This window comes from Oncorhynchus mykiss, chromosome 6 (assembly GCF_013265735.2).
Source record: "Oncorhynchus mykiss isolate Arlee chromosome 6, USDA_OmykA_1.1, whole genome shotgun sequence".
Lineage (NCBI taxonomy): Eukaryota > Metazoa > Chordata > Actinopteri > Salmoniformes > Salmonidae > Oncorhynchus > Oncorhynchus mykiss.
Genome location: NC_048570.1, coordinates 53094891 through 53239069, shown reverse-complemented (window position 1 = coordinate 53239069; position 144179 = coordinate 53094891). Strand labels below are relative to the sequence as shown.

The 144179-nt window shown below is 42.6% G+C and overlaps 1 protein-coding gene and 2 non-coding genes across 5 annotated transcripts; all 3 read right to left on the bottom strand.

Annotated features, from left to right (window-relative positions):
• Window positions 1-36670: 36670 nt before the first annotated feature.
• Window positions 36671-127930, bottom strand: LOC110526152 (cytoskeleton-associated protein 5). Of its 3 annotated transcripts, XM_036980427.1 has the most exons (44): window positions 127821-127930; window positions 127659-127682; window positions 125290-125390; window positions 124900-125090; window positions 124266-124472; window positions 123851-124022; window positions 122752-122985; window positions 117103-117216; window positions 116911-117015; window positions 116677-116766; window positions 115878-116042; window positions 112855-112983; window positions 111942-112082; window positions 111177-111275; window positions 110899-111009; window positions 100010-100102; window positions 99512-99697; window positions 97725-97819; window positions 97565-97622; window positions 97192-97317; window positions 96788-96921; window positions 96302-96476; window positions 95786-95899; window positions 95564-95692; window positions 95144-95338; window positions 83208-83340; window positions 82778-82866; window positions 81800-81919; window positions 80253-80402; window positions 76235-76438; window positions 75456-75591; window positions 61289-61482; window positions 58240-58415; window positions 57803-57994; window positions 57180-57300; window positions 56804-56983; window positions 52854-53041; window positions 51591-51666; window positions 42168-42356; window positions 40391-40498; window positions 40175-40249; window positions 39764-39944; window positions 39568-39674; window positions 36671-37179 (listed from the first exon to the last, which is right to left on the bottom strand). In XM_036980427.1, exons 3-44 carry the CDS (start codon window positions 125344-125346, stop codon window positions 36952-36954), a joined length of 5967 nt encoding a protein of 1988 aa, XP_036836322.1. In that variant the 5' UTR covers window positions 125347-125390; window positions 127659-127682; window positions 127821-127930; the 3' UTR covers window positions 36671-36951. The 3 variants fall into 3 exon arrangements, with proteins under 3 accessions (XP_036836322.1, XP_036836324.1, XP_036836323.1); XM_036980429.1 differs by lacking the exon at window positions 127821-127930 and having other exon boundaries at window positions 39782-39944; window positions 127659-127814; XM_036980428.1 differs by lacking the exon at window positions 127821-127930 and having other exon boundaries at window positions 125290-125380; window positions 127659-127786.
• LOC118965121 lies at window positions 75867-75975 on the bottom strand. Its single transcript, XR_005052452.1, has one exon. It is a non-coding gene; the product is annotated as a small nucleolar RNA SNORD67 (small nucleolar RNA).
• Window positions 80055-80159, bottom strand: LOC118965122. Its single transcript, XR_005052453.1, has one exon. It is a non-coding gene; the product is annotated as a small nucleolar RNA SNORD67 (small nucleolar RNA).
• Window positions 127931-144179: the final 16249 nt, after the last annotated feature.

Here is a 144179-nt window from a genome sequence, read left to right as displayed (position 1 = left end):
AGAGTTCACTGACCTGGTGACACAGGCTTGAATTATTTACTGATTAGAGGGAAAAGATGGAAACCGGTGCTACGTGCGGGTCTCAAGGCTTAGATGAGAGTACTCCTGAGCAAGGCTATGAGAGTAAAATAATGAAGAAAGAGGAAATCATGTAACCTTAGAGAAATTCAAAACAGACATTCTCCTTTCTCTTTCTTTATTCTCAGTTTACCATAAACAGTCATGACCAAGCACAGTATCTACCGTTTATGGTTGTGGATGGGTTTGCTGGTAAACAGGGGGAAAACACCTGGCAATGCATGCTTTATCTTCACACAATTAGTACAGCACGACAACTACTTGTATACAATAGATCTCACCTGTTCTATTCACTTCATTTTAAACCCCTGCTCCCACCCCCCACATACACACTCAGAAGCCAGTACTAGAAGATCACCTCCTCAGTATCTTAAGCCCAGACAACAGGAACAACAAATGTGTCCCTGTGCCAGGTGTAACACGTTAGAGAGAAAAGCTGAAAATAGTGTAACATCCTCTCTGGGGGATTTAAGCCCGTGTGAGGTGACTGCATATTAAATAGTACAGTCTAATTTCCACATGCCCTGGCAGCTGCACTCCACACTTTATTTTATATCATGTAAAAGCCCATGTCATTTTAATGTTGCTAGAAACCACTTATGTGTTGCTAATACAGTATTATTAGTGGCAGCTGAAATGTATGCAGGCATTTGTCCAGTAGTTACTCCAGTCACACTGTGGATTTGAAAGGTGTTGAAACAAGTTGAATGAACGATAGACAAACTTTAAATCTACAATCTGGATGTTGTTCAATTGTCACTTAAATTGTTGATATTTACCCATTGATTCATAAATATATTAAACAGTATGATTGCCTTATGAAACCAAAACTATTGGCAACTGAGACATCAAATTTGATTTGTCCCTTGCTTTTTTAAACAACAGGTGTAGACTAACAGTGCAATGCTTACTTACTTCCCATCAATGCAGAGATAAATAAAAAGTAAAACATGTTGTAATAAAAGTAATAATAAATACACAATGAGTAAAGATAACTTGGAACTTCCTTGGAGATGTCAAATCGATGAGCAGCTGCTCTTGCGATCATTGACACAAAGCCAAACCCACCCCACTCATGTTAGAAGTTCAGAATGAGAAAGTGTAGGCTATATAGAAATAAATATGCTTAAATTGAAAAATAATTCAACTAAAATAATGAGGATTTCTATCATCCTAACCGAGGTGTACATCTCACATTCTAGTGTTCGAACTTGTAAACAAGGCTGCATGGGATTTCTCTTAGTGGAACTCTGTTCAGCCAAAGGTAATGTCCGCTTTAGGTATAATGCAAGGAGCCACTTGTGGATTTAACAGCTCTAAAGCGGTTCCACCTCTGACACCGCTAAAACAACCTCGATGCAGATGTCGGCTGAAACAGATCTGATTGAATAGAGCTCTTAATCAAGTATTTTGCATCACCTTACCAGGGACGGGGAGCACTACCTAGCTAAGCTGCTAATGAAGTTAGTTGAAGATGAGTTTTACGATGGAGCTCACTGTAGCTACTACGCTTCGTTTCGGGACAAACTGGATCACTCACAGTTCCAATGCAGAAAATGTTTGCTTGCCGAGGAATATAGGCTTGAGGTGGCTTTCGTGATGACGCATGTCGCCAGCCTACGTGAGAAACTGGGGGAAATGCAGAATGGAATGTTTACCTTTTCTACGCTGGTGCCTGGACGGCGTTCGCGCTTTTTGGATGCATCTCCACATTGTTGTTTGACGTTATCTGACTGGACGGTGCTGTCCGAAGTTCTTTCGCCAGGGGAGCCATCTCCTGCCTCTTCTCCCCTATCTGATAGTGGATTCGAAGGAGCACAGCAAGAGGACCATGGCAACCAACAATGGTTGCATGTCTCAAGCATTGGAAGCCGAAGACAGAGGCCTTCCGTAGTCTACACTCCCAACAAAAGGCCCGGAGCGGACACAAAGAACTAATAGTTTCGCGGCACTGGAACCTGATCTTCCTGCACCTTCGCCACTGGGGGTTCCTGTGTCTTCGGAAGTTGTGCCTCCTACAATTTCGAAGTCGACGTCTGCAACCTTCCATCCCTGATCTGGATCGAGGGGGTGCTTCTCCCTCTGTCAGAGACCTGCTAGACACTAATAAAAGATACATCATATCCTTTGCAAATCGGGGCATTGAATGCTTTAACAGGATTCTTTCTCTTCACAACTGGCAACATGATTGTTGCAGCTAAATTTGTTGAAAATATTGATACCTTCTAGAAAAAAAACACATTCTATAAGGAGGAAGGAATCCACCCAAATCATTTGGGTTCATGGATTCTTTGACAGCATTATCATGCTGCATTGAGACAATGACTTATCAATGACCCAAGCCCACCTCAGTTAATCCCTACCATTGTGTCGCTGAGTCGTCATAATGCTTTAGCAAATGTACATTATACCAGGGGCTTGGGAGACACAATGTAAGTAACCTAATTTATGTCCCTCTAACTGCCCTGAATAACTCTGCTGATCCTACAGCTATTGTATGCAGCAATCATGTGCCTATGAACCAGATTTATGCTGTTAGCACTGAGGTGGTGTGCCCTAGTAGGAAGTCCACCGTGTGCAGCTCACCCTGCACCAACATTAGAATATCTACTTCTAATAAGCTTCCCCGTAAAGCAATGAAAACAAGCAATGACCCATGTTAATAACTTGCTAGTAACAGATGACATTCATATTCTGACTGTCTCTGAAACTCACTTAGATAACATATTTGATGATAAAGTGGTAGACATACAAGGTTATAACATTTAAAGAAAATACCGAAATGGCAGTGGTGGAGGTGTCACTGTTTATATTCAGAACCACATTCCTGTAAAGATTAGAGAGGACCTCATGTTAAATACTGTTGAAGTTATCACATTTAGGTAAGACCCAGATGCAGACTGTGTTGAAGTAACACAATTGTATTACAGGGGCAGGCAAACGACAGGTCAAGGCAGGTAGGGGTCAATAATCCAGAGAAGGGCTAAAGGGTCCAGAACAGCAGGCAGTCTCAGGGTCAGGGCAGGCAGAACGGTCAAAACAGGAAGGACTAGAAAGCAGGAGCAAGAAACAGGCAGAAGCAGGGAAACAAACGCTGGTAGGTTTTACGAACAAAACGAACTGGCAACAGACAAACAGTGAACACAGGTATAAATAGACAGGGGATAATGGGGAAGATGGGCGACACCTGGAAGGGGGTGGAGACAATCACAAAGACAGGTGAAACAGATCATGGTGTGAAAGAAGTAATATGGCTACAGGTTCATCCGCCTCACCTAATGCCCATTCTTGTGGGAAGCTGCTATAGACCATCAAGTGCTAACAGTCAGTATCTGGATAATGTGTGAAATGCTTGATAATGTATGTGATATCAACAGAGGGGTATATTTTCTGGGTGATTTAAATATTGACAAGAAGCCCAATCAAAGAAAAGCCCCAGATCTTAGGTTAGGTGCACTACTTTTCACGCACAGCAAATTTTTAGGTGTTAAATTAACACTCATTGTGTAAAAGAACCTCAGAGTGGGTTTTAACTTCTTATGGCTGGGGGCAGTACTGAGTAGCTTGGATGAGTAAGGTGCCCAGAGGTGCCCAGAGTAAACTGCCTGCTACTCAGTCCCAGTTGCTAATGTATGCATATCATTCGTATGTTTGGATAGAAAACACTCTGAAGTTCCTAAAACTGTTTGAATGATGTCTGTGAGTATAACAAAACTAATACGGCAGGCAAAAACCTGAGAAAAAATCCAACCAGGAAGTGGGAAATCTGAGGTTGGTCGTTTTTCAACTCATTCCCTATTGAAGATACAGTGGGATATTGGTCATGTTGCACTTTCTAAGGCTTCCACTAGATGTCAACAGTCTTTAGAACTTTGTTTGAGGCTTCTACTGTAAAGGAGGGGCTGGTCAGTGGTCTGGCAGACGTGACGCTCATTCATGTGAGAGTTAGCTCGCGTTCCATTGCATTTCTGAAGACAAAGGAATTCTCCGGTTGGAACATTATTGAAGATTTATGTTAAAAAACATCCTAAAGATTGATTCTATACATCGTTTGACATGTTTCTACGGACTGTAACGGAACTCTGCTCCTAGTGAACGCACTTCGTGAGTTTGGATTTGTTTACAAAACGCGCTAACAAAAGTAGCTATTTGGACATAAATAATGGACATTATCGAACAAAACAAACATTTATTGTGGAACAGGGATTCCTGGGAGTGCATTCTTATGAAGATCATCAAAGGTAAGTTAATATTTATAATGTTATTTCTGACTTCTGTTGACTGCACAATATGGCTGATATCTTTTTGGCTGGTTTGCATGGTTTGCTTTTTCCGTAAAGCTTTTTGAAATCTGACACAGGGGTTGCATTAAGGAGAAGTGTATCTAAAGTTCCATGCATAACGCTTGTATTTTCATCAACATTTATTATGAGTATTTCTGTAAATTGATGTGGCTCTCTGCAAAATCACCGGATGTTTTTGGAACTACTGAACATAACGCGGCAATGTATACTGAGATTTTTTAATATAAATATGAACTTTCTCGAACAAAACATACATGTATTGTGTAACATGAAGTCCTATGAGTGTCATCTGATGAAGATCATCAAAGGTTAGTGATTCATTTATCTCTATTTCTGCTTTTTGTGACTACTCTCCTTGGCTGGAAAAATGGCCGGGTTTTTCTGTGACTTAACTCTGACCTAACATAATCGTTTGTGGTGCTTTCGCTGTAAAGCCTATTTGAAATCGGACACTGTGGTGGTATTAACAAGAAGTGTATCTTTAAAATGGTGTGAAATACTTCTATATTTGAGGAATTTTAATTATGGGATTTCTGTTGTTTTGAATTTGGCGCCCTGCACTTTCAATGGCTGTTGTCATATCGATCCTGTTAGCGGGATCTCAGCCATAAGAAGTTTTAACAACCAGTGTTGAGAGTGTGATTGTGTCAATTTTACTCGGTGGAGATTCAAATGTTCCCACCCATCATTATTATATTTTTTTAGGGTTGTTTTTAATATCTGTAATTGATTGATTAATGTTATGCTACTCAAGGATAAATTGCATAAATTTTTCTATAATAATACAATTAGTAAAAAAAAAAAATCCGCACCCGTTGCTGAAATGGTTGTCCTCACAATGTTCTGGTAGTCGTTCTGAATGCAGATTGCAAGTTAATACAAATTCCAACTCTTAGATATCCTATATCTGTCTGGATTCCAATAGAATCTAAGCATCACTTTGCAAGCCAGCATAATATGATTTGCAGGCAGGGTTGCAAAATAACGATGGTGAAATGAAGCTTGGAAGCTTTCCAGCCAATTGTGTGGGAAATAGGTTCATTACTCAAGGCTTTGATCAAGACATGGTACACTAGCGGCACCTGTTGGTCAAAATAATGTATTATTATAGATGTCACACGCTGTAGTGTGGAGTCTGCACTGAGATGTGTTAATAGTTGGTTTGTTGGTGTTTAATAATTTTTCCCTAAAATATATTATATTACTCAAAATGTTTGAAATTGGGTAAAAAATTTAAATGATCAAATAATGGTCATGTGCCAAATACAACAGGTCCCAAAAATGCAGAGTTAAAAAAGTAAGCCAAATATTTGCTATATAAAAAGGTAATATTAACACAATAAAAAAGTACCAATACCAAGTCAATGTGCAGGGTACGGGGTAATTGAGGTAATAGAGTATGTACAGTGCCTTGCAAAAGTATTCATCCCCTTTGGGGTTTGTACTATTTAGTTACATTACAACCTGTAATTCAAACTTCTTAGGGCTAGGCCCCTTTTTCTCCACTTCCTGTCTGAATGATGTGCCCAAAGTAAACTGCCAGTAGCTCAGGCCCTGAAGCCAGGATATTCATATAATTGGTACACTTATAAAGAAAACCCTTTGAAGTTTGTAGAAATGTTGAAATAATGTAGGAGAATATAACACAATAGATATGGTAGGAGAAAATCCAAATAATATTTTTTTTTGAGAGAGAGACCATCCTCTTAGAAATGCAAGTAAAAGGTCATATTGAAAATTCCTATGGCTTCCACATGGTGTCAGCAATCTATGTTCAATGTTTCAGGCTTGGAACATGAACAATTAATAATAAATCTGAGTTTTAGAAGGACACAGTCTTGGAAATGTGGAATGCGTGCGCCCTGAAGATTTTACACACCTGCTAAAATCGGTTTCCTATTGAACATGCTTCTTTTTGTAAGAAATATTATAGTTTGATTACATTTTAGGGTGTCTGAGGAGTAAATAGAAATGTATTTTGACTTCTTGAAACAAATTTTAGGGGTAGATTTTCGGATTCCTTTCTCTGCATGTTGAACAAGTGGATCACTCAACGATGGCGCATGGGATGTTTTCGCTGTAATAGCTTCTGTAAATCGGACAGTGCAGTTAGATTAACAAGAATTTCAGCTTTCAGCAAATATAAGACACTTATATGTACATAAATGTTTCAAATCCATATTGGAATGGCCTAGTCAAAGCCCAGACCTCAATCCAATTGAGAATCTGTGGAATGACTTTAAGATTGCTGTACACCAGTGGAACCCATCCAACTTGAAGGAGCTGGAGCAGTTTGCCTTGAAGAATGGGCAAAAATCCCAGTGGCTAGATGTGTCAAGCTTATAGAGACATACCCCAAGAGACTTGCAGCTGTAATTGCTGCAAAAGGTGGCTCTACAAAGTATTGACTTTGGGGGGGGGGGGTGAATAGTTATGCACGCTCAAGTTCTGTTTTTTTGTCTTATTTCTTGTTTGTTTCACAATAAAAAATATTTAGCATTTTCAAAGTGGTAGGCATGTTGTGTAAATCAAATGATACAAACCCCCAAAATATATTTTTTAATTCCAGGTTGTAAGGAAACAAAATAGGAAAAATGCCAAGGGGGTGAACACTTTCGCGAGCCACTGTACATGTGGGTAGGGGTAAAAGTGAGGCAATCAGAATATATAATAAACAGAGTAGCAGCATACTGTATGTGTGTGGAAATATTGATGGTATAATGGCGCCGGAAGTGATGGCTGCCGTTTTGCAGGCTTCTAACCAGCTGTGCTATTTTGTTAGTTTTTTCGCTTCGTCTGTAACTTATTTTTTTACTTATTTTGTGCATAATGTTGCCGCTACATCTGTAACTTATTTTTTGACTTATTTTGTACATAATGTTGCCGCTACAGTCTCTTATGACCGAAAAGAGCTTCTGGACATCTGATCAGCAATTACTCACCTTGAACTGGACAATGATTTTTCTTCAACGAGTCTGACATGAAGGATATACTGCCTTCTCGAGAACAAGCCCAAATCCTCGTCATTTGCATGAAGAAAAGACGGAGAAAAAGGGGGTGGAGGTCGGGCTTCCTTCTAAGAATTCATAGGTGAGTGAGAAAACCTCCACTACCATACATTCTATTGCCCAACATGCAGTCATTGGAAAATAAAATGGATGATCTACGATTAAGACTATCCTACCAACGGGATATTAAAAACTTCAGTTGTAGCTGAATGATGACACGGATAATATAGAGCTGGCTGGGTTTATTGCGCATCGGCAGGACAGAGAAGCTACGTCTGGTAACACGGGGGGCGGGGGGGGGGTCGTTTTGTCAATGATAGTTGGTGCGTGATGTCTAATATTAAAGAAGTCTTGAGGTATTGCTCGCCTGAGGTAGAGTACCTCATGATAAGCTGTAGACCACACTACCAAGAGAGTTCAAATCTATATTATTCGTAGCCGTCTATTTACCACCACAAACTGATGAGGGCACTAAAACCGCACTCAACGAGCTGTATAAGACCATAAGCAAACAAGAAAAAGTTCATCCAGAAGCGGTGCTCCTAGTAGCCAGGGACTTTAATGCAGGCAAACTTAAATCCTTTTAACCTCATTTCTACCAGCATGTCACATGAGCAACAAGAGGGAAAAAAACAAAAGACCACCTTTACCCCACACACAGAGATGCATACAAAGCTCTCCCCCGCCCTCCATTTGGCAAATCTGATCATAATTATATCCTCCTGATTCCTGCTTACAAGCAAAAACTAAAACAGGAAGTACCAGTGACTCACTCAAAACAGAAGTGGTCAGATGACGTGGATGCTACACTACAGGACTGTTTTGCAAGCACATGCTGGAATATGTTCCGGGATTCCATGGCATTGAGGAGTATACCACCTCAGTCACCGGCTTCATCAATAAGTGCATCGACGAAGTCGACCCTACAGTGACCGTACGTACATATCACAACCAGAAGATATGGATTACAGGCAACATCCGCATCAAGCTAAAGGCTAGAGCTGTCGCTTTCAAGGAGTGAGACACTAATCCGGACGCTTGTAAGAAATCCTGCTATGTTCTCAGAAAAACCATCAAAGCGTCAATACAGGATTAAGATTGAATCCTACTACACCGGCTCTGATGTTCATCGGATGTGGCAGGGCTTGAAAACTATTGGACTACAAAGGGAAACCAAGCCGCGAGCTGCCCAGTGTTCGCGAGCCTACCAGACAAGCTAAATGCTCACTTTGAGGCAAGCAACACAGAAGCATGCATGAGAGCACCAGCTGTTTCGGACGACTGTGTGATCACGCTCTCCGTAGCCGATGTGGGCAAGACCTTTAAACAGGTCAACATTCACAAAGCCATGGTGCCAGACGGATTACCAGGATGTGTACTTAAAGCATGCGCGGACCAACTGGCAAGTGTCTTCACTGACATTTTCAACTTCTGTCTTGTCTGTAATACTTACATGTTTCAAGCAGACCACCATAGTCCCTGTGCCCAAGGAAGCGAAGGTAACCTGCCTAAATGATTAGCGCACTGTACCACTCACGTTGGTAGCCTTGAAGTGCTTTGAAAGGCTGGTCATGGCTCACATCAACACCATCATCTCGGATACCTTAGACCCACTCCAATTCTCATACCGGTCCAACAGATCCACAAATGACGCAATCGCACTCCACACTGCCCTTTCCCATCTGGACAAAAGGATTTCCCAAAAAAAGTTTACCAAACTGTTACAACTTCCGACGAAGTCGGTCCCTCTCCTTGTTCAGGTGGCGTTCGGCGGTCGACGTCACCGGTCTTCTAGCCATCGCCGCTCCACCTTTAATTTTCCACTTGTTTTGTCTTGTTTTCCCGCACACCTGGTTCACATTCCCTCATCAGACTAAATGTATATTACCCCCTGTTTCCCCCATGTCTGTATGGAATTGTTCTTTGTGTAGAGTGTTACGCTTCAGGCTGGCCTGCGCTAGGTGTGTTTCAAACCTAGGATTGTTTGTTTTGTTTAATCCGGTACATTTTACCGTGGTTGTGCTTTGTGCTGCCTCGCCTGTGCCTTTGGGCCAGGGTATATATTAAAGTTCTCCTGTTATCACCCATCTCTGCTCTCCTGCGCCTGACTTCCCGGCAACCAGTCACTCACCCCGTTACACAAAGGGGGTCTTGCCCCCCCCCCCACTCAATCAGAACATAAGCAAAAAATAAGAATTGAAAAGCCCTCTTCATTACTGTATGTAGACTAGATTACATTTTCAGTTCAGATTAATGTGTAAATCCATGCATCTGCTATTTGTGTTTTCACAGCTAAGACCCATCATGTTCCCTGATTAAGAGGTGATGATGTTGGGAAAATTATGATTAAATGACTGAACAAATAATTTTAAATGGAACTGTAACTAAGTAAAACTTATACTCTGTTTTATTATATCTGATGAACAATATGAGTTCATAAGAAGGGATTGTGTGACACGGACAAGGAGTAATTAAAGTTAATGAACACCATTCCAACTAGGAAGAAACAAATGGGTTGGGGACTGTGTAAACACATAAGGTCGTTAGCCTATGGTTGACCCTATAGAAACTTAGCTCTGGGGTTTTTAGATAAGACAGTGAGTGCATTCCTAAGTTTTCTGTTAATTAGAACTGTCACCTCAGTGGTGATTGATAGTGTTGAGGGGTTAAAAGTTACCTGGGAGTGTGTTAGTAAGTTAGAATGAACTTTTCACCTCACTTTGTCCCGGTCGAGAGGAGGGGATTCTGTTAAAGCAATGAAATGATGTCATGATCTGTATATAAACTGTTGCTCGTGGTTAAATGTGAGCGCGCTCCGAGAATAAATGATGTTACCTATTATTGAAAGACTGGTCTGCGTCTATTTTATGCAAACAAGAATATTATAAATTCTCATAAAATAGATTAAGGGTTTTCAATTGATGAAAGCACATTGGCATAATTAAATTACAGTAACAGATGACCACTCTACTACCAGTGTCAACTCTCTCCTAACATGACCTGAAGCCATGTCCCATATGCCCTCATGCACTGGAGAATTGAATGTTTCCTCTCCAAGAGCTGTGCATAGCCCTGTCAATTTTCTTTCATTACTGTATGAACAGTCAGTGAAATTCACTGACACAATCACATTACTACACATAAAGGAGATTTACTCCTTGCTTGGACTGAAGTCATTAATTCATAGCTCTTTTGTCTAACTGTGTTGTGTACTTTTTTGTGTGTTCCCAGTCAAATCCTGTCCTGCCCTCAGCAGAAGAGTTGAGCTCTTCTCCAACACCCTCCATCCATGATGAGCCTGTCATGTCCTGAAGTCAAGCCTCTGAGGATATCAAGTCTAGCACTGTGTGAGTAGATAGATATCAAGTCCCTACACTGTGTGAGTAGCCCTCTCATTTTTTGAAAAATACCATAGTAAACCATCAACTAAATCAATATATCACATTACGAGTCTATTGACGCACATAATACAAAAATCCCCATCAAAATCGTCAGTTTAATCTAGAGATATAATGTGGCCGAGCTAAAACAGTGTTTGTCAGACCACGAGATATCTCGAAAAGTGGTCTTCTCACGAAAACGTCTGTAGGGTCCGAACGTTTTGGCCACTCTGCAACCAAACTATTACAACAAAGCTATCAGTCTATGGAAAGGAGAGACTCTCACGAACACAATGGTGTTCTCCGTTTTGCTCTACAACCCCCACAAGTGTCACAGGACTCCTCTGAAGTTGGCTATGCTGATGTGCCAACTTCTGTCTGTAGCGTCTGAACCGTTTGAGCTACAAACTAACATGACCCCACAACGGAAAAGGGAGGCTATAGTAGTAAAGGCCAAATTCCATATTATATCAAATCATTTTTTATATACAATACTTTTCAAAAGTTTGGGGTCACTTAAAAATGTCCTTGTTTTTGAAAGAAAAGCTATTTTTTTCGTCCATTAAAATAACATCAAATTGATCAGAAATACAGTGTAGACATTGTTAATGTTTTACTATTGTAGCAGGAATATCTACATTATGGAAAATCTACAAAGGCGTACAGAGGCCCATTATCAGCAACAATCACTCCTGTGTTCCAATGGCACGTTGTGTTAGCTAAACCCTTTTGCAATTATGTTAGCATAGCACCAGCATTTGTGGGTTCGATTACAGTCTCAAAATGGCCAGAAACAAATAACTTTACTCCGAAACTGGTCAGTATATTCTTGTTCTGATAAATTAAGGTTATTCCATTCGAGAAATTGCCAAGAAACTGAAGATCTCGCACAACGCTGTGTACTACTCCCTTCACAGAACAGAACAAACTGTCTCTAACCAGAATAGAAAGAGGAGTGGGAGGCCCCGGTGCACAACTGAGCAAGAGGACAAGTACATTAGAGTGTCTAGTTTGAGAAACAGACTCCTCACAAATCCTCAACTGGCAGTTTCATTAAATAGTACCCGCAAAACACCAGTCTCAACGTCAACAGTGAAGAGGTGACTCCAGGATACTGGCCTTTTAGGCAGAGTTGCAAAGAAAAAGCCATATCTTAGACTGGCCAATAAAAAGAAAAGATTAAGATGGGCAAAAGAACACAGACACTGGACAGAGGAACAAACATAAGATAAACTAAAGAATGACACAAACTGAACCACTAAAAAGCACTCTAAGGAAAAGCAAAGCTAAAAAGATGTGTTTTAAGATCACATTAGTGCCAGGTGACCTGTCACCTGTCACGTAATTTGCAAATAAATTCATAAAAAATCCTACAATGTGATTTTCTGGATTTTTTTTCTCATTTTGTCTGTCATAGTTGAAGTGTACCTATGATGAAAATTACAGGTCTCTCATCTTTTTAAGTGGGGGAACTTGCAAAATTGGTGGCTGACTAAATACTTTTTTGCCCCACTGTACATGTGATATGGGTACTAAGATATGTAAACATTATTAAAGTGGCATTGTTTAAAGTGCCATTGTTAAAAGTGACTAGTGATCCATTTACTAAAGTGTCCAGTGATCGGCTCTTAATGTGGGCAGCAGTCCCTCTGAGTTAGTGATTGCTATTTAGCATTCTGATGGCCTTGAGATAGAAGCTGTTTCTCAATCTCTCAGTCTCAGCTTTGATGCACCTGTACTGACCTCGCCTTTTGGATGATAGAGGTGTGAACAAGCAGTGGCTCAGGTGGTTGTTGTCCTTTATGATCTTTTTGACCTTCCTGTGACATCGGGTGTTGTAGGTGTCATGGAGGGGAGGTAGTTTGCCCCCGGTGATGCGTTGGGCAGAACGCACCACTCTCTGGAGAGCCATGCGATTGATGGTGGTGCAGTTGCCGTACCAGGCGGTGATAAAACCCGACAGGATACTCTCGATTTTGCATCTGGAAAAGTTTGTCAGGTTTTGGGTGACAAGCCACATTTCTTCATCCTCCTGAGGTTGAAGAGGTGCTGTTACGCCATCTTCACCACACTGTCTGTGTGGGTGAACCATTACTTTAAGCACACTATGTTTGTCTATTGTTGTGACTTTGATGACCAATTTATGCAGAAATACAGAAATCCACACTGTCTGTGTGGGTGGACCATTTCAGTTTGTCTGTAATGTGTACGCCCAAGAACTTAAAACTTTCCACCTTCTCCACTGCTGACCCTTCAATATATATATATAGGGGGGTGTTTCCTGAAGTCCTCGATCATCTCCTTTGTTTTGTTGACACCCTGGTGACTCTCCTGGGGAGTCACCAGGCACTTAGTGGGACTGTAATTTGTCCTGTAATTTCAACAGGACAATGACCCAAAACACACCTCCAGGCTGTGTAAGGGCTATTTGACCAATGTCATGACTGGCCTGTGAGGATCAGGTTACAATGGATCGCGGTTCTATAGAGATATCCCTCCCTCCCGCAGTGGCGAAGAGGTATAGAGGGATTGATGGGGTGGAGGGGTTTATGACCTCACACCCATTGTAAATCATAAGGCAGCAGCCCAAATCCTTCCTAGTCTCTAATGTGAGAGACTGGAATGTGTGTGCCTTATGGAGAATCTACCTCAGAACTGTAACATGCAATAAATGGACATTGGGACATTATATATCATCAGCGAAAACGGTAGTAACAATGATACATGGAATATGAAAATTAATGTACTTTTTGTTATGTTATTAAAAGTTAAATGATGACATTATAACTAAAACATTGTAACTTGAAGAGTTTTCATAATATGTACATGATGTTAATATACTATGCGTTGTATAGAAAATATCCAGATTAAAGATAATGTTTTTGTAACGATGAACTGTGATTATAGTTGTCTAAACGAGATCATAGTAAGTTCTAATACCTTGTCTTGTAACGAGCTACACCCCAGGGAACCCAGATAACATGTCATAAAGACGGAAACACCCCTTTGTGACCCGAAGGTATAAAACATGTGATTTAAGAATTTACATGCAGACTTAGTTTACCATGCGCTGCAGCCGAGGTTTACGACTAGTCGTGAACTCAAAAACGCAACACGAGGTTGAAGACAAAGAAAATGTATGTTTCTAAGAAGGTGAATTCAAGGAGGTCCAACCGGTTATTCTCTTCAAATCATTGGTTGTCTACACGGCCTTCCTACCCAAGCTGGGAGAGTCAACGCGGCTGATTAGCCTCATAAGAAGACTACTCTCACAGAACGAGTGCAAGGAAACAGACAACCAAGATGAAGGACATTGTGACATTGTGTGGACAATCAGAGACTTACACCCGGTAACAAAGGAGACACGGCCATCGAAAGAAAAGGGTGTCAGCCAAACCTATCCAACTAAGCGGAACTTGGTCTACGAAGAGATACCCAACGGAGACCTTCAATTCTTAAATACATTCATTATAATTCTGACCCATAAGAGCGGCAGTTCGGGGCAAGGTGTTAGAGCTAAACAAAGAATTGTTTACAAATGTATCCAAGTGTGCTTTTCTCTCGTGCACTTTATCTCTCTCTTTCTTTAAATCACCATCTTGTGTAGCACGTGTCATATTGTGTTGGTCCGCTAGGGGCCTGTTGCCATTGTATTAAGTCCTAATTATTAGCCTAGACTGTGTGTGTGTTTGTTTATGTGTCTTAATTATTTATTTACTAACAAGCTAAATGATAACATAACTCAATTTGTGTGGTACGGAATGATTTAGTGAGACCTGGGTTTGTGCAGATTTACCAATTATGCGACGCTCGGAATGAGACTGATGAAAATAATTAATTAGTGACTGCTATGAAATCGATATTCTGATATTCTTTGAGTTAAGTCAGGAAATGGTAAATCATTAAACAAACTTTTCCCGTGGTGCCCCTTACTGAGTTAATGGTTACATGATTAATTTAATCACGTAATTATAAACAGCTAATTATTTGATGAATAGTATGTCCTCACATTAACGATAACAACGTCCTGACACCAAGGAGCGTGATGGAGTGCAGCATCAGACGACCTGGCCTCCACAAACACCCAACCTAATTGAGATGTTTTGGGAAGAGTTGGACCGTAGAGTGAAGAAAAAGCAGACAAATGCTCAGCATATGTAGGAACTCATTCAAGACTGTTGGAAAAGCATTCCAGGTTAAGCTGGTTGAGAGAATGCCAAGAGTGTGCAAAGCTGTCAAAGGCAAAGGGTGGCTACTTTGAAGAATCTCCCATGTAAAACATATTCTGATTTGTTTAACACTTTTTTGGTTACTATATGATTCCATATGTGTTGTATTGTATATGTATTCCATAGCTTTGATGTATTCTGGAATGAGTAGACACATCCAAACTTTTGACTGGTACTGTACATCTATTTCACTCCCTGCTTGGACTAAAGTCATTCATTCATAGCTTTTTTGTCTGTGTTGTGTACCTGTTTCACTCTGTGGTTAAAGAAGGCAGAGCTAGAGTGATGTTTGTCAGACCATGAGTCATCACGAAAATCCGTCTTCTTATGTAAATGTCTGTAGCGCCGGAATGGTTTGACCTACAATCTGTCATGACCACTCTCACGAAGGGGAGACTCTCATGAACACGATGTTCTCTGTTTTTCTCTACGACCCACACAAGTGTCACGGGACATGTTTGAATAAACTAGTACAGTTTTTTTTAACAAAAGGAGATATGAAGGTAGTTTTGAGCCTACCCCAAAAAAAGGGGTTAAATATATATATTTCCTGCGTTTTTTTTATATCTCATATATTTAGGACAGACAATTCAGAACCTTGTGTCTATAGATTTTTTTTTTACTGTCCTTTTAGCCATTTATGCATGTGTTATTCAATGCGTTTCTATGGGCTTTAGTAGTAATGGCCAAAATCAATATTTCATCAAATAATTTCTTTATGCATTTTTTTTATTCCTAAAGCGGTCCTAAAACTTAAAATCAAATAGCTAAATGATACGTACAGTGGCAAGAAAAAGTATGTGAACCCTTTGGAATTACCTGGATTTCTGCATAAATTGGTCATCAAAGTCACAACAATAGACAAACATAGTGTGTTTAAAGTAATGGTTCACCCACACAGACAGTGTGGTGAAGAAGGCGGAACAGCACCTCTTCAACCTCAGGAGGCTGAAGAAATGTGGCTTGTCACCTAAAGTTCTGACACACTTCTACAGATGCACAATACTGATGTTTACATGTCTTGCACTACTCATCCCAGATGTATATACTGTATTTTATACCATCTATTGCATCCTGTCTATGCCGGTCGGTCATGGCCCATCCATATATTTAACATCTGCTAACCATGTGTATGTGACCAATACAATTTGATTTGAAGCTCAGTTGTTCAATACTTATTCCATTCCCGAGCCCAGCTCAAGAGTAGATTTGCTATGTGAATGCGTAAATATTTGTAGCTGTTTGAGAGGTGCACCAAAATAGAGCAGGGATGGGAAGATCTGATAACTCAATGTCTATACCTGGCTAATGGAGCTTGGATACCCCCTCCCCCTCAACACACACACTGCTTCCCCATGGAGAACCTTCTTCCATGGCACCTCTGTGCAGTCAGCCCACAGTATTCTGCCCCCTCTCTGATTGTCAGAGTGCGACCCAGTGTGTCTTAGATGCGTGTGTGTTGGCTGCCAGCCAAAAGTCAAGTGATTCCTCTATGATGTCCGATGCATGCTCTTCCCACAAAGAACGATCCCACTTTGATTTGCGCCCGTCTCCCTTCTGAATCCCATCTTCCTCCAGTTTCCCATATCACCCTCCCTGTCTGCCATCTCACTACGGTCTTTCTCAAATGTATCCTTCTCTTCCCATCTCCCTCTCCTCTGTTCTCCCTCCTCCCTTGCTTCTCCTATCTCTCCCATCCCACTACCATCTCTTTCATGTCTCCTTCTCTTCCAATCTCCCTCTCTCTCCCTATCTTTTTCCTCTCATTTTCCCCCCTTCCCTATCCTTTTGTCTCACAATTGTCTCCATTCCTTGACCTCCCTTCTCATCTTCTCTCTCACTTCCCTTACTCCTGTCTCCCTCCCGACTCCCATTCTCCCTTCTGTATTTTACTTTTCTCTCTCTCTCTCTCCTTCCTCTCTCCCTCCTCCAGTCTGTTGATTCCTTCCCACTCTCAGACAGAGGGGCTGTGACAGGCAGGTGGCTGAGTCTGATTAGATAACCTGTGATGAAAAGTCAGATAAAGCACCATATGCTCAGCTACACTTCATCTGGATTTGGGTGACAACAGAAGAGGAGGAGAATGAAAGGGAGGATGAAGAAAGAAATTGGGTCACACTTCAAGCAATAATGACGTTATAATGCTCTTGCGCAATCTCTACTGCAGCACGGAATAAATCACAGATGCAACACCCTTCAAAGATAATAACTAATGTCCCCCCACCCCGACCTACCCCGCCTCAACACCCCACACAATAAGGATTTGCTTAAAAAAAAAATTTGACAAATGAATCTGATACCTAACACTACCGCCCTCCACCCCACCCCTCAATGACATTCAGAATTACTTTACCTCATAGGCGTTCAAACTAAGTTTGATCCGTAGAAAATATGTTGTGCTAGGGGATAAGGTTGGGCAAGTTTCCATTACTGGATTCGACTGGTCCTAGTCTCTCATTGCCATACCTCCAAAATCACATTGTTGTCCTCCAGACCTCCAAGGGATGTGTAATTTTGTATTGCAAAATTGGTTTGAATGGTCCGCTGGCTCCCAGCAGAAATATTTTGATTGGATGTTACATCTCAAGAACCCCCCCCCCCCCCACATTCCCGTTGGTGCTATGTATTATGTTTGTCACTGTTTTCAGACCGGGAAAGACACATTTTGCGGAGTTGTTCCGTATGCTAGTTTTCAACATTGCAGAAAACCTGGAGGAAAAACGTAATTATGTTTTGCCAGAAGTGTGCTCCACACTCCAAAGGAGTTCTGAGGTTGTCCCCATAGGAGAACCCTTATTTAACCAGGAAAAGACCCTTGGGGTTATAAACCTCTTTTTTCGAGGGGGATCTGGCAAGAGGTCAGCAGGAAGCAGTCAGCGAGTACATTGAACACAAGAACGCAATACTATACATTAAAAATGGTCAACATTTCTGTGGAGAGGGATCTACCTGGAACCAAAAATGGTTCTCCTATGAAGACAGATGAAGAAACCTTTTTGGTTGTAGTACCTTTTTTTCTTAGACATACAACAACATATTTTGATGTGGTTTTAATCAGCGATTTCCCGGCCATTCTCACCAAAGACTATAAAAATATTAATACTGGGTCTCCACCCCTATTTTGCTATATTTCTGCCATGAATTTCCCTAGGCTTTCTCATATTAGGGAAGCCTGGTTCTCGACTAGGTCCATTTATAAGGATAAGTTATTAATGGGCAACCAACGTGGTGGTGGTGGTGGTGGTGTGTGTGTGTGTGTGTGTGTGTGTGTGTAGATGCATGGGAATAGAAGGTAATCCATCATGACTGTACTCTAGAGCATGGTAGAGGAGAACAGGGAAGATTAATACAGCTCTGAGTACTACCACGGCTCTCCACTATTCAATACAACATCACTAAAGGCATTTCCACACATCCAATATTGTGGTGGTGTTGTGTGTGTGTGTGTGTGTGTGCATGTAAGTGTTTGTGCATGAATGGGAGTGTTGGTGGTGGTGTGTGTGTTTTTTTTTATTTAACCAGGAAAATACCTTTGGTGTTATAAACCTCTTTTTCGAGGGTGATCTGGCAAGAGGTCAGCAGGAAGCAGTCAGTGTGTGCATTAAACACAACACAATACAATAAAAACAATCACAATGGTCAACATTTCCCTCTATCAGAGCTTTAAACTCAAGTGATACCCTCTCCTCCAGTTTTAAAGTATTTTGCAGCTTGTTTCAAGACCAAGGATATACTGTATAAGTGAGGAGCACAGAAAAGTAGGCAATAGTCCAAGCACTGCATTGTACGCCAAGATGTATCAATGTTTTAGCCTTCTTGTAGGAAGGGAGGGACACTTCACCATGTCGTATAGATCACAATGTTGAGTGAGTGGTCTTGCATTTGTTAAAAATCTATGCGCCCCGTGATATACAGTGTTAAGTATCTTAAGGGCCCTGGCTGTAAGGGCGCTGGCATGTAAACAAAGTCACCATAATCAAGCACAGATTTTTTTTTTATCCCTTGCACAAGGTCTTTCCTAACTGACAGAGAAACACTATTTATTCCTGAATTAAAAACCCAACTTAAATGTCAGCTTTTTGGATATCGACAGCTTTAAATATCAACTGGTTTGGGGATAAAACACAATTATTTTAGAGAAAGTCTTTCAGCTGGGAATTCACCAGGTTCTCCAGAACTTTAACATGCACATGAAGTTTAAATATAGGATGATAATTATTCAACTAGGGACGGATCTCCAGCTTTAGGCAGAGGTGTGACGTATGCGGCTTTCCAGATTTTTGGATGCTATTTGATTTAGAATTTTAAAACCACTTGAAGAGTCAAAAATAATGTGTAAAACATGTATTTGATGAAAAATGTGTTTTGGCCGTACCGCTATTAGCCCATACAAATGCATAACTGAATAACCGATTCCCTACATGGAACAACAAATAGTCCCAAAAGAGCATCAAAAGGAAGTTTGTTCTGAAGTGTCTGTCCTATATCTGAGAGTTATATGAATGATGAAGGAAGCATTCTTTTTTATTTTTTTACATGTATTCAACCCCTTATTTTTGTCAATAAACAGTCTCCATATACATATATTTCGATTTCGGAGGCCTGTGGCAAAGCAACTGACATGTACGTGTTGGTGAGAGCCTCTTCCCATAGAGGGGTAATAAATATCACCAATATCACTCAGACCCAGGCAGTATAGGAGCATCGTGTCAAAAACGTATATCATTTCTACCCTCAGACCACGAGGCTGCTGAATCGCCACCACTAGTCAGCTACCTGACCCCCCCCCCACCCCACCCACCCTCAACTCTCACTTACCTTACCTGTTACTCCCCCTATGGACTTTATTCTGCCCCACATTCATCACTGTTGCAGTTGTTAATATGTATATTATTACTTTTAGGTTATTTCACCTAATGATCATGCTGCTGCTCCCCCTATGGACATTCCACCACACCCCCTCAACAGTCTTCTCTGCATCCACCCCTATTGAAATGTATTTATTCATCACTGCCACAGTTACTATTACGTATATAGTGCTATTTCTATTGTTTTATTACCATTTTCATTATTTTATTTCACGAGTCCTGCTTGTTGGAGCTCAAAGCCTAACATTTTCACTATAACATGCAATCAAACCTGCAACCCTGTATTTGCGATTATTAAAATCTGAATCTCTGAATATGAAAAAACCTTTAGGAAGCCAGTGCGATATCAGTTATGAAAATAATACCTTACAGGAGCGGTATTATTTAATGAAAAGGCTCATTGTGTCACGACTTCTACCGAAGTCGATGCCTCTCCTTGTTTGGGTGATGCTCGGCGGTCAACGCCATCGGTCTTCCAGCCATCATTGATCCATTTCTCATTGGTTTTGTCTTGTCTTCCTACACACCTGGTTTCAATCCCATTCATTACCTGTTGTGTATTTAACCCTCTGTTTCCCATGTCTTTGTCAGACTGTTTCTTGTTTCAGTTTCGTGTTGTTGGTATTTGGTGGTATTTATGGTTTTGGAGTTGTTTTATTAAATTACTCAATTTACCAAGTTTATTTCCTGCGCCTGACTTCCCTGTCACCTATACACACACACACACGTTTGTGACAGAATCTCTGACCACCAATGAAGTCAGCAGGAGAAGGTACCCCTACCATGGAGGTGGTGGAGCGCGTCATGGAACATACGGCGATGATTTCCAAACTGAGCGTCGCCATGGATTGCGTTGTCCAGAATATGGACCGCTGGGAGACACAGGGAGTTTTCCCAGCACCTCCACCAGCACAACCGGGGTCTCCCCTGAACGCCCCTTTCCCACCTGAACCTAACAGGATCCAGCTATCCATGCCACAGGGATACGACGGAGATGCTTTCAGCTGCCAGGGTTTCCTTCTCCAACTAAGCCTGTACCTGGCCACAGTCCACCCAGCTACATCGGACCGTGAGACGAGTTTCGCCCTCGTCTCATGCCTTGCCGGGAAAATCCTGGAGTGGGCCAGCGCTGTGTGTGGAGGGGGAGATGCAGCGTTGGACGATTTTGAGGAGTTCACCCGCTGTTTCCGGACAGTATTCGACCACCCACCTGAGGGCAGAGCGGTGGGTGAGCGCCTCTACCATCTGAGGCAGGAGAAGAGAAGCGCCCAGGAGTTTGCACTGGAGTTTAGGACCCTGGCTGCCGGAGCTGGATGGAGCAACCGGGCCTTAATCGACCATTACTACTGTAGTCTACGTGAGGATGTCTGTCGGGAGCTGGCTTGCAGAGACACCACCCTCACCTTCGACCAGCTGGTGGCCCTGTCCATCCGGCTGGACAACCTACTGGCTACTCGCGGACGTCCAGATCGGGGTCTTGTTGTTCCATCCTCCCGCACACCCTCTCCGATACCTATGGAGCTGGGAGCTGCAGTGCACAGGGAAAACGGAGGGGGTTCCCGCTCGTGCACCATATGTGGTCACAGAGGTCACACTGCTGGTCGGTGCCGGGTTGGTTCCTCTGGGTATCGAGGCGACAGGCAGGGCACTCTGGTGTCACCCCAGGTGAGTAGGCACCATTCTCATCCAGAGCCCTCTGTTGCACATATGTTTGTCTCTGTTACCGCATTCCCAGCATAAGGCGCTAGTAGATTCAGGCGCGGCTGGGAATTTCATTAATAAAGGATTAGCTCATAGTTTAGTGATTCCCATTTTTCCTGTAAATATGCCTTAGATAGTCGACCATTAGGGTCAGGGTTTATCAGGGAGGCCACAGCTCCTTTGAGTATGGTAACGCAGGGGGGTCACAGGGAAAATATTAGTATTTTTCTTATTGATTTTCCTGCGTATTCTGTGGTGCTGGGCATACTCTGGTTAGCTTGTCATAACCCTACTGTTTCGTGGCCACAGAGGGCTCTCAGGGGGTGGTCGCGAGAGTGTTCAGGTAGGTGTTTAGGGGTTTCCGTTGGTGCTACTACGGTGGAAAGTCCAGACCAGGTCTCCACTGTGCGCATCCCCCTAGAATATGCCGATTTGGCTCTCGCCTTCTGTAAAAAGAAGGCAACTCAATTACCACCCCATCGACGGGGGATTGTGTGATAGATCTCCTGGTAGACGCTGCACTTTCCAGGAGTCACGTGTATCCCCTGTCACAAGCGGAGACGGTGGCTATGGAAACATATGTCTCCGAATCCCTGCGTCAGGGGTACATTTAGCCCTCCATTTCTCCCGTCTCCGAGTTTATTTTTTGTGAAGAAGGATGAAGGTTTGCGCCCGTGCATTGATTATCGAGGTCTCAATAAAATCACGGTGAGGTATAGTTACCCCGCTACCTCTTATCATTACGGTGATTGAGTCAATGCACGGGGCACGCTTCTTCACTAAACTGGATCTCAGGAGTGCGTATAATCTGGTGCGTATCCGGAAGGGAGATTAGTGGAAGACGGCATTTAGTACCACCTCAGGGCATGAGTACCTAGTCATGCCGTATGGGTTGATGAATGCTCCATTAGTCTTCCAATCATTTGTGGACGAGATTTTCAGAGACCTGCACGGGCAGGGTGTAGTGGTGTATATCGCCGACATTCTGATATACTCCGCTACATGCGCCAAGCACGTGTACCTGGTGCGCAAAGTGCTTGGTCGCCTGTTGGAGCATGACCTGTACGTCAAGGCTGAGAAATGCTTGTTCTTCCAACAGTCCGTCTCCTTCCTGGGGCATCAGATTTCCACGTCAGGGGTGGAGATGAAGAGTGATCGCATTACAGCCGTGCGTAATTGGCCGACTCCCACCACGGTAACGGAGGTGCAGCGATTCTTAGGGTTTGCCAACTACTACCGGAGATTTATCTGGGGTTTTGTTCCGGTTGCTGCTCCCATTACCTCACTGCTAAAGGGAGGCCCGGTGCGCTTGCAGTGGTCAGCTGAGGCGAACAGGGCTTTTAGGAACCTGAAGGCTCGGTTTACCTCGGTTCCTGTGTTGGCTCATCCGGATCCCTCTTTGCCGTTCATAGTGGAGGTGGACACATCCGAAGCTGGGATAGGAGTAGTGCTTTCTCAGCGCTCGGGTACGCCACTGAAGCTTCGCCCCTGTGCCTTCTTTTCGAAGAAGCTCAGCCCGGCGGAACGAAACTATGATGTTTGGGACCGGGAGCTGTTGGCTGTCGTCAGGGCCTTGAAGGCGTGGAGACATTGGCGTGAGGGGGCTAAACACCCTTTTCTCATCTGGACTGACCATCGCAATCTGGAGTATATCCTGGAGACGAGGAGACTGAATCCTCGTCAGGCAAGGTGGGCCATGTTTTTCACCCGTTTTGTGTTTACCCTCTCTTGCAGACCAGGCTCCCAGAACGTGAAGGCAGACGCACTGTCCCGGCTGTATAACACAGAGGAGCGGTCCATGGATCCCACTCCCATACTCCTCGCCTCTTGTTTGGTGGCGCCGGTAGTGTGGGAGCTGGACGCGGACATTGAGCGGGCGTCACGTGCTGAGCCCTCGCCCCGTGTCCAGCTGGACGTCTGTACGTTCCGTCTGCTGTCCGCGACCGACTGATCTAATGGGCCCACACGTCACCCTCCTCTGGTCATCCTGGGATAGGTCGGACTATGAGCTGTCTTGATGGGAGGTACTGGTGGCCCACTTTAGCTAAGGACGTGAGGATTTATGTTTCCTCCTGGTCAGTGTGCACCCAGTGCAAGGCTCCTAAACACCTGCCCAGAGGTAAGTTACAACCCTTACCCGTTCCACAACGGCCATGGTCACACCTGTCGGTGGATTTCTTAACTGATCTTCCACCTTCACAGGATAACACCACGATCCTGGTCTTTGTGGATCATTTTTCTAAGTACTGTCGCTCCTCCCTTTGCCTGGTATCCCTACGGCCTTACAAACTGCGGAGGCTCGGTTTACACACGTCTTCCGGCACTATGGGGTGCCTGAGGATATAGTGTCTGATCGGGGTCCCCAGTTCACGTCAAGGGTCTGAAAGGCGTTCATGGAACGTCTGGGGGGTCTCGGTCAGCCTTACCTCAGGTTTGCACCCCGAGAGTAATGGGCAGGTGGAGAGAGTTAACCAGAATGTGGGTAGGTTTCTGCGGTCTTATTGCCAGGACCGGCCGGAGGAGTGGGCGAAATTCGTGGACTGGGCAGAGATGGCCCCGAACTCACTACGCCACTCCTCCACTAACTTTTCTCCCTTTCAATGTGTATTAGGGTATCAGCCGGTTCTGGCTCCATGGCATCAGATTCAGACCGAGGCTCCTGCGGTGGACAACTGGTTCTGGCGTGAGGAGGAAACCTGTGAGGCCGCCCAGGGCCACCTTCAACGCGCCATATTGTGCCAGAAAGTTGGCGCAGACCGTCACCGCAGTGAGGCCCCGGTGTTCGCACCAGGGGAACAGGGTCTGGCTCTCGACCCGAAACCTGCCCCTCCGCATACCTTGCCGGAAGCTGGGTCCGCGGTTTGTGGGTCCATTTAAAGTCCTGAGGAGAGTGAACGAGGTATGTTATAGGTTACAGCTACCCACTAATTACCATATTAATCCCTCGTTCCATGTGTCTCTCCTCAGGCCGGTGATGGCTGGTCCGCTCCAGAAGGCTGAATTGCGAGATGTTCCTCCACCCCCTCTGGACATCGAGGGGGTCCCAGCGTACTCCGTTGGATCCATTTTGAATTTGAGACGTCGGGCGAGGGGCTTTCAGTACCTCGTGGACTGGGGGGAGTACGGTCCGGAGGAGAGATGCTGGTTTCCGGTGGAGGACGTGTTAGATCCTTCCATGCTGCGAGAATTCCACCGTCTCCATCCGGATCGCCCTGCGCCTCGCCCTCCGGGTCGTCCCCAAGGGGGGTTTACTGTCACGACTTCTGGTCTTCCTACACACCTGGTTTCAATCCCATTCATTACATGTTGTTTATTTCACCCCATCTTTGTCAGAGATTGTTTCGTGTTTGTATATATTTACAGAGTGACTCAAGTAAAATCCTACTTGTGTTGAAGTCTAAAAGTATTTGGTTTTAAATATACTTAAGTATGAAAGGTAAATGTAATAGCTAAAATATACATCATTTCAAATTCTTTATATTAAGCAAAACAAATGGGACTTTATTTTTTATTTACTGATAGCCAGGGGCACGCTCCAACACTCAGACATAATTTACAAACAAAGCATGTGTTTAGTGAGTCCGCCAGATCAGAGGCAGTAGGGATGACCAGGGATGTTCTCCTGATAAGTGTGTGAATTAGACCATTTCCTGTCCGTTTTAGCATTTATAATGTAACGAGTACTTTTAGATGTGAAAAATATAAATAATAAAAGCACAGATACCCCAAAAATGACTTAAGTAGTATTTTTACTTGAAAGTACTTTACACCACTGCTCCTGGGTAGGGGTGTGACGTGGAAGGACAGCCAACTTAAAACATTTTCCCCTGGCCATGCATCTACAATAGGCTTGGGCAGCGTTTATACCTTATAACGGGGTATACATTTTAGTATCTGTAGATACTTTGTAAGTACATTAGGAGATAAAATAGATTGCGCACTTCATTTCACCTGTCACATTATTTTACATATGAAGCTTTTTGTTTTTGTTTCAGCCAACGAGAGCATACAGGTCGCAGTGGTGGGTAGTATATGGGGCTTTGTTGACAAAACGGATGGCACTGAGACTACATCCAGTTTGCTGAGTAGAGTGATGGAGGCTATTTTGTAAATGACATCACCGAAGTCAAGGATCGGTAGGATAGTCAGTTTTACAAGGGTATGTTTAGCAGCATGAGTAAAGTAGGCTTTGTAGCGAAATAGGAAGCCGATTCTGGATTTAATTTTGGATTGGCTTAATGTGAGTCTGGAAGGAGAGTTTACAGTCTAACCAGACACCTAGGTATTTGTAGTTGTCCACATATTCTAGGTCAGAACCGTCCAGAGTAGTGATGCAAGTCGTGCAGGTGCGGGCAGTAAATCGGTTGAAGAGCATGCATTTAGTTTTACTTGCATTTAAAAGCCGTTGGAGGCCACGGAAGGAGAGTTATAATGGCATCGAAGCTCGTTTGGAGATTTGTTAACCCTTTCAAACATAATATCACACGGGTGTGAGTGTTCTACAGTGGTCCCTGAAGCATAGGATCACACTCATGTGATTAGAACACTTATTTAGAACGCTAATTTAGAACGGCCAGTTTCGAATGATGCAACAATCAGCATTTGAGCTGGCCACACTTTTTTCAGAAACTATTTACACAAAACACAGTTCTTACAAAGTTAGGTCCAGAATGTGACCAGTTTATTTTTGGATGCAATGTTCAGATATTTACAGAAGTATCGAACACAATCATCCTAACCGGAAAAATGTTGCGTTAACTAGGGAAAGATTGACACAACACAAGCGCTCATATTTTCTAACTATCGGCTGATAAACTACAATATTAATTAGCTAATAGCAATTACTATGTATAATTAATCACATCACGGGTGAGCTCACCGTTGATCAAAATAATTGAGTAAAACACTTTCTAGAAATCGAAAGTAATCCGATGATGATTAGTTTCATGCCATGCCTTTTTCCCTTACAAAAACCAAAGATAACAAGAGAAGACAAGATGTTTGGTCTTTTTATAGTATGCATGTTGAAGGGATGTGTCATCTACCATCGTTCACATCCCACCACTCACTTCCTGAAGTTCTCAAAACAATGAGTGAACCCTTACTCACCTCATTTTGTTATAGCATCTTTGGTCCGACGTGAAACCCAGAATGCATTGTATGTCAACAAACATGGCTCCACACACAGCTGGAATTAGCTTAGCTCATCATAATCAGTACAACCTTCAAAAAAAGTATTTTACACACAATGTCCCCATTACAATCTATGCAATAATCGGAATGATAATTACCACAAATTATTTTCTGATAATGATTTATTGATACAAATGGCGCGTGCAGGCAGTCAATCACGTAACCTCTCACTCCCACTCTGAGCCATTCAGTGTTGTTTATGTATGGAGCTAGTGAACTAAGCTGTAGCATTAGCAATGTCTTTCAAAAGGAGACAACTCACAAGTGCGCACATTCTGGAGATTTAAAAAAAATTATGACAATGAGTCTGAAAGTCAGAAATCAGATCCTGACAGTGAGGAGCTGCCCCCCAGCTAGAACCCTGAATCTGATGACCCCTTGACCACTGACAAAGTCCCAGATGCTGGTGAAGGAGGCAGACTGACAATGGAAGGAATACAGGAGTTCTGTGGTTGCTGGGAGGCTGCCAGCCATTTCACCCCTCCTGGACCTGCTGTTTGCCTTGATGAGTCCCAGTCTGGAGTGCAACGCCCCTTGCCATTTCCATCTGAGGCAGAGTGCTTCAAGTTCTTTCTGACAGGAGGTGGTGGGAGACATAGCAGAGACCAATCACAATGCCTTGGAGCTACAGGAGAAGAGAGAGCCAGGAGTCGGGGGACAACCATGTATACCTTCCTGGTGACAGTCCTTCTCATGGGGATAGTAAAGAAGAACTCCCTAGGAGAATACTGGAGCACAGATCCTGTGTTTGCAACTCCCTTCTTTGTCACCCTCTTTTCCCAAGAGTGCATTTCATCAACAATGCTAGTGCCATCCTAAATGACCCATTATACAAAATAAGAAATGTTAACAGCTGGCAGTAAAGTGGCATGACAAACGAGACATCCATGTCCTCTTCACTGTCCACACAGCAACTATGTCGGCCACAGGGAAGGTGGACCACCTGACGGGAGAGAGAAAAATAAAACCAGACTGCATGCTTGACTATAACCTCAAAATGGGGGCAGTGGATAAGGCGGACATGATAAACAGCTTTGTGGAATGCACTCAGAAAACAACCAAGTGGTATAAGAAGATCTTTTAAAAAAAATCCAGGGTAGCTTCAAAATGCAACAAGCCAATACTTCTTTAACGCAACTAGCATTGTTTTACAGAGCTAATAGAAGAATGTAACTAGCTACATAAGCACATTTGAATATAACACCATAAAGGTTAGGAAATTAGGAACGTTACCTCGCGTGCCCGTGGTTATAAGGAACATACACAAATATATTATGCTCCATACACAGTGAGCTACAGTAGAAACGGTATAACACGACATACAGAAACTATAACGTAATAAGGCACTTACTTTGATAGAAACGCAGTCTGGATTTGAACATGGGTGTCTGTAGTGACGTCTTTAGCACTGAGACGCTGTGCCACTTGGGAGTCATAAGGCCAGGGTAGCTTCAAAATACGACACATGCTAATACTTCTCTGACGCAACTAGCATCGTTTTCCAGAGCTAATAGAAGAATGTAACTAGCTACCTAAGCATTGGGTATAACACCATAAAGGTTATGAAATGAGTAGCATTACCTCTCGTGTCTGCAGTTATAATGAATATACACAACAATGTTATGCTACAGTAGAAACGATATAACATGACATGCAGAAAGTATTTTAACGTAATAAGGCACTTACTTTGATAGAATCGCACACATCTCCAAAGTTATTATTGGTAACGAAAACAACTATGACTGATGCAGGCAACAGACGGAAAATGTGAACACGTGTGTGCAGGACAGGAGATGAGCAAATGTCTGCAGACTTGAACTGCACTAACAATTGGGAAGTGTTTGGGGAATTTTGTCCAGGTCAGAAAGGTCCAAAAAATTAATTGGTCCGCAAAAGTAAAAATGACTAGTTTTATGTAAATGAATAAGGCGGATCACACCTCATTTCAATGTTATTAGAGAATAAAAAACTTGCTAGAAAATCATTTGAAATTGACAAATTGAAAACAGCCTATAAATAAAAACAGGCTGCGTGCCTTGGTTTGAAGGCAGCGCAAATTAAATGTACGGTTGCGTAACCATCACATTCTGGAATGAAGAGAATGTTCCTACGTCATGTGCATAAAAAAATTCAAGCAGGGGCGACTGATAGAGAAATTTGGAACTCAAGCATGAAAGGGTTAACACTGTCCAAAGAAGGGCCAGATGTATACAGAATGGTGTCGTCTGCCTAGAGGTGGATCAGAAAATCACCAGCCACAAGAGCGACGACATCGAAATATGCAGAGAAAAGAGTCGGCCTGAGAATTGAACCCTGTGGCACCCCCATAGAGACTGCCAGAGGACCGGACAACAGGCCCTCCGATTGTTCATACTGAACTCTGAGAAGTAAGTTGCTGCAGAGCTGTTGGCCCGGTGGGGGTAGCCAGGTGGAAAGCATAGCAAGCCGTAGAAAAATGCTTATTGAAATAGGTGGTGACAGTGTTTCCTAGCCTCAGTGAAGTGGGCAGCTGGGAGGAGGTGCTCTTATTCTCCATGGACTTTAGTGTCCCAAAACGTTTTGGAATTAGTGCTACAGGAAGCAAATTTCTGTTTGAAAAAGCTAGCCTTAGCTTTCCTAACTGACTGTGTATTGGTTCCCGACTTCACTGAAAAGTTGCATATCGCGGGGGCTATTCGATGCTAATGCAGAACGCCACAGGATGTTTTTGTGCTGGTCAAGGGCAGTCAAGTCTGGGGTGAACCAAGGGCTATATCTGTTATTAGTTCTACATTTTTGAATGGGGCATGCTTGTTTAAGATGGTGAGGAAAGCACTTTTAAAGAGCACCAGGCATCCTCTACTGGCGGGATGAGGTCAATATCCTTCCAGGATACCCGAACCAGGTCGATTAGAATGGCCTGCTCGCTGAAGTGTTTTAGGCAGCGTTTGACAGTAATGAGGGGTGGTCATTTGACAGCTGACCCATTAAGCACGCAGGCAATGAGGCAGTGATCGCTGAGATCCTTGTTGAAAACAGCAGAGGTGTATTTGGAGGGCAAGTTGATTAGGATTATATCTATGAGGGTGCCCGTGTTTACGGATTTCGGGTTGTACCTGGTAGGTTCATTGATCATTTGTGTGAGATTGAAGGCATCAAGCTTAGATTGTAGGATGACTGGGGTGTTAAGCATGTCCCAGTTTAGGACACCTAGCAGCATGAGCTCTGAAGATAGATGGGGGCAATCAATTCACGGGCACAACTGGGGGCAGAGGGAGGTCTATAGCAAGCGGCAACAGTGAGAGACTTGTTTCTGGAAAGGTGGAATTGTTTGGGTACAGATCTGGATAGTAAGACATAACTCTGCAACTCCGCCCCCTTTGGCAGTTCTATCTTGTCGGAAAATCTTATAGTTAGGGATGGAAATGTCAGGGTTTTTGGTTGTCTTCCTAAGCCAGAATTCAGACCTGGTGAGGACATCCGGGTTGGCAGAGTGTGCTAAACAGTGAATAAAACAAACTTAGGGAGGAGGCTTCTAATGTTAACATGCATGAAACCAAGGCTTTTATGGTTACAGAAGTCAACAAATGAGAGCACCCGGGGAATAGGAGTGGAGCTATGCACTGCAGGGCCTGGATTAACCTCTACATCACCAGAGGAACAGAGGAGAAGTAGGATAAGGGTATGGCTAAAGGCTATAAGAACTGGTCGTCTAGTACTTTCGGCACAAAGAGTAAAAGGAGCAGGTTACTGGGCGCAATAGAATAGATTCAATGCATAATGTACAGACAAAGGTATGTCAGGATGTGAATAGATTGGAGGAAAACCTAGGCATTGTGTGATGAGAGAGATTATCTCTAGAAACATTTCAACCAGCTGATGTCACTGCATGTGAGGGAGGTGGAACTAACGGGTTGGCTAAGCCATCTTGAGCAGGGCTATATGCTCTACAGTGAAGTTAGACAATCACTAACCAGAACAGCAATGGACAAGGCATATTGACATTAGGGAGAGGCATGTGTAGTCGAGTGGTCATAGGAGTCCAGTGAGTAGTTAGGCTGGCTGGAGACACGGCGATGCAGACAGCCAGCAGGCCGGGACTAGCAAGCTAGCAGAAGAGCCTTAGAGAGACATCGCGACAGAGGAAATTTGCCTGGCAACAGGGATTTTCTGCATCACATATTTTCATTATACACAGAAAGTTGTAGGGAAGCCCTACAGTAACGTACACACTTTGAAGTTCACTCCAACATGCACTAGTCAATCCATCCAAAACTCTGAACTTATTATAACCAGATCAAAAACAGCTATCACCCAGAACCCTGTCATCTCTCACCCACCTTCAGGGGGGTCAATCTTAACCAGATGTATCCAGTTCTCAGGGGAAATTGAAAGAGAGCCTGTGACCCGACTGAGGCTTTTGGACGTTAAGGCAACACTCCATCTTAACTCCTCCTCCACATTTACTGGAGTGGTTGAACAGTGCAGAATAAAACCTCCAGGCAGCTTTTTTCTATGCTCAGGAACAGAAAAACAATGCTCAGGCATTTCTTTTACACCTGCTATGTTAGACTCTCTCACCTAACAAGCAGACCACACCACTCGCGCTGCAAAATAAATGTACACATACATGTTATTCAATCATTTAATCTGAACTGCTCGTACATCCACAAGAGTCTGACTAGCCAGGCGTTAAAATACAAATTGCTCCTATTTTTGACGCATGACACGCTACAAGTCCTGCCTCTCCCATCTCCTCATTGGTTTTTAGGAGGGTTACGAGGGTGATTGAAAGATGTACTGAGGTCCACACTCCAGTCCTGTTGGTGGTGGTAATGCACCTTAAAGTTGGTTGCCAACCGACAAATAAAGTCCACAGAAGAAGACTAGACACCGACTACTACTAAAGGAGATTAATAGAAACCAGTGGCACAACTTTCACATGTCCCATGTCCACCCCCACATTCTGAAGTAGCATTTTTGTCCCCCCCCAGTTTTATCATTGGGATGTGATACAAAATGAGGCAACGGTGTGCTTTAGCCTCCAAGCTTTCAGGTAGGCTGTTTGGAGCGTTTATTTTTCTTATTTATTTTCAGTCGGATAATGTCCCCCCCACTTCTAAAACCAAAGTTTTAAAAGCACGTGCATGAGGAGATAAAAACCCCTCAATGGAACGCAGATAACATGATTCATCATGGCAACAGCAGAAAAAGGGCTCGAACCTACTACTTCTCCCCAGTGCAGTTAGAAATATTAAAGAATGTGTATGCAGAATGAGTATATATTTAAGAAAAAAAGCAATACTGTGCCAGCAGCAAAAAATGTGAGCTGGCGTGGCATTAACTTGCTGACCAAGTCAATGCGTGAGTATTAATTGAAAAAAAGAAAAGTTTGAGTGTTCCACTTATGGAACGCTTATGTGTATGAGCGTTTTAATATTTATGCAGGTGCGACCTACAGGCACAAAATGTACTCGGCAGCAACTGAAGATGAAATATACTCCAAACAGGTAAGGTATGATTTCATTACAAGCAATGGTGATGTTGTTTAGCCTACCCTACCAAATCAAACAGCATTCCGTGGTTACATTCAACATGTGATATATTTAAGTGCTTAGAAAATTTCACAAGCACAAAAAGTACAATTTTCAGCCATCCCAACACCGCCAGTGTTTAATAGTGTGTGAGTCTAGAAATGTGTGCTTACTGGATATCAAATTTGACCTCCATTATAGCCAATAGAAAAAAGGCTGAGGGCTGAAAAACAGAAGGGGGGGGGGGGGGGTCCACCACCACCACCACCACTCACAGAGGCTGAAGAGATGGCCCTCAGTCAAAACAGTGGGCGACCTATTGCTGAAGGCATCTCTGGAAGAAGCGCAAGAGTGGCCAGAAAAAGGCCATTGCTTCAAGGAAAAAATAAGCCAACACGTTTTGTATTTACCAAAAGGCATGTGGGAGACTCCCCAAACATATGGAATAAGGAACTCTGGTCAGATGAGACTAAAATAGAGCATTTTGGCCATCAAGGAAAACGCTGTGTCTGGCGTAACCCAACACTCCGAGAACATCATCCCCACAGTGAAGCATGGTGGTGGCAGCATCATGCTGTGGGGATGTTTTTCATCTGCAGGGACTGGGAAACTGGTCAGAATTGAAGGATGGCGCTAAATACAGGAAAATTGAGGGAAACCAGTTTGTCTTCCAGAGATTTTAGACTGGGACGGAGGTTCGCCTTCCAGCAGGACAATGACCCTAAACATACTGCTAAAGCAACACTTGAGTGGTTTAAGAGGAAACATTTAAATGTCTTGGAATGGCCTTGTCAAAGCCCAGACCTTAATCCAACTGAGAATATGTGGTATGACTTAGATTGCTGTACAACAGCGGAACCCATCCAACTTGAAGAAGCTGGAGCAGTTTCACCTTGAAGAATAGGCAAAAATCCCAGTGGCTAGATGTGCCAAGCTTAAAGAGACATACCCCAAGAGACTTGCAGCTGTAATTGCTGCAAAAGGTGGCTCTACAAAGTATCGACTTTGGGGAGGTGAATAGATGTGCACGCTCAAGTTCTTTGCCTTTCATGTTTGTTTCACAATAAAATATATTTTGCATCTTCAAAGTGGTAGGCATGTTGTGTAAATCAAATTATAAACCCCCCAAAAATCAATTTTAATTCCAGGTTGTAAGGGAACAAAATAGGTTAAAATGCCAAGGGGGCGAATACTTTCTCAAGCCACTGTATATGTACATTCATCCTTTTGCCAGTGTTACCTCAGTGACGCCCACCCATCCATCTTTGACACAACTTAGTGCACTGATTTTTCTTGTAGCGGTACAATTCTTTGTAATTGACTGCCGTTACTTTTTCAGATTCTTAGGTTGTCCTTCAGACATTATTTGAAGGTGACTCAGTTATATATTTTTAAAAATGAGGCCTCCACACTTGTAAAAACCAAATTCAAATTAGGTGGGGCACTTTCTGGGTAAAGTTATACATTTATCTGTCTAATCTTCATCTACCAGTTACTGATGGTGTCTGGTGGAACCTGCCATAACAGACCTCCATGCAGTTGTAAGTACACTTAATACTCCAGATTTTTCATAATGGGTTAGAGTAGAACACACAAATTGTTAATTTTCATTACAGGAGGATGAAGACACCTTGTCAGCTGCACAGAGGGAAGATCGAGTCCTATTGAGGTTTACACCTTAAAAATAACATTAACAGTTGATGATAGTGTTGTACCATAATAAAACTTGCACCTTTTTCTAACAGAGCAATGCTGGAAATTACAAATCGGGAAGAGGGTCCACCCACCTCCACAGCACAACATACCTCAGTAGGATGTTGTTCAGCATCGGCCCATGACTTGATGAAATTAAGTAGACCTGGCACTGTGTTTCTATAGTTCCATGTGAAACAGCTGTACAAGGTGTACTTGGATAAATAAATAGAAAAATGATATTTAGAAATTGACCACAAGGCTGCAGATGCAAAAGATAAAAATAGAACTGCTGGAACAGCAGTTAAAAAGGTGGGTGAGGTGCCCACAGGTGGATGATTTTACTTTTTTGAACATAAATATGAACTACTGTACTGCATGTGTGTACTTGCAGGAAATGAGGACAACTTCCTAAAAGGAAGGCAGTCTATTTTACACTGGGGAGGTGATGGGTCAATCAGAAATGACGGTAGCATAGTCTGACTGCTCTTCCATCTCGTGCGTCAGCGGGGTGGTCAGGATCATTCACTGGTTGAGTAGAACATTGTTCTCCAATTGTGGGAATGTTGTGGAGAACCACACATACCAATGTCACATGCCCTTTCTGGGGTGACCTCGAACCTACGAAGGCACTGGAACCGAGCTTTGAGCATCCCAATGGTCATCGCTACCCTGGCTTGTGTTCTGCAGTGAGCCAAGTTATGTTGCTGCGGGCCGGGCTCAGGATCAGGGGTCAGCAAATAGGGTTGGCAGGGGTACCCGGTCACTGAGCAGGTAACCATCAAACTATGATAATACAGTGTAAAGTTTGAGTTGCAATAGCAGGAAACAAAACTGATTATAATAGGATAGCTATTTAAACTCACCACAGGCAAATCTAGCTCTCTGTACACTTACGAAAAACTTGCGAGTCATGCAGACCCAGGCCACATTGCTTCCATGTTGCTGATGTGGACTGCATCACATCACACAGATCTTCAGTGCAGAACAGTAATTAGCTGTATTGTTTAGTATCTTTCATTTGGAATGCTACAGGCTACTATTTAGGCCTACCTGCACATTAATGCTCCATTTACTGAAGGAGCTGTGACAGGAGTATGAGTGCCATCTATGCAGCCAATCACACCTGGAAACCCTAAAATATATACAATTAACTGATTAGTGCTTCAAGTCTCAAAGCTTCATACTAAATAAATTATTGCTTAGGCTGATACCTGGAATTGTTGTGGGTCTGTCCGACTTGGGAACACCACAAAAATGTACAGTAAATGTTTCAGTGGAAGAGTCATTTTTCTGACAGCCCAACAGACGGTTGCCTTGGAAATATGCTTAGCGTCACCGATGTTATATAAACTCCCGCTGGCCAAAAAAGTGCAACAATTAATTTGTTCCCGAACTGAGAGCATGTCCACGATGTGTCATATGAACGTTATGAGGGCTGAGAATATTGTTCAGATGAATGACTCGATTGTGCAGAAAAACAGAAACGCTTAAACAGATAATTAGGGAATAAAACATCCAAGCGGGGTCTGATCACTCTCTCCTGACGGTGATTTCGTGCTTCAATATCAACTGGCTCTTCAAGAAAAGGACACGCCATGTCTGACACCTTCAGTCTGCAGCCTATAGCTAAAGAATAGAAACTCTGCGTTAGTTGAAAATCTGCCAGCGAGCAGGTTAGCTTCACGGAATATGTTGCCATAGTAACCGACTCAGAGTTAAGCTGAACTGGTTTTGCGAAACCAAAAACACAGAGTTCCCTTCAACTCTGAGCCAGCTGAGTTTTCACTAAACCTGCTTTCTGAAACAGGGCCCTGGTTGTCATTCCTGCAGTCAGTATGCCAATTGCACGTTCTCTCAATTTGGAACATGTGGCATTGTGTTGTGACAAAACTGCACATTTTAGTGGAATTTTGTGCCCAGCACAAAGTGTATCTGTAAGGATCATGCCGTTTAATCAGTTTATTGATATGCCACTCCTGTCAGGTGGATGGATTATCATGGCTCACTAACTGGGATGTAAACATTTATCCACATCTAAGAAATAAGCTTTTAGTGCATATGGAACATTTCTAGGATCTTTTATTTCAGCTCATGAAACCAACACTTCACGTTGCATTTATATTTTTCAGTGTACAATCTGGTCCGGTTGCAGCCACTAGACCTTATTTACATGCCAAGCAAAACGTCTTAAAGCACACTTTACAAGTGTCACAAACGGCTGCTCCAATAAGCCCCTTCTGGTGAACGAGAGGCTTGAACATTATTTGAAGTTCAGTTCATTGCGCATTATGGACTCTAATTAAATGAGCCTAAAGACTTGTTCTTTTGACTGAACGAGTCAAAGATCCGAGTCAGTAAAACAAGCCGAACTTCCCATCACTACTGGGCAGGGGCACACCACCAAAATGTACTTACTGTATAGCAAAACCCTGATACACAAACCCCACTATTGCGTAAAGGCTGATCATTTATCCATTGCCCAAGTTGATCCTTTTACAACAAAAATGTATACATTCATATAATTATTCCTTCGCACATAATTATTTTGGAATTGCCCACTGATAGGGCTTAAAGAACTATAAGAATGTGGTCAAATACGGCTGAAAATGTAAGATCTCTTGCTACAAGGAGTAAAAAATGTAAACGGTCACTCGGTTGGACCTTCACCCCTACCTTTTTCAGCCTTGACCATGAAGAACAATTCAAGATATTTGTCAAACTTTATTTATAAAACACAAAACATAATCCATACAAACATTCACCACACACCTCACCTTCATTGGCAATGACGGATTGCATACACCTCTCAAACACTCCATTTGTGCATTTGTCCTTTACTCCACCAGCATCCCTTAAGAGAGCAGACATCACAATTGCACCCTTATTGAACTATTTTGTCATTGTCAAGCCAAACGTGATGTTTGGCATGACAATTTCATAAGGAGTTGGCAAGAACAGAAACAGACTGGCACTCAGGCTAGTTTATTGTTGGTTGCCCTTGATCTTCTGTAGTCTCTTCATGAGGTCAGCTAGGTTGCCTGTGGAGCCAGAGTCAGCGGGCCGGGTGGGGCTCTGTGGGCGGCGCTGGTCTTGTGATTGGCGGTTGTGGAGGATCTGGGACATCTTGCTCTGGAGCACATCCATAGAGGGGGCCACGGGGGGCTTGGAGAGAAGAGTGGCGCGCTCGTCCTCACCCTCCCTCTGCTGAGGCTACACGAGAGGGGGAATAGGAGAGAAATCCACTCACTATTTACAATAACAGCAACAAACTACTAGAACAGAAAATGTTTTAGTAACCACATTTCCATCCACAGTTCATGTGAGTGAAGTGATATTGTACATACAATTTTAATAAAATCACAGATGGGGCGGAAACAGGCAGTTTGTATAAAAAATATATTAAAAAAATACTGTATTTGTTCGTCATGGTGGGGTCTGTGTGTCAGTAAAATGTATTATGCGGGAAATGGCAGTGGAAATGCCTTTATGTGCAAATATTGATAAAATAACCACATCGAGGTACATTTGGAGTCACACGATGATATGGTCCACCCACTACGACTCAGAAAACCATGCAGTTAAAAATTAAGCTAAGGATTAAATAAATGATGATTAAATACATTTCACAGGGTGGTGAAAGTTCAGTGATGAGCTTGATGCTGCTTTCTAATAAATCGAGGGTCTTATTTTGGTGACATGATCGATGCTTGACAAATAAAATTCTCACTCTTATCCATAATCCCATGTTGACTAGCCAATCCGCACAGCCCACCCACACTACCCGTTGGGTAGAACACAGGTGCCAAGACCAGAGTAGGCACGTGCTATTTAACGCAACAGTTTGTAACAATTTTTTATTTTTTATTTAAACGTTTATTTTTTTTTTTTCAATCGGTAGAGTTGAAAATGGGATGGAAATGCATTGAACTTCACATTTTTTAGTCTGTACTTGAAAACTTAAGTAAAAAAGTACATTGTGTGCACTAACATCACTGATTTTTATCTGCAACAAATCCATTTGGTGGGAAAATGCTGATATTTTCTTTAAGGATTATAGATTATTCACATGAAAATCTGTCACCAATTGGTCAGATGTTGCTTGCAAATAGGGATGTTAATTGTTGACTGTAAACCATCTGAATACATGTTATCGATCATGTTTGTCAGATAGGTGACTGAATAATGTAGTCAAATTAAATAAGTGTTAATTCGCTATAAATCCTAATTATCAAACACCCACCGCATACAGAGCATTATTTAACTGGAACATCACCTGTAGGCAGCGAGAGCTCGCAGCTCCTCAGCTGCGTGGAGCAAAATGCATTCTTTTAAGCCTGGTCCTTGTGCAACATTTCTAAATGCAATCTAGTGTGAAAACAGTTGATGGTTATCATTTAAAAAGTGGGATCCCGTTCCATTGTTACTATATTTATTTCTCAACTCGTAATATCAAGCAAATTGCACTGTTTTATAAACTGAGTAGCTTATCTGGCATGGTTAAAATTAAAATGGAACCACAGGGGGGCACCCTCTAGTCAGCATATCAGTGCAAAGGCAATACGGTGGGGTATCAGACAGACAACTGAAAATAACAACTCAACCCCCGTTACATTCATTTGTTTTATGCTACAATATTTTTTCCAGTTGGAAAAGCTGATTATGTACAATTTGCCAATAGGCTAAAGTTCTATGGGATAACCTACTACTGTAAGCGAGCAATTTAAAATGTTTTACATTGGCCATTTCATTTGAGTAGTTGAATGTTCAATAATAGCTTCTTGACTGTGATATTGATTTTGTCAAGTTTCAGCTCTTAATGAAAAATGGCAGTGCCTTGTACGCACGCATTTGTATTTTCTGAGGGTCATGTAATTTTACTATTTGGTTGTTAACCCACTAGAGTTGATTGAATAAAATAAAAAAATGACCGAGCTAGAGCGGTGTTTGTCAGACCATGGAACATCCCAAAAAATTATTCTTGCAAAAGTCTTATTGCAAAAACTTCTGTCGCGTCCGAACGGTTTGAGCGAAAACTTATGACCAATTTGGAAAGGGGAGATTCTCACAAACATGGTGTTCTCAGTTTTGATCTACAACTCCTACAAGTGTCACGGGACTAGTATGAACATAACCGATAACAGTAAAAAACAAAATAAAAAATAAAAATAAAAAATTAAGTATGACTACCCAAAAAAGGGGGTCAAATGTGTAAAAATATATATTTCCTGAGTTTAAAAAATATATATATCCTAGATTTAGGAGAGACACTCCAAAACCTTGTTTCTTATTATTTAATTGATTAGTAATATATTTGGCCATTTACAAATGTGTTATTCAAATTATTTCTATGGGCTTTAAGTAGTAAAGGCTGAAACCAATATTCCATCAAATGTTTTTTTTTTATACCTAAAGGGGTCTTACAATTCAAAACTCAAATTGCTAAATGATCCATAGTACAACCATCTTAAAATAATTCCATATGCAATTTAGAACCCCCCCCCTCCCCATATTACACTAAAGAATTCACAGGTTAATGGGGGTCGGTTAGTCAGCAGCAAAATTTACCGGAATTTGCATCCCTTCTTGCAAATACTGTACCTTGTTGTTGTTCTCCAGGCCATGCAGCTGTCGGAGTATCTTGAGTCGCTCCTGGTAGACTGAGGGTCTGAGCTCGTCTCTGCCAGGAGTAGGCTCCAGACCCACACCTAATGAGGATAAATAATAGGTTAGAACAGGTTGTGTTGAGAAGCATGTGTGTGGACCTGTGGTGAGGGGCTATATCCTCTATGCCTACCCTCTCTGTTGTGTGTACCTGTGGTGGGGTATGGTGTCCTGGCCTTGTCTCCTCTCTCTGTGCAGAGTGTGTTCAGGCTATGCTCTACAAAGGTCTGAAATGTCTGTGGGAGCTTCTTCAGGTGGGAGGCAAGGTCCACCTCAGGGTGTCTCTGCTTAAACTCCCACAGCTTAGACACACCCTACATACACAATTAAAGAGAGTCATGCTGTCAGGGAAACACTATGGCAGAGCATAGAAAAACACAGACCAATAAAACTGGGTAGGAAGTCCCGCTCTCACACACACACACGGCTGATGCCAAACCAATCACCCCTAACCTAAGGCCTATATTTTGTAGATAACGTTCTTGGCTAGTTTGCCATTGGGTTAGATTGTCTGACAGTAATTACATGGGAATCTGAACCTCACCTCTTTGCTGTTCTCCTTGGAAGAGATCTTTTTGAAGATCTCCCCCAACACCTCTGCATCTTTTGATTTGGGAACCTTTTAAGAGACGACAAATAGAAGATATGAGGCTATATACTCAGGAACAAGCAGCATTCAGAGTGTCCTTGATGGAAATGTAAAACCATCTGTCATGAGGGAAAGAGAGCCCGTGAACAAACTAGATGTGTAGGAGTGTACCATGTGTGCAGTCTCTGTGTTTGTCTTGGGAGACTTGACAACCCTCTTCAGATGAGCCTCCAATTCAGACTCAGTCTTGTCCTCAATCAGTGACAGGTGATCCAGGATCTGTTCATGGAAAAGACAAACATTCAACACAAACAAACATCAAAACTATTGGGATAAATGTTGAAATCAAATTTTTGTAAAGGTATCGCGCCAAGTCCATGAACACCCATGTAATCATGACATAATTGGGCAATCACGAAGGCCAACAACCTGAGTAAACTGTCTGCATGTGCACCATCACGTTTATGTTTATTTTGTCCATCTACGATAATGACAGGTTAAAATAACTGTGAATCAATTATATTAATTTGGGGGCAGGTGGAAACACGCATGAAACATTCAAATGGACATTTAGCTAGTTTGTGTCCTGGGAGAAACACTGTGGTGTTATTTTACCTGAAATGCATTTGGTCCTTTGTTTTTGTATGACTGAGTCAAAATTCTACAAACAATTAAGCCACATAAGGGAAACCTAGTTAGTCATCTTTGATTAATCTCCTCGTTCATCTTCCAAGCATCCACGTGAACACCAATGAGTAGATGGGACAGGCGGGACTTGCAGTGCTCCGAGTGTCTCAAATAGCACCAAGATATATTTCAGTGTTTTGCAACAGGTGGTTGCTGACACGCGCAAGCAATGTACATGCAATGAATAACATGTACACTTTAAATTGCGGTTAGGGTGTAAGGCACAGAAATTTTAAATAAGCAAATTATGAGGATCCAAAAGGAGAATCCAATGGTGTTTAAATAAGCAAATTACTGTACATGTCCAAAAGTATGTGCTCGAACATATCATTCTGAAATCATGGGCTTTAATATGGAGTTGGTCCCCCCTTTGCTGCTATAACAGCCTCCACTATTCTGGGAAGTCAAATTCTGACACTGATCTTGACAAACCATTTCTGTATGGACCTTGCTTTGTGCACAGAGGCATTCTCATGCTGAAACAGGAAAGTGCCTTCCCCAAACTGTTGCCACAAAGTTGGACGCACAGACTCGTCTAGACTGTCAATGTGCTGTAGCGTGAAGATTTCCCTTCACTGGAACTAAGGGGCCTAGCCCGAACCATGAAAAACAACCCCAGACCATTATTCCTCCATCAAACTTTAGTTTGTCAGACTGCCAGATAGATAGTGAAGCACGATTCATCACGGCAGAGAATGTGTTTCCACTGTTCCACAGACCAGTGGTGGTGACCTTCACACCACTCCAGCCGGCGTTTGGCGGTGTGCGGCTACTTGGCCATGGAAACCCATTTCATGAAGCTCCCAACAAACAGTTCTTATGCTGACGTTTTTCCCAGAGGGAGTTTGGAACTCTGTAGTGAGTGTTGCAACCGAGGACAGACGATTTTTACCACTACAGCGTCCCTGTTCTGTGAGCTTGAGTGGACCGCCACTTTGCGGTTGAGCCGTTGTTGCACCTAGACGTTTCCACTTCACAACAGCAGCACTTAGTTGACCAGGGCAGCTCTAGCTGGGCAGAAATTTGATGAACTGATTTGTTGGAAAGGTGGCATTCTATGACCGTGCCACATTGAAAGTCACTGAGCTCTTCAGTAAGGCCATTCTGCTGCCAATGGTTGTCTATGGAGATTGCATGGCTGTGCGCTAGATTTTATACACCTTTAAGCAACAGGTGTGGCTGAAATAGACGAACCCACATACACTATATAAACACAAAAGTATGAGGATGCAAAGGGGAATCTAATAGTGTGTGTGCCAACCGTGGGCCCTGCCAGGCGGCAGAGTGTGTGTAGCAGAGTTTGGAGCGTGCGGTGGGGCATGTCAGTCTTGAGCTTCCGCAGGCGGTCTTTGGGGAAGAGCTTCATGAAGTTGTGCACATCCAGCAGGATCTTGTCCAGAGTAAGACTGCTTATGGTGTCTGGTAGGAACTTGATCATACGCCATAGACACTACACACACACAGAGAGAGAGAGAGGGGTTTAGATTACATACACAAAATCATATACAGGTCCTTGATGGCATGGAGCTCGAACTCAGTGATGTACTTGGTGGTGCAGACACCCAAGCACATCACTGAGACTGAGCTCCCTGCCATTCAGGACCTCTCAGGCAGTGTGAAAGAAAGGCCCAGAAAATTGTTAAAAACTCCAGCCAGCCTGTTCTCCCAACTTCCGCACAGCAAGCGGTACTGGAGAATCAAGTCGCCAACAGACCCCTGAACAGCTTCTATACCCAAGTCATAAGACTGCTAAATAGCAAAAGAAAACACGTAATTTGCTTACACACAATCTATGCTGCTGCTACTCGAACATACACTGAGTATAAAAAACATTAAGAACACCTTCCGAATATTGAATTTAGCTTTGCGCAACCCCTCCCTTTTGTCCTCAGAAAAGCCTCAATTTGTCATGGCATGGACTCTGCAAGGGGTCGAAAGCATTCCACAGGGATGCTGACCCATGTTGACGACAAAGCTTCCCACAGTTAAGTTGGCTGGACGTCTTTTGGGTGGGTGGACCATTCTTGATACATGGAAATCGTTAAGCGTGATAAAACCCAGCTGCATTGCAATTCTTAACACTCAAACCTGAGAGCTGATTGTCCTATATCGTGGAATTGAACGCTTTAGCAGGATTCTCTTCACAATTGGCTGTGACAATTGCAGCTCAAATGGGTGCAACTTTTGCTGACAATTTCAATACATTTTGGAAGGATGGGATCCACCCAAATCATTTTGGTTCCTGGATCCTTTCACAGCATTAAGGCTGCATTAATCCCTACCATTGTGTCGCTGAGTCATCAATGATTTAGCAAATGTATTATACCAGGGGCATTGGTAGACGATGTAAGTAACCTAATTTATGTCCCTCTAACTTCCCTAAATGCCTCTGCTGATCCTACAGCTATTGTATGGAGCAATCATGCGTCTACAATCATGTGCCCTAGTAGGAAGGGCAAGTCACCTTCCACTAACATAAATAACATGAGAATATCTACTTCTGCTAAGCTTCCCAGTAAAGCAATGAAAACAAGCAAGCATCCATGAAAAGTTCTCAAAATAGCCCACGTGAACACATATAGCTTAAGAAACAAGGTTCATGAAATCAATAACTTGCTAGTAATAGATGACATTGATATTCTGACCATCACTGAAACTCACTTAGACAATACCTAGCAAAAAAGTTACTAATAAGAATGCACCCATTAAGAAAATGACTAAAAACTTAAGTCCATGGGGATTTAAAAATGTTATGGTTGAGAGGGATGAGGCAAAAGGAACGGTAAATAAGTCTGGCTGCACATCCCATTAGCAAACATACTGAAAATGGAGAACTCGTGATTAAACTTTATATAAATAATAAACTACCATATGAAACAAAGAACTTACATTTTGGGAAAAAAGGCAAACTCAGCTCCATTAAATCAGAAGGCTCCTTCATTACAAAACAGACTGATATTGTAAACTATTATTATTATTTTTTTTTCATTGGCAAGATTAGCAAAATTCTGCATGGCAGCAACAAACGCTGACATTACACATTCAAGTATATCAGACCAAATTATGAAAAGACAAGAACCGTAATTTCGAATTCCATAAAGTGAGTGTGATAGAGGTGAAGAAATGATTGTCTATCAACAATGACAAGCCACCAGGTTGACAACTTGGATGGAAAATTACTGAGGAAAAAAATTGCCACTCCTATTTGCCATATCTTCAATTTAAGCCAACTAGAAAGTGCCCCCTCAAGCCTGGAGGGAAGCACAAGTTACTACGCTACCTAATAGTAAATCCCCTTTACTGGCTCAAATAGCCGACCAATCAGATTGTTACTAACCCTTGGTAAAGTTATGGGAAAAAATGTGTTTGACCAGATACAATGCTATTTTACAGTAAACAAATTGACAGACTTTCATCGCGCTTATTGGGATGGACAATCAACAAGCAGAGCACTTACACAAATGACTGATTGGTTGAGAGAAATTAATAAAAATATTGTGGGGGCTGTTTTGTTAGACTTCAGTGCAGCTTTTGACATTATCCAGAATCGTCTGCTGCTGGAAAAACTTGTGTTGGCTTTACGAACCCAAACCGGCTGCGCGCGCGTGCGTGCGCGCCATCGTGCATACATTTATTTTGTCCCCCCACACCAAACGCGATCACGACACGCAGGTTAAAATATCAAAACAAACACCCAATTACATTAATTTGGGGACAGGTCAAAAAGCATTAAACATTTATGGCAATTTAGTTAGCTAGTTTGCACTTGCTAGCACTAGCTAATTTGTCCTGGGATATAAACAACGAGTTGTTATTTTACCTGAAATGCACAAGGTCCTCCACTTCACCAATTAATCCACACAAAAAGGTCAACCAAATAGTTTCTAGTCATCTCTCCTCCTTCCAGGCCTTTTTTCTCCAGACTTTATATTGCGATTGGCAACTTTCATAAATTAGGTGCATTACCGCCACTGACCTCGTTTGTATTTCAGTCACCAACGTGGGTATAACCAATGAGGAGATGGCCCGTGGGTATCTACTTCTTTAAACCAATGAGGAGATGGGAGAGGCTGGACTTGCAGCGCGATCTGAGTCACAAATAGAACTGACTATTTTAGCCCGTGGCAACGCAGACGCTCGTTGGCACGCGCGAGCAGTGTGGGTGCAATAATTGAATAGATTACTCAATTTATTTTTGCAACGCTCGCGCACGCGACACGAGCGGTGTAGTCAGCCTGTTATATTGACGATTAAACAGAGGGTGTTCTTTAATAAGCCTCTCCAACAATCCAGGAAGATTACTTTTTTCAATCTTTATTAACGACATGCCACTGGCTTTGAGTAAAGCCATTGTGACCATGTATGCAGATGACTCAACACTATACGAGTCAGCTACTACAGCAACTGAAATGACTGCAACACTACATAGATCTGCACCTAGTTTCAGAATGTGTGGCAAGGAATAAGTTAGTCCTAAATATTTCCAAAACTAAAAGGCATTGTATTTGGGACAAATCATTCACAAAACCCTACACTTAAACTAAATCTTGTAATGAATAATGTGGAAAATGAGCACGTTGAGGTGAATAAACTGCTTGCTTGGAGTAACCCTGGATTGTAAACGGTCATGGTCAAAACATTGATACAACAGTAACTAAGATGGCGAAAAGTCTGTCCATAATAAACTGCTGCTCTACCTTAACAGTACTAACAACAAGGCAGGTCCTACAGGCCCTAGTTTTGTGGCACCTTGACTACTGTTCAGTTATGTGGTCAGGTGCCACAAAGAGAGGCTTAGGAAAATTGCAATTGGCTTAGTACAGGATAGCAGAGCTGGCCCTTGGATGTACACAGAAAGCTATCAATAATATGCATGTCAATCTCTCCTGGCTAAAAGTGGAGAGATATAACTAGTGATCAAGTCTATTTGTGAGAGGTATTGAAACACTTAAAAAGCACCGAGCTGTGTGTTTAAATGACTAGCACACAGCTCAGACACCCATGCAGAGTCCACAAGACATGCCACCAGAGCTCTTTTCACAGTCCAAGTCCAGAACAGACTATGGGAGGTACACAGTACGACAGAGCCATGACTACATGAAACTCTATTCCACATCAGATAACTGATGCAAGCAGTAGAAACAGATGTAAAAAATAAACCTTATGGAAAAGCGGGGACTGTGAAGCAACAAACATAAGTGCATACGCACAAAAAATATATAAACTCAGCAAAAAAAAAAAAAAACATCCTCACTGTCAACTGCGTTTTTTCAACAAAATTAACATGTGTAAATATGTGTATGACCATAACAAGATTGAACAAGATCCACAGATATGTGACTAACAGAAATTGAATAATGGGGAGGGGGGGGGGGGGGGTCAAAATCAAAAGTAAGTCAGTATCTGATGTGGCCACCAGCTGTACTAAGTACTGCAGTGTATCTCCTTCTCATGGACTAAACCCTATTTGCCAGTTCTTGCTGTGAGATGTTACCTCACTCTTCCACCAAGGCAAGTTCCTGATGGCCCTAGCCCTCACCAGCCGATCCAACAGGTCCCAGACAGGCGCAATGGGATTGAGATCCGGGCTCTTCGCTGGCCATGGCAGAACATGGACATTCCTGTCTTGAAGGAAATCACACACAGAACGAGCAGTATGGTTGGTGGAGTCATGCTGGAGGGTCATGTCAGGATGAGCCTGCAGGAAGGGTACCACATGAGGGAGGAGGATGTCTTCCCTGTAACGCACAGCGTTGAGATTGCCTGCAATGACAACAAGCTCAGTCCGATGATGCCGTGACACAATGCCCCAGACTATGACGGACCCTTCACCTCCAAATCAATCCCGCTCCAGAGTACAGGCCTTGGTGTAACGCTCATTCCTTCGACGATAAACGCGAATCTGACCACCCCGGTGAGATAAAAATGTGACTCGTCAATGAAGAGCACTTTTTGCCAGTCCTGTCTGGTCCAGCGACGGCGAGTTTGTGACCAAACGCGATTTTGCCGGTGATGTCTGGTGAGGACCTGCCTTTACAACAGGCCTACAAGCCCTCAGTCCAGCCTATTGTGGACAGTCTGAGCACTGATAGAGGGATTGTGTGTTCCTGGTGTAACTCGGGCAGTTGTTGCAATCCTGCACCTGTCCCGCAGGGGTGATGTTCGGATGTACCGATCCTGTGCAGGTGTTACGTGGTCTGCCACTGCGAGGATGATCAGCTGTCCATCCTGTTTCCCTGTAGCGCTGCCTTAGGCGTCTCACACTACAGACATTGCAATTTATTGCCTTGGCCACCTTCACAGTTCTCATGCCTCCTTGCAGCATGCCTAAGGCATGTTCACGAAGATAGATCCTGGGCATCTTTCTTTTGGGTTTTTTCCAGAGTCAGTAGAAAGGCCTCTTTGGTGTCTTAAGTTTTCATAACTGTGACCTTAATTGCCTACTGACTAAGCTGTTAGTGTCTTAACGGCCGTTCCACAGGTGCATGTTCATTAATTGTTTATGGTTCATTGAACAGGCATTGGAAACCCTTTACAACTAAGATCTGTGAAGTTTTTTGGATTTTTACGAATTATCTTTGAAAGACAGGGTCCTGAAAAAGAGCTGTTTCTTTTTTTGCTTAGTGAATATACAAACCTTTATTTAACTAGGCAAGTCAGTTAAGAACAAATTCTTATTTACAATGACGGCCTACCCCAGAAGACGCTGGGCCAATTCTGCGCTGCCATATGCGACTCCCAATCACGGTCGGATGTGAAACAGCCTGGATTCGAACCAGGGACTGTAGTGACGCCTCTTGCGCTGAGATGCTGCGCCACAGATATCGATTTTGTGTTGTAGATATGTGGTAGTGGAGCACGGGCCTGAGGGCGCACACTTAATGTGTTGTGAATTCTGTTATGAAAGTATTAGGTTTAAAAAAAAAATTGTAACTACCTTAATATTGTAGGACCCCAGGAAGAGTAGCTGCTACCTTGGCATAATAAATACAAACCAGTGCACCTGGAACCTACTACCACACCCCGTTCAAAGGTACTTAAATATTTTGTCTTGCCCATTCACCCTCTGAATGGCACACACACAATCCATGGCTCAATTGTCTCAAGGGTTAAAAATCTTTCTTAAACCTGTCTCCTTCCCTTAATCTTCAATAATTGAAGTGGATTTAACAGGTGACATCAATAAGGGATCATAGCTTTCACCTGGATTCACTTTGTCAGTCGATGTCAAGGAAAGAGCAGGTGTTCATAATGTTTTGTACAGTGTATACCCTGATGCCTAGTCACTTTACACCTATACATATCTACCCTACCACTCCAGTATGCCTGCACATTGAAAATATTGTATTGGCACTGACCCTGTATTTAGCTTACTTTGTGCTCGTATTGTTATTTCTTGTGTGTTTTTGTTCTACCAGACTATTTTTTATAAAAGTACTGAAATGTGATTACCACATTGTTGGGAAAGAGCAAGAAAGGCATTTTAATGAACTAGTCCACATGACAACTAAAAAAGTAAATAAATAAAACAGGACAGTGGAGAAAAAGGAAGAAATATAAAGTTGACAAATAGGTACAGTTGAAGTTGGAAGATTACATACACTTACGTTGGAGTCATTAAAACTCGTATTTCAACCACTCCACAAATGACTTGTTAAAGTATAGTTTTGGCAAGTCAGTTAGGACATCTACTTTGTTCATGACACAAGTAACTTTTCCAACAATTGTTTACAGAATTGTTTATTTCATCACAATTCCAGCGGGTCAGAAGTTTACATACACTTAGTTGACTGTGCCTTTAAAGAGCTTGGAAAATTCCAGAAAATTGTCACGTCTTCAGAAGCTTCTAATAGGCTAATTGACATCATTTGAGTCAATTGGATGTGTATTTCAAGGCCTACCTTCAAACGCAGTGCCTCTTTGCTTGACATCATAGGAAAACCAAAAGAAATCAGCCAAGACCTCAAAAATAATTGTAGACCTCCACAAGTCTGGTTCATCCGAGGGAGCAATTTCTAAACGCCTGAAGGTACCACGTTCATCTGTACAAACAATAGTACGCAAGTATAAACACCATGGGACCACACAGCCGTCATACCGCTCAGGAAGGAGATGCGTTCTGTCTCCTAGAGATGAATGTACTTTGGTGCTTAAAGTGCAAATCAATCCCAGAACAGCAAAGGACCTTGTGAAGATGCTGGAGGAAACAGGTACAAAAGTATCTACACTGCTCAAAAAAATAAAAGGGAACACTTAAACAACACAATGTAACTCCAAGTCAATCACACTTCTGTGAAATCAAACTGTCCACTTAGGAAGCAAGACTGATTGACAATAAATTTCACATGCTGTTGTGCAAATGGAATAGACAACAGGTGGAAATTATAGGCAATTAGCAAGACACCCCCAATAAAGGAGTGGTTATGCAGGTGGGGACCACAGACCACTTCTCAGCTCCTATGCTTCCTGGCTGATGTTTTGGTCACTTTTGAATGCTAGCAGTGCTTTCACTCTAGTGGTAGCATGAGACGGAGTCTACAACCCACACAAGTGGCTCAGGTAGTGCAGCTCATCCAGGATGGCACATCAATGCGAGCTGTGGCAAGAAGGTTAGCTGTGTCTGTCAGCGTAGTGTCCTGAGCATGGAGGCGCTACCAGGAGACAGGCCAGTACATCAGGAGACGTGGAGGAGGCCGTAGGAGGGCAACAACCCAGCAGCAGGACCGCTACCTCCGCCTTTGTGCAAAGAGGAGCAGGAGGAGCACTGCCAGAGCCCTGGAAAATTACCTCCAGCAGGCCACAAATGTGCATGTGTCTGCTCAAACGGTCAGAAACAGACTCCATGAGGGTGGTATGAGGGCCCGACGTCCACAGGTGGGGGTTGTGCTTACAGCCCAACACCGTGCAGGACGTTTTTCATTTGCCAGAGAACACTAAGATTGGTAAATTCCCCACTGGCGCCCTGTGCTCTTCACAGATGAAAGCAGGTTCACACTGAGCACACGTGACAGTCTGGATACGCCGTGGAGAACGTTCTGCTGCCTGCAACATCCTCCAGCATGACCGGTTTGGCGGTGGGTCAGTCATGGTGTGGGGTGGCATTTCTTTGGGGGGCCTCCATGTGCTCGCCAGAGGTAGCCTGACTGCCATTAGGTACCGAGATGAGATCCTCAGACCCCTTGTGAGACCATATGCTGGTGCGGTTGGCCCTGGGTTCCGCCTAATGCAAGACAATGCTAGACCTCATGTGGCTGGAGTGTGTCAGCAGTTCCTACAAGAGGAAGGCATTGAGGCTATGGACTGGCCCGCCCGTTCACCAGACCTGAATCCAATTGAGCACATCTGGGACATCATGTCTCGCTCCATCCACCAACGCCACTTTGCGCCACAGACTGTCCAGGAGTTGGCAGATGCTTTAGTCCAGGTCTGGGAGGAGATCCCTCAGGAGACCATCCCCCACCTCACCAGGAGCATGCCCAGGCGTTGTAGGGAGGTCATACAGGCACGTGTAGGCCACACACACTACTGAGCCTCATTTTGACTTGTTTTAAGGACATTACATCAAAGTTGGATCAGCCTGTAGTGAGGTATTCCACTTTAATTTTGAGTGTGACTCCAAATCCAGACCTCATGGGTTGATAAATTTGATTTCCATTGATGATTTTTGTGTGATTTTGTTGTCAGCACAATCAACTATGTAAAGAAAAAAGTATTTAAGAATAATATTTAATTCATTCAGATCTAGGATGTGTTATTTTAGTGTTCCCTTTATTTTTTTGAGCAGTGTATATCCAAATAACCTGAAAGGCCGCTCAGCAAGGAAGAAGCCACTGCTCCAAAACCACCATAAAAAAAGCCATGGTTTTAACTGCACATGGGCTAAAGATCGTACTTTTTCAAGAAATGTCCCCTGGCCTAATGAAACAAAAATAGAACTGTTAGGCCATAATGACCAGCATTATGTTTGGAGGAAAAAGGGGGAGGCTTGCAAGCAGAAGAACACCATCCCAACCGTGAAGCACAGTGGTGGCAGCATTATGTTGTGGTGCTGCAGTTCAAAATAGATGGCTTCATGAGGTAGGAAAATTATGTGGATATATTGAAGCAATATCAAGACATCAGTCAGGAAGTTAAAGCTTGGTCGCAATTGGGTCTTCCAAATGGACAATGACCCCAAGCATACTTCCAAAGTTGTGGCAAAATGGCTTAAGGACAACAAAGTCAAGGTACTGGAGTGGTCATCAAAAAACATTTGTGGGCAGAACTGAAAAAGCGTGTGTGAGCAAGGAGGCCTACAAACCTGACTCAGTTACACCAGCTCTGTCAGGAGGAATGGGCCAAAATTCACGCAACTTATTGTGGGAAGCTTGTGGAAGGTCGCCCGAAACGTTTGACCCAAGTTAAACAATTTAAAGGCAGTGCTACCAAAAACTAATTGTGTAGGTAAACTTCTGACCCACTGGGAATGTGATGAAAGAAAAGCTGAAATAAATCATTCTCTATGATTATTCTGATATTTCACATTCTTAAAACAAAGTGGTGACCCTAACTGACCTAAGACAGGGACTTTTTACTCGGCTTAAATGTCAGGAATTGTGAAAACGGAGTTTAAATGTATTTGGCTAAGGTGCATGTAAACTTCCGACTTCAACTGTATGTTTTTCACAAATTGGAACACACATACCTTCATGATGAGTTCAGAGAATTTGGGGGAGCCAGCAGAGGACAGGAGGCTGTCCTGCAGTAGCACCAGAAGAGCACTGGAGAGAAAGAGGTGACAGCACATTAATAAACATAACAGTAACTGCCAGAATACCATCTGATACGTCTTCTTCAATTCTGCATCCTACAAGTGAATACACTAATACAATTTGATTGTTACAGGTCCGTTTTATCCAGTGTGCAGTAAACCACACAGGGGGGGGGGGGGGGGGGCATGGCCTTATTTCTATTACAGCACATTGGATGTGTTATAACGTAGGTGCACAGGTCGAGAGAAATGTAAGTAGTTAAGGTGACTGACAGTGACACATGCAATACCGCCTTGCACACAAGCCTGCATCTAGCTGATCTGAGGTGTAATCATTATTCCCAACAGTTGCAAATACACGTTCTATTGGACAAATTCAGGTCGGTCCCACCACGTTTTTGTTTCCTTCCGTTTAGCAACTGAATCGGCGGAATGAATACACCTGTGATCACCCGCACACACAGTTCACTTCCATAGCAGCCAAATACAGCATCACTTTACGTCTTGCATCTATGCGCTTTCCTCTTCTCACCTTCTCCCTTGGTCTTCAGTGCACAACACAACAGCCTGTGAGCAGGCGCAAAAACCTATCCAAGCCAAGCCTTCATACCATAGTGGCTAACCAGCCTACATTGTCACCATATTAATCTTAGTCAACAAACTAGATTTAAACCGCGTTAGTAAACCCACAATCCAATCCATGTGTACAATCATGCAGTAGTGTACAGCAAGCAGTTACACCGGCCGGCCCTGGTAACAATAAATTAATAAAACCAGAAGCTTATCTTGACCTGGAAGTTGCAGTGTTTGATAGCTAACAAATATAATTTATGAGTCAGGTTGTTGAGTCGGACAAATTAGCTGCATTAGATAAGTTCTGCTGCTTGTCTTAAGTTTTTCCCGGAAGTCATTATAAAATCACTAAGTCGATGGAAGGGGGTGAGAACCATGAGCCGCCTAGGTTTTGTATTGAAGTCAATGTACCCAGAGGACAGACACAAGTTGTCCTGCGGCTACACCATGGTGCTACCCTAGAGGGTGCTGTTGAGGCTACTGTAGAGCTTCACTGCAAAACAGTGTTTTAATCAGTTATTTGGTGACGTTAATATATTTAGTATAGTTATCTAAAAAAAGGAAACATTTAATGTTTCACTATTTTAATTTCAAAACCAGTAGAATTCTCCTCCCGACACACACCTGAGTATGTTGGTCTGGTCTGAGGTCTCGAAGAGTCGTCTCAGCAGCATGTTAACAGAGCGGATGAGCTGCTGTCCCTCCTGGCTCTCCTCTATCCGGGGGTCCAGCAGAACTGTCACCAGACCCTGGACAAGGTCCTTAAGCACCCCCATGGAGGCTTCCCTTGCCAGCCGCGCCACACCAAACAACTAGGGAGAGATGGTATAATGTACACTATTATTATAAGTAGACCCTGACGGAAATAATGTGCAAATATGTTGTTTTTGTCTTACTCTCAATCACCTTAAAATGCAGTGTATTCATGTGTGGCTGAACAAAGCCCAATTTATTCAACTACAATCTCTATCACATAAGTCTATATGAAAGATCTAAAACAGACAGAATCTTAAATATGAACAAAAAAATAAAAACAGGAATGGGAAATTATTTAATTAAATGGCTACAACTATGTTACAGTTTAATAAAAATGTATTGAGAAACACTGGCTGCGGTTTTTATTTTATAAACATTTTTTTTTTTTTTACATAACTACTGCTCACTTAACTACAATATCTAAGTCTAAACCATGCTTGAAACTCCAGTTCTAACTGAATTTGTAAAACAATGCCACTCGCACAATTGGAGTAAATAAATAAGTCGGCAATGGAAAACTGACCCCCCACTAACAAAATCCAAAACAGCTTTTAAGTTCTCATGATTTCATTAAGAATCACTTCCCCTGATTGCTTGTCAGAATAAATGTTTCCCTACCTATGGCTCTCGCAACTTGAATGAAACACACAAGCCGACTAGGTATGTAGCAACTAATATGGCAGCAACTAAAGATTAGCCGACACCACATAAAACACTGGCTGTTTTTGTTCCAATGCAATGTGAAGGGAAGGTCCTGCTTGTGCAATAGCAATATCCATTACAGACAGGTTGTATAGCCTTCATAATATAATTGATCTAGCCATCTATAGTGGGGGGAACAAGTATTTGATAACCTGCAAAATCGGCAGTGTTTCCTACTTACAAAGCGTGTAGAGGCCTGCAATTTTTTATCATAGGTACACTTCAACTGTGAGAGACGGTATCTAAAACAAAAATCCAGTAAGTAATTGCAGCTTTTGCAGTGCACAACACTACGCAGTCAAAGCAGTACATTAAATAAATGGTATTAGTGCTCCAACTCAGTGTGCTCTTCAGTTATCTTAGGTCAACAATGCACTGCAGGATAGCAAGCAAACATGGGGTGTGCCTAACTGATGTGGACGTGTGAAGGCTGGATAAATGGGAGCAGCCAGGACCCTTGTAGTGATGCAAGGCTTCAGTAAATCCCTAATCCCCCCAAAATGCAAAATCAGAGCTCCCCTACCACGTAACGAGACGGAGAGGCCTCCTCTAACTCCAACCTTTTAGGCAAATGATTCCAATTGGAGGACAGTAGCAGCTTCTAATTAGTACAAGTTGAAGAAAATGGATAACCTATAATAGCTGTATTACATTTTCTATCAGACCTGGCTGAGATGTCTTAGAATACAGTTTATTTTGTTTTCTTCACCTATAATAAAAATACATTACCAAAGATATGTGGACACCTGCTCGAACATCTCATTCCAAAAGCATGGACATTCATTTGGAGTTGGTCCCCTCTTTGCAGCTATAACAGCCGCCACTCTTCTGGGAAGGCTTTCCACTAGATGTTAGAACATTGCTGACTGACTGACCTTGCTTCCATTCAGCCACGAGAGCTTTATTGAGGTCGGGGACTGAAGTTGGGCGATTAGACCTGGCTCGCAGTCAGCATTGTAAGTCACTCCAAAGCTGTTCGATGGGGTTGAGGTTAGGGCTCTGCAGGTCAGTCAAGTTATCCCACACTGAGTGACAATTATTTTACTGTTTTCGTGACATCCAAATTGGTAGTTATATTCTTGTCCCATTGCTGCAACTCCCATACAGAAGTGAAGGTCGAGAGCCACGCATCGTCCGAAACAAGACCCTGCCAAGCAGCACTGCTTCTTGAGACAGCTCGCTTAACCCGGGAGCCAGACGCATCAATGTGTCAGAGGAAACGCAGTAAAACTGGCAAGTGCCCGGCCCGCCACAGGAGTCGCTAGAGCACGATGCCAGACAAACCCTCCCCTAACCCGGACGATGGTGAGCCAAATTGTGCGCTGCCTCATGGGTCTCCCAGTCGCAGCCGGCTGCGCCACAGCCCATGATCGTACCTGGATGTGTAGTGATGCCTCAAGCACTGCCTAAGACCGCTGCACCACTCGGGAGGCCCTGACAAACCATTTCTATATGGCCCTCACTTTGTGCATTTTCATGCTGAAACAGGGAAGGGCCTTCCCCAAACTGTTGCCACAAAGTTGGAAGCACAGAATCTAGAATGTCATTGTATGCTGTAACATTAGGATTTCACTTCACTGGAATTAAAGGGCCTAGCCCGAACCATGTAAAAATAGCCCCAGACAATTATTTGTCCACCAAACTTTATATTTGGTACGATGCAGTCGGGCAGGTAGCGTTGTCACGGCATCCGCCAAACCCAGAGTCATCCATTGGGATTGCCAGATGGTGAAGCGTGATTCATCACTCCAGAGAACGCGTTTCCACTGCTCCACAGTCCAAGTAAGCTTTACAACACTCCAGCCGACGCTTGTCATTGCCCATGGTGATCATAGGCTTGTATGCAGCTGTCGACGAACAGTTCTTGTGCAGACGTTGCTTCCAGCGGCGGTTTCTGTACTGAGTGTTGCAACTGAGGACAGATTTTATGCCCTACGCTCTTCAGCACATGGCAGTCCCGTTCTGTGAGCTTGTGTGGCCTACCACTTTGCGGATGAGCAGTTGTTGCTCCTAGACGTTTCCACTTCACAATAACAGCACTTAATTGACTGGTTCCTCTCTAGCAGGGCAGAAATTTTATGAACTGACTTGATGGAATGGTGGCATCTAATGGCGATGCCATCTTGAGTCACTGAGCGCTTCAGTAAAGCCATTCTACTGCCAAAGTTCAACTATGGAGATAGCGCACACAGCCATGCTATTATATACCAACAAGTGTGGCTGAAATAGCCAAATCCACCCATTTGAAGAGGTTTCCACATACGCTATATATACACAAAAGTATATTGTACCTACAACTCAATAAAATATTTGTTTAACCCCTTTGGGCTAGGGGGCAGTATTTTGACATCTGGTTGAAAAGGATGCCCAAAGTAAACTGCCTGTTTCTCAGGCCCAGAAGCTAGGATATGCATATAATCTGTCGTGAAAGACAACGATTCTCCGTGTTACATGGTACCATTTATTTACATATTAGGGTACCTAAGGTTTGATTATAAACGTTGTTTGACTTGTTTGGAGAAGTTTATTGGTAACGTTTGCGATTCATTTTGGAGGGAAACCGGTGGATTGTTGAATGAAGTGCGCCAGCTAAACTGAGTTTTTCGGGATATAAAGGACTTTATCAAACAAAAGGACCATTTGTAATGTAGCTGTGACCTTTTGGAGTGCCAACAGAAGATCTTCAAAAGGTAAGTCATTTTATTTTATCGCTATTTCTGACTTTCGTGGCGCACCTGCCTGGTTGAAATATGTGGGGCGCTGTACTCAGATAATCGCACGGTGTGCTTTTGCAGTAAAGCCCTTTTGAAATCTGACAGAGGCTGGATTAACAAAAAGTTAAGCTTTTTTTCTGATGTATGACACCTGTATTTTCATGAATGTTAAATATTTATATTTCTGTAATTTGAATTTGGTGCTCTGCAATTTCACCAGATGTTGTCGAGGTGGGTCGCTAGCGGAACGGCAGAAAGGTTCATTGAAACGGCTTCAATTAGGGCCAAATATGAACAATCTCAATTTAAAATTTCTCAATTACAGCAAATCATGCTATTAACAGAATTCATTTATTTATTTTATGACAGCCCTAACACACACACATTTCGTCCCATACTCACTGTAAGCATGTTTCCAATAGCACAGCTGTAAAGTTTGAAGATGTCCTCCCTGGGAAGGCGTGTGTCAGCCATGTGTGTGCTGTGGGCCAGACGGAGCTGGAGGGAGGTAGCGATGAGGAACTGATCTGTGTGACCAACCATCACCTCCGCAATGCTTTCCTGACGAAGCACCTCGTCTATCTACAGGGGGAGAGGAGAGAAGGTAATTGAAATACAACTAAGTGAGGGTGAGAGAAAGAAGAGATATGGGTGAGCATGTGGGTGCATTCATGTGTGTATAGCCGCATCCAGGCACACGCGCACACACAATAGCACATACGTGTACACAAATAAACTAAACCTTTGGATTTGTAGCAGAACGATTGTGTGTGTGTACCTGTGCAAGGGCCTTCATGCTAGTGTTAATATCACCAGAGGCCACCTGGGAGATAACCAGGTTGATGGTGGAGGAGGGACCTGCGTGCAGCTCATCAAAGTGGGTGGGAACTGGGCGAAGCCTGTGGAGGAAGGACACCGTCACAGAGGCACAGGACGACAAGTGTAGTGCAGTGCTTGGGCTCTGACATGTAGTGGGTGAATGGGTGAGAGCGTATGTAACTTAGTTGGGCAAGAGTTGCTTGCTGAGTTGCAGCGTTTGTCAACTCAGACCTGGGTTATGAGATACATTACCAACACTACATTATCAAGAGTATGTAGACACCTGCTCATTTAACATCTCATTCCAAAATCATGGGCATTAATATGGAGTTGGTCCCCTCTTTGCTGCTATAATAGCCTTCACTCTTCTGGGAAGGCTTTCCACTAGATGTTGGAACATTTCTGCTGGGACTTGCTTACATTCAGCCACAGGAGCATTAGTGAGGTTGGACACAGGCTGAAAGCCTTATCCACTCATTTAAAGGTCACATACTGTCCACATACTTTTGTATATATAGTGTAACTGTTTGATGCACCAGGTCAGGCAGCTAACTGACAAAGGGGTGTGTAGTAAACTCTTACTTGGGCTCTGGGATGATAACAGGGTCTAGCAAGTCCCCTAGTTTGTGTTTAACCAGATCAGGCAGCACAACAGACGTTTGGTCACTCTCCAGCTGCTCCAGCAGATCCAGGTCCAGATGGAACTCCCCAACAGAGCAAACATGGGAGGGCTCAGCCTGCTGGGACTGGCCCAGAGCATTCAGACGGATCTGACTGGAAGGGGGAGAAAAACATAAGGGCAGACAAAAAAAGCGAAACATTTGAAATCACGTTTGTGCCAGTATTACTTAAATTAACCCACAAAGCTTTCATCTTTTTGTGAAAATATTTCAATGTCAAAGGAACACAGTCAAATAAGGTAGTAGAAAACATAAGTGAAAAGGTGGGTGAAGAGAATACAGCTCGAGATACAAGTAATGTATTCTCGGTACAGATTAATTGAGGGGAAGGTTGCATACCTGAGTTTTATAGGGGGTTGCGCTCTGTTGGAGGGCTTCTGTGGGAGGCTGGCATTGGGGTGAGTGGGCAGAGCCTTCTCTTCCCCCTGTTTGGGGGTAGGGGCTGTGGAGGCTAGGGTTTTCTTCGCTGAGCGTTTGATCCTCTCCTCCAACATGCTCATGTCCTTCTCCGACAGCTAAAGGAGGACGAAGCGCAGTCGGACTGATCGACAATGGCTACACAGCAGTTGGACTGCGCAGAAACATTGACAAATCACAACTCTGTGCAGAGCCCTACATCAACCGATCCCAAGAAACACTTAGGATATGACACCAACACTTGTAAGCACATAATTTGAATTAGAGGTGTGAGGTTTAAACCGCTATAAAATTCAATTCAATTCACAATGCAGAATGGTCCCATTTCGTATATGACCACCAGGGCTAGGCAATTAAATCTACCGCAGTCATATACCCTTGAAAGTGCCTTGGCTACGGCATGTTTGTCTGCAAGGGTACACTGCTGCTTTTTAAATGACGACAAATCCCGCTTCAAAAGCGACAGTAACGTACATCACTAGGCAACCAGAATTGTCAATCAAATAATCGAGCTGCTTGCGCACAGACCACTCTCTCCTAAATAAAGTACTTTAAAGTTAGTTAAATACTGTGACTTAACACATTTAGTATAAAGAAAACATCTGCTGGGAATCAACTAAGAATCAGTATTTTTGGAACAAGAGAAAAATGATTAGTACTTCTAACACAGAACACTTGCATCTTTCATAGTGAGGGCAAGGGCAATGTGGAGGCAGTTTAGCCACCAGGCAGAAGCCTGCACTAGGCTCATTTAAATAAACAATCAAAAGCTGTCTCGCAATTGAATGCTGTATTAACAATTTCTTGGCTTGGAATGTCCCGCAACTTCAGTAAAGGAAGGCTTATCAACAATGAATAGGATAAGATATTTTACATACAACAGCCTGAACTCACACAGAAGAGAAAGCACAGGCAAGCCCAGTTGCACTGATTTTAACAGAATTGTCTTATATATACAGTTGAAGTCAGAAGTTTACATACACCTTAGCCAAATACATTAAAGTTTTTCACAATTCCTGACATTTAATCCATGTAAAAATTCCCGGTCTTCGGTCAGTTAGGATCACCACTTTATTTTAAGAATGTGAAATCTAAAAAAAGAGAATGATTTATTTCAGCTTTTATTTCTTTCATCACATTCCCAGTGGGTCAGAGGTTTACATTCACTCAATTAGTATTTGGTAGCATTGCCTTTAAATTGTTTGACTTAGGACGTTTTGGGTAGCTTTCCACAAACTTCCCACAATAAGTGAATTTTTGGCCCATTCCTCCTGACAGAGCTGGTTTAACTGAGTCAGGTTTGTAGGTCTCCTTGCTCACCCACACTTTTTCAGTTCTGCCCACAAAGTTTATGGGATTGAGGTCAGGGCTTTGTGATGGCCACTAATACCTCGACTTTGTTGCCCTTAAGCCATTTTGCCACAACTTGGAAGTATGCTTGGGGTCATTGTCCATTTGGAAGACCCATTTGCAACCAAGCTTTAACTTCCTGACTGATATATTGAGATGTTGCTTCAATATATCCACAATTTTCCTTTCCTCATGATGCCATCTATTTTGTGAAGTGCACCAGTCCCTCCTGCAGCAAAGCACCCCCACAACATGATGCTGCCACCCACGTGCTTCGCGGTTGGGATGATGTTCTTCGGCTTGCAAGCCTCCCCCTTTTTCCTCCAAACATAATGATGGTCATTATGGACCAACAGTTGAATTTGTGTTTCAACAGACCAGAGGACATTTCTCCAAAAAGTACGATCTTCGTCCCCATGTGCAGTTGCAAACCGTAGTCTGGCTTATTTATGGCGGTTTTGGAGCAGTGGCTTCTTCCTTGCTGAGCGGCCTTTCAGGTTATGTGGATATAGGACTCATTTTTACTGTGGATATAGATACTTTTGTACCCGTTTTTTCCAGCATCTTCACAAGATCCTTTGCTGTTCTCCTGGGATTGATTTGCACTTTTCGCACCAACGTACGTTCATCTCAAGGAGACAGAACGCGTTTCCATCCTGAGCGGTATGATGGCTGCGTGGTCCCATGGTGTTTATACTTGCGTACTATTGTTTGTACAGATGAACGTGGTACCTTCAGGCTTTTGGAAATTGCTCCCAAGGATGAACCAGACTTGGAGGTCTACAATTATTTTTCTGAGGTCTTGGCTGATTTCCTTTGGTTTTCCCATGATGTCAAGCAAAGAGCAGCATTTTTTTGAGTTTGACTTGCCAAAACTATAGTTTGTTAACAAGAAATTTGTTGAGTGGTTCAAAAACAAGTTAATGACTTCAACCTCAGTGTATGTAAACTTCCGACTTCAACTGTATATTGTTTTTCCATTAGGGAATTTTCTTCACGTTAAGGATGCCGATTTCATTTTGACATTCACACCCCTAATTTGAATAGCAAGCAGTTTCATCGGAATACAAAATATGAACACAAGAACATAAAATGGACAGCGTTAACAATGTTGGCATGTATTTGTTAGCACATACAAGGGAGAGACAGTTAAGTCAGGTTGGAGGAGTGCTGTTATTTTCAAAGCAAGGACTTCAAAATTGCTTACAATTCCTCACCGTCAAGTTGCCAAAAAGAATCCTCTATCCATCGTTCTTGGAATTTTATGCTCCCTGAATGTCTAGCTTTCATTTTGGTGATCGTTAGCAAGCAGGACAGAAAATAGATGATGAACCTACATATGTTTATTTATTTTACTCAAACCACCAACATGCTGCATTGAAACGACTTGTGGCCGCGGGCCTCATCTTTAACACCATTGCACGAACATGACAAGTCTATCGGATGGTGGATGGCGGGTCAGATGGCCCGTGTACATACAGAACTAGCGAAACTCTTATGCCGTTTATAGACGTGATCTGTTGCTGGAAGTGACAATGTGTATGTTTGTGTTGTCTCACATCCATAGACTAACTCGTAATGTGGGTGTAGTTTAAGAGTGAGACTGCGGAGTGAAACCTACATGGCCGATGAGTTTGTAGACTTGCTCGCCGCAGACGTTGTAGACCGTCACCACGGTATTGAGGGCTGTGTTGCGGACGGACGTGTCTCGGTCTCCAATGTGTACAGCAATCTCTTTCAGGGACTTGGCGGCAGTCGGCTGGCAGACAGACATGCCGTAAAATCCAATGAGACAACCCAGCTCCTCCAAGCACTCTGAGGACGGGAGAGACAATTCCAGGGAGTTAGATTGATAGAGAACACCATCTTTGTAATAAAATGAGCCAACATTGCCTTTGAATATGAACATTGTGGTATGTAGTCCTGGGGTAGGTTAAGGCATTTAAAGTCATTTTTAATAGTATGACAAAAAAAATCCCTGTTTAAGACTGAGTCACATGGGTGTCCCCCCAGAGAGTATATAGGACACTAATTTAGTAGCTAGTTAGCCATCTAGCTAAGTGGTAGCTTCTTCCAAAAATGAAGCATTCGCTTGGTGACAGCAGAGAATCCCTTCCAGGATCAATAGCCTTGCTGGCTATTTGTTATGTCCATGCAGCAAACGGAGTAGCATTTGAGTTTCTTGTATAGTTAAGTCAGAAACTGTATAAAATGTTCGCAACGCGGTCGTTAGCATTCTACATGCACTTGTTAGCTTGGAAAACAGCAGCCCCATTGTGTTCATTGCTAGTATACCGAAAATCCCAGTAAGACATCTGTAAGAAGGTATGACAATCTGGATACCACCGAAGCCTATTAGCAGCTTACTAATGACATACAGCTATAGCAAGAGAACATTACAATAACTGATCAATTAACATAGGTCTACTAAACAAGACAATAGCAGAAATGGAAACAACTTACTGAAATGAAGGTGAGACCCTAGTTTCAAACTCCGGGTAAACCCTCTGCTTATACCTTTTGTAAGGCAGCAACTGTGAGCTTTTCCCATAGGAAAACAAGTAGCAGCCTTGCTACTACGAGTCACACGTGCACATTTCTGGTGAGAAATAGTGCACCAACCAATCCTTAATGTACACCCACTTGAGCAACAGAGATGGCTAAACCTCCATATTCAAAGTTTAGCTTGTTTACACAGGTCTGAAAATGAGGGCTGGACAAAATGTATTTGCATGCATCATGAACAAAATTCAAGGCAAGTCTTTGAATCCTTAACAAAATGCCAAATTCTTCCAGTTACAATCACAGCAGAGTAATTTTACAGAAAAGGACGTAGGATGATTATACAAAGTGTAAATACATATATATTTCACCATGCATTGTAAATATTTAGATACATCAAGTATAGGTTTGATTCCCATTCCTGGGGAAAAGAAAGTCCTACTGCTGGTCCTCAAATAACGCATACATGACGAAGTAAATCTTAACAGTGCATATTAAACATTTTAATGTACAGTACCAGTGAAAAGTTGACACCTACTCATGCAAGGTTTTTTTTTTTTTTACTGTTTTCTACATCATTGAATAGTGAAGACATCAACACTGAAATAACAGATGGGATCATGTTGTAACCAAATATTTTATATATTTGAGATTCTTTAGTAGTAGCCACCCTTTGCCTTGATCACAGCGTTGCACACTATTGGCATTCTCTCAACCAGCTGCATGATGTAGTCACCTGGAATAAATGTCAATTAACAAGTGTGCCTTTTTAAAAATACAGGTTTTTCTCATTGAGAACATTTTCCAAGAGAGACCTGGTCCAATAGCAGCAGAGGGAACAACGTTTCAGACAAAACTTACATACACTAACATTAAACAAAAACAGTACAACAATTACATAAGTTAAAAACATGAAAGTCTTGACTAACAGCTGTCGTAAAGACAATCACATACATCGATCAAGTGTTTAAACTCCACCAACGAAACTACTTGTTAAGTCCTTGCAGCAAACGGAGTAGCATTTGAGTTACTTGTATAGTTAAGTCAGAAACTGTATAAAATGTTTGCATTTTAAATCATAACAATGCATATTAACTTAAGTTAATTTGGGTAATTGATTTCGTTCTTAATGCATTTGAGCCAATCAGTTGTGTTGTGACAAAGTAGGGGTGGTATACAGAATATATCCCTATTTGGTTAAAGACCAAGTCCATGTTTTGGCCAGAAGAGCTCAAATAAGCAAAGAGAAAACAGTCCATCATTACTTTAAGACAAGGTCAGTCAATCGGAACATTTCAAGAACTTTTAAAGTTTCTTCAAGTGCAGTTGAAATAACCATCATGCTCTATGATGAAACTGGCTCTCATGAGGACCGCCACAGGAAGGGAAAACCCAGAGTTACCTCAGCTGGAGAGGATAAACTCATTAGGAGTTACCAGCCTCAGAAATAGCAGCACAAATAAATTATTCAGAGTTCAAATAATAGACATCGACAGTTCAGAGGAACCTGTGTGAAGCAGGCCTTCATGGTCAAATTACGGCAAAGAAACCACTACTAAAATACAACAATAAGAAGAAGAGACTTGCTTGGGCCAAGAAACACAAGCAATGGAAATCTGTCCTTTGTTCTGATGAGTCCAAAGGAGAGTTTGTTACAACCGCTGTGTCTTTGTGAGACGCAGAGTAGGTGAACAGATGATCACCCCATGCTTCACGGGGGAACCACGCATGCGGAGGTGGTAAGATGGTGCTTTGTTGGTGACACTGCCTTATTTAGAATTCAAGGCACACTTAACCAGCATGGCTACCACAGCATTCTGCAGCGACACACCATGCCATCTGGTTTGCGCTTATTGGGACTATCATTTGTTTTTCAACAGGACAATGGCCCAACACACACCTCCAGGCTATGTAAAGGCTATTTGACCAAGAGTGATGAGTGCTGCATCAGATGACCTGACCTCCACAATCACTCTGCCTCAACCCAATTGAAATGGTTTGGGATGAGTTGGACCGCAGTTAACAAAAAGCAGCCAAGTGCTCAGCATATGTGGAAACTCCTTCAAGACTGTTGGAAAAGCATTCCTCATGAAGCTGCTTTGAGAGAATTCCAAGAGTGTGCAAAGCTGTCAAGGCAAAGGGTGGCTACTTTGAAGAATCATAAATTGGTTACTACATGATTCCATGTGTTATTTTATAGTTGATGTTTTCATATTATAGAAAATAGTAAAAATAAAGATTAATTTGATTGATTGAGTAGGTGTCCAAACTTTTGACTGGTACTGTCTATGTAATATACGGTGCCCTGCATAATTATTGGGGCAGTGACACATTTTTTTGTCTATACTCTAGCATTTTGGATTTGAAATATGCCTGTACACGTACAGTATTCATACCGATCTGGTCGGCACAGGGACGTCGGCCCGCACTGAACCCGAATCAACACAATATATATGTAAAAATAAAATAAGACACTAGGCCTATAGGCTACGTCTACGCTGCGTTGTATACCATTGCCTCGTGAGGCCGGGTGCTTGCAGGCTGACTCCGGTCGTTAGTTGAACAGTGTTTCCTCCGACACATCGGTGGCTGGCTTCCTAGTTAAGCGGGCGTGCGTTAAGGAGCGGCGTTAAGGAGCGCGGTTTGCCAGGTCATGTTTCAAAGGACACATGACTCGAGCTTTGCCTCTCCAGAGTGATGACCAGATTGTTTTTGGATTGCAATTGGATATCACGAAATTGGGGAGAAAAAGGGTAAAATACCAACAACAAAAATTATCAATAAAAAAAAATAGCATACAAATGGTCTTCCAACTGCTTCCCTCACTCTGATCCGACCATATGTATATGGAAATGGTTGTCCTCTGGGCCATTTGGAATGGGTCTCTATATTGAAAAATGCATATTTGTTCGAGGAGGAAAGCCCAAGGTCCGTTTTGGAACGGATCCACATTTTTTGATTTCTACTTAGAAGGCCCAACATTATCCGTCACAACAGACAATGCCAGGAACATTGTGAATGTCGTCACAGAAACTGGACTTAGGCCACAAATAGGATGCTTTTTAATTTGGTGTTTTTAGCCAAATAAAACAGAAATTAACAAGAGTAACTGTTGGCATGTCCTTTCCCCGCTGTACTGTAACTGAACCGTGACCCCAAAATCACAATACGTACTGTACCAAACCATGGGTTTGGTGAACCGTGAAATGATACAAATTAATACGAAGTTAGTGGACTTCTGATACCAGTCCCCCCATTCTTTGGGAGCACAAGTATTAAGACAAATGTGTGTATTAAAGTAGTCAAAGGTATAGTATTTGGTCCCATATTCCTAGCACACAAAGATGACATCAAGCTTGTGAAACAAACTTGTTGGATGCATTTGCTGTTTGTTTTTGTTGTGTTTCAGATTTTGTACACAATACAAATTGTCATTTTTGGAGTCACTTACTGTAAATAAGAACAGAATATTTCTAAACACTTCTACATTGTGAACACTACAATGATTACTGATAGTTGAATGAATAATGTTGAGTGAGAAACTTGACTCACAAATATCATACACCCCCAAAGCATACACAAGTACGTGGACAAAACTTCAAATTAGTGGATTTTTCTATTACAGCCACACCTGTTGCTCACAGGTGAATAAAATTGAGCACAACCATGCAATCTTCATAGACAAACCGCGGAAGTAGAATGGCCTTGCTGAAGAGCTCAGTGACTTTCAACGTGGCACCTTCATAGGACACCTTTCCAACAAGTCACTTGGTCAAATTTCAGCCCAGCTAGAGTTGCACCGGTCAACTGTAAGTGTTTTTGTATTTATTAAGGATATCAATTAGCTGCTGCCTTCCTGAGAGTAGGAAAAATTAAAGCAGTTATACAATAATAAAAAATAAACATTTCACAACAAAGTGTTTGTCATCAGGCCCCTACTCCACTACCACATATCTACAACACAATCCATGTGTATGTGTGTCTGTGTTGCTTCAGTCCCGCCTGTTCCATAAAGTGCATTTTTATCCGTTTAAAAAAAATCTGATTATACTGCTTGCATCAGTTACCGGATGTGGAATAGAGTTCCATGCAGTCGTGGCTCTATGTAGAACTGTGTGCCTCCCATTGTCTGTTGGACAGGGACTGTGAAGAAAGCTCTGGTGGCATGTCTTGTGGGGTATGCATGGGAGTCTGAGCTGTCGTTTAAACAGACAGCTCAGTGCATTCAACATTTCAATACCTCACAAATACTAGTAATGAAGTCAATCTCCTCCACTGAACCAGGAGAGATTGCCATGCATATTATAAATGCTTGTTCTCTGTGTACATCCAAGGGCCAGCCGTGCTGCCCTATTCTGAGTTAATTGCAATTTTCTTAAGTCCCTACCTGATGAGTAACCCCATCTTAGCTACTGTTGAATCAATAGGTTTTGACCATGACAGTCATCTCAACTTGCTCAATTTCCAAATTATGTATTACAAGATTTAGGGTTTGTCGAATTTGTCCCAAATACAATAGTTAAGTGTTGCAGTCATTTCAGTCGCTGTAGTAGCTGAAGTGCATAGTGTTGAGTCATCCACATAACTAGACACTTGCTTTACTCAAAGCCAGCGGCAAATTGCTAGTGAAGATTACTTCAATGGGCCTAGACAGCTGCCCTGGAGAATTCCTGATTCTACCTAGATTATGTTGGAGGCTTCCATTAAAGAACACCCTCTGTTTGGTTAAACAGTTAACTCCTTATCCACAATACAGCAGGGGATGCAAAACCATATGTTTTTCCAACAGCAGATCATCATCGATAGTGGTTTTTGTGGCGTGGAAACATCTAGGAGCAACAACGGCTCAGTCGCAAAGTAGTAGGCCACACAAGCTCACAGAACGGGACCGCCGAGTGCTGAAGCACTTAGATAGTCTGTCCTCGGTTGCAACACTGACTACTGACTTTCAATCTGCCTCTGGAAGCAACTTCAGCACACAAACTGTTTGTCAGGAGCTTCATGAAATGGGTTTCCATGGCCAAGCAGCTGCACAAGCCTAAAATAACAATCTTCGTCGGCTGGAGTGGTGTAAAGCTAGCCACCATTGGACTCTGGAGCAGTGGAAGTGCGCACTCTGGAGTGATGAATCACCATCTGGCAGTCCGACAAACACTGGGGTTGGTGGATGCCAGAGAAATCGCTACCTTCGAATGCATAGTGCCAACTGTAAAGTTCGGTGGAGAAGGAATGTCTGTGCCTGTTTTTCATGGTTCAGCCTAGGCCCCTTAGTTCCAGTGAAGGGAAATCTTAAAGCTACCGCATGTAATGACATTCTAGACGATTCAGTTTCTTTCCAACTTTGTGCCAACAGTTTGGTGAAGACCCTTCCCTGTTTCAGCATGACAGTGCCACAATGCAAAGCAAAGTATTTACAGAAATGGTTTGTCGAGATCGGTGTGGAAGAACTTCACTGGCCTGCACAAAGCTCTGATCTCAACCCCATCGAACAGCTTTGGGATGAATTACAACGACGACTGCGAGCCAGGCCTAATTGCCCAACCTCACTAATGCTCCTGTAGCTGAATGAAAGCAAGTCTCCTTGAATTTGCTATACCAAGGTTGTCAAATGCACAGGATACAGAAGGATGTTAACCTCTTTGATCTCTAGGGGCGCTATTTCATTTTTGGATAAAAAAACATTCCCGTTTTAAGCGCGATATTTTGTCACGAAAAGATGCTCGACTATGCATATTCTTGACAGTTTTTGAAAGAAAACTCTGAAGTTTCAGAATCTGCAAAGATATTGTCTGTAAGTGCCCCAGAACTCATTCTACAGGCGAAACCAAGATGATGCGTCAACCAGGAAATGAGCAGAATTTCTGAAGCTCTGTTATCCATTGTCTCCTTATATGGCTGTGATTGCGCAAGGAATGAGCCTACACTTTCTGTCGTTCCCCCAAGGTGTTAGCAGCATTGTGACGTATTTGTAGGCATATCATTGGACGATTGACCATAAGAGACTACATTTTCCAAGTGTCCGCCTGGTGTCCTGCGTGGAATTCGGTGCGCAATTGCCAACTGCTTGTACTTTTCCATTTGATTGAGGGGAGAAACCATGCTTCCATGAACGATATATCATTGAAGAGATATGTGAAAAACACCTTGAGGATTGATTCTAAACAACGTTTGCCATGTTTTCAGTCGATATTATGGAGTTAATTTGGAAAAAAGTTCGCGTTTTGAGGACTGAATTTTCGGGTTTTTTTGGTAGCCAAATGTGATGTATAAAACGGAGCTATTTCTAATACACAAATAATCTTTTTGGAAAAACTGAGCATCTGCTATCTAACAGAGTATCCTCATTGAAAACATCAGAAGTTCTTCAAAGGTAAATTATTTTATTTGAAGGCTTTTATGTTTTTGTTGAAATGTTGCGTGCTGGATGCTAACGCTAATGCTAACGCTAAATGCTACACTAGCTAGCTACTTTTACACAAATTATTGTTTTCCTATGGTTGAGAAGCATATTTTGAAAATCTGAGATGACAGTCTTGTTTACAAAAGGCTAAGCTTGAGAGATGGCATATTTATTTCATTTGCGATTTTCATGAATAGTTAACGTTGCGTTATGGTAATGAGCTTGAGGCTGTAGTCACGATACCGGATCCGGGTTTGGGAGATCAGAGAGGTTAATAGTACAGTCAAGTGGTTACATAAATATTTATAATTATTAGATGAGGCTTACCAACACACTTGTTTAAACTGGTGGGTGATGGCAAGGAAATGCTATAACCACATCTAGCTAAGTGGATGGGTCATTATTGTCTAGACATGTACACATGTTCATGAAATGTAATAGGTCGTAATCACCTGACACACGTGGCTAATTTGATGGGTCATGTAATAATCCGGCCAAAGTGGAGTCTTGTTTAGACATGTAAATAATAAACCGGCATAATCCCAACTCATATACTACCAATACAAACGGTCATAGCTGTAGTATGAATCTGGAGGTAGCTAAAGCTAACAAACTAGGTTCAATGTTAGCCAGCTAACATTAGGCTGTAATTAGCAATGCAAATGGCTTTCTGATTAGAATATTACTACACAGATCATACACAACGTTAGAAAGCAAGTTGGAGGCGTGCATGGCCATAAAGTCATGGGTGAACAGGGAGTAAAGGAGGGGGCTGAGCACACACCCTTGTGGGGCCCGTGTTGAGGATCAGTGAATTGGTGCTGTTGTTTCCTACCTTCACTACTTGGGGGCGGCCCCGTCGAGAAGTTCAGGACCCATTTGCACAGGGCAGGGTTCAGCACCCATGGCCCCGAGCTTAATAAGCTTGGAGTGTATGAATGGTGTTGAAGACTGCTGTTCATTGACTAGAGTGCAATCTTCGATAGGTATTCCTCTTGGTCAGATTGGGATCAGACAGTGTGCAGTGCGATGGCGATTGCATCGTCTGTGGATCTATTGGGGCGGTATGCAAACTGAAGTGGGTCTAGGGAACAATGGTTAAAATCTTGAAGCAAGTGGGGACAGCAGACTTGGATAGGGAGAGATTGAATATATCCGTGAATACTCCAGCCAGCTGGTCTGTCCATGCTCTGAGCACGCGGTTAGGGATGCAGTCTGGGCCGGCAGCCTTGTGATGTCTTACTCACGTCAGCCACAAAGAACCACAGAAAACCGGCCACGTTGGTGGCACTGTGTTATCCTTAAAACGGAGGAAGGTGTTCAGCTTGTCCGGGAGCAAAACGGTGTCCGCGACGTGGCTTGTTTTCCCTTTGTAGTCCGTCTCGTGTCTGAGCCGCTGAATTGCGACTCCACTGTCTCTGTACTGTCATTTTGCCTGTGATTGCCTTGAGGGAAAAACACACTATTGAACCATATTCCCAGTCACCTTGCCATGGAAAAATGCGGTGGTTCACGCTGTCAATGCCACCATCTATCCACATTTTCTGGATGGGTAGGTGTTAGCCACAGTAGGAACATCACCACCAACACTTCCTGATATACTCTATCACCATGTCCGTGTAAACGTCAATGTTATTGACGAGGACGCTCGGAACATAACCCAGTCCAAGTGATCAAAGTAAGCATGGATTCCAATTGGTCAAGCCAGCATTTAACCTGTTGAGTCTATGGGGGCGCTATTTCATTATTGGATAAAAAAACATGCCCGTTTTAAGCGCAATATTTTGTCACGAAAAGATGCTCGACTATGCATATAATTGACAGCTTTGGAAAGAAAACAGTCTGACGTTTCCAAAACCGCAAAGATATTATCTGTGAGTGCCACAGAACTCATGCTACAGGCAAAACCAAGATGAAACGTCAAACAGGAAATGAGCAGAATTTCTGAAGCTCTGTTTTCCAATGTCTCCTTATATGGCTGTGAATGCACCAGGAACGAGCCTGCGCTTTCTGTCGTTTCTTCAAGATGTCTGTAGCATTGTGACGTATTTGTAGGCATATCATTGGAAGATTGGCCATAAGGGACTACATTTTCCAGGGGTCCGCCCAGTGTCCTTTGTCTAAAATGGTGCGTAATCTTCAGTTGCGGTCATTTTCTCCTGGGATTCAGGACAGAAAGCACACTTCCACGAACGATATATCATTGAAGAGATATGTGAAAAACACCTTGAGGATTGGTTCTAAACAACGTTTGCCATGTTTCAGTCGATATTATGGAGTTAATTTGGGAAAAAGTTTGGCGTTTGGATGACTGGATTTTCGGGTTTTTTTGGTAGCCAAACGTGACGCACCAAACGGAGCGATTTCTCCTAAACAAATAATCTTTCAGAAAAAACTGAACATTTGCTATCTAACAGAGTCTCCTCATTGAAAACATCTGAAGTTCTTCAAAGGTAAATTATTTTATTTGAATGCTTTTCTGTTTTTTGTGAAAATGAAGCCTGCTGAATGCTAATGCTAAATGCTACACTAGCTAGCTACTGTTACACAAATGATTGTTTTCCTATGGTTGAGAAGCATATTTTGAAAATCTGAGATGACAGTGTTGTTAACAAAAGGCTAAGCTTGAGAGCTAGCATATTTATTTCATTTCATTTGCGATATTCATGAATAGTTAACGTTGCGTTATGGTAATGAGCTTGAGGCTGTATTCACGATCCCGGATCCGGGATGGCTAAGTGCAACTGGTTTTAATAGACCTTAGCACGAGTACTTCCTTTTTGAGTTTCTGCCTTTAGAATGACAGCAGCAAAACAGAGTCATGATCTGACTTGCCAAAGGAAGAGCAGAGGGCCTTGTAGGTCAACCCGGAGCAAGTACTACAGTCAATGTGTTGGTAGAAAGCGACAGCGCTTTTTGCAAATTTGCTTTGTTTAAAATCCCCAGCTACAATAAATGCGGCCTCGGGTTATGTGGTTTCCAGTTTGCACAAAGTACAGTGTAGTTCCTTGAGGGACGTCGTGGTATCAGCTTGAGGGAATATACACGGCTGACTATAACCGAAGATAATTCTCTTGGGAGGTATTACAGTCGGCATTTCATTGTGAGGTATTCTATGTCGGGTGAACAAAAGGACTTGAGTTTCTGTATGTTACCACAATCACACCATGAGTAGTTAATCATTAAACATACACCACCGGCTTTCTTCTTCCTGGAGAGTTTATTTTACCTTTCTGCGCAATGTACTGAGAACTCAGCTGGCTCTATGACGTGGACAGTATATCCTGAGAGAGCCATGTTTCAGTGAGAGTATGTTACAATCCCTGATGTCTCTCTGGAAGGAAATCCTTGCCCTGAGCTCATCTACTTTAATGTGCAGAGACTGAACATTAACGAGTAATATACTCGGAAGCGGTGGATGTGTCTGCATGCCTCGAGTCAGACTAGAAGTCAACTCCGAATACCTCTTCTCCACAGATTTCGTTTTGGAGCACCCTTGGTATAATTTCAATTGCCTCCGGGGGTACGAACAAAGGATCCAATTAAGGAAAGTCATATTCCTGGTTGTAATGCTGGTGAGTTACCACCACTGATCTCCAAAAGATCTTTCCGTCTGTATGTAATAACAAAACATTTCCTGGGCTAGTAATGTAATAAAACAAAAACAAAATACTGCTTAGAAGCTAGAAGCAAAGCTGCCATGTCTGTCAGCGCATAAACTACAGACATGGATTGCACTTTTTATCCATGGAAATTTGAATACACAGAGATACCATGAGATCCTGAGGCCCATTGTAAGTAGAGGTCGACCGATTAATTAGGGCCGATTTCAAGTTTTCATAACAATCGGAAATCGGTATTTTTGGGCGGCGTTTTATTTATTTAATTTTTTAAAAATTTTACACCTTTATTTAATCTTTATTTAACCAGTTGGATTTAGGGGGCGCTATTTTAATTTTTGGATGAAAAACGTTCCCGTTATAAACAAGATATTTTGTCACGAAAAGATGCTCGACTATGCATATAATTGCCAGCTTTGGAAAGAAAGCTTCCAAAACTTTAAAGATATTGTCTGTGAGTGCCACAAAACTGATGTTACAGGTGAAACCCAGATAAAAATCCAACCAGGAAGTGCAGCATTTTTTGAAACCACCTCATGCCAATTTTCTCCTGGGATTCAGGACAGAAAGCACACTTCCACGAACGATATATCATTGAAGAGATATGTGAAAAACACCTTGAGGATTGGTTCTAAACAACGTTTGCCATGTTTCAGTCGATATTATGGAGTTAATTTGGGAAAAAGTTCGGCGTTTGGATGACTGGATTTTCGGGTTTTTTTGGTAGCCAAACGTGACGCACCAAACGGAGCGATTTCTCCTAAACAAATAATCTTTCAGAAAAAACTGAACATTTGCTATCTAACAGAGTCTCCTCATTGAAAACATCTGAAGTTCTTCAAAGGTAAATTATTTTATTTGAATGCTTTTCTGTTTTTTGTGAAAATGAAGCCTGCTGAATGCTAATGCTAAATGCTACACTAGCTAGCTACTGTTACACAAATGATTGTTTTCCTATGGTTGAGAAGCATATTTTGAAAATCTGAGATGACAGTGTTGTTAACAAAAGGCTAAGCTTGAGAGCTAGCATATTTATTTCATTTCATTTGCGATATTCATGAATAGTTAACGTTGCGTTATGGTAATGAGCTTGAGGCTGTATTCACGATCCCGGATCCGGGACACCTCATGCCAATGACTCCTTATATGGCTGTGAATGAGCTACGAATGAGCTTACGTTTTCCACGTTTTCCCCAAGGTGTCTACAGCATTGTGACGTCTGTTTAGGCATTTCCCTTGAAGAATGGCTGTAAGGGACCATATATGGCATGTGGTCACATTGTGTCTCCCGCAGAAAACCTTGGGTAAAATACTGAGGTAGCCATTTTTCCAATCGCTTCTTATGAGAAACCAACTGCCTCGACGGATATATTATTGAATATATTTGTTAAAAACACCTTGAGGATGGATCCTAAACAACGTTTGCCGTGTTTCTGTCGATATTATGTAACTAATTTTGAAAAAAGTTTGGCGTTATAGTTGTAGCATTTTTCGGTCGATTTCTCAGCCAAGCATGGTGAAGAAACGGGAGCTTTTTCGCCTACAAAAATAATATTTTTGGAAAAAAGGAACATTTGCTATCTAACTGGGAGTCTCCTGAGTGAAAGCATCCGAAGTTCTTCAAAGGTAAATGATTTAATTTGGTTGCTTTTCTTATTTTCGTGAAAATGTTGCCTGCTGCCAGCAGAGCCTAGCATAGCATTATGCCATGACAAACTTACAAATGCTGAAGACTCATGTTAAAAGGAACCACCAGCTTTCATATGTTTTCAGTTCCTTATTCAGAACATGAGACGTTAGCTTTCTTACATAGCACATATTGCACTTTTACGTTCTTCTCCAACACTTTGTTTTTGCATTATTTAAACCAAATTGAACATGTTTCATTATCTACTTGAGGCTAAATTGATTTTATTGATGTATTATATTAAGTTAAAATAAGCAAGTCAGTTAAGAACAAATTCTTATTTTCAATGATGGCCTAGGAAGAGTGGGTTAACTTCTTGACGCTACCCATCCCGTTAAAGGGATCATTTGTCAGCAACCGCTGAATAGCATAGCGCCACAGTCAAATAATATTTCTAAAGAATATTAATATTCATGAAATCACAAGCGCAATATTGCAAAACACAGCTTAGCCTTTTGTTAATCCACCTGTCGTCTCAGATTTTGAAATTATGCTTTACAGCAAAAGCAATCCAAGCGTTTGTGTAAATTTATCAATAGCACAGCATAACATTATGTACACTAAGCATTAAGTAGCTAGGTCACGAAAATCAGAAAAGCAATCAAATTGTGTTTTCACTCACGAGACTCCCAGCTACACAACAAATGTTACCTTTGTTCCATAAAGTATTTTTAAACCATAAATACCTCCGTTTGTTTGTCGCGTTATGTTCAGAAATCCACAGGAAAGAGCGGTCACGACAACGCAGACGTATATTCCAAATAATATCCACAGAAACATGTCAAACGTTTTTTAATAATCAATCCTCAGGTTGTTTTTAAAATATATATTCGATAATATATAATATATCAACTGGGTGTGTAGGTTTTTCAGTAACACCGGGTCAAAAAATGGCCGCGTTACTCTGTAGCGCAAAACTTTTTCTGAGCCCCCCCCACCTATCCACTTACGCAATGTGATCTTTCACGCTCATTATTCAAAATAAAAGCCTGAAACTATGTCTAAAGACTGTTGACACCGTAGGGAAACCATAAAAAAAGGAATCTGGTTGATATCCCTTTAAATGGATAGGCATGCATAGGAACAGAGAGGTTTCAAAATAAGAGGCATTTCCTGATTGGATTTTCCTCAGGTTTTCACCTGCAATATGAATTGTAACTCACTAAAATATTTGAAATTGTTGCATATTTCATTTATTTTTGTTCAGTATACATCAGAAAGTTAAAAAAAAACTAATTTGAGATTCAAGCTGCAAAAATATTCTGCAGCCATTAGCCACCCTCCCCACAGTGAGCCACCAGGCCAGTTGTTAGACGCAATCAATTAGGTCATGAAAGCATGCGGAATGATGTGCAAGGTACTAAAGATATTCAATCACAACCTGTAACCGAAAATAAAACTGCGCATGCCCAAAGAAGTTCCGTAAAGTTTAACCCAGTGGTTTAAGCCAGATTAACCCAGTGTGTCTTAATACATTTTAGAAAGACTTACAAGACCAAAATACAGATAAAGCTAGAGAAACATTCTAATACAAGGGGTAATGCTCTCATTCGATGCCCAGAGTATTATGTCTTCTCACCGGCTCTCTGTTTGGAGTTCTTGGATTTGGTTCCCTCCATGAGAAAAGGGAACATCCTGCTGGCAGGGTAGACCTTACACAGCATGCCCATGATGGCTCGCACGTCCTTCCTAACCACGTCTTTAGACTCCCCCACCTGAAGGGGAGGGGGGCAACAGAGCAAACAAATAAGTAAACACTCAAGAGGGTTAGAGTTGAAGACCAGTCAGGGCAGTTCAACTGCAATCTGTGACCATTTCCCCCTCTCCTATTTAACTAGGCAAGTCAGTTAAGAACAAATTCTTATTTACAATGACAGTCTACACCGGCCAAACCCGGACGACACTGGGCCAATTGTGTGCCGCCCAATTGTAGGAATACTTGTCAGATTAGAGTTGATAAACTTGAAATATTTTTTTGGGTGGTGGCGGGGGTGAGTCAGATGGTCCCTGTGGACATGGTGTCCCCAGCGAAGTGCGGGACGAGACGCCTGTGCCACTGCAACCAGCGCCACGATACAGTGCAATTTATCACGCTCACACCCCACCACAGCTAATTACATATGTTGGTAGCGAATAAACAACCCCTTATAGTATATAACAGATCTATACACAGGCCAGCACAGTACTGCTCAGCGTGAAAAAGTTATCAGTGAAACACAGGTTAAGTCTCAAACGCCACCCTATTCGCCTTGTAGCGCATTACTTTTGACCAGGGCCCATAGGGCTCTGGTAAAAGTAGTGAATTATATAGGTATTGGGTGTAATTTGGGATGTAGCCTTGATACCCCAGTGACGGACCTTGAGGACGAGGTAGGGGATGAAGGAGTTGGCCTCCTGTTCACTGAGGTGGTAGTTGTGCTTGCTGAGGCTGAGGAAAAGGAGCTTCAGGTACTCCAGGGCCTTCATCAGCACACTGGTGTTTGTGTCAAAGAAGCGCAGCGTGTACCACTTCAGGACCAGGTCTAGGCAGGCCACCATTGCCTCGTGTTCTTCCTCCAGACACTGCCCAAGGGATGATGAGAGGAGAGAGAAAAGGTAGAGGGTTAACTTTATTCATTCATACATGTAGGATTGCTTCCAAAATGAAGGTAGGGTCACCATGATGTTTATACTGGTTATTTCCCACTATTCATCAAGTACTATGGAAATCATGTGCGGCTCAGTTGGTAAAGCATGGCACTTGTACCAGGGTGGTGAGTTAGATTCCACAGGGGACCAGTATGAAAGGTATGCTCTCACTACTGTAAGTCACTTTGGATACAATTATTTTAGTATTAGAAGGGATAGCTATGCCTCCCGAGTGGCACAGTAGTCTAAGGCACTGCCATTAGAGATTCTGGGTTCGAGTCCAGGCTCTGTCGCAGCAGCCGCGACTGGGAGACCCATGGGGTGGTGCACAATTAGCCCAGCGTCGTCCGGGTTAGGGGAGGATTTGGCCGGCAGGGATGTCCTTGTCCCATTGCGCACTAGCGATTCCTGTTGCAGGCCGGGCGCAGTGCACACTGACATAGTTGCCAGGTGTACGGTGTTTCCTACGACACATTGGTACGGCTGGTTTACAGGCATTGTGTCCAGAAACAGTGCGGCTTGGTTGGGTTTCGTAGGACGCACGGCTCTCAACCGTCACCTCTCCCGAATTCGTACGGGGGTAGCAGCGATGAGACAAGACTAACTACCAATTGGATACGATGAAATTGGGTAAAAAATAAAAAAATAAAACGGGCTAGCTATGGGATTCTGCTTTTATTGCCAGAGATGTAACCATTCTTTATGTGTATGAGGTGAGATGGACAAGCACAAAATGTGGTTGTGGATAGTTAGATTAAGAATAATTTGATTAAAAAGTTTACATGCTTTGCAAGAAGAAAGATTACCCTAATCATCGTACTTACATGGACACACTGAAATCAGGCTACCTGATGGCACACTGATGAATGCAGAAAATAATCAAATCAAAAGAAACGTTCTACCCCAATGTCTGATTCGGAGTTTGGACATAAAGATTGTGAAAAGTACTTCTAAGACGCATACATTCAGTTGTTCCGAACTAACTTCACTTGTGCTAAAGTGGGAGGCTCACTCGGCTGGTGCTAGCATACGTGCAGATCAAATACACAGCTGGAATGCCGTTTAAGGTATATGTCCTAATAATATGAAAGAGTGCTCAGAAAAGCAGGTGTTTTAATCTGCATATTCTAATTTAGATCGACTTTACTCTGATTAAGACAAGCAGAGTAAGGTGTCAACATGAGTGTTGCATAATCTACCTACTACCATAAATGTAATATCAAATTTCTACTGTGCATTAGGGTTTGGGCAGTATCCAGATTTTCATACCATTTCTGTAAAATACCTGGGAATATGGTATTACTGGAAGTGGACACAAGGGGCGCTATTTAGAAGACAAATATATATTTATTTTGTTACATAATGTCGGCAACAGGGATCTTGATCCAGGAGGGGATTCAATGTCTAGTCTGGGTACCAGTCTTTTTTAGCGAACATCCCACTTCATGTGGGTTCACAGCTCCAATCCAGATGTGTTGGTCATTGCCCTAAACTCTCTCCTGACTCCTTACACTAAGTCAGAATTTGTCCTGCTTGGTGACCAAAACTGGGACATGCTTAAACCACATGACCAAGTCCTAAATCTCTCAGATTATTACCAATCCCACAAGGTACAACTCCAAACACCCAGAAAAGGCTACTCTCCTGGATGTTATCTTTACAAATAACCCTGATGCGTATCAGTCGTGTTTTCTATAATGAGCTTATTTTACAGCCTGTTTTACAGTCTGTGTTTGTAATGGCTGCTCAGTGAAATGACCTGTCCTGATTGGTCAAAAGCTTACTAAAAAAATGTAATGACCAAGCCTTCCTTCATGACCTGGCCTCTAAATTGGTGTAGAATCAGCTTGACCCCCTCTGTTGAAAAATCTTGGACCTTTCTTTGAAGTCTTCAGTGATATTTTTAACATGCCCCAATAAAGAAAATTTGAATTAAAAATGGGTTCAGCCCCTGGTTCGACCATGGTCTTGCAGAGTAACTCCACCTCAAGAATTGCATTTGGCGAAAGGCTCGGCACACGCATACTCAAACTGACTGGCTCTCTCGTTCAGGCAAATGAGAAATAAGTGCACTCAGGCTATCCGGAAGGCCAAAGTGAGTTACTTTAAGGACATGGAGAATAAACTATCCTCCTCACAGCCCATGTCCCTTAATGTTGATGTGGTTGTTACTGACAAGCACATGGCTGAGCTCTTTAATCACCCCTTCTTTAAGTCAGGATTCCCATTTGACTCAGCCATGCCTCCTTGCCCGTCCAACATTTCCTCATCTCCCACACCTTCTAAACTTAAACTTGACCCCCCCAAAAAAGTACCCCAAGACTTGATCCTATGCACCACACTCTTCTCAATTGACATCAACATAGCTCAGGCAGTAGGAAGCTCTCATCCATTAAAATGCAGATGATACTCAGCTGTAACCAAGAAGCATGATCTTGACATCTAGCCCCTAGAAAAGCTGGAGCGGCATATCATTTGACACCTTCGATGTCTTAGTTATACATACGACATAGTTAAAAGCAGTGGCGTTACACTACATTTGTTTTTAAACGTTATATTGAAAATTATCGCTGACATTTCGAAATACACATGACCAAAAGTATGTGGACACCTGTTGGTCGAACATGCCATTCCAAAATCATAGGCATTAATATGGAGTTGGTCCCCGCTTTGCTGCTATAACAGCCTCCACTCTTCTGGGAAGGTCTTCCACTATATGTTGAAACATTGCTGTGGGGACTTGCTTCCATTCAGCCACAAGAGCATTAGTGAGGCCAGACACATCCAAAGGTGGTTCGCATCCCAAAGGTGATCGAACCACAAAAACAGCCCCAGACCATTATTCCGCCACCAAACTTTACAGTTGCCACTATGCATTCGGGCAGGTAGCGTTCTCCTGGCATCCGCCAAAACCAGATTCGTCCAGACTGCCAGATGGTGAATTGTGATTCATCGTTCTAGAGAATGTGTTTCCACTGCTCCAGAGTACAATAGTGGCGAGCTATACACCACTCCAGCCGACGCTTGACATTGCGCATGGTGATCTTAGGCTTTTGTGCGGTTGCTTGGCCATGGAAACCCATGGCCATGAAGCTCCCGAGGAACAGCTCTGGTGCTGACGTTGCTTCCAGAGGCAGTTTGGACAGGCAATTTTATGCACTTCAGCACTCGGCGGTCCCGTTCTGTGAGCTTGTGTGGCCTACCACTTTGCGGAAGAAATTTGATAAACTGACTTGTTGGAAAGGTGGCATACTATGACGGTGGCATATTGATATTCACTGAGCTCTTCAGTATTGGCCATTCTACTGCCAACGTTTGGAGATTGCATGGCTGTGTGCTTGATTTTATACACCTGTCAGCAAAGAGTGTGGCTGAAATAGCCAAATCCACTAATTTGAAGGGGTGTCCAGATACTTTTGTATGCATAGTGTGCCCTGGTATATTACAAGCATACAATGCATGTAATTGCACTCATTGATTGATTTATCATGATGCTGGAGTATGTCTGTGTGTGTTTTGGTGGTGGTGTGTGTGTGTGTGTGTGTGTGTGTGTGAGCCAGACAGCCCATGTGCACATTGGTGTCCCCAGAGGTACGGGACACCTGTGCCCCTGCTACCAGCCACCTGACTAAGGGTGCAACGCATCACTCACAAATTCTACTATATCTGGGTCAGTATGTAGCTCACCTGTTATGGCGGTGAAAGCTCAGAGTTGGTACTAGAAGTCTATGTATGCATGTGGTCTCACCTCTATCATGGAGTTGATGGCCTTGATGTGGTGCTGGAAGTCATGGTGGAAGAGTTCCTCCTGAAGCCACTTGGCCACACAGGGAGCCATCTGAACTTTAAGCTGCTCCACATACTCATCGCGAGGAGACCCAAAGTTCCACTTTAACGTCTACAACACACAGGGGGTAGATTTCACTCAAATGGCAAATGTGAAATACACGTCTGAATATTCACCACCAAGCACTTTTGCCCATAGATGCGCAAACACTAGGACTGACCCAATTTAATTGACAGGCATTGGAAATATTTATTTTAGGCACACGACACCATTCTGAGTTGCGCCTGTCTCAGCCAACTGAATAATCCATTGCAGAAGACGCAGGGATGAAATTGTAAATTTGTGAAATTGTAAATTTGTAAAATTGTAAATTGTATATGGTTATATTATGTAAGAACAAAGGTGCAAATCTAATAAGTATATTATTTTATAAATGTGTTTTCAGAATTGTATGGTTTACTATACTGAACAAAAATAAACAAACATTAAGATTCTACAGAGTTAAGTTCATAAGGAAATCCGTCAATTCAAATTAATTCAGAAGGGTCTAATCTATGGATTTCACAACTGGGAATATAGATATGCATCTGGTAGCAGACACTTTAAAAATATTTTTAAAAAGGGCATCACACTGTAGCTCTGGATCGTGTCACGGTATCTCCGCATTCAAATTGCCCTAGATGTTAGTTGACCACAGTTTATGCCTGCCCATAACAAAACCTTACCGCAGGGCACTCAGTTCACAATGGTGACAACAGCAAACCGCTCGCCCACACAACACCATAGAAGTGGCCTGCGGTTATGAGGCAGGTTGGACGCACTACCAAATTTTCTAAAACGGAGGCGGCGGCGTAATGTAGAGAAATTAACATTCAATCCACTGGATATCCCTGCAGTCAGCATGCCAATTGCACATTCCCTTAAAATATCTGTGGCATTATGTTGTGAGACAACTGCACATTTTAGAGTGGCTTTTTATTGCCCCCCAGCACAAGGTGCACCTGTGAAATGATAGTGCTGTTTAATAAGCTTCTTGAAATGCCACACCCGTCAGGTCGATGGATTATCTTGGCAATGGAATGCAAGAAATAAGCTCATGAAACCAAGACTTTACATGTTGCGTTTATATTTTTGTACAGTGTATTAACATTAATGCACAACATTCACTTTCATTTAAAGGCACTCAGCGATATGACGTAGATGCAGAAAGTAAACAGCATAGTGGGCACGATGATCAATTTCTGCTGTTTTGGTGCCCTGGCTAACCAAGCTGTGAATGACAGAGCGAATTCTTGTATCTCGCTTTGGCTCCCTCGAGTCATTTGTGTCTTAATTATTTCAAACAAGCTCAGTACATATAGTTTATTATTAAAAACACAGGGTGTGTATCTGAAAAATGTTTTAAAGAATTGACCAAATCGATTGGTTGAAAGAACAGGCGACTCTGACCAAGATCAAAAAGACCAAGATATTTTTTGAGGTCGGGGACAGCCCTATGACATACACACCTTCAAGCTCTTCTCATCTTTGACACGTAGATCCTTGCCGTTGGGCACCATGGTGAAGATGGGACCAGACTTGTCCTCCTCTTCTTTACCCTTACCCAAGGGCTTCTTCCCAGCAGCAGCCTGGAGAGAGGTGGGGGATATAGGTTCAAAGGAGCATCAAAGCAGAGCGATGGGGGCCTGGAAACTGACCCTTAAAGGAATTGGGGAGGGCGTAAGAACAGTTGACTAATAGGCACGAACGCACCAAATAAGCACAGTTGGGAGTCTACCTCTAACACTGTGTGCCTAGAGAAAGAGAGATGATCGTGGTGGAGATTTGTGCACGATTTCGTTAATGGCAGTGTGTGTGCCATAAAAAGAAAACCATGTCCCCGTTCGAAAAGAAACATGCATGTCATCAACAGTAGCAGATAGTACCCTTTCAAGAGCATTTCCTTTCAGGCAGAGGCCTGAGGTACCTGCTGTTTACAGTTACTCCCCCAGGCTGAGCCTTTAGCTTGACTGGCACTAGGTTCCTTGTCCAGTCTGGTGTTAATGCTCCTGTTGGAGCTCCTGCTGCTGTTTAGGGTGGAGTTCAACTCCTGAGACCTCCACTAGCCACACAAAACACCAGGGTCGTGTTCATTTGGCATGAAATGGAACATAACTGATAAAAAAAACGTAGAGTACCTGGACTTGTAGTACAAATGCTAGATTTGCTACAGCTTGCCCTAATTAAGAAAACCCTCCATTCTGGATGACCACGGTCTTAAGTGACTGATTCTTCAAAAATAAATAGTTGATTAATACTTCTATGATCAATATAAAACAAGCACACTGCCTAGGTGGCCATCATCCAAGGAAGAATTAAAGTGCAACTTTGGCATGTTCTAGCACCATGATCAAACGCAGACATGAGGTACAGTACATGAAACACAAATATGGATATTGGTGACGCTCCTAAAATGGTGAACACGAGAACAGCTTTGACTCACTCACCTTTCCTTTGGCCGGGAGTGCCCCTGGCTTGGCTTTCTTTGGGTCGGCAACTGCATATTCTTCAATGGGAGCCTGGGTTTTGCTCAAAGCTAAGGGGATGCGAGGGAGAGAAACATGGATTTAAAGAAGAGGCTGATAGCACAAAAAAATTGCAATTTTGTTAGAGATGCCTATGGGTCAGTAGAAGTTGAGTTGTTTTGCTTTTAGTGTTAGCTGTATTTGAGGTCTGGATTGAAGGAAAGAAAGCTAATCAATTTCTACTTATTGCTCAGGGATGGCCAACATCAAGGGCCACATTAGTTCTTCAAAATGAAACACTAAGGCAGGATAAAGAAATGTAACAGTCACGTAATTCACCACGACCTCATTCCGTCCGCCTTTTGCCCTTCCCTGGATTATATAATTCCTTTAGTGCTGTATGTGAACCCACCTGCAAGGGCTTTGGCCGGGTGGACGCTGGATACAGGCTTGGTGGGGGCAGCTTTAGCAGGACCAGCTGATTTAGCAGGCATCACATCCCTGGCCTTGTCCAGCATGGCAACCACTTGGTCCTTAGAGGCAGGCTAGACAAGAAATATATTAAATCATCAATTAACTTCAAGACAGTGTTAATTGCAAGCATATTGGGAGTGGTTTTAAAGATACAGGTAACTGCCAAAATAAAGGAAAAGCCAACACCGTCTTGATAGGGTGTTGTGCCACCACAAACCACCAGAACAGCTTCAATGCGCCTTGGCTTAGATTCTACAAGTGTCAATCTCCATGAGAAATTCCATAATTTGGTGTTTTGTTGATGGTGGAAAACACTGTTTTAAGACTAAGCGATATGGCCTAAAAATCAGAATATACAGTATCATTCAAGGGTTCCTTTATATATATTTTTTTACTATTTTTGACATAGAATAGTGAAGACAACAAAACTACAAACACATTGAATCATGTAGTAACCAAAGAAAAAAATGTTTCTCTAAATATATTTTATTTGAGATTCTTCAAAGTAGCCACCTTTTGCATTGATGAAAGCTTGGCATTCTCTCAACCAGCTTCACCTGGAATGCTTTTCCAACAGTCTTGAAGGAGTTCCCACATATGCTGAGCACTTGTTGGCTGCTTTTCCTTCACTCAACTCATCCCAAACCATCTCAATTGTGTCGAGGTCAGGTGATCGTAGAGGCCAGGTCATCTGATACAGCACTTCATCACGCCTTGGTAAAATAGCAGCCTGGAGGTGTGTTGGGTCATTGTCCAAAACAAATGATAGTGGGACTAAGCGCAAACCAGATGGGATGGCGTATCGCTACTGAATGTTGTGGTAGCCATGCTGGTTAAGTGTGTCTTGAATTCTAAATAAATCAATGTCACCAGCAAAGCACCGACACCATCACACCGCCATGCTTCAGTGGGAACCACACGTGCGGAGATCATCCGTTCACTTAACTAAGTCTCAAAGACACGGCAGTTGGAACCAAAAATCTCACATTTGGACTCAGACCAAAGGACAGCTGTTCACCGGTCTAATGTCCATTGCTCGTGTTTCTTGGCCCAAGCAAGTCTCCTCTTCGTACTGGTGTCCTTTAGTAGAAATTTGTTTGGAGCAATTGGACCATGAAGGCCTGATTCACAGTCTCCTCTGAACAGTTGATGTTGAGAGCTGCAACAATGCAAAACGTTATGTTTGGCGTAAAAGCAACACAGCTGAACACAACATCCCCACTGTCAAACATGGTGGTGGCAGCATCATGGTTTGGGCCTGCTTTTCTTCAGCAGGGACAGGGAAGATGGTTAAAATTGATGGGAAGATGGATGTAGCCAAATACAGGACCATTCTGGAAGAAAACCTGATGGAGTCTGCAAAAGACCTGAGACTGGGACGGAGATTTGTCTTCCAACAAGACAATGATCCAAAACATAAAGCAAAATCTACAATGGAATGGTTCAAAAATAAACATATCCAGGTGTTAGAATGGCCAAGTCAAAGTCCAGACCTGAATCCAATCGAGAATCTGTGGAAAGAACTGAAAACTGCTGTTCACAAATGCTCTCCATCCAACCTCACTGAGCTCGAGCTGTTTTGCAAGGAGGAATGGGAAAAAATGTCAGTCTCTCGATGTGCAAAACTGATAGAGACATACCCCAAGCGACTTACAGCTGTAATCGCAGCAAAAGGTGGCGCTACAAAGTATTAACTTAAGGGGGCTGAATAATTTTGCACGCCCAATTTTTAAGTTTTTGATTTGTTAAAAAAAGTTTGAAATATCCAATAAATGTCGTTCCACTTCATGATTGTGTCCCACTTGGCAAAAGGTCAAAGTTCAAGGGTGCCGAATACTTTCGCAAGGCACTGTATATTGTTTTTAAAATCACTGAAGCTGGAGACATCTCCCTCACTAGCTTTAAGCACCAGCTCACAGATCACTGCACATAGCCCATCCAACTACCTCATCCCCATACTATATTAATTTATCTTGCTCCTTTGCACTCCAGTATCTCTACTTGCACAATCTTCTGCACATCTATCATGCCAGTGTTTAATTGGTAAATTGTAATTACTTCACCACCATGGCCCATTTACTGCCTTACTTCCCTTATCTTACCTCATTTGCACACACTGTATAAATACTTTTTCTACCATATTATTGACTGTTTATTCCATGTGTAACAATGTGTTGTGTGTGTCGGACTGCTTTTCTTTATCTTGGCCAGGTCGCAGTTGTAAATGAGAACTTGTTCTCAACTCGCTTACCTGGTTAAATAAACACACACACACACACACACACACACACACTTAAAATAAATTTAGGCAGGTTACCTTCGTGTTCTTGGGCACAGGAACTATGTTGGCATTACAGACTCGGATAGGGAGAGGTTAAAAATGTCAGTGAAGACACTTGCCATTTGGTCAGCCCATGCGCACAGTACACGTCCTGGTAATCCATCTGGCCCTGCAGCCTTGTGAATGTTGACCTGTTCGAAGGTCTTAAGTCGGCTGTGGAGAGCGTGATCACAGTCTACCGGAACAGCTGGTGCCCTCACGCACATTTCAGTGTTATTTGCCTCGAAGCGAGCATTGAATTACTTTAGCTCGTCTGGTAGGCTTGTGTCACTGGGCAGCTCTCGGCTGTGCTTCCCTTTGTAGTCTAATGGTTTGCAAGCCCTGCCACATCCCACAAGCGTCAGAGCCGGTGTAGTACGATTCCATCTTACACAGAACCCAAACCGTCTGCGCTCGTGCACCATTGTGAGCTATCGTGCACAAAACTATTTTGTCCCCAACACCAGACGCGATCACAACACGCAGGTTAAAATATCAAAACAAACTCTGAACCAATGACATTAATTTGGGGACAGGTCAAAAAGCATAAAACATGTATGGCAATTTAGCTAGTTAGCTTGCACATGCTAGCTAATTTGTCCTATTTAGCTAGCTTGCTGTTGCTAGGTAATTTTTCCTAGGATATAAATAATGAGTTGTTATTTTACCTGAAATGCACAAGGTCCTCTACTCCCGACAATTAAGCCACACATAAAACAGACATCCGAATCGTTTCTAGTCATCTCTCATCCTTCCAGGCCTTTTCATCTTTGAACTTATATGGTGATCGGCATCTAAACTTTAATAGTAATACTATGACGACCGGCAAAACAGTTAGTCTCAGTCACCCACGTGGGTATAACCAATGAAGAGATGGCACATGAGTACCTGCTTCTATAAACCAATGAGGAGATGGGAGAGGCAGGACTTTCAGCGCGATCTGCATCAGAAATAGAAAGGAGTTCTATTTTAGGCCTTGGCATTGCAGACACTCGCTGGCACGCACAAGCAGTGTGGGTGCAATAATTGAATAACATGGATTTCTACATTTATTTTGAAATGCTCACGCACGCGACGTGTCCGGTCTGGTCAGCATGTAAGTCCTGTATTGACACGTTACCTGTTTGATGGGTCGCAGGACATAGCGAGATTTCTTATAAGCTTCGGGGTTAGAGTCCCGCTCCTTGAAAGCGGCAGCTCTACCCTTTAGCTCAGTGCAGATTTTGCCTGTAATCCATGGCTTCTGGTTGGGGTATGTACATACGGGTCACTGTGGGGATGACGTCATCGATGCACTTATTGATGAAGCCAATGACTGATGTGGTGTACTCCTCAATGGCATCGGAAGAATCCCGGAACATATTCCAGTCTGTGCTAGCGAAACAGTCCTATAGCTTAGCATCTGCTTCACCTGACCACTTTTTTTATTGATCGAGTCACAGGTGTTTCCTGCTTTAATTTTTGCTTGTGAGCAGGAATCGGAAGCATAAAATTGTCAGATTAACCCAAAGGAGGGAAAGGGAGAGCATTGTATGCTTCTCTGTGAGTAGAGTAAAGGTGGTCTAGAGTTATTTTGCCCTCTGGTTGCACATTTAACATGCTGATAGAAATTAGTTAAACCAGATTTGAGTTCCTGCATTTAAGTCGCCGGCCACTAGGAGCGCCGGCTCTGGGTGAGCGTTACTGTTTGCTTATGGTGGAATACAGCTCATTGAGTGCGGTCTTAGTGCCTGCTTCAGTCTATGGTGGTATAATAGAAAGTAGAGGTCGACCGATTAGGATTTTTCAACACCGATACCGATTATTGGAGGACCAAAAAAGCCGATACCGATTAAAAATCGGCCGATTTGTATTTATTTGTAATAATGACAATTACACCAATTCTGAATTAACACTTATTTTAACTTAATATAATACATCAATAAAATCAATTTAGCCTCAAATAAAAAATGAACTCAATTTGGTTTAAATAATGCAGAAACAAAGTGTTGGAGAAGAAAGTAAAAGTGCAATATGTGCTATGTAAAAAAAGCTAACGTTTAAGTTCCTTGCTCAGAACATGAGAACATATGAAAGCTGGTGGTTCCTTTTAACATTTGTCTTCAACATTCCCAGGTAAGACGTTTTAGGTTGTAGTTATTATAGGAAGTACAATACTATTTCTCTCTATACCATTTCTATTTCATATACCTTTGACTATTGGATGTTCTTATAGACACTTTAGTATTGCCAGTGTAACAGTATAGCTTCCGTCCCTCTCCTCGCTCCTCCCTGGAACTCGAACCAGCAACACAACGACAACAGCAGCGTTACCCATGCAGAGCAAGGGGAACAACTACTAGAAGGCTCAGAGCGAGTGATGTTTGAAATGCTATTCGCGCCCGCTAACTAGCCAGCCATTTCACTTCGGTAACACTAGCCTCATCTCGAGAGTTGATAGGCTTGAAGTCAGAAAACAGCACAATGCTTGACACACAACGAAGAGCTGCTGGCAAAATGCCCGAAAGTACTGTTTGAATGAATGTTTACACACCTAATTCTGCCTATCACCGCTCAGTCAGATACTTAGATACTTGTATGCTCAGTCAGATTATATGCAACACAGGACACGCTAGATAATATCTAGTGATATCAACCATGTGTATTTAACCAGTGATTATGATTGATAGTTTTTTTACAAGATAAGTTTAATGCTAGCTAGCAACTTACCTTGGCTTACTGCATTTGCGTAACAGGCAGTCTCCTTGTGGAGTGCAACGAGAGAGAGGCAGGTCGTTATTGCGTTGGACTAGTTAACTGTAAAGTTGCAAGATTGGATCCCCCAAGCCGACAAGGTGAAAATATGTCTTTCTGCCCCTGAACGAGGCAGTTAGCCCACCGTTCCTAGGCCGTCATTGAAAATAAGAATGTGTTAACTGACTTGCCTAGTTAAATAAATAAATCAAAAACTGCAAAATCGGTGGCCAAAAATACAGATTTCCGATTGTTATGAAAACTCGAAATCGGCCCTAATTAAAATCGGTCGACCTCTAGTAGACAGCAATGGAAAGTACAGATGAAAACTAGGTAGATCATGTGGTCTACAGCTGATGATACTACCCCAGCTGAGCAATAACTGGAGACTTTTAGATATTGCGCACCAGCTGTTATATTGAAAAATAACTACTGCGCTGCCCTTCGTCTTACCAGACGCCGATGTTCTATCATGCCGGTGCATCATATAACCATCCAGCTGTATGTTGATAGTGTCGTCGTTCAGCCATGACTCAGTGAAGCATAGATATTACAGTTTTAAATGACCAGCTGGTAGTTAAATCTTCCGTGTGGGTCATCAAATTTATTTTTCAAAGATACCGCTAGCAAACGTGCAATGGAAGGCAGTAGGGATTTATTTGATCCCCTGCGGCCCCTTGTTCTCCACCTTCTCTTCACACAAATGACAGGGATCTGGGCCTGTTCCCGGGAAAGAACTATGTCATTCACATCGGGCTCGTTAAAGGAAAAAGAGGATTCTGCCAGATCGTGCTGAGTGATCGCACTTCTGATGTCGAGAAGTTATTTTCGGTCGGTAGCAGCAACATTATGTACAAAATAAGTTTGAAAAAGTTCAACGCAAAAGAAAACAAAACTATTGGATAGGAACACTTAAAACGTCAGCCTTTTTTTCCGGCGCCGTCTTAATGGTGTGCATATTGCCCAGCCCTACGCCGTTTCAGGTGCCGCTGCAGAATGTACAATTGTGTTAAGATCTGGTGAGACTGCCATGGCATTTGGTATACATCATTTGTGTGCTCATCAAACCAGTCAGTGAACACTCATGCCATGTAGATGGGGGCATTTTCATCCTGGAAGAGAACCCTCCCAACAGGATAGAAAATGATTCACCATAGGTTGAGTTGAAGGTGATCACTCACAATATCTGTATTTATTGGCATTTACACTGCCTTCTAAGGCAGGGGTGTCAAAGTCAAATGGACGGAGGGCCAAATAAAAAAAATCAGCTACAAGACAAGGGCCGGACTGTTCGAATGTTCATTGAAAATTTTTTAAATGACGCATATAGTCTAGTGAACCTAATTGAACCTACTGAAAACCTAACAAATATATTACAATATGATCAGATAAATAAAGCAATATTTTCTTATGGCTCTGTCAGTAATCTTTAATTTTCAACAGACACAAAAGACAAATTTCCTTTATATAAATATCCCCATAACATGAACATTAAATGAAAGAAACCGGTATTCAAGGCACCATCAGTAGACTATATTTTCTATTTTAGCAAAAGTGGGCTAAATTTACTTCAAAGAAAAAACAATAATAGCAATTTTCTATCATCCACTCAACTGAAATATTTTTAAAATATAATTGGATTGAAATACAAAAAAATAAAGTGCAAAAATCTATTAATCAAAAACAACACTGTTTAAGGAGAAGTAACATGCAGTGAAAACAAATATTAAATTTTAACTTTTAAACTTGAACTGAGTAAAAACTCTAAATATGTGATTGCACAGTAATGTTCACTTGTTTGAGGTTGAGGGTGATACTTGGTGGTGTCCCATCTTTTCCACAAGTTCATCAATGTTCGGGGTAAGGCTCTGAGCTGAAGAAATCCTCAGAATTGAGTGGAGGTGTTCAGCAGTAAGTCGACTTCTGTGTGATGTTTTGTTCAGGTTCATCAAAGAAAACAGTTGTTCACACAGGTATGTGCTGCCAAACATAGACAACGTTTGAGCAGCCTGGATGCGCAGCTGGGGCATTGTGCCGGGGAGGAAACGGGCGAACTCCGCAGCACCCACTGCCGCATATTTTGCCCTCAGTGCATCATTGCATTGGAGGTCAATCAACTCCATTTGGAGGTTTGGTGGTGAGCTTTCCACGTCAACAGCAAATGGGTTACCGAGCAGTTCCAACCTGCTTTTTTGTGCTTCAAAGTCAGCAAATCGGCGTCGAAAGTCAGCGGCAAGCATACCTATTTTATCAGCCAACTGTGTGCTCGGGAACGCACTGGTAGAGAGCTTCTCTTTCATGGTCTGGCAGCTGGGAAAGTGGCTCAAATTTTCTTTCCGCATCTGCGTCTCCCACAGAGTCAGTTTGGTTTTAAATGCCTTCACTGTACTGTACATATCAGAGATGACACGATCCCGACCCTGCAGCTGCAAGTTTATTGCATTCAGATGACTCGTAATGTCACACAGAAAAGCCATTTCACACAGAAACATTTCGTCTCGGAGTTGTGTTGTGTCTTTCCCTTTGCTGTCCAAGAACAGACAAATCTCCTCACGAAGCTCGAAACATCTTTGAAGCACCTTTCCCTGGCTTAGCCATCGCACCTCTGTGTGATAAGGCAAATCACCATGCTCCGTTTCTAACTCCGTCAGAAATGCCTTGAACTGGCGGTGATTCAAACCTTTGGCTCTGATAAAGTTAACTGTGCGCGTGATGATGCTCATTACATGCTCCATTTTCAAGGCTTTACCGCACAACGCTTCCTGGTGTATGATACAATGATAAGCTGTCAGCTCACCTGTCGCGTTTTCCTCTTGCATCTTTTCCCGTATCTTCGCCACCAGTCCGCTCCTGTGTCCACACATCGCAGGTGCTCCGTCGGTTGTCAAACCCACGAGTTTTTCCCAAGGCAGCTCCATCTCATTTACACATCTTGACACCTCTTCATACAAATCATGCCCCGTAGTTGTGCCATGCATAGGACGTAAAGCCAAAAACTCCTCTGTCACGCTTAGGTTGGAGTCCACTCCGCGGATGAAAATTGACAACTGGGCAATGTCAGAAATGTCGGTGCTCTCATCCACAGCCAAGGAATATGCAATAAAATCTTTTCCCTTTTTCACAAGCTGCTCTTTTAGATTGATGGACAACTGGTCTACTCTCTCGGCAATGGTGTTTCTGCTCAGACTCACATTTAAAAAGAGTTGCCTTTTTTCTGGGCAAACTTCGTCACAAACTTTAATCATGCAGTTTTTGATGAAATCCCCCTCCGTAAATGGCCGGGCTGATTTAGCGATCTCTTCTGCCAAAATAAAACTGGCCTTTTGTAGCCTTTGTTCCATGTCCATATTCTTGTTTTTGTCCGCGTGTTTCGTTTCATAATGTCGTCTCAGATTATACTCTTTCAGTACCGCCACACTTTCTCCACACAGAAGACACACAGGTTTTCCAGCTACCTTCGTGAACATATACTCCGACTCCCACCTTGTTTGAAACCCCCGGTTCTCAGTATCCACCTTCCGTTTTGCCATTTTTGATGGGTATCTGAAAGTTAATTTTACTGTGATGCTGACGACTGCTGTGCCAATAAATATTGAAATGAAGCAGCCTACTGCTCGGTGCGTCACCTTTGCATTGTGGGAAATGTAGTATTGGTGCGTGTAAAAGATCTGCGGGATCTGCAGAACCCAAAAAAATTGTCCAAAATCCATGGTCAGTATTGCACATCCACATAGAGTGCTATCAGAAAGCAATATGTTTCCCACATTTTTACAGTGCCTTGCGAAAGTATTCGGCCCCCTTGAACTTTGCGACCTTTTGCCACATTTCAGGCTTCAAACATAAAGATATAAAACTGTATTTTTTTGTGAAGAATCAACAACAAGTGGGACACAATCATGAAGTGGAACGACATTTATTGGATATTTCAAACTTTTTTAACAAATCAAAAACTGAAAAATTGGGCGTGCAAAATTATTCAGCCCCTTTACTTTCAGTGCAGCAAACTCTCTCCAGAAGTTCAGTGAGGATCTCTGAATGATCCAATGTTGACCTAAATGACTAATGATGATAAATACAATCCACCTGTGTGTAATCAAGTCTCCGTATAAATGCACCTGCACTGTGATAGTCTCAGAGGTACGTTAAAAGCGCAGAGAGCATCATGAAGAACAAGGAACACACCAGGCATGTCCGAGATACTGTTGTGAAGAAGTTTAAAGCAGGATTTGGATACAAAAAGATTTCCCAAGCTTTAAACATCCCAAGGAGCACTGTGCAAGCGATAATATTCAAATGGAAGGAGTATCAGACCACTGCAAATCTACCAAGACCTGGCCGTCCCTCTAAACTTTCAGCTCATACAAGGAGAAGACTGATCAGAGATGCAGCCAAGAGGCCCATGATCACTCTGGATGAACTGCAGAGATCTACAGCTGAGGTGGGAGACTGTCCATAGGACAACAATCAGTCGTATATTGCACAAATCTGGCCTTTATGGAAGAGTGGCAAGAAGAAAGCCATTTCTTAAAGATATCCATAAAAAGTGTTGTTTAAAGTTTGCCACAAGCCACCTGGGAGACACACCAAACATGTGGAAGAAGGTGCTCTGGTCAGATGAAACCAAAATTGAACTTTTTGGCAACAATGCAAGACGTTATGTTTGGCGTAAAAGCAACACAGCTGAACACACCATCCCCACTGTCAAACATGGTGGTGGCAGCATCATGGTTTGGGCCTGCTTTTCTTCAGCAGGGACAGGGAAGATGGTTAAAATTGATGGGAAGATGGATGGAGCCAAATACAGGACCATTCTGGAAGAAAACCTGATGGAGTCTGCAAAAGACCTGAGACTGGGACGGAGATTTGTCTTCCAACAAGACAATGATCCAAAACATAAAGCAAAATCTACAATGGAATGGTTCAAAAATAAACATATCCAGGTGTTAGAATGGCCAAGTCAAAGTCCAGACCTGAATCCAATCGAGAATCTGTGGAAAGAACTGAAAACTGCTGTTCACAAATGCTCTCCATCCAACCTCACTGAGCTCGAGCTGTTTTGCAAGGAGGAATGGGAAAAAATGTCAGTCTCTCGATGTGCAAAACTGATAGAGACATACCCCAAGCGACTTACAGCTGTAATCGCAGCAAAAGGTGGCGCTACAAAGTATTAACTTACGGGGGCTGAATAATTTTGCACGCCCAATTTTTCAGTTTTTGATTTGTTAAAAAAGTTTGAAATATCCAATAAATGTCGTTCCACTTCATGATTGTGTCCCACTTGTTGTTGATTCTTCACAAAAAAATACAGTTTTATATCTTTATGTTTGAAGCCTGAAATGTGGCAAAAGGTCGCAAAGTTCAAGGGGGCCGAATACTTTCGCAAGGCACTGTACATTACAGCCTTATTCTAAAATTGCTTAAATGATTTCCCCCCCTCTCAATCTACACACAATACCCCATAATGACAAAGCAAAAACAGGTTATTTTACTGATACCTGAAATATCACATTGTTTGAAGCACCTTCGGCAGCGATTACAGCCTCAAGTCTTCTTGGGTATGACACAGGTGAGGAAAAACTTTAGCATTTGGGGAGTTTCTCCCATTCTTCTCTGCAGAGCCTCTCAAGCTGTGTCAGGTTGGACGTGGAGCGTCACTGCACGGCTATTTTCAGGTCTCTCCAGAGATGTTCGAGCAGGTACAAGTCCGGGCTTTGGCTCAGCAAATCGAGATTCAGAGACATTTCCCGAAGCCACTCCTATGTTCTCATAGCTGTGTGATTTGGGTCGTTGTCCTGTTGGAAGGTGAACCTTTGCCCCAGTCTGAGGTCCTGAGCGCTCTGGAGCACGGTTTCATCAAGGACTTCCGTACGTTGCTCCTTTCATATTTCCCTCGATCCAGACTTGTCTACCAGTCCCTGCTGCTGAAAAACATCCCCACAGCACAATGCTGCCACCACCATGCAACACCGTAGGGATGGTGTCAGGTTTCTTGGCATTCAGGCCAAAGAGTTCAATCTTGGATTCATCAGGCGAGAGGATCGTTGCCATTGGTCTGAGTCTTTAGGTGACTTTTGGAAAACGCCAAGCGGGCTCTCATGTGCCTTTTACTGAAGAGTGGCTGCCGTCTGCACTATCATAAAGGCCTGGTTGGTGGAGTGCTGCAGAGATGTTTGTCATTCTGGAATGTTCTCCCATCTCCACAGAGGAACTCAGGAGCTCTGTCAGTGACCATTGGGTTCTTGGTCACCTCCCTGACAAGGCCCTTCTCCCCCTGATTGCTCAGTTTGGTCATGCAGCCAGCTCTATGAAGAGTCTTGGTTGTTCCAAATGTCTTCCATTTAAGAATGGAGGCCACTGTATTCTTGGGGACATTCAATGTTGCAGACATTTTTGCTACCCTCCCCCAGATATGTGCCTTGACCATATCCAGTCTCGAAGCTCTACAGACAATTCCTTCGACCTAATGGCTTGGTTTTTGCTCTGACATGCACTGTCAACTGTGGGACACTATATAGAAAGGTGTGCCTTTCCAAATCATGTCCAATCAATTGAATTTAGCACAGGTGGACTCCAATCAAGATGTAAAAACATTGATGATCAATGGAAACAGGATGCACCTGATCTCCATTTCGATAAGGTATTTATTTTATTTGCAATAATGTCTAAAAACTTGTTTTCGCTTTCTCATTATGGGGTAGTGTGTGTAAAAAGCAATTTTTTCAATTTAAAGTAAGTGAAGGGGTCTGAATACTTTCCAAATGCACTGTACATACAGTAGACTAAAAACAAGACATGCACAGTTGCTCTCCTTAGTCCCCTACCTTCAGTTTGCCTGTGGCCTTGTTCATCTTGTCGAAGCCCAGGTGCATCATGAAGACAGGCAGGACATCCTGGGCTCGCTTCCTTACGTCAACGTTGCGGTCCTCCAGGCAGCCGAACAGGGGGGGCACACACAGCATGAGATCGGAGGGCACTGAGCGCATGGTGGGGAGATGCACTGCCAGCCAGCCAAGCACCTGAGGAAGGAAGGAGCGGGAGATTGAATCAGGTGTCACTCAAGAGTTTGGCCAATTTTTTTTAACAGACTGTTTTAGAGGGCGCCTCTGACCATTCCCTTTGAAATGACCTGCTGCAAATAAGAAATACAGGGCAACAAATGTAACAGCTGTGACATGATGTGTACTAAAATCTTCAAATCACAAACCCTATCCATAACACCCACCCCCTTCCCCCACACTCACCTCCTGTCTGAGGAAAGGATTCTCCCTCTTCAGCTCTTCAGACAGCTCTTCTCCTTCCAGCCACTCCTTCATACCAGTCTGCTCCACCCAGGAGTTCAGGGTGGCCATGGCCGCAGCACGAACTGTGTTCTGGGGAAAGACAATGAGAAGTGTGGGTTTGACCATACTTGTGTGCGCGTTTCAGTCTGATAGAGATAAGGGGTGTTTGTGACATGTGTGTACCTTAATATCCCCCAGCACAGTGATGACTGGTATGCCCAGGGTCTTGACATGCTGTTTGAGGGCAGGGCCCATGGCAGTGGCCATCTGCTGCATGATCGACAGGGTCTGCTGGACCTGAAACAGAAAGACGCACATGCGCAGAATCATTTAACTGGTCACATGATGATCCCGGTCAAGGCAATAATGACGAAGCACTGATTATGTATTTTAAATTCATGTCAATTCTGGAGACATTGAAATGACACTCCCAGCAGTAGTCCCCCCCACACACTTCTGACATGCAATTGACATGCAATTGAGATCAATGATCATCCGCAGCATTCACCAACATAAAGTCACAGCACATTGTGCAACAAGATTCTCCTGGAGATAGAAGGGAAACTACATGTGGTCCGACTGCTCTAAACTAATTCACATGTAGGCCTAAGCGACGGTACGGTTGTGGTCCCGCATCTCTGCAATGTAAACCCATTTAAACACTCCCATCTAGAGAAACACTCAGGATGTAACACTCACCAGGATCTTGTTGGAGTCACTGAGGCGTCCCTTCAGTGTGATGGGCAGGTCTCCCAAGCTGGGCTTGATGAACTTGGCCTCAGAAAGAACTGCAGCCACCTCATTCAAACCCTCCTTACGGATAGTCCAGTTCTTATCGCCCACCTTCGACACCATGTCCTCTGTGATCTTATCACTACAGAGAAACAGAACATATCAGAAGAGCCATTAATAATAAATGGTGCTACTCACGCACTCATAGAAGCAGCTATTGCAAAGATAGAGAAATTCTTTAGTACAGTGTTTCCCAACCCTCTTATCAAGGACCATCAGATGTTACACATTTTTGTTGCAGCCTTAAACTGGCACACCTGATTCAATTAGTCTACGAATGATCAACCCCTTGGCTAATTGAAATTGGGTGTGCAAGTTTAGGGCTAAAACAAAAAAGGTCTGGTGGTCCGAGGTAAGGTTGGAAGTACTGCTCTAGTACATCGATGTGCTAACCTGATGTCAGTGCGAGGCAGGAGGTCCATGATGTCACCTGCAACCCCTTCTTCCTTGGCCTCTTCTCCCTCCTCCTGCCCCCCTGTCCTTTTGATGGCGCCTCTAGTGGGGGCAGGAGGAGTCTGGCCCTGCATCTGACACAGCAGAACCAAGATGAATCAATCACAGAGCCCATATGGAAACAGTGTAAAATAAACAAGTTGGCATTCTTGCACTGATAATATTTAGTGTGAAAATATTTTAGGCATTTAAGAGGCTATAATTCAATTTCACAATAACAAAAGTACATGATAGAAAGGCACATTATTTGGTAGATACATTTAAGGATAGATAAAACATACCAGGTACTCCAAGTGTCAAGTAAGCTAGAGATATTTATGAAGATGTGTCAACTAGAATACTACCTTCTCAAACTCTGCGTCGATTTGAGCGAGCAGTGCTGCCTTCTCGTCCTCAAAGAACATACGCAGTGAGGCGCCCATGTACAGGTACATCACCCCCAGCAGAGAGATGGCTGCTGCTCGTATAGCCTGCGACACAAGTTAAAAAGGCAGTCATTTGTTTCACCGTTTTTAAATACCTTAATTGTGAACCAATCCATCTACCAGAGCTCTATAAGATCAAGGAATAAAGGACCCAAAAATGTAAATCTAAGGAAATGTTAAAGTAAAAATGTTTTCAACCATAATCCATACAAACTGACTGACTGCTTCCAAATAGCAGCAGACAAATAAAGCAAGACAGACTCAACAAACAGAAATCAGCAGTAACACTCACAGGATTGGAAGCACCCAAAGCAGTCTTGACATGGTTGATAAAAGCTTTCACATTGATTCTGGAAAAGGAGAGGACATGCTTGATTAATTTAATACCATGAATGAGACACGAAAACACTGACAACACTCCAATGGAATATAAGACCTGGGTGATAACTTACCCTGTGAAGCCAAATTCCTTCATGGCATTGGCCAGCCAGTTCAGTGTCTCAGCTTGGTTTTTCGGGTTCTTCTGGGCAAAGGCCAATGACACAACCTGGAGTAGAGGTTGAGCGATTAATCGGCAGGACCGATTTCAAGTTCATAAGACTTTTTGGACGTGGATTACATTGCAATCCACAAGGAAACTGCGTGGCAGGCTGACCACCTGTTACACAAGTGCAGCTTGTGGCTGCAAGGAGCCAAGGTAAGTTGCTAGCTAGCATTAAACTTTACTTATTACTAGGTTACCTAGCTTGTCCTGCGTTGCATATAATCAATGCGGTGCCTGCTAATTTATTATTGAATCACAGCCTACTTCAACGTCACCAAACAGGTGAGGATTTAACAAAAGCACATTCGAAAAAAGCACAATCGTACCTAACCATAAACAATGCCTTTCTTAAAAGCAATACACCGAAGTATATATATTTTTTACCTGCATATTTAGTTAAGGAATGCATGTTAGCAGGCAATATTAACTTGGGAAATTGTGTCACTTCTCTTGCATTCTGTGCAAGAAGAGTCCGGGTATATGCAGCAGTTTGGGCCGCCTGGCTCGTTGCGAACTGTGTGAAGACCATTTCTTCCTAACAAAGACCGTAATTACCCAGAATTTCACATAATTATGACATAACATTGAAGGTTGTGCAATGTAACAGCAATATTTACACTTAGGGATGCCACCCGTTTGATAAAATACGTAAAGGTTCCATATTTCACTGAAAGAATAAAGGTTTTGTTTTCGAAATTTGACCATATTCCAGATTTGACCATATTAAAAGGCTTGTAATTTCTGTGCGTTTATTATAATTAAGTCTGATTTGATAGAGCAGTCTGAGCGGTGATAAGCAGCAGCAGGCTCGAAAGCATTCATTCAAACAGCACCTTGCTGCATTTTCCAGCAGCTCTAAGCAATGCTTGATGCAAAGCTCTGTTTATCAGTTCAAGCCCATCAACTCCCAAGATTAGGCTGGCAATACTAAAGTGCCTATAATAACACCAAATAGTCAAAAGTATATGAAATACAAATGTATAGAGAAATAGTCCTATAAAACTACAACCTAAAACTTCTTAACTAGGAATACTGAACCACCAGCTTTCATATGTTCTCGTGTTCTGAGCAAGGAACTTAAACGTTGGCTATTTTTACATGGCACATATTGCACTTTTTCTTCTCCAACACTTTTTGCATTATTTAAACAAAATTGAACAGGTTTCATTATTTAGAGACCAGAAAGATTTTATTTATGTATTACGTTAAAATAAGTGTTCATTGTTCAATCAGCATTGTTGTAATTGTCATTATATATTTTTTTATTTTTATTTTTGTTTATTTTTGTCCGATTGCTCGGTTTCGGCTTTTTTTGGTCCTCCAATAATCTGTGTCGGTGTTTAAAAAATCATAAACGGTCGACCTCTAACCTGGAGTGGTCAGAGGGGTTAGTGGATTTGTCTGCAGTTTGGTTCAAAATAAATCAATGGTGTCAGTTAATATCAGTGAGAGAAAAAACAATCGACAAACTGCATCAGTGGGTAACAGTTTGTTCACCCGAATCCTTCCCTCCTTTCTTGAAATAATCACTGACCAAAACAAAAGCACATTGAAGCAAGCCATTGGTTCCAGTTAAACTACTTGGCATTCACAGACCTGGACAATACATTCATTTTCCTTTATAGTTAAAACGTTTTTTGTTGTGTTCCCTAATGAACATGACCCTGGCCATGTTCAGTATATCCAGTCTATTACCTGTTCAGCAATCCAGGAGAGAGAGCAGGCCTCTCCTATGGCCGTTAGGGCATCCTTGGCCTTCCCTCCACACTTGACGTCTCCCATCTTCTCCACCAGGGCATCCAGCACCACAGAGGCAGACGTCTTAGAGAACCTGCCCCTCTGGGCCACCACTGCCACCACCTGGAGCTTTAGCTGCAACACCTGGAAGCATGTCACAAGACTGAACATTTTGTAGTCTGTTTTAGCGCACATGAACAAACTAATTTTAAATCCAGTATGGAGGTGAAATCGTCCTGTTGCCATGTTTGGACAGTTGATATTGTGAATCTACTATAAAATAGATAGTTTTGATCGCCTGCAGTGGGTCTTATCACTAGCCAATTACTATACCATTAAATATCATCTTGCTTTGGCAAGAGGCACGGTAAACGATTATAGAGATCCAAAACCTTTAGGCAAAAATCTACTGTCTATGGACAACCCCCAGTTGAGTGGGGTAGGTTTGTTAGGTACCTGGAAGTTAGTCTCCTTCCAGCCAGGTTTCTTGGCCAGCATGCGGACCAGAGCCTGACATGGCATCGCACCGATGTCCATCTGCTCCGCAACCTGGAGGGGAGAAGTCAGAACAGAGGGGTTAGCATTCACTTATAAAGGATGTCTTTGAATGTGTAAGCCTGGTGTGGCTCTCAATTAAGCATTAAGACCAGCAGGGTTGTGGTATATGGCCAATATACTGTACACCACGGCTAAGGGCTGTTCTTGTACCAACTCAGTGGCCTTCTAGGTAGTGTCCGCCCTGATATTAGAAGGTTAGGAGTTCAATCCAGAGTCATAGCAAATACTGTAAAAAAATGGTTTAAATAGCGGGAACCGGGTTACTGAGATCTCCCAGCCAAACCTACTCATTTCCCAGGATAAATGGGGAATTATGAACATCATGACATGAATTGGAACTTAAAATGTTATGCTGGCTTCCATAGCCTTCTCTCTATTTGCATGATTAATCACAATGCATCTCATGACAAACAAAAAATGTACTATTGTGACAGGTAGGTCTACATTTGCTGCAGCATTGCTTATGCTACCAAATTCATATAGATGTGAGTTATAGATCTGTCACTCATTTAAAACAAGTCTAAGAGGGGGTAGATGTGTTCTGTGTGCTATTTCAGTACAAATGTGTGTCTTACTTCTTTCGGTTTTGTACACCAGCTTCAAAACAGCTGAAAATACAATATTTCACATCGGTTTAGATTGACAAAACAAGCAAGTATAGTGTAGTCATTGTACATACTTAAATTAGGTGAACTATGAATTTTTGCAACCAGGAAATGGCGGAGCGATTTCTGCATTGTGCAGATGCAGTTAAGCTGACATATGGAATTGTTTTAAGGTCATACCATGGATCATTTAGCGATTTGATTTTGTATTTTAGGACCCCTCTACAAATCCCCAAAATGTTTTGGGATAAAATATTGAATTTGGCCTCTACTACTGTAGCCCATAGAAACAGATTAAATAGCACATTCAAAAATGGCAAAAAAAAAAAAAAAAAAAAAAGAAGTGAAATGGGAAAAATATATATACTTATTGGGCCTAGGACAGACCTCAAAACCATATTCCTTAGTGTCTTTTTTGCCATTTATTCATGCATCTGTCCTAGGCCCAAGTATTATTTATTTTACACATTTAACCCCTTATTTTTGTTGGCATAAAACTACCTTCATACAAGTCCCATGACACTTGTGGGGGTCGTAGAGCAAAACGCAGTACACGATCGTGTTTGTGAGAATCTCCCCTATTGTGGTAGGCCAAACCAGTCGAAGCTACAGAAGTTTTTGTGAGGAGACAATTTTCGGAAAATCTCCTGGTCTCACAAACAGAGCTGTAACTCTGCCACTTTCCACCGCAGTATCGGCTGATTAAACAGCATGATCATTACACAGGTGCACCTTGTGCTGGGGACAAAAAGACACCAAAACATGCAGTTTTGTCACAACACAATGCTACAGATGTCTCAGGTTGAGTTAGCGTGCAATTGGCATGCTGACTGCAGGAATGTCCACCAGAGCCATAGCATTTAATGTTGTTTTAAGAACTCGGCAGTACTTCCAACTGACCTCACAACCACAGACAACGTGTATGGCGTACACTTTCGCAGATGTCAACATTGTGAAGAGTGCTCCATGGTGGCAGTGGGGTTATGGTATGGGCAGTCATAAGCTACAGACCACAAACACAACAGCATTACATCGATGGCAATTTGAGTGCACAGAGATACTGTGACGAGATCCTGAGGCCCATTGTCGTGCCACTCATCCGCCGCCATCACCTCATGTTTCAGCATGATAATGCATGGCCCCATGTCGCAAGGCTCTGTACCCAATTACTGGAAGATGAAAGTGGCCCAGTTCTTTAATGGCCTGCATACACACCAGACATGTCACCCAATGAAAATGTTTGGGATGCTCTGGATCGACGGAGTGTTCCAGTTCCTCCCAATATTCAGCAACGTCGCACAGCCATTGAAGAGGAGTGGGACACAACCTGGTACCACCTAGGGCTGTTGTTACAGTGACTGTATTACTACCACACCGGCAGTCAAGACTCCTGACTACAGTCAAATTCCACATGACTGTTTACTCACGGTAACTAGGCTCTCCAAGCTCTGATGGTCATTAGTAGCCTACCAAACTTGCCTGGTCGTCAGCACTCCATTGTCCCTCTAATCACTGACAACACACGTTATCGATAATCAAAACACTTCATGAGAGCCCAAGAGCTAATGTTAGGCAACATTTCTATATGCTATGCAATTGAGTGAGAAAATATTTGTTGGCTTCTATTTTTAAGAGGATCTTATCAAATTTCTATAGGCTAGGCCTACCACATTTATTTCTGAACTTGCCTAATATTAAGCACATTGCTCCTCTTTACAACAGGACAAAAGCCTATCTGGCCGGCATGAAAATGAACTACGGGAAAAGTGTTCATTCACTATTTAAGTGCATAGATGACATGCATTTTCCCCCCTGCCCAGAGACAGCGGCATGATAATGGTCCATTCTAAATGAAAACTGATTTCACACATTTAGTATATGTAAAGATTAAAATCAAGAAAAGTCTGATGTGTGACAATATTATCACTTGAGAATGATGCCCAGCTTGTATGCATTAAGGCAAAAAACAACAAAGCATTACATGCATAACCACATTGGCGGTCCCTTGAGAATGGTGTTTGCTCGCATTGCTGCACTTTATTTGAAAAAATAGCTAAATAGTTTATCAACATTTTAAGCTAAAACAGCCTGATCTGTTGCATCAGCGTCATTTCTTTTAAGGTTTTGATAATTGGTTGTATTCACTTGGGATCTATAGCATCCCACAAGTTTCCAAAAGTATGTTTGGAATATTTATTTATCATACAGGACAAAGAAGGACCTAACTCATAGCTACAAAATGTAAAGAAAGCAATCCAATGTCATTTGTTACCTAGACTTCACTGTAAATGACAAAAAAAATACACTAATATTGCAGTTAGTCATGACAGCCTTTATAATAGAATGCTTGTGAACACACAATCTAAATATTGCACTTGGGGGAAAAAAATCTTTAAGTAGAAACGGAATGAAACAGGCATTCAATTTTTGCTTTTTTATAGTAGACATCAAGCAAGTGCACAAGGATACGTGTGCAAAAATAACGTTCACCGAGTAAAACATTTAATAATGCCCCCGCACGTGTTACTGTCAAGTTAACACAAACAATATTTGGGCTACACTGCACATTATTAAATTGTACACTTTCTGCCTGTGGACATCTGTTCTACCATGTGTCAGCAGAACATGATACCCTTTGTTGGCATAATCTCATTCAGGCAGAGTACACCTGGCATACCCTTTTTAATCCACTGTATTGAAAAACTGAGAAAGGGGTAAAGTGTGTGGTGTTTCTTTCAACTCTATAGTAGGCTGGACAATAGAACGAGTCCAAATTCACCAAAGGCTGAAAAAATGGCAATAGAGCGTTGGCTAAACTGGAACACAAGCGCGAGCCCAAAGCAAATTAATCTAACGGTTCTCAGAGCCAATTTTGACGAGAATTATGCTTAGAAATCCATTTTGCCCAAAAGGCACAAAAAAAAAGTGTATCCCTTTTTATAGTACCACTACAATTTGTTCTAAGGACAAAACTGAAAAAAACACTTGTATAGAAAGTAAACATTACGCACCTCTATGGTGTCAAATGCGCTTATGTCTGCATAAGGAGGAAGTAGGTTAGGACTATTTTTGTTTCTAGCGATCGATGACAACGAGATACACTGCCCAGCCTTACATAATTAGAAAGAGATTATCCAGATTAATGGGGGGGGGGGGGGTTTCAAATAATGGTACATACGTAAAGAAAGTGCTTTTTAAATAATGAACTAAATCTATGGTGTTTTTGTATATGCGTATGGACCATCAGTTTAATTGTTATGCTGTAAATGTTTTATTTTTGATTGTAATTGATTAAATGAACTAGCAAATATGTTATATTAAGCATTTGAGGAATTACCATTTCAGTAAGTATATACACTTTATTCAGTGACCGTAGGTATATAAAGTTTGATAGTATGATCCATTTTTTTTTTTTAAACAAATGAACTGCAGTAACTAAAATCAACCCAATAGATAGGAGCATAAGACCACAAATGACATTTAAGATCAGTTCTCCCTGCATGTACAACTTCCCCAAACCCTCACAGAAAAACTACCGACGCACACTTTCCTGTCCCTTTCCACACTGCAAATGCAAGAGAAGGACCGAAACAGCATTAACAGATGATCAAATTACTATGATTCAAGATCATTTTCATGCTCATGTTTTGAAATTATACTTTATTACTATTCCAACAACTACTATCAATAATCCTGAACATTAATTCAGTCACCTCTGGTCGAGAAACGTATTTTCCTATTACATTCACTGTCAAATTCATCAACCATGATCTAGCCTTCTCGCACAAGTAGCCAGCTCCACAAGCTAAGCTTGTGCTGTCAGCGGCAGCGATCACCCTGCCGTCTCGTGCAAACGAAGGGCACATGGAGGTAAATTTGTTAACTGCGAGGGTTGCATGATGTAAATGATTTGTGGGCTGTTGAGGCAGTCTGTTTTCTATTACTGTTATATGAGTTATTAAGATTACATATATACTAGAGTTGAGGTTAGCGCATTCCCTCCCAAAAGAAACACCGGCATATATATATATATATATATATATATAAACTGCCGACTTCACCTGTATGTGTGCATGTACAGTGGGGCAAAAAAAGTATTTAGTCAGCCACCAATTGTGTAAGCTCTGTAATTTTCATCATAGGTACACTTCAACTATGACAGACAAAATGAGAAGAAAAAAAATCCAGAAAATCACATTGTAGGATTTTTAATGAATTTATTTGCAAATTATGGTGGAAAATAAGTATTTGGTCACAAACAAACAAGCAAGATTTCTGGCTCTCACAGACCTCTTCTTTAAGAGGCTCCTCTGTCCTCCACTCGTTGCCTGTATTAATGGCACCTGTTTGAACTCGTCATCAGTATAAAATACACCTGTCCACAACCTAAAACAGTCACACTCCAAACTCCATTATGGCCAAGACCAAAGAGCTGTCAAAGGACACCAGAAACAAAATTGTAGACCTGCACCAGGCTGGGAAGCCTGAATCTGCAATAGGTAAGCAGCTTGGTTTGAAGAAATCAACTGTGGGAGCAATTATTAGGAAATGGAAGACATACAAGACCACTGATAATCTCCCTCGATCTGGGGCTCCACGCAAGATCTCACCCCGTGGGGTCAAAATGATCACAAGAACAGTGAGAAAAAATCTCAGAACCACACGGGGGGACATAGTGGAGGACCTGCAGAGAGCTGGGACAAAAGTAACAAAGCCTACCATCAGTAACACACTACGCTGCCAGGGACTCAAATCCTGCAGTGCCAGACGTGTCCCCCTGCTTAAGCCAGTACATTCCAGGCCCATCTGAAGTTTGCTAGAGAGAATTTGGATGATCCAGAAGAAGATTGGGAGAATGTCATATGAAACCAAAATATAACTTTTTGGTAAAAACTCAACTCGTCATGTTTGGAGGACAAAGAATGCTGAATTGCATCCAAAGAACACCATACCTACTGTGAAGCATGGCGGTGGAAACATCATGCTTTGGGGCTGTTTTCCTGCAAAAGGACCAGAACGACTGATCCATGTAAAGGAAAGAATGAATGGGGCCATGTATCGTGAGATTTTGAGTGAAAACCTCCTTCCATCAGCAAGGGCATTGAAGATGAAACGTGGCTAGGTCTTTCAGCATGACAATGATCCCAAACACACCGCCCGGGAAATGAAGGAGTGGCTTCGTAAGAAGCATTTCAAGGTCCTGGAGTGGCCTAGCCAGTCTCCAGATCTCAACCCTATAGAAAATCTTTGGAGGGTGTTGAAAGTCCGTGTTGCCCAGCAACAGCCCCAAAACATCACTGCTCTAGAGGAGATCTGCATGAAGGAATGGGCCAAAATACCAGCAACAGTGTGTGAAAACCGTGTGAAGACGTACAGAAAACGTTTGACCTCTGTCATTGCCAACAAAGGGTATGTAACAAAGTATTGAGAAACTTTTGTGATTGACCAAATACTTATTTTCCACCATAATTTGCAAATAAATTAAAAATCCTACAATGTGATTTTCTGGATTTTCTTTTCCTCATTGTCTGTCATAGTTGAAGTGTACCTATGATGAAAATTACAGGCCTCTCATCTTTAAGTGGGAGAACTTGCACAATTGGTGGCTGACTAAATCCTTTTTTGCCCCACTGTATATGAAAAAAAAGAAACGTCCTCACTGTCAACTGCATTTATTTTCAGCAAGCTTAACATGTGTACGTAGGAACATAAGATTCAACAACTGAGACAAACAGAACAAGCTTAAAAGACATGAGACTAACAGAAATGGAATAATGTTTCCCTTAACAAAGGGGGGGGGGGTCAAAATCAAAATGAGCTGTCAGTGTCTGGTGTGGCCAAAAGCGGCATTAAGTACTGCAGTGCATCTCCTCATGGACCGCACCAGGTTTGCCAGTTCTTGCTGTGAGATATTACCCCACTCATCCACCAAGGCACCTGCAAGTTCCCAGACATTTCTTGGGGTCACAGATGTGCTCAATGGGAGATCTGGGCTCGCCGCTGGCCATGGCAGACCACTGTAATTCCTTTCTTGCAGGAAATCAGCCATACTGCTCGTTCTGTGCATGGTGGCATTGTCATGCTGGAGGGTCATGTCAGGATGAGCCTGCAGGAAGGGTACCACACGAGGGAGGAGGATGTCTTCCCTGTAACGCACAGCGTTGAGATTGCCTGCAATGACAACAAGCTCAGTCCGATGATGCAGCGACACCGCCCCGGACCGTGACGGACCCTCCACCTCCAAATAGATCCCGCTGCAGAGTACAGGCCTCGGTGTAACGCTCATTCCTTCGATGATAAACACTAATCCAACCATCACCCCTGGTGAGACAAAACCGCAACTCGTCAGTGAAGAGCACTTTTTGCCAGTCCTTGTCTGGTTAGGCGACGGTAGGTTTGTGCCCATAGGCGATGTTGTTGCCGGTGATGTCTGGTGAGGACCTGCCTTACAACAGGACTACAAGCCCTCAGTCCAGCCTATTGCAAACAGTCTGAGCACTGATGGAGGGATTGTGCATTCCTGGTGTAACTCGGCAGTTGTTGCCAACCTGTCCCACAGGTGTGATGTTCGGATGTACCGGTCCTGTGCAGGTATTACACGTGGTCTGCCACTGCGAGGATGATCAGCTGTCCGTCCTGTCTCCCTGTAGCGCTGTCTTAGGCGTCTCACACTACGGACATTGCAATGTATTGCCCTGGCCATATCTGCAGTCCTCATGCCTCCTTGCAGCATGCCTCAGGCACATTCATGCAGATGAGCAGGGACCCTGGGCATCTTTCTTTGTGTTGAGTCAGTAGAAAGGCCTCTGTAGTGTCCCAAGTTTTCATAACTGTGACCTTAATTGCCTACCGTCTGTAAGCTGTTAGTGTCTTAACCGTTCCACGGGTGCATGTTCATTAATTGTTTGTTTCATTGAACAAGCATGGGAAACCCTTTACAACAGAGATCTGAAATTATTTGTATTTTTACAAATGATCTTTTAAAGACAGGGTCTGAATACACACGTAACGTAATGTGACCATTTTAGAAAAAGGGTACATAGTATTTTGTTGCATGCTATTTTATGCCAATCAGGGTTAAAGTTAGGTTTAGAAAATGTGACCATTACAGCTATAGGTGCATTGTGTTACAAGTCAGGGTTAAGGCTAAAATAGGTTATACCAAGGGTTAGGGTTTTTAAGGCAAGAAACAGTATGGGTTTATAGCTCTTTCTCCTCCCTGTGGCCTTGTGGGTACTACATAACTCATTTGTGACACTTATGAGCTGAGGTAGCAAATGTGTCAGATCTTGATCAAGGAGCTAGACCTATCCATTTCGTTTGCAACTCCATGAGCCTGCTAGCATTCGCTCATTTAGATTCCTACTTAACAGATTTCAACACATATCAAATTACCCAGCAGCCATTTAGAATCAACAACTTACCCCAAAAAATAGGTTATTTCTTAGTAAAAGAGAATGTCTGACTGTTTAAGAACCATCTTGAAAAAGAACAGGGACTCGCATTTTGTTTAGGTTTACACCTTTTGCTGAAAGAAAATATGGTTAACCATGCGCCAGCCATCGTTAACCTTGTGGGTCACAACAACATGTACCCAGGCGAACAGTGAACTGGCTCACAAAGTAGCAGTGAACTTTTAATACATTTCCTGAGGTAAGCCTCTGAGTTTAACGTGGGCAGGTCTCAGTGCCAACAATAGCTAAGCAGATATTGTGACGTTTTACACTGGGCTGGGAATAGAACGTTCGGAAGTCGAGTTGGTGCCACGGTGGTCAACAGAGATGTAATAGGAGCTGGCAGGGTTAAAAACACCCTAAAATAAGGCCTGTTTAGTAGTGATCACTTCAAAATTACAGCAATCAGCTGGGACATATGGTAATATTATGAAAATGGGCTCCACTGCAGATGCAATGAACTAGTTATCAGAAAAAAAGCATTGTTAAAAATTGTGTCCAGCCTATCTATAGTGGCATCCAGCTTAAGTCTAAGCCAGGCCCAACTCCAGCTACACTTGATCCCTGAATCCACTTGTTTAACAAGCAACACCTCATTGACCTAATTCTCTTATTCATTAATTAATTAACCACATAAAGTAGAGGTACTGTAGAGGAAAAACAGTTCAGATAGTTTGTTGCTAGTTAACATTTCACACAGATTGCCAGGGTCCAGTAAGCAACTAACGCATTAGAACTTAAGGAACAGCAGGGAGTCGTAATACTATAGTAAATAGGTTAGGTTACTAACATTAACTCACCTGATGTAACAGCCAATGTTAGTTGTCTGACTTTATTAGCCAGCTAATTATCACACAATAGCCAATTTAACTGATCAGAAAATGTTGGTTAATGCTAGAGGTCGACCGATTAATCGGAATGGCCGATTATATATATATTTTTTTTAAATCAGCCGTTTTCATTTGTGCTAACATAACTGCAAAAGGGTTTCCTAATGATCAATTAGCTTTTTAAAATGATTAAACTTGGATTAGCTAACAACGTGCCATTAGAACACAGCAGTGACGGTTAAAAATCATTTAAAAACCTGCAGTTTCCAGCTACAATAGTCATTTACAACATTAACAATGTCTAAGCTGTATTTCTGATCAATTTGATGTTATTTTAATGGACAAAACGATTCTTTCAAAATCAAGGACATTTGAGAAGTGTTGGCAGACTTTTGAACGGTAGTGTACATGTAGGTAGAGTTAAAGTGAATATGCATTGATAACAGTAGCAGCTGTGTAAAATAGGGGGGGATGGGGGCAATGCAAATAGTCTAGGTAGCCATTTGATTAGATGTTCAGGAGTCTTTTAACGTGGGGGTAGAAGCCGTTTAGAAGCCTCTTGGACCTAGACGTGGCGCTCCGGTACCGCTTGCCTTGCAGTAGCAGAGAGAACAGTCTATGACTAGGGTGGCTGGAGTCTATTAGGGCCTTCCTCTGACACCACTTGGTGTAGAGGTCCTGGGTGGCAGGAAGCTTTGTTCCAGTGATGAACTGGGTCGTACGTACTACACTCTGTAGTGCCTTGGTGTCGGAGGACGAGTAGTTGCCAAACCAGTCAGGACCACTCTTGATAGCGCAGCTGTAGAACCTTTTGAGGATCTGAGGACCCATGCCAAATCTTTTCAGTCTCCCGGGGGGGAAAATAGGCTTTGTCGTGCCCTCTTCACGACTGTCTTGTGTGCTTAGACCATGTTAGTTTGTTGGTGTTGTGTACACCAAGGAACTTGAAGCTCTCAACCTGCTCCACTGCAGCCCCGTCGATGAAAATGGGGGTGTGCTCGCTCCTCTTTTTCTTGTTCACAATCTCCTTAGTCTTGATCACGTTGAGGAAGAGGTTGTCCTGGCACCACACGGCTAGGTCTCAGACCTCCTCCCTAAAGGCTGTCTCATCGTTGTCGGTGAGCAGGCCTACCACTGTTATGTCATCGGCAAACTTGGTGTTGGAGTCGTGCAGTCATGAGTGAACAGGGAGTACAGGAGGGGACTGAGCATGCACCCGTGTTGAGGATGAGCGTGGCGGATGTGTTGCTACCTAACCTCACCACCTAGGGGCAGCCCGTTAGGGAGTCCAGGATCCATTTGCAGAGGGAGGTGCTTAGTCCCACGGATCTTAGTTTAGTGATGAGCTAAGAGCACTATGGTGTTGAATGCTGAGCTGTAGTCAAAGAATAGCATTCTCGCATAGGTGTTCCTTTTGTCCAGCTGGGAAAGGGCAGAGTGGAGATCAATAGAGATTGCATCCTCTGTGGATCTGTTGGGGCGGTATGCAAATTGGAATGGTCTAGGGTTTCTGGGATAAATTGTTTGTTCTGTATATTTATATGCTTTAAAATGACACTTCTAGTCTGGGTGGGAAATACCGGGTTACCTGGGAGAAAGACTTATTCTCAAGAATAAATATTTGGAAAATATTCAACCCTAGATCTGATGAGTCTGCCTGACACTCAGTATTTAGGAGATGGATTGGGGGTGATAGATTAGCGTCCTGTCAAGGAGGTGTACACTTACGTCTAACTGCCTCACAATACAGAAACAGGAGATATGCTCCTATGAGCCATTACTACTCACACAAGCTAAGGCTGGGCAAGGCTACTCAATAGACTTACACTACAAGAACAAATGTTGTAACAGAGTATAGGGAGAAACAAAGAGAACTTGAAAACATAAATGCTGCCGACCTGGTAAAATTCCTCCATGCTGGCCAGCCTCTCCTTCCAGTTGGAGCTGTCCAGCATCTTTACACAGGAGGCAGGCAACACCGCTGCAGCCAGCTCGTCACACACCTCCACCTAAGAACAGTCAATACGTACTTTTGACAAATTGCACCCTGTTCCAGAGCTAAATATTAGTGCACCATAGGGGGGGCGCTGTCATTTGCAACTTGTATCTATTTAATATTGAGTAATTTATTGAGGACTATTTGATACTTCAAAATCAGTAAGATGGGAGTACTCACCGAGAGCTCAGTCTCCACGATCTCTTTTGTTTCAGCAGGCTTCTTACTCTTGGCTCCACCTTCTGCCCCAGGCTTCCCTTTCTTAGCAACGCCAACATCCTAGACAACACATCAAACCAGATTTCAGAATAAACAGACAATTGTATTTTTACAAACAGGAAATAACACATTAGGGAAACATTTAAAAAGTACATTGAGAGCAATTTAAAGAGGAAAACCAATCCATCCTTGAGCAATGACCAAACACTGGCTGCAACCCACCATTTAGGAGCCACTGCTGTGGAATAGAACAGCATAGATGACCACAGTCAACAGAGATTACATTATTCCACACTGTATTCATTGCAATATTACCACCAGCAGGTTGTCCATAAGTCCAGCCTCAACATTAAACTCCCCCCACCTTTCATGGTTTTGACCACAGTCTTATATTGAAGCTCTGTGCTTAGCAAAAAATAAACTGTCCCTGGGGCTCTGGGTACTAAGTAGTCACTGGTTTAGTGGATCACACAATAACGCTTCAATGTAAATACCTCCTAGCATCTTTCCCATGGATTTGACTGGTTTTCAAGCTCTATTGGTTAGAGTGAAAAACAAGCTCCTCTACTGTGGTTTATATTGTCCAAATGATTCAAGTTCAATTCAACCCTTCTAAAAGACACCTTCAAACATTTTGTGCAACAAACCTGACAAGGACCACCGTGACATGCAAACCCACTAAGGAGACACGAAACATACAATAAGAGCCAGGTCATGCCGTCTCACCTTATACAAAGGGGCATTTTGGGGGGCCCCTGCGGGTTTGGCTGGGGCCTCAGACTGTGCCTTGGTGCCAGGTTTCCCTTTCTCCACTCCTCCTCCCTTCTTTCCTCCTGCCAGCTCCACATTGGACGCAATCGCTTTAATCTTTGAGAGGAAAAAATAGCATTAAGAGAACACACTTGGATATTACCAATCTGAGCAACAGGATGGCCCAAGGTCAATAACAATGACATATCTAAAACAAAGAACTCTGATTTATGTAAACAATACACACATTTTCACAAACTGGCTCTGAAAACACTGCAACAGCTATTTTATTTGAAGTTGACCAAAAGCAGGGCTCCGAAGTGATTATTTTGCGTCCATTCACTTGGGACACAATTTTTTAAAATTGATTGCGTCAGTGCGAGCTGCAAATTCTAGTTTGTCATTTAATTCAAAGCTTTATATTTTTGGGGTGCAAATCAGAATATTGATCATGCATTCCTGCTTGTTTAAGTCAGGAAGTTAAAGGAGGCCTACAAACCTGACTCAGGTACACCAGCTCTGTCAGGAGGAATGGGCCAAAATTCACCCAACTTATTGTGGGAAGCTTGTGGAAGGCTACCCAAAATGTTTGACCCAAGTTAAACAATTTAAAGGCAATGCTACCAAATGCTAATTGAGTGCATGTAAACTTCTGACCCACTGGGAATGTGATGAAGAGAAATAAAAGCTGAAATAAATAATTCTCTACGATTATTCTGACATTTCACATTCTTAAAATAAAGTGGTGATCCTGACTGGCCTAAAACAGGGTATTTTTACGTGGATTAAATGTCAGGAATTGTGGAAAACTGAGTATAAATGTATTTGGCTAAGGTGTACGTAAGCTTCAGACTTCAACTGTACGCATGTACACACACACACACCTCACCTTGTCAACCTTGAGTTTGTCGAGGTCTGCTAGGAAGGGGTTAACCGCTTTCTCTCCCGCCACCTTCATGGCCGTGCCTAGAGCCATGATCGCAGCATCTCTCACCTCTGGAGCAGGGTCATTCACTTGCTGCAATGAAGAAACAACCCACAATATGTCAAACATCAAGACAGAGCCATATTCAAATGGGGATTTATAGAAATAAGTGTGGGGTTAGGGCTGGGCAGTATTTTACAATATACCGGAATTGGGTTTAAACTAGAGGTCGATTAATTAGGGCCGATTTCAAGTTATAACAATCAGAAATCTGTATTTTTGGACACCGATTAAAGGCAAATAAAAAAAATAAAAAATGTAACACCTTTATTTAATCTTTATTTAACTAGGCAAGTCAGTTAACACATTCTTATTTTCTATGACGGACTAGGAACGGTGGTTCAACTGCCAATTCAGGGGCAGAATGACAGATTTGTACCTTGTCAGCTCGGGGATTCAATCTTGCAACCTTACAGTTAACTACTCCAACGCTCTAACCACCTGCCTCTCATTGCACTCAACAAGGAGACTGCCTGTTACGTAAATGCAGTAAGAAGCCACGTTAAGTTGCTAGCTAGCATTTAACTTATCTTATAAAAACAATCATAATCACTAGTTAACTACACATGGATGATGATATTACTAGCTCTTACTACGGTGCGTATTCTGAAAAAGGACCGTCGTTGCTCCAATGTGTACCTAACCATAAACATCAATGCCTTTCTTAAAATCAATACACAAGTACATATTTTTAAACCTGCATATTTAGCTAAAAGAAATCCAGGTTAGCAGGCAATATTAACCAGGTGAAATTGTGTCACTTCTCTTGCGTTCATTGCATGCAGAGTCAGTGTATATGTAACAGTTTGGGCCACTTAATTTCCCAGAATTTCTTGACCCAAGGCTCGTATTTCTGTGTGTTATTATGCTATAACTAAGTATGATTTGATAGAGCAGTCTGACTGAGCGGTGGTAGGCAGTAGCAAGCTCGTAAGCATTAATTCAAACAGCACTTTCGTGCATTTTGCCAGCAGCTCTTCGTTGTGCGTCAAGCATTGCGCTGTTTATGACTTCAAGCCTATCAACTCGCGAGATTAGGCGTCTGCAACCAATGTGAAATGGCTAGCTAGTTAGCGGGGTGCACACTAATAGCATTTCAATCGGTGACGTCACTCGCTCTGAGACTTGGAGTGGTTGTTTCCCTTGCTCTGCATGGGTAACGCTGCTTCGATGTGGTGGCTGTTGTCGATGTGTTCCTGGTTCGAGCAGAGGTGGGAGCGAGGAGAGGGACGGAAGCTATACTGTTACACTGGCAATACTAAAGTGCCTACAAGAACATCCAATATGCAAAGGTTAATGAAATACAAATGGTATAGAGAGAAATAGTCTTATAATTCCTACAACCTAAAACCTCTTACCTGGGAATATTGAAGGCTCATGTTAAAAGGAACCACCAGCTTTCATATGTTCTCATGTTCTGAGCAAGGAACTGAAACGTTAGCTTTCTTACATGGCACATATTGCACTTTTACTTTCTTCTCCAACACTTGTTTCTGCATTATTTAAACCAAATTGATTTCATTATTTATTTGAGGCTAAATTGATTTTATTGATGTATTATATTAAGTTAAAATAAGTGTTCATTCAGTATTGTTGTAATTGTCACTATTACAAATAAAATGTACAACTATATATATATATATATATATATATATATTTTTTTTTTTTTTATATTTTTTTTTTTATAATTTTTTTAAATTGACCGAGTAATCGGTATCAGCTTTTTTGGTCCTCAAATAATCGGTATCGGCGTTGAAAAAAAATCATAGGGTCTATTACCTTCTATAACGGTATTTAAATGTTTGGTTTGTTTAATGGGATACGCCGTGTGTAACGTCCATTTTTATAGTTTACATCGATCCTTGAGTCATCTCGCTCCGCTCACTCTAAACATGCCTCTTTCCACACAGACCTAGCCCCACCCCTCAAGAAGTGCATTTGTTGTTCCGCAAACATGACTTGCGTTCAGAGTGCATGGTCAATGCAGAACATGCAACATTGTTGACAATGCTTTTCACATTTCTTCTTAATATAAATCCACTAGTGGTCAGTAATTACACTATTAGTTTGTGTTTCTTACATTTGCAAACTGCTAGTATGTCTTTTCTTAGCAAGTTTGACCTAAATTGTGTTAGCCGCTAATGCTAATTTCTAGTTAGTACGTTTATTAGCTAGCTTGAGTCAGAGCAATTGTTATTAGCTATACAGGCTTTAAACTTCAGCGATGCTGTAGACCTAAATCTGCATGTTTGTGCAAGAGTATCTTCTAAAAATCAAAGAGGACTAGGCAAAGCATGAATATGTGAGCTACATGAAGTAGCTAAGAGAAAACTTTCAATGTAGCCAAAGATTATAGGGTCCCCTAGGAAACACAGGTTCGTACCCTGTTACAATAACTTCCCCCTGGCATTTTTCATTGGCATGTCAAAACACTGTATTCAAAGTCCCCAATACTATGTTCTAACTATAGAATAATCATTCTATTTCCATGATTCCAACAGTTCACCGAAGTGTTTGGCTAAAAATAAGGCCTAGATTGTTCACCCATATCATGCAGCCCTACATAGCAGTGTGGAAATTCTCAAATGTGTAGGAATTTATCAATTATTTTGGGTTGAAGTAGAATTAAACAGTATAAATCAATCAGAATGGAGAAAGACCATTGAATGCATGTGTTGCCACCCTAGGGTCACGAACTCCTCAAACCAAATTTAGAACTTGTATTATTCAAAAACATAAAATGCATATTATATTTTGGCCATATTGCTCAGCCCTATGTTGGGGGTGTATAATACTTCACCCGACCAACCAATAACCTTAATTTTGTGAACATTTGTGAAGTTTAACTCTGAACATTGCATGTTCACATAATATTTTCCCCCAGTGGACATGTACAGTTAGAGACCTACAGGATGGGTGAGACCAACCTTGAGCAGAGCAGCACAGAGGGGTTTGAGCAGGCTCTTGGGCAGGGTGGAAGGGGTAGAAAGACAGATACTCCTGGTCAGGAACAGAGAGGCCTGCTGCTTGATGGACGGGTTCTTGTTGTCCATCACAGCCAGCATGTCCTCGCTCAGGTTCTGGAGAGTGGTCTGAAGAGAACAATCAGACCATTACCCTGTTTTTCTATTTCACTTTTTTTGTTTTACCCTTCAACAATTTGTGGGTAAAGTGATATGAAATACATGCTGGCTTGTCTGTTATCTTGGTTATCTTGGAAAGTTCAGACCCATGCAAAAAGCAAATAGCTTAACTCTTACCAATTAACATAGATCAAGGTGGGATTTGCTCCTCTAATGGAGTCTTAATTACATTTGACTAATTAAACATCGATCCACATTAAAAAGCTAGAGTAAATTCTAAGTGAAGGAAATTATTATTTCCTTGCCCTTTATTAATATTAAATTATTAATAGGTGTGCATGCCCACAGAGAATCACATGCATTGACCATCTAGACAAGCATACATCTGCTTCTCAAATGACAACTATAGAAAGAAAACAATTACTGTTGATTAGCACAAGGCCTACACAAAGGACCGGAGAGACCAGCTACATAAACAGATTTCACATTAACAGTCAACTATACTTTGTGTTGAGATCTATGGCCCAAGAGATACTGGTGCAGATCCTTCAATAACACAGGCTCACACAGCATTGACCGATTTAAAGTGCATAGTAAGCTATGAACCAAAAGTATAATCAGTTGGAATAATCTGCCCACTCACCGTCAGGAAGACTGCGTCGATGGCCTCTTGCAGGGACTGGACCACAGCAGGTTTCTTCTCCTTAAATTTGTCCAAAATAGTTGGCACCACCTTGAGGAAAAGAAACATTTTAAAATAACCAAATCAGTCAAAATTGGAGATTAGCAAACCGTTTCCGGTGAAGAGTCTTACACAGTAAAGCAATATCTTAAGCATCTCTAGTTTCTCAGTAACCATCTAAAAGGGAGCTCTTACATTGCCTGCATACGTCCCAAAGTTCTTCCTGAGTCCGAAGGCCAATCCAGCCAGGCATTTTGCAGCGAGCGACACCAGAATAACATTGGTGTCTTTACCAATGACCTACAAATAGACAAACAATTGAGAGTTTAAGTGGGTAGTCAGTGCACTGTATACATACTGCAACTTCACTCACTCAGAGTTGCCTACCCTTTTGAGTGCTCGAACCACATCGCCATAGTCGCCATTATCCAGTTTGGGGTGTTTAGCCAGCATCGCCAAGGCCTCCAGGGCCTCTTTCCTCTCTTGCCATTTCTTTGCCTCCTACAGTGACAGAGGGAGACTCAGTCACAGGCCCAATACACAACAATGACAAATTGAGTATCAGCTCCACAGCTTTAGTTTGTGTAAGCTTTGCGCAGGTAAGATTTGATTATAAAAGACAGGCCGTGACCACTCGCTACTACATTATTTACAATGTACTGTTTAGTAAACATTTATGCAGTATGCAACAAATAACATACTAGGCTCACCCATACTGCAAATGTGTCACCTAAATGCGCTATTTATTGCGTGTCCCGCATTCATTTTGATACAGTCCGTCCCTTTATCGGATTATCAGCGGTTGTCAAAAGAAGATTTGGTTCCTCAAGAGCATGGCGTGAATTCATATTAGATGAAAAGCCAAAATGCGTACAACATCCCGGCAAACATTTTGCCCTACTATTTAAGCCACAAGTATGGGAATCCGGACACGACCATTGAGGCTTGGGAATATTTGGTAAAATAGCCACGGGATGGTTTTTCCAACAGTCAAAACTATTTGAAGAGAACTAAAAAGTAATATTTTGTACATACTTTAAATACCTGCAGTCAAATTTTGCAATATGTTAAATGAAGCAGATTGCGTTCACTTCACCAGTCACATTACGAAGCTTACAATCACGTGTGTTTGTAAATAGCACAATGGGAGAAAGCAGGAGCAGGTGAGTCCAGCTATAAAATAGACCAGGGGTCGCATTTTACATTGGTAGCCAAGTGCTTTTTTGCATCAATAGTGATCAGGGACATGCAACTACAGTTTCCCCTTCACAGAAAATATATTAGCACAACACATTAGGCAGAAAAATAGCTGAATTTTCATCAAATGACAACGGAAGTACAACTATTTGGCCGGCAGACACGTAAAATGAGCACACAAGGTCTTTTTTCAAAAACAAATGCGTCGCCATCATCTGTTTATCATAGAAAGAATGTAGTCAGCTACATTTCCTAATGTTTTTCTTAAAGTTAATTTAACATTTACCAGAGAAAAGTAGACTGGCTACACCGAAAATACTTATTTGAGTGGAAAAGTGCAACAAGCACAAAATTATTCTGATGCCAAGCACAAATTACATGAAGCATTTTAGATCTGAGTTTACAAAACGCAGCAAGATAAGAGTAAAAAAAAATCCCTGCACGATAAGCAGAATACCAACCTAAGTTTGACTTGGTAGTTATCGAAGTGGCTGAATTAGATGGGGCATCATATTGCGTTGGCTTTCTGCCGTGTTTGAGAGGTCAAAGCCCTTTGGATGAGTTCTGCATCTTGATGTCCGTGTTTTTTTTGCCTGTCAGCCCATCTGCTCCTCCGCCATCTTCCACGATCAGAGCAAGCAGGCCCGTTGCCCTAGCAACTCAAGACTCCACAAACAGCGTGTACACCAGCTCACATGACCTACAGACGCAAAGGTCAAAAGACTGAGGCTCCTGCCGACAAGTCCTCATTTAATTCAGGGTTACTTCAACTTCTTATACTTTCTAGTTTAAATGTCAGTGGAAAAGTCTAGGGTCAAAAAACATGGGTTTGCACACCAAAATGGCAACTATACGCCAGAAAACTGAAGTTCCCACTGATGCTAGCTTTAGCTGAACAAGACCAGATGGAGGCGGTGGGTACATGTGCAGCAATTCAAGGAGAAAGGGAACAAGTTGCTACCTTGCAAGAAAAGTTAGACACCCACATGGGATCAGTTTGAGCGCTAATAGAAAAGGTGAAACACATTCAGACCGAGGCAAGGGGCTTAAAAAGGGATGTGAACCTCTGCACTTTGGAACTTGAGAAGATGTGGTACAAAATGACATCGCTTGAGGATCAAGACAGACATAATAACGTGATGGTCACGGGGATTGCTACAGACCGGGAGGGAGGTGATGCAACTGCTTTCCCTCAAGAAATCCTTCCCAAATGGATTCCATCATTTTGTACTACTTCGATCCAAATGGAAATTGCCCACAGGATCAGCAACCAAAATGCAAAGGACAACCCCCAGACCATGGTCTTCAAGGTTCAGACACCAAGGCTATTCTACAAGGAGCGAATGAAGCAAGACAGAATGCCCCCATCCAAAATGCCAGGAGAAACATACGTTGCAGGGCAAACCCTCTTTTCTGATCTATCTCGCCACCCTGTGACTTACTTTCAACAGTGAGCAGCTCTCCATCTCGGCAAGAGGGGCAGGAATTTCAGAAAAGTCTGCCCAGCGACAGGTCTACACCCCCCATGAAACGGGAACAACTGGGAGGTAAAGATGAAGCAAACGTTTATTTGACGACACAACTTTTGTTTTGGACAAGAACTTCTAGTACCAGCACCCCAAAAGATTGTGGGACGCTTTCTTTCACGATTGGAGATGAGGCTTAATATTAGCTCACTGGCAGAGCTGGAGGCTGGTTCAACTGGTTGATTATTGGATTTCATAATTTAGTACCGGATTTTAAAAAAAAATATGGTTCACTGTTTGAACTCATGGATTTGTAGCAAATCGGGCAACCTAATGTTTCAACAACACTGAAATGGAGGCATGTTGAAGTTGGACCGTGATTAGTAGGGGGTTGATGTTGCTAGCTTTTGGGGTGATTAGTGTTTATCACCTCGTTGTTAACTTTAGTTAACAAAAAGACTGGCAAGGACACTTCAGGCCGCTTAGCTTACATTTGCATGTCTATATAGGACAAGAAAGTAGCATGTGTATCTATGCACCTGCTGTTTGAGGACAGCTTTTTCCCTGGGCTTACCAAAGAATTGTTAACACTGAGTGCGAATTGGTCATAAGGGCAGATATGAATGCAGTTTTCAATCTCAAGCTTGATAGATCCACGCAAACGTTTTCACATGCCCAACAATCAGCATCATTAGCGTTGAACGCAATGACGGAACATCTCAATATTGCTGATGAGTGGCGAGTTTAGAATGCGGGCATGTTTTTCCTGCATATCACAAAATCATACTGTAGAATTTATAGTTTTCTATTCAAGCGTACTCTAAGTATGTGCGTCATGCCAATAGAAATATTGCCTGCGACTCTTTCAGATCATAATCTCCTAGTTACCCAAGTGGATGTGAGCTTTGTGAATAAAACATTTGCGTTTTAATACAAACCTTCCTCAAAACGAATCGTTTGTGGCAACAACAAAAAAATCAAGGACTCGGTTGAGGACCCAAGGTTTACATGGACGGCTAACTAAAGGGTTTATCAGACTACATAATATTTGGCATCTCACCTCAAAGCCAGGAATCACAGAATCAAGTTATTGGAGAAAAAAAATGTATCACTTGAAAAGATCCTGAAAAGGAATTATTCAAATAATGTCAATGATTTGAAGGTGGTTAAATGAACTGAATGATTTAAAAAGAGGAGAGCTGAGCTCATGCATAGAGGTAGAACTATTATTTTAAATGGGAGCAAGCCAAGCAAGCTTCTAGCCTTAATTTAAACAAAGTGAATCTTGTACTTCTATAGACTATTCAATCCCTGTCAAAAGGTTTACTTTCTGTTCCACAGGAAATTAATGCAACATTTCAGTGTTTTTACAAGGAGTTATATAAATCTTCTATCCAGTTGGAGCTAGACAAATGCAAGCAGTTTTTACATAATCTTGATTTGTCTATTGTATGAGAAGCAATCTGCGGATCTGAGCCGAGCTCTCTCATTCGTAGAACTGGAGTCAGCACTGAAAGGTGAAAAAAAAAAAAAAAGGGTAAGTCACTTGGGACGAATGGCATTCCACCTGAAGTGTTAATACATTTTTGGGGCATTTTAGGAACGATATTATTGGAGACGGCCATTGATTGATTGATTATTTTGGGTTATTTTTATGAGCATACAAACTCTGCATTAATCTCCATTTAATAAAGTCAGTTAAGAGAAAATTATTATTTACAATGACGGCCTACCCCGGCTAACGCTGTGCCAATTGTGCGTCGCCCTATGGGACTCCCAACCAGACGGCTCTGATACAGCCTGGATTCTAACCAGGGACGCCTCTTGCACTGTGATGCATAGTCTAACACCGCTGCGCCTTTCGGGAGCCCTCTACTGCCAGAGAAAGGGAAAGCTCAAAGATTGTGCAAATTATCATCCAATATCTTGTATTGGCGTTACAGATGGAAAAGTGTTTGGATAAGTTGATTCAAATGGACCAGTCAGGATGTATGAAACGCCACCTTGCAGTTGACAATGTCAGTTGATTAATGCATGTAATACATTAAAACAAAACAGCAGGACAGTGTGCTGTCTCTAGAAGCTGAGAATGCTTTTGACAGGCAGTACTTGTGGACTTGGAGAAATTTGGTTTGGGAAATAATTTTATCGATATGGTTTGTGTGTTATGCTAACCCTGTTGCGATGGATTCTACGAATGGCATACACTCAAGTCCATTCCCTATGTATCCCCAACATTATTCATTTTGTTGCCAAAGCCTTTAACACAACATCAGAATATAATTGCTTCTCCTATACTGATTAAAATGTTCCTCTCATATCATATCCCTATAAATGAGTCACAGTTCTATGCTGACAAACCCTCGCTGGACTGTCATTCCGTGTCAAGTGTAACGCCCCCATTGTACTCTCAGGGCATTAGTGCCAGAGAAGAGGAACTCTGACTGAAAACACAAGACAGTTCATTTGTGCCAGATTAGACTACCGATAGATCAGCGTTCTAACTCCCCCTTGTGATAGTGTGGTGCAATGACAGAATTTACCACAATCTGCCACCATCTACCAAAAATGGTTGTGGCATAAAGTCTAAACTTCTAAAGTAAGAACCACTGTATATGCAGATGACATTCTGCTATATACACACACACACAGCCTTCAGAAAGTATTCAGACCCCTTGACTTTCTCCACATTGTTATGTTAGAGCCTTAGCCTAAAACAGATCTTTCCATTATTTTTTAATCAGCAAAATTGTTTAATGCAAAACAGGCATAAAGCCCATACTGTGACCCATGTATCCTAAATTCACTTGAAATATACAAACATATGCTATGGGATTGTCCTGAGGATTATGAGTTGGAGGAAAGTGTTGTATATTCTCTGACATGATTGTACCACTAGAACCAATTATGCTGTTGCATAACGATTATACAGGTATGCAGCTGAATTAGAAAGAGTGAAAAGTTTGGCTGGCTGGGTTGACTGCTGCCAAAAAATGGATAAATAAAAACTTGTTCGGCGCTGGTTGCCACCACATGACCTTCATATAAGTAAATGGCTAGCATACCTTCAGGAGGTAATTATGTTGAGTTATCCACTGCCGTATGAATAAAGCCAGTTCTAGCACTCATGAAAGATGGAAAATAGCAGCCTCAAATCTCTTACCTGCTGGATGTGATGTAAAATGCTTACTTGAAGGTGTTGTATTAGCAAATTACTTTGCTGTGTATATTCTAGTGTGCATTGGTGCATTGGCGCACCCATGTGTACTAAACCGATAATACCGTAAATGCCAGGATGAGAAGGACGGTATGACGATATGAGAATCTGGATACCGCACAACTAACGACCATGCCCAGTAAGGTGTGTGCTTACAATCTTCACGTAGAAGTCTTTGGGCAGTTTGGAGAGTATCTCCACTGGGTCCTGAAGCTCATAGGGGTCCACCTGAGGAGCAGAGTCTGCTACGTCCTCACAGTCTCCGTCGGACCCTGCCACGGCCTGCTGTTCCTCGAACTTGGTCCTCAGGTCCTGCTGGGAGCGTAGGAAACGACTTTGTCTGGGGGCCGACGACGGCACCTTCACCCACTCCTCCTCCAGCTCCTTCAACTGGGGACACGCGGGGAGAGAGACATAGGCTTACATATACACAGGCATTGTGGTGTATGCTTGTTTACAAAAAAAGGGCTCTTTATATAAAGACACCAACCACAATAATTATCAAGTTTGTCAAAAGCAAAAGGGCCTTGCACAGTCAATTCCCCAGCATAGTGAGTAACCAAGACAAAAACTAATTTAAAAAAAAGTGCAATACGCATCAATCACACCGCTATTTCCTGGTTACTAAAATACTAAGTTTGCCTAATTTCAGTTTGTGACCAAACAAGCAGTCATTGTGTAGAGAATCATTGTACCATATAAACCGCTGTGAAATCTCTTTTCTATAATCAAAAATATTATATTTTCAGCTGGTATAAAATACCGAAAGTATGACTCAAAAACTATACTTAAGAACGGGAAACAGAAAGTGCACAGAACAGATCTACCGTTTCTTAGACTTGCTTTCAATTAGAATGGCAGATCTATAACTACATTTATATGTGAAATTGGTCAGGTTACATACATATACACACACAGCAGCATTATAACAACCTGCCCCCCCAGTGCACATTTTGTTTTTTGCCCTAGCACTACACAGCGGATTCAAATAACCAACTCTCAAACAAGCTATGATTATTTGAATTAGCTGTGTAGTGCTAGGGCAAAAAAACATTACATGCACCCAAGGAGGGGCCCCAGGGCTGAGTTTGGGAATCCCTGTCCAATAGCAAAAATGTCCTGGGAGATTCTGTCCAAAACACTGTTCAAAGACATCTTCGTGGAAGACTTTCCAATGCACAGCAACAACGCTGAGCCGCTCTTCACATTCAGGTAATGATGAAATACCATGTTTGGATCAACCCTTAACCCTCACCTGTACAGAGTTGATGTTTTGAAGAGGAGGTCGTAGTGAGTCCCTGATCCACCTGTAGACCTCCACAGCCAGCAGTTTGGCCTCATGTCGGACTGCCTTTTCTCTGGACTCAAAGAGCTTTGGCAACACTTTAATTATGGGCTTTAGGGTCACAGTCTTGGATCCAAATTCACTAAGGAAGGAGACAAGCACATTAATGAAGTTTCATTATTGTTTTGCGTTACATTTAATCAAAGCAGGTGGTACATGCAAAACATGAGCATGTCTTAATCCCAAAATTGGGCATGTGTAGTCTTTGGTAAAAGATCCAACATGTCAAGTCTCCTCAATCACCAGTATTTAAAAGTACCAGTATTTAGTGCTTATCCAGGATAAGAACACATTCTTTCTCTACTGCTCCAGTGCTATGTCTCACCAGAGTGCCCTGCGTATGGTCTCCACACAAGCGACGACTACTTTAGGGTTCTTGTTCTCTAATCCTTTGATGAGCTCCTCCTGTACAATGTCGGCTTTCTCAATCTCTATGTACATGAGGCAGATGTCTGAGGCCAGCTCTTTGGCCCGCGCCTTAGGCTGGTTGAATACCTTACACACCACACCTGACAACACCTCACCCACCGTCCTGTAGAGCAACAATAGATAGGTTAAAACAAAAATAGTCAATCTATTTCGCAAGAACTAGGATCCAGGAGTTTTACCTGACCAGAAGGAAATAATCCAGGACATAGCCATAGTTGGTCAGGAAAAACTCCCTGGGCCGTACCCACAAAACATCTCCGAGTAGAATATTGGTCCCAAGGGGCATTTTACTCTTAGTCTTATGGGTAAAAATAAAGGCTATGCATGAAGGCTCTTTTGTCATGAGTTCTAGTCGACTGAAACCAGTTAGTAACCAGCAGATGTCTTGATAATAGAAAAGGGCAGCGAGTCAGCGCTTCCCACACCATAGAAGGGCAATTGCTTTGGAGATGTTTAAAGTGATATTTCTGTATGATTAATTCATAATAATCTAGTCCTACACAATATTTCGTATTTTTTCATCCCCTTACCTAGAAGCCACGTGTGCATTCTCTACATAAGCCAGAACAGCCTCCAGTCCTTTGAGCTGGGCCACTGAGTTTGAGTCCGTCACAAACTTCTTGATGATTCCCTGGTACTTGGCCCATTCTGGACTCGTATCATCAATCCTCTGGAAGAGCTTCAGGGCCTCTTCATACCCATTCAGCCTGGCTTTCCATACCTGGGACAGCAAATAGGGACAATAAGGGGTTAAAAGTGGAACGGTGCTAGAGTAACGTTAGCTATAAAGCCGAGTTAATGTTCTGAATTTGCTTTTATGGTGCATTACCCACAACCAACTGAAATCCAACCTTCAACCTGTATCACAAAAGGGACCATAAAGGAGCAGAAGATGCCGAAGAATAACTGATGAGAGTCACCTTGTGTTCACATTTCTGATCGACTGGTAACTTCATCCAGTCACTGTCGTCTCCCATGATGATTTGTGTGGATTCACTTCAAAATGATAACCTAGATGATACTGTTGGTAAGGAGAAAACACTTGCACATATTCATTGCAACAAAAATAATTGTAAGGGTCTTAGCTAGAATAGTTAGTCAGAAATATGAATTTCTCTGACATAGCTAGTATGAAGACGTATCATACTAGTTTGCATGCATTTTGTCGTTTGACAAAAACAGACCAGATTCGAACAATGGCCAACAGTTGTAGGCAGTTTTGATGATTTCTGGTATATCAAAGTCAAATCACATGTTTGGAGACATTCAGCAGTTACCTGATTAAGTACAATGCCATTGTAAATTAATGTTGAATGTAGGCTTGGGTGGTATGCAGCTTTTCACATTGTCATAACATCCTTCTCACATCCCAGGATTTACAGTATTAACAGCATATCACACAAGGGGGCACTAAGGAAAAGCCCATAGGGCAAAAAATATATTTAAAAAAAGAAGTGTTTAAATAACAAAATCACACACTTAGCTAAATGTTAACAAACAAAATGCAAAGACCGGCAAACCCAGCTATTAATAAAAGCATAGTTATAAGCTACCGAAAGTAATTTTCAGTGAGTGTGGACATTTACAAGCAAAAGTGAATGAGAGAAATTGTAATGCATCCTTTTCTGCGACAGGGACTGGAATAATAGTCAGGATAGAGGCAAAGATTAATGGAGCGAAGTAAAGAGATCCTTATGAAAACCTGCTCCAGAGCACTCAGGACCTCAGACTGGGGCAAAGGTTCACCTTTTAACAGGACAATGACTTTAAGAACACAGCCACTCCTGCGTTATCTTGGCTTTGGGATAAGTCTCAGAATGTTCTTGAGTGGCCCAGCCAGAGGCCGGACTTGAACCCGATCAAACATCTTTGGAGAGAGCTGAAAAATAGTTTTGCAGCAAAGCTCCACATCCAACCTGACAGAAGTTGAAAGTAACTGCAGAGAAGAATGGGAGAAACTGCCGAAATACAGGTGTGCCAAGAATGTAGTGTTATACCCAAGAAGACTTGAGGCTGTAGTTGCTGTCAAATGTACTAACAAAGTATTGAGTAAGGGGTCTAAATATTTACATTTAAAATAGTTTAGTACATTTGCTAAATTTTCTGAACCTATTTTTGCTTTGTCATTATGGGATAGTGTGTTTAGATTGAAGTGGGGAAACAATTTAATCAATTTTAGGACAAGACTGTAAAGTAAACATTTTGAAAAAGTCAAGGAGTCTGTAAACTTTCCAAATGCAATGCATGTTCAGAGTAATTTCCAATGGCATTGTACTTGATCAGGCAAAAAGAGATTACAAGACGTGCTGCGATTGATTAATTTTGATAGCAAAAAACACCAAAACCGGTTTGCCCTGCTAAAAACTGCCAACGGGTTTGCCCTGCTTAATAAAAATAGCCTAATTTACAATGCTGACTAGATAAGAGTAAACAGAGGTCGTATCTAGTAATTCATCAGTAGAATAATTGTCAGAGTAGAGGACCTTGGTGTTGTGCCGAAACCCCTGACAGAATTATCCCCCTCTAATTTCCTGGCGCACAGTCAAATACGTTCTATAAAACAATCTTCGTCAGGATAGGCAGCCGAAAGTATGTGTGTGTGTTTTATATCAAAACAGAGGGAGTAAAATGTTAGCATGCAATACACATTTCAGAACTACTATGGCTGAATTTATCCTTACACTTTCAAAAATACTAGTCGAATAAGAAATGGGAGAGATGACGAATTTTAGCAGAGATTTATTTATAGATTAATACAAAAATCCGTGTTGGATTTAGGTACGGGCGACATAGGCAGCGGCACCGGGCGCCCCCGATTGCGCGGAGGGGTCCAGACAAGCTAGAACCGCCACATACACTTGAAACAATTGGCCAAACAGAAAAAAACGCTTTCTAAGATCAGTGAAATGTAGGCTAAACGGACAACGGAGTGAACAGCAGAAATCTCAACTAACAGAACGCAAAAGGGTGGGGGATTCTGACCGGGTGGGGGGAGATTTTCGGCACAACACCGGCGTTAAGAACTTTAGTCAACGGTAACTGTGCTGTTGTTAACGTTACGTTAGATATGGAACTAATTAACTTAGGTAACCTACTAACGTTAGACAGCAGTAGTGCTAGCTCGCAAGTTGTGTATTGTAACATTACGACACTTCACAGCTACTGTAGTCTTATAACCTAGCTTCTGTTAGCTAACGTAAACTATCGGCTCGACTTTATCAGGCTAGTAAAATGCATAATGAAACAAACCTAACACTAGGGACGATAATTCAAGCAATGCCAATCTTACCTCACTCGTCTCTGCAATATGTAGCTAATCGTTTGCGAAATGAAAGGCAATGGGGGAGAAAAAAAAAATATTATTTTACTGCACGACAGCTACCCTGCCTGAACACCCACCACAGTGCAGACAAATTCTCTCATTTGAAAATGTCAGTTTCACAAAGCTTACCCGTGATTGGTTGTGAAAGTGCAAACGTGAAACGCGCTCGATTATTGGATGATTTAAACGCGCTTTTATGCGGGTCAGTGCCACTGGCTCACGTTATTTATTGCCCTGTGTACTTCTTCTTCTATGAAATTTAACGGCGGTTGGCATCCAATTTGTTGCATTACCGCCACCTCCTAAGGCTGGAGTACAACTCCCTTACAGTGGGGAGAACAAGTATTTGAAACACTGCCGATTTTGCAGGTTTTCCAACTTACAAAGCATGTAGAGGTCTGTCATTTTTATCATAGGTACACTTCAACTGTGAGAGACGGAATCTAAAACAAAAATCCAGAAAATCACATTGTATGATTTTTAAGTAATTAATTTGCATTTTATTGCATGACATAAGTATTTGATACATCAGAAAAGCAGAACTTAATATTTGGTACAGAAACTTTTGTTTGCAATTACAGAGATCATACGTTTCCTGTAGTTCTTGACCAGATTTGCACACTGCAGCAGGGATTTTGGCCCACTCCTCCATACAGACCTTCTCCAGATCCTTCAGGTTTCGGGGCTGTTGCTGGGCAATACGGACTTTCAGCTCCCTCCAAAGATGTTCTATTGGGTTCAGGTCTGTAGACTGGCTAGGCCACTCCAGGACCTTGAGATGCTTTTTACGGAGCCACTCCTTAGTTGCCCTGGCTCTGTGTTTCGGGTCGTTGTCATGCTGGAAGACCCAGCCACGACCCATCTTCAATGCTCTTACTGAGGGAAGGAGGTTGTTGGCCAAGACCTCACGATACATGGCCCCATCCATCCTCCCCTCAATACGGTGCAGTCGTCCTGTCCCCTTTGCAGAAAAGCATCCCCAAAGAATGATGTTTCCACCTCCATGGTTGGGATGGTGTTCTTGGGGTTGTACTCATCCTTCTTCTTCCTCCAAACACATTGAGTGGAGTTTAGACGAAAAAGCAATATTTTTGTCTCATCAGACCACATGACCTTCTCCCATTCCTCCTCTGGATCATCCAGATGGTCATTGGCAAACTTCAGACGGGCCTGGACATGTGCTGGCTTGAGCAGGGGGACCTTGCGTGTGCTGCAGGATTTTAATCCATGACGGCGTAGTGTGTTACTAATGGTTTTCTTTGAGACTGTGGTCCCAGCTCTCTTCAGGTCATTGACCAGGTCCTGCCGTGTAGTTCTGGGCTGATCCCTCACGATCATTGATGCCCCACGAGGTGAGATCTTGCATGGAGCCCCAGAGCGAGGGTGATTGACCATCATCTTGAACTTCTTCCATTTTCTAATAATTGCGCCAACAGTTGTTGCCTTCTCACCAAGCTGCTTGCCTATAGTCTTGTAGCCCATCCCAGCCTTGTGCAGGTCTACAATTTTATCCCTGATGTCCTTACACAGCTCTCTGGTCTTGGCCATTGTGGAGAGGTTGGAGTCTGTTTGATTGAGTGTGTGGACAGGTGTCCTTTATACAGGTAACAATTTCAAACAGGTGCAGTTAATACAGGTAATGAGTGGAGAACACCTTCTTAAAGAAAAACTAACAGGTCTGTGAGAGCCGGAATTCTTACTGGTTGGTAGGTGATCAAATACTTATGTATCATGCAATAAAATGCTAATTAATTAATTAAAAATCATACAATGTGATTTTCTGGATTTTTGTTTTATATTCCGTCTCTCACAGTTGAAGTGTACCTATGATAAAAAATACAGACCTCTACAGTTTTTGTAAGTAGGAAAACCTGCAAAATCGGCAGTGTATCAAATACTTGTTCTCCCCACTGTATACTTTGCTTGAAAAATAAAAATGTACAAAATAAATACCTTACCATCTAACACTACACTCACTCATTTCAAAATTATATAAAATAAAATGAACATCACCCTACTCCACTAATTAAATGTATTTACTCTACCTCATGCCATCACCTTGTAACTCTTCTGATGTCAAGTCTCGCACACCCAAATACCTCTCTGCAGCTGCCACCCCAACCTTAATTTTCTGAGACTTCCGATCCATCCCTGCAGTACAATTGATAAACATTGCTACAAATGCTAAAAATCCAATCTTACTGCAACTTATATAACTTTTTGGCCTATCCCAATATACTGGTATGTCTCTATTACTCTCACCACTCCTCCCCCTTAACCCATCTTCCTCTACTTTCTTCACTGCCTCAGCATATGACAACTTATGCACTACTCTAACCCTGGAAACCTCAACCTGCCTCTCTCGCACAGGACATTGCTGATCTCCAGCTCCATGGACTACAACACGTTCCAGTACTTTCCCCAATACTACAGTGGTTCCTCCTTTAAAAGTTGTGATCTTATACCGCGGGACACAGAGGTACCCAGCGTCACCAAGTTAAAGCTTGGTTGCAAATAGGTCTTCTAAATGGACAATGACCCCAAGCATACTTCCAAAGTTGTGGAAAAATGGCTTAAGGATAACAAAGTCAAGGTACTGAAAAAGCGTGTGAGGGCAAGGAGGCCTACAAACCTGACTCAGTTACACCAGCTCTGTCAGGAGGAATGGGCCACAATTCACACAACTTATTGTGGGAAGCTTGTGGAAGGCTACCCAAAACATTTGACCCAAGTTAAATAATTGAAAGGCATTGTTGCCAAATACTAATTGAGTGTGTGTAAACCTCTGATCCACTTTGAATGTGATGAAAGAAATAAAAGCTGAAATAAATCATTCTCTCTACTATTATTCTGACATTTCACATTCTTAAAATAAAGTGGTGATCCTAACTAACCTAAGAAAGGAAATTTTTTCTACGATTAAGTGTCATGAATTGTGAAAAACTGAGTTTAAATCTATTTGGCTAAGGTGTATGTAAACTTCAGACTTCAACTGTACATGTACTGTAGTTATTACCACTGTTGGATTCTGGGTTAAACTTTGAACATTGCTATACTAGAGACATGATAGACCAGAAGTAATACTATAGTATCTGAGGGGCGATAGAGAATGGTTGTTACATCAGAAGTTAATAGTTATCTGTAGGAGACAGATGGCTTTGGAATGTGCTGGGTGGACGGGAGGAAGTCACGGGAGTGCAAAAGGTGATATGGGTGGAGAGCTTTGGAATAGACATCAAGGGTGGTTGAGGTCAGGTCACCTTAAGACAGAACAGTTTATTACTCTATCACTTCGTCTTCCTGTAAGACCATCAAATATATAAGGATTGGAGATGAGGAGTGTCTAAATTGGAGTATATATACTTGTGGTGGTGGAAACATGTGTTATCTGAATCCAGCTGTCAATCCTTTGGGTAAAATTAAACTTGGTTAAGCTTTTCTAGTGTCCGTTGAGTCATTTACTCTGAAAATTAGAACCTAACACCACGCATGAGATCCCCACATTGTAGCCTGTACATTGAATATATTCATTGATCATATACTCTTCCTTGGCAAAGAAAGGTACGGATCAGGTATGAATCTCTGTGAGACATTCTTTTTCAGTCATACCCAATACCAGGTGTATCAAACTCCATTATTTGAATGATGCTGTGTCTGCATGTATGTATAACAATTATACACTTCAACTTTGTTTACCACTCCTGCTCCTGGGACATCAATGATTGCACATTGTAACTATGCAATATACTCATTATTATTATTCATTATACAGAACTCAAACACTACACTTCCTATGCATATCTAATATGTTTAGGTGTAGTATTTCAATGACATACTTAATTTCAACCAGTGGAGAATGTGAAATGCTTTATTGAAAGTTCATTATCCGGGTGTTATAAATACATAATCCATGCATTATAGATATTATAACTGTAATATTATAAATACAAGTTCAAGCTCTACTTAAATGCACATATGGTGTGCATTTTTAAAAAAGAGGAAGAAAGAGGAGGTGGGGAGACAGGTGTAGAAGACAGAAAAGGACAGAGATAAATAGAGGAGCAGGGAAGACAACATGTGATTCATGAATTACAGTGCTACCCTAATAATCGCTCAGTTCATCACAATTAAATAGTGTCTCTAGCAGTGTCTCCTAACCAGCCTTGGGCTCCCAGTTGGCCCAAAGGTTATCTTAAGAGCAGTTGAGGTGGCGATGGGACTGGCGTCCTCTTTCACAACAATACATACCTGCAGACGAGAGACAGATTGATAGAGAGAGAGCAGGATTAAGCTTTGTTTTTTTTATTCTAACATTGTCAGTCATCATAATCATCAGGAGGTGAAATGCAAAACTGACCTTGGATCATTAACTCTGGGACTATGACATCTGTCACGCGGGACTAGGTGGGTGCAGGAATCAGACACAGAGAGAGAGTAACGGAGTAAAGTGCTTTACTTTTGCACACCAAAATGATAAGCCCAACACAATACAGGGCGCAGGATACTATACAACCCAAAACCATAGGGTGTCAAGTAAAGAAAAGAAAATACACCACGACCAAACATGCACACACGTAACAAAAAGACAATCCCGCACAAAACAAGGGCGGGTCAACCTACTACATATAGGGAAGCTAATTAAACCAAAATACACACAGGTGAAACTAATAAGACAAAACCAACAGACAAACGAAAAAGGGATCGGTAGCGGCTAGTAGGATGGCGACGACGACCGCCAAGCACCGCCCGAACAGGCAGGGGAGCCAACTTCGGAGGAAGTCATGACAATCTCTATCTGTATTTCAATGTAAAGCATCTCTTTAATAATACTCTCACCTATGACCATGCTGTGCCTTCTGTGTCAGCCAGTTCAGATGCGGGAGGGGTTCACCAACACAGCTGATATAACCTAGAGGATTTAGGGAGAAGGAGGAGAGGGATGAAGTGAAGGAGAGAGACTGTTATTGAGAAAATAAAAGAGTTAAAGAGACTGTGTTCAACAGGAATCTGTGTGTGTAGTCTCACCTGGTGGCCACAGAGTACTTTATGCTGAAAAACAGACACATGAGGACAAACAATAGAAGATAATGTCACTACTAGACTTTTACATTACCAGATCACAAATTAATACATAAATACCACTTGAAGTTTGATGATGAGTTGAACATTTGAATCAGTTGTGCAGAGCTAAGGTAACAGCTGGTGAGGTGTCAGGTTCGCCTCTGTATTTAATGGAAAATGTAGGTTTGACGAGGTAATTGCTTAATTAATTGGTGTTAATTGTTCTGAAGGGAGGGGCTAGCCCTACAAAAGGAGCATCTCTTTCAGTTCATGGAGAAGCATTTTGGATTGAGCTGTGGATGGGGTAGCATTGTTTTTAGCTGTCCCATAAGGTATACGTTTGATGGCAGTACTGTTGTTTTTGTTCCGGAATCACTTTGTAAATAAACACCTTTGCACAGAAAAACTTTTGCGGCTCCGCCATCTTTTTATTTTGATAGAGGTTAGGTTTTCCAGTATAGCCTTCTGGACAACTCTATGTGACACTCGTACATCGCCTTGGTCCGTACAATTGCCCTTATTTTAGCATCCCAAAAACGTAATACTTCCAGATCAACTGTAATGTCAATTCCATTGTAAAGCACAATTTCTCCCCTTTCCAACAAAATCAATTACATGACCTAAACACTGCCCGTTTCTGCATAATTCAAGCAGGCAATGAGCCCCGTCGGGTCTTTTTAAAAATGACGGGTGGGGAAGCTAAACTAATGTGTGATAGTGAGAAGGACAGATGTAGTGTGGGAAAATTGCTTTTTCACTCGATCTGTCCAACGTATCACCTTATCGCCTCTAAAATGTAAATAAAACACTATAAAGAGTTTATATAATGTGTCATTACATACTGTACCTATTTGAAGGTTTGTGTCGAATTTTTGAAGGTTTGTGTCAAAGTTTTTAGGGCGGTGCTAAGGTAATCTTAGAAGTAAACAGCGGCTTTGAGAATGATGATCGCATGCAATGATGACGAAAAAAATGATTAGGTATCCCCCCTTACCCCCGTCACTGTCCATTTCTTGTTTTTAAACGATGAGAGAAGTGCTACACCTGGTGGAGAGAGATTGTAAGACAGAAATAGTTGCTTTATGCGTGCTGTACGTTACGACGACACGTCAAGATGTAACGGAGGGTCAATTTTTTCAACTTTTCTCCAATACTATAGAGCCATTACCATGTCGATCAACGCTTGAATAGAAACCTAGTTCACACCCCCGATTTTTAAGTCAACACAGTCGCTACAGTCCCATTAGTTTTCTTTGTAGCTTCGTTTGAATGTTGCGGTTACGCACATTTGTACGGAATGGGGTGAGTTTACGTTAGGCCTGGTTATTAAATTGGTAAATAGTAATATGCTCTAAAACACTCTGGTGACAAACTAACTGTCACACCCTGGTCAAAGTATTTTGTGTTTATCTTTATTTATTTGGTCAGGCCAGGGTGTGGCATGGGTTTTTGTATGTGGTGTGTATGTATGGGGATTGTAGCTAGTGGGGTGTTCTAGCTAAGTCTATGGCTGTCTGAAGTGGTTCTCAATCAGAGGCAGGTGTTTATCGTTGTCTCTGATTGGGAACCATATTTAGGCAGCCATATTCTTTGAGTTTGTCGTGGGTGATTGTCCTTAGTGTCATTGTTCTGTGTTAGGTTCCACAAGTATAGGCTGTTTCGGTTTTCGTTAAGTTTATTGTTTTGATAGTGTTTGTGTTTAGTGTGTTACTTCATTAAACATGGATTGCAATAGACACGCCGCATTTTGGTCCGACTCTCCTTCTCATCAAGAAAACCGTTACAGAATCACCCACCACAAAGGGACCAAGCAGCGTGTCAACAAGCAGGAGCAGCGCGAGGAGATGCGCAATAAGGATTTCTGGACATGGGAGGAAATCCTCGACGGGAGAGGACCCTGGGCTAAACCAGGGGAGTGTAGCCGCCCAAAGGTGCAGCGAGAGAAGAAACAACAGGCGCAGCCCAAAGAGGAGTACAGTAATGAGTATACGACTTGGGAGGAGATCGACAGGTGGGCGGCCGACCCAGGGAGAGTGCCGGAGCCCGCCTGGGATTCGATGGAGCAGTGCGCGGAAGGATATAGGAGAATGGAGTTTGCGAAGCAAGCAAGGCGGCGCGGACGGAGGCCCCATAGTCACCCCCAAAAATTTCTTGGGGGGGGGGGCTCAGGGAGAGTGTGGCAGAGTCAGGAGCCAGACCTGAGCCAACTCTTCCTGTTTATCGTGAGGAGCCAAGGAGGAGACCAGAACCAGAGCCGGTGTTGGAGGTGAGCGAAACAGAGACTGTGAAGGAGTTAATGGGGAAATTGGAGGAGAGAGAAATGAGGGAGTTGCTGTGTTGGTGCATTTTGCATAGAATTCGCCTGACGGAACGTGTCAGGGATTTGATGGCACCTGGGTTAGCGCTCCATACTCGTCCTGAGGTCCGTTTTAGTCGGCTGGTGAATTTGGTTCCAGTCTCACACATCAGGCCTCCTGTGCCCATCCCTAGCCTTGCACGTCCTGTGCCAGCACCACGCATCAGGCGTACAGTGCGCCTCGCCTGTCCAGCGCTGTCGGAGCCCTCCTCTCCAGCGCTGTCGGAGTCTCCCGCCTGTTTAGCGCTGTTAGAGCCTTCCTTCTCTACAGCACTGCCGGAGTCTCCCGCCTGTTCAGCGCAGCCAGAGCCTCTCTTCTCTACTGCGCTATCGGAGTCTCCCGACTGTTCAGCGCAGCCAGAGCCTCTCTCCTCTCCTGCGCTGCCGGAGTCTCCCGCCTGTTCAGCGCAGCCAGAGCCTCTCTCCTCTCATGCGCTGCCGGAGTCTCCCGCCTGTTCAGCGCAGCCAGAGCCTCTCTCCTCTCATGCGCTATCGGAGTCTTCCGCCTGTTCAGCGCAGCCAGAGCCTTTCTCCTCTCCTGCGCTGCCGGAGTCTCCCGCCTGTTCAGCGCAGCCAGAGCCTTTCTGCTCTCCTGCGCTGCCGGAATCTCCCGCCTGTTCAGCGCAGCCGGAGCCTCTCTCCTCTCCTGCGCTGCCGGAGTCTCCCGCCTGTTCAGCGCAGCCAGAGCCTTTCTGCTCTCCTGCGCTGCCGGAATCTCCCGCCTGTTCAGCGCAGCCAGAACTGCCAGTCTGCATGGAGCAGCCAGAGCTGCCAGTCTGCAAGGAGCTGCCAGTCTGCAAGGAGCTGCCAGTCTGCAAGGAGCTGCCAGTCTGCAAGGAGCTGCCAGCCTGCAAGGAGCAGCCTGAGCTGTCAGTCTGCATGGAGCAGCCAGAGCTGTCAGTCTACATGAAGCAGCCAGAGCTGCCAGTCTGCAAGGAGCTGCCAGTCTGCAAGGAGCAGCCAGTCTGCAAGGAGCTGCCAGAGCTGCCAGTTAGCATGGAGCAGCCAGGGCCGCCAGTCAGCATGGAGCTGCCAGTCTGCAAGGAGCTGCCAGTCTGCAAGGAGCTGCCAGTCTGCATAGAGCTGCCAGTCTGCATAGAGCTGCCAGTCTGCAAGGAGCTGCCAGTCTGCAAGGAGCCGCCAGAGCTGCCAGTCTGCAGGATGCCGCCAAAGCTGCCAGTCTGCAAGGAGCAGCCAGAGCTGCCAGTCAGCATAGAGCTGCCAGTCATCATAGAGCAGCCAGTCTGCAAGGAGCTGCCAGTCTGCAAGGAGCAGCCAGAGCTGCCTGTCTGCAGGATGCCGCCAAAGCTGCCAGTCTGCAAGGAGCCGCCAGAGCTGCCAGTCTGCAAGGAGCTGCCAGTCTGCAAGGAGCCGCCAGAGCTGCCAGTTAGCATGGAGCAGCCAGGTTCGCCAGTCAGTATGGAGCAGCCAGGGCCGCCAGTCAGTATGGAGCAGCCAGGGCCGCCAGTCAGCATGGAGCAGCCAGGGCCGCCAGTCAGCATGGAGCAGCCAGTCAGCATGGAGCAGCCAGAGCAGCCAGTCAGCATGGAGCAGCCAGAGCTGTCAGTCAGCATGGAGCAGCCAGTCAGCATAGAGCAGCCAGAGCTGCCAGTCAGCATGGAGCAGCCAGTCAGCATGGAGCAGCCAGAGCTGCCAGTCATCATGGAGCAGCCAGTCAGCATGGAGCAGCCAGAGCTGCCAGTCGACCAGACTCTCCCAGATCTGCCAGTCGACCAGACTCTCCCAGATCTGCCAGTCGACCAGACTCTCCCAGATCTGCCAGTCGACCAGACTCTCCCAGATCTGCCAGTCGACCAGACTCTCCCAGATCTGCCAGTCGACCAGACTCTCCCAGATCTGCCAGTCGACCAGACTCTCCCAGATCTGCCAGTCGACCAGACTCTTCCAGATCTGCCAGTCGACCAGACTCTTCCAGATCTGCCGACACCACCAGCCAGCCAGGATCTGGTAGATTCATCAACCTGCCTGAGCTTCCTCTCACTCCTGAGCTTCCTCTCACTCCTGAGCTTCCCCTCAGTCCTGAGCTGCCCCTCAGTCCCGAGCTGCCCCTCAGTCCCGAGCTGCCCCTCAGTCCCGATCTGCTCCTCAGTCCAGTGGGGTTCTGGGTGAGGACTACTAGGCCATGGTCGGCGGCGAGGGTGGACTATCCAGGGACGCGAGGAGAAGGGACTAAGACATTGATTGAGTGGGGTCCACGTCCCGCGCCGGAGCCGCCACCATGGACAGACGCCCACCCGGACCCTCCCTATTGTTTTGAGGTGCGTTCGGGAGTCCGCACCTTAGGGGGGGGGGTTCTGTCACACCCTGGTCAAAGTATTTTGTGTTTATCTTTATTTATTTGGTCAGGCCAGGGTGTGGCATGGGTTTTTGTATGTGGTGTGTATGTATGGGGATTGTAGCTAGTGGGGTGTTCTAGCTAAGTCTATGGCTGTCTGAAGTGGTTCTCAATCAGAGGCAGGTGTTTATCGTTGTCTCTGATTGGGAACCATATTTAGGCAGCCATATTCTTTGAGTTTGTCGTGGGTGATTGTCCTTAGTGTCATTGTTCTGTGTTAGGTTCCACAAGTATAGGCTGTTTCGGTTTTCGTTAAGTTTATTGTTTTGATAGTGTTTGTGTTTAGTGTGTTACTTCATTAAACATGGATTGCAATAGACACGCCGCATTTTGGTCCGACTCTCCTTCTCATCAAGAAAACCGTTACACTAACTTTGCTGCCCTGTTCACAATTGTCCACATGGCTGGAAGAACTTATTCAAGTAAGTATATACATTTTGAAAATGTAAAGAAATTATGCGATATTAGCTAACTAGCTACAGTGCAGGCTAACTCAAATGAGCTGCTAAATGAGCTAGCTAGTTGGCTACTGTATAGATAGCTGGCTAAGTAGTTAAATATCACCAGCTAACTAACTTCATATTAGCTAGCTATATTGATATATTTATCACTGTAAAAAAACAAACTCCAAATGCATTTGTAGGTAGCTAGCTAACAGCCATAGAGGAGGGGGAAAGGATAATGTTAGCAGCTCCAACTGTCAAAGTGAGAGAGTAGGCTATTCTGGATATGGCAGGAACTTGTGCGTAGTTCCAGTCCCTAGAGGTGAGGACTGAGATAATAGTAACATGATATTCAGTGCCGTGTAATTTGAGTATAATGAAGTCTGTTCCTTGTGAGGTTTTCTGTCCTCAGATGAAGATAGATATGAAAGCATGTCTACAGATGAAGAGGTCCCAATGAAGAGCAGTGGTTCTCAGTCCTGGGGACTCAAAGGGGTGCACATTTTTGTTTTTGCCTTAACACTGCACAGCTGACTCAAATGATCAACTCATCATCAAGCTTCAAGTGGTATTTATGTATTCCTTTGTGATGCTATCCTTGATATGATTCTGTTATTGACACATGCTACACATGCATGTGTGTGCACATGCATCTATCAATCCAATGTTATCATGATTTGTTATAAGGGATATTATACTTTAGCAATCCACAATTACCTGGTGATGTAAAAGTCTAATAATGACACTATCTTCCATATTCCTACAGATGCCTTGTAACTGGAGATTCTTTCAAAACGATTGGCTACAGTTACCGTGTAGGGCACTGCAAGGTTGGGTGACCAGGGCCATCTGGGACTGCCTCCTGGAGGAATCCAGGCGTGTGAAGGCTACTTGTGTCCTGCATAACTTCATGAGGATGGACATGAGGAACAGGAGGGGATCTGCAGCTCGCCGCTGTGTGCCAGAGGAGAAAGTCTGGTGCTCAGCAGGATGTGTCAAGGATGGGGTCCAACAACACAGCAAGAGAGGCAATCCGTGTGCGTGAGATCTTCACCTCCTACTTCTTTGAAGAGGGTGCTGTTTCCTGGCAACACCTTAGACTACACTATGCACAACCAAAGGCTTTTTTAAGAGCCATCCACATTGCAATTATAGTATTCTTCCATTTACTTAGCTATGTCAACTGCAGTTATTCAATTCCCAGTTTCTCTCCCTTTTGATTTCTACTTCTCAGGTGAGGGTGCTGTTTAGGTAAGGGTGTCTGCACAAAAACAAAACAGGCTATTTTAAGTTACCCATATTGAAAAAAAATGAGGTATATAACCCACACCTACACACTCATGTATCAATCTGATTGATGGATTGTGTTGTGCAGTAAGCAGGCTATCGTGTATAACTGTGGCTACTTCCACCTTCAAAGAATAGGCGAGAGGGCCAACCATGGAGAATAGTAAAACACTTCATTATTTCTATAACTATGCTATATTGTTTGTCCTTGTGTGTCTGTGCATGTATTTCAGTATAAAGTACCCTCCAGTCACTTTGATTGGACACCAGGTGAGGCCACACACACACAGATTCCTGTTGAAGACTGTCTGTTTAACTACCTTTTTTAAAAATCAATAACAATCTCTCCTTCACTTCATCCCTCTCTCCCCTTTTCCCTAAGTCCTCTAGGTTATCAGCTGTGTCAGTGAATCCCTCCCGCATCTGAACTGGCTACATAGAGGGCACAGCATGATCAGAGGTGAGAGGTCACTTGGTCAGGCCAACAGGAAGTATTATTAAAGAAATGCTTTACATTGAAATACAGACAGAAATGCAGTAGTCCCAGAGTTAATGATCCAAGGTCAGTTTTGCATTTCACCTCCTGATTATGATGACGGACAGTGTTATACATTTTTTTCAAACACAAGACTTAAACATGCTCTCTCTCTGTCTCTCGTCTGCAGGAATGTTTTGATATAAGAGAGGGTGCCAACCCCCAGTCCCGTCATCACCACCTTACCCGCTCTTAAGATAACCTTCGGGCTGATGAGAGACATTATTATGTAACTGTGATGAACTGAGATCATATTAGGGTAGCACTGTGACTCATTAATCATATTCTGCCTTCCCTGCTCTGTTCTTTCCCTTTCTGTCCTTTACACCTCTCTCGCCACCTCTTTCTTCCTGTTTTTATAATGCACAACAGCTGTGCATTGAAGTAAAGATTGAACTTGCATTTATAATATATTACAATTATGATATTTATAATGCGCATATTTATAACACTATTGAACTTCTTTCAATAAAAAGTTTTACATTCTCTACTAGTTGAAATTATGTCTCATTTGATGAAATACTACACCTATCCTGTGTTAATCAGATCAATTGTCACGACTTCCACCGAAGTCGGTTCCTCTCCTTGTTTGGGTGGCGATTGGCGTCACCGGTCTTCTAGCCATCGTCGATTCACTTTCATTTTCCATTTGTTTTGTCTTGTTTTCCTACACACCTGGTTCTCATTTCCCTCATTGTTGCATATTTAACTTTCTGTTCCCCTGTAACGGTTTTCTTGTGGTGAAGGAGAGGCGGACCAAAACGCAGCGTGGTTATATTGATTCATGTTTCATAAAAAAAATAAACACGAACACTACAAAACAATAAACGTGGAAAACCAAAAACAGCCTTATCTGGTGCAAAACACAGAGACAGGAACAATCACCCACAAACACACAGTGAAACCCAGGCTACCTAAGTATGATTCTCAATCAGAGACAACTAATGACACCTGCCTCTGATTGAGAACCATACTAGGCCGAAACATAGAAAAACAAACAGACTGCCCACCCCAACTCACGCCCTGACCATACTAAATAATGACAAAACAAAGGAAATAAAGGTCAGAACGTGACATCCCCCCTCTGTGTTGTCTGTTCACACTGCTATGCCTTATCTTGGCCAGGTCGCAGTTGCAAATGAGAACTTGTTCTCAACTAGCCTACCTGGTTAAATAAAGGTGAAATAAAAAAAAAAAAATCTTTGTGCACATGGTTACTAGTGCGCGTCGGGTTTTGTACCCATGTTGGTATTTTCTTTATGCCGTTGGTTTTGAAATTAAACTGCTCTGGCTATTACCTAGTTCTGCTCTCCTGCGTCTGACTCTACTGCCACCAGTTACACACCCCTTACATCAATGCATATGAAGGAAATTAGATATTGAGATGAACGTGTTTTAGAGTATTTACATGATGCATAGGTGTAGTGTTTCTTAAATTATATTTCTGTATATATAAATGACAAATTAGCCTTAAACTAGTTAAATCATGTTTCTAGTCTATTGCATAGTTACAATGTGTAACCATTGATGTCCCAGGACCAAATTGGTAATTGTAATACATACATGCAGACACAGCATAATTCCAAGACTGGAATTTGATACTCCTGGTATTGGATATGACTGAAAAATAATCGCAAAGACATTCATTCCTGAACTGCACATTTATTTGCTAAGGTAGAGTACATAATCAGTGAATATATTAAATGTACAGACTACAATGTGGGGATCTCATGCATGGTAATATATACATGTACAGTATTAGTTCAGAACCTAGCTATGAACATCAGCTATCATAGCCAGTTGTATCAACTTCAAAACAGTCTGAATGACATTAATGAAACCAATGGTTGAGTAGAGTATAATATAACTTTGTGCCAAGGATGCAAGTCATATATACATGTAGATATTATGCATGAGATCCCCACATTGTAGCCTGTACATTTAATATATTCACTGATCATGTATTCTACCTTGGCAAATAAAGGTGCAGGTTAGGTATGAATATCTTAGATTATTTTTCAGTCATATCCAATACCAGGAGTATCAAATTCCAGTCTTGGAATTATGCTGTGTCTGCATGTATGTATTAGAATTATACACTTCAACAGTGTTTACCAATTTTGGTCCTGGGACATCAATGGTTACACATTGTATCTATGCAATCTACTAGAAACATGATTCAACTAGTTAAAGGCTGATTTGTAATTCATATATACATAAATAGAATTTAAGACACAGTACAAATCAAATTCAAATAAAATAAAACAACATTTTATTGGTCACATACACATGGTTAGCAGATGTTAAAGCGAGTGTTGCGATATGCTTGTGCAGTAATATCTAACAAGCAATCGAACAATTCCACAACAACTACCTTATATACAGTTGAAATCTGAAGTTTACATACAGCTTAGCCAAATACATTTCAGTTTTTCACAATCCCTGACATTTAATCCTAGTAAAAATTCCCTGTTTTAGGCCAGTTAGGATCCCCACTTTATTTTAAGAATGTGAAATGTCAGAATAATAGTTGAGAGAACGATTTATTTCAGCTTTTATTTCTTTCGTCGGTCAGAGGTTTACATACACTCAATTAGTATTTGGTAGCATTGCCTTTAAATTGTTTAACTTGGGTCAAATGCTTCGGGTAGCCTTCCTCAAGCTTCCCACAATAAGTTGGGTGAAATTTGGCCCATTCCTCCTGACAGAGCTTTTTCCAACTCGTTTAGAAGCCAACTATCACATACTTCAGACCTGGCCCAAAATTCACAGCCCTTTCTGTTCAAACCATAATAAAAACGTAAAACACGTAGTTACGTTCTAGCTTCGGGTCCAGTTCTGACATTATGTGTAGGCCTAGCTGAGGCGACCCCGAATCCCAAGTTTCGGCTCGATAGGTCCTTTGGTGCCCGAGCTAGACCTTAATTGGTGCTGAAAATCCACTTTTTTCCATGCCTTGCTATGGGGTCCTTGAATGAGCTATTGGACAGAAACGTTGGGGTCCGTCTCTATGGGCAGAGCCGGTTTCAATGCACCTAGTCTTGCGACTCTGGGACTTTTCTAAATGTCATCATTTTCGTAATGGTCAAAATTAATTGAAGTCATTGCAAATGTACGAGGCTGTTTCTCGGTCCGAGAACCTTCTAGAGCCACTTAACTCACCACGCACTATCGACCTGAGCTCTGGAACAGGTTTCTAAAGTTTCAGATCTCTAGGTCTGACGGTTCTTTAATAGTTCGAACAAAGTTAACTATTGCAGGTACTGTCTGTCTCTACGCACCCCAATGTGTCCCTCCTTTTAACCACTTCCGGTTGCTTCAGGAAGCTTAGAATCAACACAGGTAGACCTCATAGTGGCCTGATGGATTGTCATCGAAGACAGGTTCATAAGGCACTCATAACCCACACAGGCTTCAGGTTGAATTTAGGGGTGCAGGCAATGTATTCCTATGGGGAGAGACGTAATTGAAAACTGTTTGATGTAGACACCTTATTTTAACTGCTAAGGGTTAATGCCACACGGTCAAGGTTAGGCTTGCACAGATCGGGAGGACCTCAGGAACGTACTTGAGGTTGAATTGTGCTTCTCACCCTAATGGTTCTCTCACTGTCACCCAAAAGCAAATGACGTTTAGGGCCAGGCTTCATTTTGGGCCTACTTTTTCTCATGGTCGCTGTGCCTAGACCGAGCGAGCTACGGTCAAGCGGGGCATCTCGTTGAACTCGGCACAGCCTAGAGATTATGATAATGCCATTGCAGGCTCTGTGTGTCTTTAAGCACCGCACTTTGCCACTCCATCCTTGCGTGTGAGAGGTTTTTCTTTGACATCTGTTGGGAGATATGACTGATTTACAGTTCATGAGGGTTACCTAGTCACACATATTACGTTTTGGAAAGATCTGACCTTCTTAACCCTTTGTAACAGACACTGTGACCCCAATTAAAGGCACTTCCGGTCGGCACAGGAAGCTATAAGTAAACACATATCTTGTTTGGCGTATGCTCTTACAGAGTCCTGAGTTTAAAGACTTTATGTTAAGAATTGACTGATCTACACAGGGTTGAATGCAGTCATTTTCACATTTGCAGGTTATGTACATCAAAATACATTTTGGGCGAATTTAGACACTTCCGGTTGCTACAGGAAGCTTAGAATCGACACAGGTAGACCTCATAGTGGCCTGATGGATTGTCATTGAAGACAGGTTCATAAGGCATTATTAACCCACATAGGCTCTAGGTTGAATTTAGGGGAGCAGGCAATGTATTCCTATGGGGAGAGATGTCATTGTAATCTGTGAGATCAAAAACCCCTGTTTTACTGTTAAGGGTTAATGCCACACGGTCAAGGTTAGGCTTGCACAGATCGGGAGGACCTCAGGAACGTACCTGAGGTCGAATTGTGCTTCCCACCCTAACGGTTCTCTCACTGTGACCAAAGAAAATTA

Bases quoted from the DNA above. Each gene is read 5' to 3' on its own strand.
- LOC110526152 (XM_036980427.1), bottom strand. From the start codon at position 125,346: ATGGGAGACGACAGTGACTGGATGAAGTTACCAGTCGATCAGAAATGT. The intron at 97,318-97,564 runs GTGAGTGTTACT...CTTGTGTCGCAG, and splicing joins CTTTGGGTGCTTCCAATCCT to GCTATACGAGCAGCAGCCAT. The intron at 96,922-97,191 runs GTAGTATTCTAG...CTGCTGTGTCAG, and splicing joins TCGACGCAGAGTTTGAGAAG to ATGCAGGGCCAGACTCCTCC.